Source organism: Clarias gariepinus, chromosome 10 (assembly GCF_024256425.1).
Source record: "Clarias gariepinus isolate MV-2021 ecotype Netherlands chromosome 10, CGAR_prim_01v2, whole genome shotgun sequence".
In the NCBI taxonomy this organism is placed as follows: domain Eukaryota; kingdom Metazoa; phylum Chordata; class Actinopteri; order Siluriformes; family Clariidae; genus Clarias; species Clarias gariepinus.
In genome coordinates, this window is record NC_071109.1 from 28,317,227 (window position 1) to 28,461,405 (window position 144,179).

The window sequence follows — 144,179 nt, forward strand, 5'->3', positions numbered from 1 at the left end:
TTGGGAACCAAACCCGGATCCTGGAGGTGCAAGACAACAGTGCTAACTACTAAGCCACCGTAAACATGTAGTCAATATGTATAATTAATACAGGTCATTATATATGACACATTAAGAAATGCATCATAAATGCATAACTACACTCGTACAATGCAGAAGACGAAAATCTATACATTTATTACAAATATTAAGTTTTCTTCAGCCAAAAAAATGCTTTATGTTAATAAGGTGGTCTGTGTTAATTAATATAAAATTGCGTAAAAATTAAATGTTTAAACAAATGCCTCACTTGAAATTATATAAAATGTCAAATTTTATATCGTGGGTTACAGGATTTGGCTCTGTAACCAATAGAGGGCGCTGTTTCATAGCTGAAGCCCATGATGCTGCAGTATCCAGGTGGTGCCGCGTCTCTGTGTTGCTATGGAGCGCCACTTCGGTGACGTCACATCCGTCTAGTGATGCGAATGAATTAACACAATTTATTTCTTTATTGACAACTAACATACAGTAAACAAAATTTTCCTTGTAGTAAAACCGAAATCTGAGACCAAGATGTCACAGGGATTTGTCACAGAAACACAATAATTACCAAATAAAATGAAATTTCAGACCATTTCTAACAATGACGGATGTGCTTGTTTATACTTTGCTTCAGCATAATTTTAAAATTTTTTCTTAGATGTAATTGGTTTGTTCAACGTCTTGCCACTTGTTGTGATCCTACAAATATATTATATTTATTATAGAAAATTTTACTTCCGTAATCGATCGTCACGTGACCACATGACGTCACGCTGCCCCCGTTGCTATAGCGGTATGAAGATGAACACAGATCGCTTCTCCGTCTCTGCAGAGGAGTATTTAGGTATGTTACTGCAGCTGCACTGGTTCTTCTTGTGTCTTGTTTTGACAGTTATTATTCTCTCTCTCTCTCTCTCTCTCTCTCTCTCTCTCTCTCTGTAGTAATACGTTTATAGAGGTGTGATTTGTTTTGCGTTGCAGCAGAGTCCAGTGCTCTGTTCTATCTGACCGATGCTGTGACTCAGCTGCTGGAGCACAGAGAGGAGTTCATCCAGTTCGGCATCGTGCGGTATTTTGCAGAATAGTGAGTTTAATGTGATTAATCTAAAGAATTAACAACTGCATGACTGCACACATTTCCACTGAGCCCCTCTGGTGGCCGTGACTTATTAAGGCGTGAGAACGAGATACTATGTTGTGGCCACGACTTACTAAGGCGTGGGAACGAGATACTATGTAGTTGCTACTACGTCCTTGGGCATGAACACATTGGAATGGGAAACAAGATATTCGATTGTGGACTTGTTTTTTTTCTCCCTAATTTAGTCGTGTCCAATTCACCCCGTCACTACGGGGCTCCCACATTAAGGCTACTATTACCACCTAGTCGGGAGGGCCGAAGACCATCAGTCAGCCGACCGCATCCTTTCAAACTTCTCGCTCACACTCGAGTAACACATTTGGAGGACAGCGCTATCCGCTCCTTCCGCTTGCGTGAGCTCATAGACGCCCCTGATTGGCTGTAGCGCCGTGATTAATGTGCACTAAGTACCTCTCATCCCTCCCCTTTGAGAGAGCTCGGCCAATCAGCTTTCTCTAGACCTCCAGCTGCGAGAGGTTTCAGCATCACCCGGGAATCGGACTCGCGATCTCCGGATGATAGGGCGAGCACTTTACCACTGCACCACTCAGAGGCCCAGCCACGACTTGTTAATACGAGAGAACAGAATAGTATAATGCATGGCCATTAGATTCTATGCCCACGACTTAAGAGCAGTAATAATAACATCATTTATGTCTCACATGTGACAGGATGATTGCTAATATATAAGTTATGTTGTGTCTCAGTGAGTAAATAAAGGTAAGCATACATCTACAATATACGTTATAAGTTTAATACATTTAAATCTGTCTATAGCTTAGAAGAGACTAAATGCTATGAGGTTATTAAGTTGTGGCCACAACACAGTATCTCATAGGCATACGTAATACAAAGTGTATCAACGAATAGGTATGGTGATAATATCCTATCGGAGGGCACCTGGTGATTCCCGTTCCTAATAATTTCTATGGTTTTCAACACACACTGTGTGTCCAAATTATACCAACTGTATGTAAGGAGCAAACCTTCAGAAATGACCTATCCTATCATGTGGGCATGCATTAAACTATCTCGTCTTCACAGGTTATCTCATTCCCACACCTTAGAAAGTCGTGGCCACAACATACTATCTCGTTTCCAAACCTTAGTAATTTGTGGCCATGATATAGTATCTTTACGTATCATCAAACTAAATCCAAAATTGATTAAAAAACACTCGTAAACAGAATTCAATTTCCCCATAAGAAATAATGGAAACTCAAGTTATTCGTTCAACAGCCCATAAAAAATAAAACTAAAAATAATGAACACAAAATCTAAAGTAAAAATAAAACAAATTAACCTGCACTTTACCTTAAAAAAAAAAAACAGTAAGAATAAATTCCAGAAAGATGTGTTTCCGTTTGTGTGTGCAGGCGCTGTGTGTGTGTGTAAATCTAAAGTAAGCTCCCCTCTCCTTCCACCACTTTTTCCACACAAAAACTGTTTTAACGGAAATACATGATACATAATATTCGGTACTCGTGAACCAAGACTTGTTTATTTTCCAAGTAAAAATTGATTAAAAATCTTCACTCTTCACTCGTCTTCACTCGTCTTGCGGAATGCTTGTGAACTGCGTTACTCGCAATCCAAGGTTCCACTGTATATGTTTGCATTTCAGATTGTAAAATGTTGTCGTTCCTCTATAATCCTACAGGAGGCACACTGTAAACTGTTCACACATTGACAGGCAGAAGAGCATCCTGAGAATTTAATACAAATTGAATCGACGCCTCGGTATCGTTATAATATCGTATCGGAGGGTCCCTGGTGATTTCCCTCCTCAATAATTTCTATGGGTTTCAAAACGCATTTTGTGTTCAGATTATACCAATTATAATTAAGGAGGAAATCTTCAGAAACTATCACATGTCTTAGCTGAAGGATTTGGTATCTTGCAGCTTTACCAGTGTGAAGAACGGGAATCATGTTCTCTTCAGAGAATTCAGCTACGTTAAAGGTACAGCACACAACCGAGCTTCCTTCATCCACATCTTCTGGAAATGCTTCAGGCAGATTGGAAAGAACAGAGGTGGGTGTGTAATACAGTAACAAAATTAGTTTGTGTCTGATTAGTTTGTGTACAGTACTCGTGTTCTCCTCCACACAGATTTGCTGACGATGATGGAGTACACGTCACTTCTCCAGCTCTTATGCCCAGACTTTCCTGTTGAAATTGTGCAGAACACGGCCAAGTAATAAACTACATCTTTATTTAATTTTTTTTAAATAATATCACAGCAAATCACACGTTGATGTTTAGTTTATTGTTCCCATGTCTTCATTTAGTAAGCATCGTATTATGTTGTTGTTGTTGTCTCTGTTATAGAATTGTCCTGATGGAGGACGCTACAGACTGCCCCATGTCCCTCTCAGATTTTATCTACGCTTTCCAAATCCAGTTTTACTATGAAGGTAAGTCCATCCAATGTACACTATCTAACCACATATCCCAAATGCACCTGATTAGCCAAGACCTGTTGACGTCTGGAGCTCAGAATCAGTTTTATTGCCATTGTTATTACATACTGTAAATAGAATTAGTTTCTTTAATGTGGTGCACTGCAAACATGAAAACAAGAGGAAAAAACCTAGGTAGTAAAAGCACTACAGGAAAATAATATTAGAACGAGTGTATATGATTGTTTTAAATAACAGAACACAGTTATGAGAGTAAAAACTCCCTTTATTTCTCTGTTTAATATTGAATACCATCATGGTAGAAAGTTTTCTCAGTAGGCCAGAACCATGATCAGACTGCCTGCTCCATGTCTGAAACCCTGGCCTCCCAGGAACTCCTTAGATTGTCCAAACATGTGGAAATTGCTAAGATGGAGGTCAGGACTGTTTAGGGAGTGTGGTAATAACTCCCAATAGAGGTCCTATAAGATGCAAGTCATGTTGGTGAATGATCGTGTCGACAGTTCCCGCAGAAAGATGCGTCTCTCTTCTCCATGTTATTAAAAGATTTTTCAAGGATCAGACATTAACAGAAACGACTGCAATGGGCTCTTAACCACCTCAGCCAGGATCGGCAATCACGGACATACGGTCTTCGTTAAAACGTTTGCACCATTCAAATGTTTTACTGCGGTTGAGAGTCTCATCACCGTAGTGTACTTGATGTCTTTTGTATATGTCAATCGTTTTTCTATGCCTTTATTCATAAGAAATTGAATCACAAGTCCCAGTTTGATTTGAATGCCTCTCGAATAAGCAAGAACAAAAAGTCGGCTTTAAGTGATCTGATCAGATCATGGTTACATTATGAACTTAAAAATGGCGTTATGATGTGTAATTGCTGTTGAGTATATGAACATATTGGTACGTGCATGGGTTAATATTAAGACCGACTTCCATTACTTTTTAGCTGCTTTACAGAGCATTACGACTTCACTCCAGTACTAATGGCACCAATGGTGGACATTAAACATGTCTTGTCTGATCGATTACATTTGTATAGTCCATTTGGAGCACTTTGCTCAGCTGAGGCTGTCCTGTGTTTGTGCTCCAGAGAACATCAAAAAAAAAAAAAAAGCGCAGTAGATTTTTTTTTCCCCTTGCCCAAAATTTTTGTTTATTTTTGTTTTTTAATTTTTATTCACTAAATGATTGTAAATTTGGATGTTAAATGTGTGTCTGTGAATAAACCATCTAGTTTATCTGATCTTTTACATCTTAAGCACTTTTGACCTAAAAATATTTTTTCAATTAAGTCAGTTTATTTTTTAATTGTTGCTTCAAAGGTTCAATATTTAAAACCTTAAATATTAAAAGCTGGATATGTCAGCGATTTATTATATATATATATATATATATATAAAAAAATTAAGTAAATATTTTATTATTTCTCTTTACCAGAGCTCCTTGAGAGTCTGTTAGTGATTTATGAGGACTTGCTCGAGGGAAAGAACCCGAACACCGTCATCGTCCCGACCTCAACGTCAGCCGAAACAATATCTAGTGAGGAGGCGGACACACAAGAGGGGGTCGATTCATCTGTCCTGCTCGAGTGCATCGAGGGACTGTGTGAACGTTTTAAACACAAGTAGGACTCTCCACTGTTAAATGTGTGAAATTTATTTTTCATTTACGACATTGGATTCGCTTTGTGAAATACATGTCTGGGTTAGATCACAGACTCCGATTTGATCTCCTTGTGTTTATTAGAGTTTTTGTAGACACAAGGATGTCTGGTGTAGTTCTATAATGTTAGACTATTCAGGAAATCAGAAGAGCAGTAGACTTTTTACATAATCTCTCCCACAATTCCACTGGTTTAAGCGTCAAACTATTCTTATTGTACTATGAAAATGTACTTACAGACTATATGTAAAAATATAAAATATTGTGTAAAACTGTCCGGGCTCCATATTTATTATTAAAATTATGCAGAAACGGTGCTAAGAATTTTAAAATCTACTAATGCGGGAAAAAATGATTTCCAGTTGAAATATCTAAAATATTTTGATTAGAAGCTTAATCACAATAAAATAAAATAAAATGTATCTCTCCATTGTGCATAAATGTCTACAGCATTGTTTTTGTGCCCTGTCTACAGTAGATGCTAAGAGACTCAAGATGCTAAAAGACTCGATGCTAATTTAAGTCTTCTACAGTAGATGCTAAAAGGCTTAAGATGCTAACTTGAGACATTTATGCACAACTGAGAGATACATTTTATTTATTTTATTGTCTACAGTAGATGCTAAAAGACTCAAGTTAGCATCTTAAGCCTTTTAGCATCTACTGTAGAAGACGCAAGTTAGCATCGAGTCTTTTAGCATCTACTGTAGAAGACTCAAGTTTGCGTCGAGTCTTTTAGCATCTACTGTAGACACGGCACCAGTGCTGTAGACATTTATGCACAACTGAGAGATACATTTTATTTATTTTATTGGGATTAAGCTTCTATTCAGAACATTTGGAACATACCACCTGGAAATAAAATCTTTTTTTAGTTTTCAAAATCCTTAGCACTGTCCATGTTTAATTTAATGATGGATTTGTAGCCCAAATTAATTCAGCTGTTAGTTATGAAGGTAACCTGATGCCGTTTGATGTTGAAGCTACAGATTGTGACGGATGATGTGATGGGTCAGAGCAACTCCCAAACTGCAGGTCTTGTGAGATATTCCCAGGCTGTAAGGGCCATGACATACCAGAAATAATCCAAGGAAGGAAAACTGGTGGACAGGGTCATGGTGGCCAAGACTCACTGATTGCGGTGTAGTCCAATTCAATAGAAGAGCTTCCGCAGCTCAAATTGATGAAAAGGGTAATGTTGGTTCCAACAGAAAGGTGGCAGGACCCACAGCGCAACAGTGTTATGGTGGCGGAAAGGTGGACCTACTCAATATTAGATATACTGTTCTCGATATATATTTACATTTAAATTCAAGTTATAAAGATAAAGATGGTAATGAAGAATTATACAACAATATAGTGTGCAATTTCTCTAATAATGCCTTAGTGTGTATTTTTTTGCTTTCTTAAGAAAAGCTTCAGCCACATGAGTGATTTGCAGGTGCTACTGAAATTTGTTGTAGGATTTTAAACTAAAGCTCTGTACTTTTCCCAGATGTGTAAATTAGGAAAACAAGGCATTTGTTATATATATATATTTTTTTTTTTCTTTAAAACTCCTGAATACTTTAAACCGGCAATAGACCAAAATCTGTAACGTTAGGTTTTTCTATTGTAAAGACCTGCTCTTGAGTAATAAATACACTTTTCATTAACTCAATGACTTTCTCTCAAGTGCTATTGACCTTCTGTTTCCCTAGACATCCACCTCTGTCTGCCATTAAGGAGGTTCTGGAGAGCAGCACACGAATCTCCTATTACGGCTTCCTCATGGCTTTGGCCAAACACGAAGGAATCAGTCAGGAAATCGGTGAGGCCCACTGAACCAACAAGTCATATTAAAATGCTCTGTATTATAATTCAATAAAATCAATTTTATTTTTTTATTATTATTTTTTGTCGCAAAAAAAGAAAAAATATTTCAATGGACCCCATTTAGCTTTGATTATGGCACCCATTCGCTGTGGCATTGTTTTAATAAGCTTATGCAATGTCACAGTGTTTATTTCAGTCCAGAGTCGCATTAATAGAAGAGTTAGACTGTGGTAAAAAGCCTTTTCCACCACATCCCAAAGATTCTTAATAATATTATGTTTCATGCTCTTTGAACCACTCTGTCACAATTGGAATATCCCAGTGCCATCAGGGAAGAAAAAAACCCATAGATGTGTTAATCTGGTCATTCATATATTCAGGTCATCAGCTGACCGCATTTATTAGCCACATAACATTGCAGAATCTAGACCTGACCATTTAAAGCAACACCAGATCGAATTAGATATCTTCTTTGTTTTCCAGGTGCTCTTCCGAACAGATCGGACCTGCTCACCGACCCAGAGATGGATCAGGAGTTGGAGAGGCTGTGAGTGCTTGCTTATTACCCTTTCTTAGTTTGTTAGTAACAACACCTCCAGCATGACCATGTGCAATGCATTAAATCTGGATTAGAATGCATAGATTGTTAATGTACATATATCTTTTAGAGACTCACAACGTGTGTGGTTTTTCTACTATGCTGTAGTGTAGCTCAGGTGGCCATCAGTCCGACATCGAACAGCAGCAGCAGCGCACAAGGGCTGAAGGAACTGTGCAGGAAACCATCACCGCGCAAATCCTTGCACCAGCGCAAGAGGATCGAGATGGAGAGCGACGGCTCCACCGAGGAGACCGACTCCTCCGAGAATTAATACACACACCGTGGAACAGCACGGCATAAGCCACTTTCACTTTATTAAAACCAAAAATAATGATTGTTAGCATCAACCAGTATTCAGTATTTAAGTGAGGTGTAGAGTCTTATCTAAGAACTGATCAGATCTGGAATCACACCCAGATGAAATCCTTTGTTTTTACGTTGGACTCGGTCATAGTGGGTCCATAGAAGTGATAACCTGGTCATTCACTATATTCAGGTTCTCAGCTGACCTTATTTTGGGGCACATAACATTGCTGAACCTAGACCTGAGCAACTGAAGCAACCCCAGATTATACTGTAACACTGCCCCAGAGGCTTGTACAGGGGGCGCTATGCATGATGGGTGCATCGCTTAATGTGGTGACGAACAATGCCTTTTCCAGCGTAATGGAGCACCTCACCATAAGTTCAAAAGTGATAACTAAGTGGCTTGGGGATTAAAACATCGAAATTTTGGGTTCATGGCCAGGGAACTCCACAGACTTTAATTCCATTAAGTACTTCTGGGATGTGGCCCAGAAGTTGATTGACAGGATGCCAGTGTGAATTGGAGAGGAAAAAGAAAACCACATCATGTTAGTGCAAATCAAACTCCGGTACAACATATTTACAAACCGAGTTTAATTTTTCACCAGTTCCATAGTACAGTCAAGATCATCCGAAAAAAAAAAAATTAAAAACACCATGTACAATAAACACAAGAAAACAAAATGAATAGGCACAACTTGTGGTTCTGCAGGCTTGATCTGAAGACACGTATGGTCCAAACATCAAAACGTTTCATAATAAACATCTATAAAGTAATGATTAGTGTTTTTTTAAATCCCACTTTTATCCAGGATTTGCTTTTTTGGGTTACGTTGGCATAGTAATGTACTGAACTCCCATAACCCACTTCTTTACAGAGGTTCAATTTGGTTTGAACAATAGATGTTTCAAAGGTCAAATAGATGCACGCTTTTCAAATCACTTACTCACTCACACACACACACACACACACACACACACACACACACTTACTCACACACTCACACACAAAGGCGTAAATATTGCATACTCATTGTGGTTAAGCTTCAGTTCAGATTGAAGAACATGCTGGTTAGGGTGTGATCATTCCAAAAAAAAAAAAAAAAAAATGAAACTGGGCCACCGATTCATCGCCTTAATTCAATATAGAGGATACCGTGTGCTCACCTGTTCAACAGAATCGTGAGGGCCCGAGCCTGTGTAAAGTGTACAATTACAATAAACTATTTGCTTTGAAGCTTAATATATTTCTTTCATAAATATGATAGTCACCATATTTCATAATAGTAAGAGGGATTTTTTTAAAAACATTCAACACTGTACATCACCCTCTGTTTAAATACGAGTAATCTATTTTAATTCATATATTTTAATGGTTGAATTATTGTATGCTTGTAACATACACTGCAGCCCATAAGTCATTCTGCATACTTTAATGCAATGGGTTTTTGGAAAAAGATAAATTATCATTGAAATAATTTAATAAAATATCATTGAATTGAGGATATTGCTGACTTTGATGGATAGCATCATGAATAGTTTGTTTTAAGATAGAAAGCTAATATCTACAAGCTCAAAGATGAAAAACTGCAGTATTGGTTTTGAGGGAAATATGGTAATGTGTGATTGACAGGTTCAAAAAGATTTCTATAAACACATGAACAGGTTTTACTGTATGATTCAGAAATTTGTAAGTATAGTATTATAACCCTGATCATGTGAGCATACTAACCTCTGGGCACATTTTTAAACAGCCAAAAATAGGACAAAGTAAGGTAAAAAAAATCTGTCAGGTGACATGAAATGATGGTCACTATTGAGACCTGTAATGTACTGTACACATCTTGATTTCCTGCATCTCTCCCATCACACTGAGTCATGTTCCCACTACGTGTACGTCTGCAACAAATTGGGTAAATGCAGCAACTTGGAAAGACCGGAAGGACGTAGTATTGTCTCCCTTGACATAGAGATCCCATGCTGTTTTATTTGGGACATATTTGAAGAAGCTTGGTGAGGATGTGGTCGAAGCAAGATGCAGAAAGAAGCTTTATCGACTATTTACCAACGTAACTAACGTCTCTTAATGATTTCATTGACAAACTACAAGCATGGCGCAGATGGGAAAGATTGGGTGGCGTTCTGACTGAGCTGTCATTAAGACGTCACTGCGTTGTGGCTCTATCGATGGCGTTCTCACAACGATCTCATCAGTCTTGTGCTATGACCATGTTAAGTTCATATTATGTTCTTCTAGTGCGTACCTCGTTTACAGCACACATGGAGCAGGCTTTCAGCTTGTCTATGTCACAATCCGAGAATTTAGTATACAGTGCTGTGAAAAAATATTTTTTACTTTTTTACATGTATGTCACACTTAAATGATTGTGATCACAAACCAGTTATTAGGTTTAGGGGGCAGTTACCTTTTCACATAAGACCAGGCAGGTTTGGACAGTATTTAAAAATGCCATTGGTATTTACTTTTATCATTTTTGTGTCATTTAAAAATTGGTTTGATGATCTGAATGATTTAAATGTGACAAATATACAGAAATGATGATAAGCACTGCACGTGTTGTGGTATATATTCCAACCCCCGGACGCTCTGACAACATTGTAAGCTTGTGATAGGCGCCGGGTAAGAGTATGGTGTGATCTAATCAGACATAGCAATAACTCGACTCACTCTCAGTGGACGTGGTGAGCCATGATCATGTGCAGGGTAGGAAATTAGTGATTACATGATAGCTGCACTGAGAAACTGACAGGGACGGAGCTAGGAAGTAGTAAGGCCTTGATAAATTATAAATAGCATGATGCTTGCTTGATAAATAGCATTGTTTTTCAGGTCATTGATAAGAAAAGAAATGCTGTTCACTGAGTTCTTACGCTTTAACTGTACAATATCAAACCGTGGGACTACCACCACCATGTTTCACAGATTTGGTTTGTTTAAGTACTCTGTACCCGATTTCTTATGGACTGCACTGTACAAAATGCATACTTCATTCGCAATGTAAATGAACTAAATAGAAAGACGAAGAAGAAAAAAATAATAATAATTTTGGTTGTCAAGGCTACATAATTCCAGAGATCAGTGAGACATGGCCTGGTTGCATTTTAATGGATTTGAATATTGAAGCACATCGAATACAACATCCAACAACATGGTGCAAAACAACAGTAAAACGGTGGATGTTGGTAGACTGACACTGTGAGAACCCTAAAAGCTAGAACTAAATCGTGTTAGTGTGCTAGCTTTTATTCCCAGCATACTGGCTTTTCCTAGCATGCTAGTATATGTCTCATTGTTCTTAGCAAAGTGCACGTGAACCAAAGATTACAGTGAAGCGGAACTGACGTTGTTCAGCAGTAGTAGTAGTACAGAAACCCATTTGATTAGTTTTAAATTATTTTAAGTTAGGACACTGTGCATTTGGTTTAATGCTAAAAAACATAGAATTGCATTTTTTTTTTTTATAGAGACAGTTTCTGAATACATCTGGCTCTAAATCACTACATCATTTAAGAGTGTATTGGAAGTGTTGGTAAGGGCATTTTTTAAAAATTTCTTTTGCTATTCAAAGGATGCATTAGCTAAAAGCACACGTTGTGTCTTTTTGATTTGTACGCATTGTCTGAAATAGACATCAACATCGTAGCATGGCATGTTAAGGAGATTTTCGTGACCCATCATGCAAAACCTTGGATATTAGGATATGGAGCAGTCCAAAGTATACGACAGGGCAAAGGTCATTCGAGGAAGATGTCTTCTGTGGGACAGGAGTACTCCATGTGTTCTTTGTAGAACTGCTGAAACGCTTTGCTGTAATAGAAAATAGGAATAAATCCCGGATCACTGCAAATACATGAGTGCTGGAGATTTACAAAATGGCACACCATAACCCCAGAAATAAATATGAATGCCATAAACAATAGTTTTCCTGTTATTTAGCATGGTCCAGACTAAACTACTGTAATTTGTGAAATCCCTTTTTTTGTGCAAAGGCAGAACTATAATACATAACTCATGTTGTCTTAATACTTAATACTCTTAATACTGTATAGTCTAGTAACTCCACAGCAAAGCCGGTTCTGATAATCGATGCATGTGGAAAAGATGTGTCTGCAGCTGTGGTTGATGACATATGAGGTGGTATCAAAAGGTTTCGAGACTAGTTTTGACAGCACAAAGCTGCACGTACATTCACAGGGAGCACCAATCTTCATAAGTCAGTGTGCCAAAAGACTTGTCCTGTGTACATCGGGGGCTGTGCAGCTGGTGCTATAATTACAGAGACGTTTGACATGATTCGGCAAGTTTACGGTGATGCTGCATTGACTCGTTCGAGGTGTTTTGAGTGGCACGCACACTTCATGAGCGGCAGAACATCACTGGAAGACGACAAGAGATCAGGAAGACTTTCAACGAGCTCAGCCCTTAAAAATCTCGAAACCATTCGGCAACATGTGCATGATGATCATTGGGGAACAAACCACAACATGGCTGCCACCGTCGGTGTGTCATGCAGAACAGTCCAGACAATCCTTACATGTGATTTGAACATACGTCGTGTTGATGCCAAGTTCGTCCCCAGGCTGCTGACCCAGGAGCAGAAGGAACATCGCGTTGAAGTCCTCCAAGCAGTCAGTGTGCCATGGATGACCCGTCCATTATGTCGAGGATCTTTACCGTTGATGAGAAGAAACAGTCTTCACAGTGGAAGAGCCCATCATCTCCGCGAGGCAGGTCCGCAGCTCGACCGAGTGCATGGTCAATGTCTTTTTCAACATTTGAGGCATTGTGCATTTTAAGGCGCTTGAGAGAAGACATACGGCAAAAGCGACCAGATCTGTGGCACACGAATCTTGAATGTTTTTGATACCTCCTCGTATAAACCTGATTCAGCTAGAGGATTAGGACTGGCACTATATTCTCATTTTTTTAGTGGTTTAGTTACGGTTTACAATTTGGTTCCTCATTTGTTTTAGGTGTTTTGTATATCAACTTTGCATCTTGAAACTATAGCACATGAACACTTGCGAAAGCTTACCCGACAGATTCAGCTAGATATTTGGCGTGCTCCTCTGAGAAGAACACATGGCAGGCAAACCTCTGGTGTGCTGGGTGTTTGGTGATGAGTCCAAAATACCTGTCAAACACATTTGTAGAAATTATGTTTAGAAATCTGCAAAATCAACATATTCAACCTGTATAATCGATTTTTCTTACATCTATGTATTTCTGGCCCATCATGTGGCAATAATATTGTGATGTTCAACATGCATCACATTGTTGTTGTGGTCATAAAACATAGCATCTGATTTTGGAATGCATCATTTTTGGGAAGGATTTACACTCACAATGTTAAATGTTCTTTTCTGGTGACAGTAAAAAGACAGCAGTCCTCTAAAACTGAATTCGCTACATTCACACAAATCTGATATTTTTTAGATTGGGTATGTGTCACTTTCTTATGTGGTCATAGATAGGATACATATCCGATGCTCCTTGAATTAGAATGGTCAGATCCGAATTCATGCCACTTTTTTCCTTTGAGGTGGCAAAACGTGGGGCGCTTGGTGACATCATCAGTCAGCACTGGCAGAGCGGCAATTTCATAGTTATGCTGCTAAAACAGCTAAAGCAAGGTGTCTGTTTTCTTCCTTCTTCTGGACCTCAACTGTTATAGCCAACTAACTGCTTGCTGTTCTCCAAATAAAAAAAAACACCCAAGCATAAGTTTGCTAAAATTGCATCCAATGTTTGAAACTCATGAGTTTTTTTAAATAGATGCGTTCACGTTAGAGTAAAGATAAAAGGCACTTGTAATTATAAATGTGAACCGTCATGTGATGCAAATCTGATCTGACCAAAATATATCATAATTTATAAAAATGGTTAAGATACTAGCTGGTTTAAATGAGTTCTGCTTGTTTAAAATTAATTGCCGTAAAGCATTTCCCACTTTTTTGTCCTTGTCTCTGTAATATGCCTAACCCCCTCCGTTGATGCTAGATGTAATGCTTGGATTTGGCTCGTGGTGGTGCCACTTTTCTAGCCCCGGAAATTAGAAAGATTAAAACACAGAAATGAATGATGTTCCTTATGGGTCGCCTTTTGTTTTTTTAATGGTCTTGCAATACTTTAAAAACAAATCAGAGGATATAAAACTTGCAGATTTGATGCATAATCATTGCAATTTCTGATTTCCAAATACACATCAGGCCTACGTGGCTGTGCATGATATCATCTTATTGTTCACTTCCTGTATTGGTGTCTGATTGACGTCTATCCTATTACCTTATCCTCTCTTGGAGCATTTTACTTACTTGTAAATGTTCCCTTAGGATCTGAGAGCGCATGAGGAGTAGAGGGGCGAGTGGTAGAAGATGTACTGTAGTAAACGGACAGGCCCTCTAGTTATTATTCATTTAAATGAGTTTATTTATTTACTCACTTTTTGTTCTTTGGATGGCATCCACAGAAAGAGATGTTCTTCAGCTGAAAGAAGTGACAGTACTTGTCACCCTGCGGGAGTAAAAAAGAAAGTAGGAATGTTTTCAACAGCAAGAAAGATCCGATGATGGTTCAGGGGTTGAAAACCTAATTAACCTGGCTCAATCAAAAAGCTTTTTTGTGCCAAACAAGTCTATTGACTGCATTTTTCGCTTTTAGAATCTTAGGTTAGTTACAAATTGCATAAAAAAATCTTAACTGCTGGTTGACAATGGCTGCTGAATAATAGAAAAATGTGACTCTGTGATTAAAAGCAGGTTTGCAAGATGAATTAAAAAAGGTCATTTTAATCTGACATTTGCACTAGAGCTCCAATACTAATTTCTGTAAACACATGAAAGTATTTACTATACCATCACACAAAATGATATCATATCATCTATACCGTTTTATCCTGTTTACAGGGTTGCGGGGGGCCTGGAGCCTAACCCAGCAGACAAACACCCTGGACAGGGGTACACACACATATACACACTCACATGCTCACTCATTCACACACTACGGGCAATTTGGGAACACCAATTAGCCTCACCTGCATGTCTTTGGACTGTGGGAGGAAACGGGAGTCCTGGGAGGAAACCCACCAACGCAAACACCATGCTCACGTACACAAGGCGGGAATCGAACCCAGACCCTGGAGGTGCAAGGTGACAGTGCTAACCACTACGCTACCATGCCACCTGTATAAGTCATTACACAGGCAGTGCATTTCCTCCACAGGCAGTATATTTACATTATCTTTTAAACATTTATGTTGTTTCTTAATAGTTCTTTGGTTCTTTCTTCTATTTTTTAAACTTCCTCAAAGCTTCTAAAAGCTAAAGAAACAAGAGCCTTGGAACAAGAGCCTTGGAACCTGAACTGTTCTTAAATTGGTTGCTTTGTATTTTCCAACCCTAGTTTGATTAAACTAGATGCTTACCACAAGTGCTGATATTGAGCATAACAGCACTGGGACATTTAACTACTTTGTATCACTCCCTTGTCACAGACAACCGTTAATTACACTTTCCGTAACCAGCATGGGTGAAAGTTGGTCTGTTAATAATAAATGGCATTTGTAAAACTCTTGCCTAAGCCATGCTGATATTCAGCACAACAGCACTCCCTCAAAGCTTAAGTATAGGAGACTATAATTGGACTTTACAATGATTTCATTAATGTTACATGTATTTTAATTTTCAAAATGGTGTATTTTGCTTTCTTATGCTTTTTTCGGAATTAAGGTTACCCTGAGTGTCCTGAGATGGGCCCTCAAATAAATAAAATATATTATCATTAAAGCTCCATGCTGATATGTACTCTGGGGTGCCAATAATTGTTGCACATTGATAAGTTTTATTTATTTTACCCACTTATCATGTTTAGGCTCCATGCTGATATGTACATGGGGTGCCAATGATTGTTGTTTTTTGTATCCAATGGATCTTGTGTAATAAGCTCAAAAGGGATTAATGGGGGGAAAAACAACCATAATTCATTTTCCCTGATTAAGGGAGAATTAAAATCACACAACCAGCCATAAACACACCCATATCACACAATATTCAGTTACTTTAAAATGGATAAATGAATACTGATTTTAGTACTTACACTCCCCGAAACCTCACACTCGTCCTGAACGATGATCTTTACTCCTCTTATATTGATCTCCACGATGCACATGGAGGGAGGGTTAAACTGCATTGTTCTTCGGTTTGAGGCAATCTGTCACAGAATACAACAATTTGACACATCACACACTTTAAGCAACAGATACAGTTCATTAAAAAAAGAAAAATAATAATAATCAGCTAAGAATTCAAATGTTTCCTAATGTTATTTTTAGATTGCTGCTATTGTGCTTTACCAGATCATTAACTTTATGTTTTCCTGGTTTTTTTCTATGTAACTTAATTTTTGCTCATGCTATGTCCGGTTTTATTTCTTATCACCTAATTTACGCATCGTTGACGGGAAAAGAGTTTGTAGAAATAGTTTTAAGGTTTAAGCTAAAAATAAAGAAGAAGAAACAGCACAGATACACACGATCACATGTTTTTCTGGTTGTTTTCATTTGTTTCTTGACTAATAATAATTAAAAAAAATTACCGTACCTTCTGCATAGCTGCACAAAGCACGTCGTTCCCTTTATGATATGGCACTTGAACAGAGCCCAGGAATTTCACCCAGAATGTGTCTAACCAATCGCTTTTTACCTCTGGAAATAAAAAAAATATATATATATATACTGAACCAAAGAGTCATTATTGAAGAAGACATTTTAAAGTAATAATAGATCTTTTTAAATCTACGCTTGCTAAAACACTTGATACCTTTCGGCTGGTTGTCCTTGGTGACTTTAACTGCGTAGAAAGCGGGGAAAATGCCTTTGGAGCCGGTGCGCATGTTGTATGCTTCACACCACAGATCTTCTGCCTGCATTTCCATCAACAACGGGTCGTCTGCTTCCATCTCCAGCTCATCCTCGTGCCTCGGGATGAACCTGTAACCAACACCAAACATCTCAATAAGACTATAAAACCTCTAGTGAGGTTAATTTTTTTTTGAGATGCCGTCAACTTGAAGCATGCTTTCCTGAGTTAAATGGTACTCATTTAAATACATTAGGATGGTTTATTTCATTATACAAATATAAGTTAAATTTAGTGCTTCAGCCTGGACATAATGCTAAAGTAATGCTTTCCTGCAGAGTAATAAGGATGAGAAAGACCTGCCTGAACACTGCCCTGTGGCTCTGCTCTCTCTCCTCACCATCGATTATGCAGGAGAAAAGACCAAAGGATTCCACTCCTATGGATCAACAACCAACAACAATGTATGTAAGGTTTGACTGGAAAAAAGGTACTGAAGATCATTAAATATTTCCTGATTCTTAGAAATCCTAGCTCAAGAATATTATGGAAGGGATGCCACAAGGCTTCATGTTAGGCCCTACTGGTGTTTTAATGTAAGTAAAATGTAAGAAGTGAAAAACGGTTTGGTGTACTATTATAGGGCAATGTTAAATGATAAAGTGATGTGATGTGACGTGTGTAAATGACTCCCACCTGTCATTAGCGCACTCCCCCATCAAGGCTACAACTGCCAACCAGGGAGAATGAAGACTCACGTGCTTTCTCCAAACCATGTGACGCCGGCTGACCGCATTATTTCGAACTGTTTGCTCAAGCACTGTTGGGATCAGCATAACACACTCGGAGTCTATCTGCTATTCGCTCTTTGTGTGAGCCCACGGGTGCTACAGCCGTGATTGATGGGCGAGTTTTAAGTGCCTCCCAATCCTCCCCTCTCAGAGAGGTTGGCCAATCAGCTCTCACTAGGCTCCCAGGTATGGGAGGCTACAGGGAATTAAATTTTAATCCCTGGATGATAGGACGAGCTAGTTACTGCTGTGCCACTCAGGGGCATCACAATATGTTTTAATCCTTCAATATCACAGCAATATATCAAAAGTAACAATTTTTATTTATTAATTAATTTATTATTTATCTATACATCATACTTTTTTATATCTGTTTACAGGTGCATTTGTAATTTAGAAAAGTGTGAAGCTAGTTCCTGTTAACACTAAAGTTATATAAACTATAAACAGCTGTTAAGGAGAAACTTTAAAGCCCTTCGTCCTGAAGATGTTTCCATGTTGTATACTTGAAATTATGTCTTTATTTTATTTATGTATTATGTTACTTATAACGAAGCACTTACAATCTAAACACGTGTCTTTGTTACTACATAAATGACAACATATTTGAATAACCACATTAATATAATTATAGCCTTATAGCTGGCATTACCGCTATTATGGAAAAATCATGATTAATTTCTGACCAATCAGAATTAGGAATTGAACAGCAATATGGTGTAATATGTCTAAAAGCGTAGAAGACGGGATTATTATCTAAAGTAATGCCACAAGGCTGTATTTGTGGACCAATATCATTCAGTGTTTCTTTCCTCTTTAAAAATGTAGTAACAAAATGTGTTCAATTTATGCTCATATTACAGAAATGTGCTCCACCCACCAGGAAAGCGCGGCCGTCTGTTTATGAAGACGTTGAGAAATTTGCGTGAGCGGGGCATGTCTGACGTGTCAGTGGCAGAGTCTGTGGACAGACCGGAAGTGTCCCTGTTCATTCCTCCAGCGCCTGACTCTTCCTCGTCCTCGTCCACATCATGATCCTCCTCATCCTCTTCGACGGCCGACTCGTAGACTGTGTTGTCGCTGTCGCTGTCATAGCCTTGGTAACATTGCTTTAGACTAACCAGCTCCAACTTAGAGTGCTCGTCGACCACCAGGGTATATTTCACAGAATCGTACGTTAGTCCCGAGGCGTCCGTGCTGACTGCTGTGTTCACAGCTGTTGTGCCATCTGTTTTTGGCTTTAAAACAGAGTCCGTTGCCTCGCTGAGGCTATCAGTCCTGCACGGAGGTGTTGGAGGGTACACTTCATCCTCTTCGCTGATGGATGGGTTGGTACGTTCGGGGAGAGAATGGAAATGCAAAGGAGGGAGTTCAGTATCGGAGCTGATGGACATGCGGTTGCTGTCACTGCTCTGGGAAAGGAAAGGTCTCTCCTGCTCAGCACCCACCGGCGTCAACTGAATGTCCTGCCCTTTGTCCTTATTCCTGTCCTTGTTTTTATCCGAGTGGTGGTGTGTATACACATTTTCTTCAGGGTATTGAACATTTTCCCGGCAGCCGTTCATGGAGTTATAGTGGGCTTTCTCCTTGCTGATAGTCCCAGTCAAATTCCCGTCCCTGGTCGTGTCCTTCATGGCTGCGTTGTTGGACACCGGGACTGTACAGATGTTGTTGCCCACACTGTCAGAGGGTTTGTCCTGCTTCTTGCAGTTAGACACTGGCGCCTTTTGTGTCACGGAAGCAGCTATGCGTGGCTTAGCATCCAACCGGCTGCTTGCTTGGACCTTGTCCTTGTCGGTTGGGGTAACATGTTCAGCAGTGGAAGGCTGGGCCCCTATCACACACACACACACACACACACAAGCACACAAACACACACAGAGGAGATTATATATTAGGTAATGGGTGCAATAAGAAGGGGATTTATGCAAGAAAAAAATACACAATAACGTATCCATGCAAGATTGGTTTGTGTCCTTGTTTCAACTTTCAGCTAAGATTAAAATCTAAAATTAGGAAACTGAAACTTATTTGCCGTGACACTGTGAGTGCTCTGTTTTTGCCAAAAGGCCTCTTGTGAACTTGTGGCCACTTGTAATCCCATTAAAGTAATAAAAAAATGTGGGAAAGTAAAATGCATGTATTACATAACCTGTCTCAGGCAGTTAAGTAAGTAACAATTGAGTTTTCAGCACAGGTACAACAAATACACAAAATGTAAGTATATAGCATTTACAAGGGGTGTTCAAGTCAAACCGGGACTTTTAAGTGAGCTTTATTTATTTCCCTATATAATCCCCTGATAAACTAATGCACTTATCATTAGTGCTTGCATACCATCAAGGTAGAACGTTTTCTCAGTATGCTGGAGCCATGATTACACTGCCTGCTTCACAACTGAAACACCGGCCTCCCAGGAACTCCTTTAGAATGCCAAACATATGTGAATGTCTTAGAGCAAGGTTAGTACGGACGTACAGCCTCATTTAAAACATTTGCATCATTCACATTTTTTAAAGTGTGCTTGAAGTCTTCTGTAAAAGTCAATCGATTTTATGAATTCATTTGTGAGAAATTTCACTAGTCCCGATTTGACTTGAACACCCCATGTATGTTAATGGCTTGAAGAAGTAATGTATATTCAAAAGATTTTATTAATTTGTGTAACAGTGTGTTTTTTTTTTTTATAAATATTTTTTCATGCAGTGCCCCAAAGCCAAGTAATATACAAAAATATATATATATTTATATAAATATATAAAATAATAATCACAGGCATCTCGGCTTACCTTTTATGTGAGGTGAGGATGAATGGGTCTTCTTCTCTTTCCTTCGATCTTTTTCACCGAAAGAGTTATTATTTATGGTGTCCTGAGGGAAAGGGCAGGGAACGAAAGATAAGATAAGCAGAAAGAAAAAATACATATGGGGATTTCATTCCTTGTTCATGAGAAAATGTTGAAATTTTCTCAAACTTACAAATCAAAATGTCAAATTCAAATTTTCTAAATTTAAAATTAATTCCTTCTTTCATTTTTGGTTAGCTGCATATTCAAGAAGATATTATTAGTTTACACCGAATTCACTGTATTTTATATGTTAAATAATATTCCATTCAAACAAGCTATTAATTATTGATTATCAATCACAAACCACCGATATTGACCTGGTACACTTCTTTGTTATAAATTGTAGTATTATATTATAAAAATGACTGGAAACATTATATATATATATATATACACACTTCAAGGAACGAAAAATAGTATTATGTATATTATATTAATATAATATTACTAATATTATCATATTATTCTCATATATATATATATATATATATATATATATATATATATATATATATTTTTTTTATGTATTATACATATTTATACCAGTTTTTCTTTTCCTGAAATGTGTATAATTTGTAGTCTGTCCAATAGTCTGTCTCCGTATATATATATAAATTAGAAGAAATATGGAGGGATTTTAATAACTGCACGGTTCTCTCCACATCATCTCTCACGCAGAAACGCCCCGCTGTGACATGAGCATGACTGAGTTTCAGGGAAGAGGAATTATCTGTGTATTACTGTTCTCGCTGACTCACTACCACAATGCAATGGGCATCCCATTCTCCGTCACCATGGAAACAGGGGCACAGAAGTAAGTGCGTGTGTGTGAGCATATGGCAGGAAAAATAAAGAGGGACACAGATTCGTGATGCGTCTCAGTTCTTGTTTTTATAAAGAAAAGATTATTTCCTTTTGGTTTGTTTGTTTGTTTGTTTAATCAGCGAGGTATCTCTCTGATTGATATCTGCAATTCGTTCTATTTTTGGACTGTATGCCATCTGCACTGTGAAAGTTGGGGAAATTCCATTCCCCACCTCTGCCCAAGCCAGGAAATAGACAGCAGGGGTCCATAGGGTCTATGAAAAAACCTGGCAGAGTTCACTATCGAAGATAAACCCATAATCAGATTAGAAATTCAGACAGAATATCACAAGATACGATAAAGGAGTCCATTTACAGTATACCTATCTACTTTATTAACAGCACAACTACATCTACTCATTCATAAACCTGTCTGTTCAGTCGATCCTGAGACAGCAGTGCAATGCATATACTGTACATGATATGCAGGTAAAGGTCAAGAACTTTAGGTACTATTCATATTATGACCCTGTGTGAAGTCTGGGCATGAGTCAGGGTTGATAACTGTTTTGGGTCGTAGCTGTGACTGTAATAAATTACACTACAACATTAAACATTCTGGTGGTAAATACACTAATGCACTTATCCCAGAGTTTGCTTAGTGTGCCAGAGCCATGACTGGACTGCCTGTTTCATATCTGAAACGCTGGCCTCCAAGGAACTCCTGTAACTCCTTGTGAAAATGACTTGGAGCAAAAGAAAGAAAACGGTCTTCCCTATCTTTGCTTATTTTTCACACTACTCGTACAATATAACTAAATGAGGAAAACAAAAGGCTAACCACACCCGTCCCTTCCCTAAGGTGTTTAGGAACAAAAGAAATTCCAATGTGATGCACAATGTAAAAGTGTCCTGTCCAAGACCTGGTTACCAGTGCACATGCTTTCCATAGGAGACAACGGCCTACAGCATGCTCAACAGAATTAGTCACTTTGTTGGTTCACAGCACATAAACAATATCTCGTTGCAAGTTCCAGAAATCAGCAAATCACACACCAACATGCATACGACAAAACAATGCATAGTGTTTAGAAAATAGTGACTCTTGACCTTGACTGTGGCATTGCTGTTGGTGCAAATAACAAGAAACATCCACTGGGAAGCAGTTGTGCACTTTCTTGACAGGAGAGCACAGAGGAGAACGGTCAAGGTGAGCAGAAAAGCATCTCACAAGCAAAACACCAAAATGTCCGAAAGCTAAATATTGGAAAAACGCCACCTTGTCTTTAACATTTTCCCCATTCCAACATTTGATGTGAACAGTAGCTGAAGCGCTTGGCGTATAGTCCGGTGCACCTCCATGCACACAGACCCTGAGGTGGAACTCGAACCCTGTACCTGTACAGTAGGTGCAAGGTGACATTGCTAACTACTAAGCCGTCGTGCCACCTAAAGGGGACCTACGATTAAAAAAAAAAAAGGTCTCTAGTGTGTGTGTGTGAAAGAAAACATGAGAAAAGAAACGGGATTTTATCCATTTTTTTGTTATTGTATTGGCTGAGCTTTAAACAATCCAATTAGACTTTTTCCCCTATTGTGACCTCAATTAAGAAGATCCCCTCCCCCGGCTTGTTGCTCAGCTCTGCTGTTCTCTGGTGGGGCATGGATAAACAGTGGCTCAATTACATAGAGGCTGAAATGGCACGTTTAGTGGAAGAGTGAAATAAAGGGATTTCAGTGTATGAAAATTGCTCGGTATTTCATTAATTGATTGGTATTTAATTTAAAGCATTAACATAAACACTTTAGAGGACTTCAGAGAGCTTTTGTTAACTTATTAAAGACATCGTAAATTATGGGACCTTTAGGAAACAATAAGATTATGAAATGTTAGAAGAGATGAGTGCAATATGCTTCTTCTTTATCTTTCGGCTGTTCCCTTTCAGGGGTCGCCATCATCTGCCTCCATCTAACCCTATCCTCTGCATCCTCTTCTCTCACACCAACTAACTTCATGTCCTCTCTCACTGCATCCATAAATCTCCTCTTTGGTCTTCCTCTAGACCTTCTGCCTGGCAGTTCAAATCTCAGCATCCTTCTACCGATATATTCACTATCTCGCCTCTGAACATGTCCAAACCACCTCAATCTGGCCTCTCTGACTTTATCTCCAAAACATCTAACGTGGGTTGTCCCTCTGATGAACTCATTCTTGATCCTATCCATCCTTGTCACTCCCAAAGAGAACCTCAACATCTTCAGCTCTGCTACCTCCAACTCTGTCTCCTGTCTTTTCTTCTCTAAGCCGTAGAGCATCGCTGGTCTCACCACTGTCCTGTACACCTTTTCTTTCATTCTCGCTGATACTCTTTTATTGCACAACACACCTGAAACTTTTCTCTACCCATTCCAACCTGCCTGTACCCGCCTCTTCACCTCCTTTCCACACTTTCCACACTCACCTCCTTTCCTTTCTCCATTGCTCTGGACCGTTGACCCTAAGTACTTAAAGTCCTGCACCTTCTTTACCTCTGCTCCCTGTATCCTCACCGTTTCTCTTGGGTTTGAAGTTTGTGGGAATTTGTGGACGTATTTGTTTTGCACTTTCGTCTCGATCCCTTTTGCTGCTCGGAATTGGGCAGGGCGAAATTTACATTTATATTTACATTTAGGCATTCGGCAGATGCTCTTATCCAGAGCGACTTACCACAATACACAGACCAGGTGCAAAAAATGTCACAATGTCTGTCCTTTGTGGTCCTGTCCACTTCCAGACAGCAAAAGCGACATCACTTACCGGCAATAGCGTGTCTACCCACCACGGAAAGCATGCTTGGGGGCCATTAACTCATTTAATGATTGCTTTTGACATCATTTATTAATATGTGGCCCAGACACATGGAAAGCGGTGCTCAAAAACGAAAGAAAACAAAATAAAATAAATCACTCACTAAAAGTTTTGAAATCTTACAACATTTCTTTCGATTAAAAAATCAAAATGAAACATCTGAGGAGGAGGAGGATGATGAATATCCAGAACAACAGACAAAAAGAAGATTCTTGACTTAAGATAAATACGATAAATAAGATAGGACTTAATTTCTTACAGCTAAAAGAATTCTGCATAATTTTGAATAAGAACAATTTTTTTTAAATTCATTTATTTTTGTTTTTTTGCCAGACTGTTACAAGTTTGTCTGCTGTTATGCAGTTCAAAGGAAAATATATAGTACAAAGACAAATATATATGTTTTATATTTGTCTCACTTCTACATCCTCAATATTACTGTTGTGCAAATCGAAGGAAAATGAGATGGCAGTGCATAGCCATAAGAATCTGCTTGTGTATTGAGGATTGGCTTTATATGACACTCTAAAATTCCAGACAAATCCCATCAGCGTTTATCATACCCTCGGGTTTGGATACAAGTATTTTCCAGTCTCATGACAAGCAGAGATCAGATGGAGTCTAACAGTCAGGGTGCAGCATCAGGGAGCAGTTCTTCCAGGCATCATCATGCTGCTGGCCTGGATATGACTCACACTCAAGTGATGCTGAAATATTGCTAAAATAAATGATTAAAAGGCTTGATGCTTTACAGCGCAGCTGAGAAACTGCAACCTTTTTGCTTCAGTATACCCGGCTCATAGCGATCACAGAAGGCCCTACATAAGGTGTAAAAAAAAAAAAAACATTAGTTAATGCGCTAATATGGACTATAAAACCATTTTGGGTCTGGTTCTGAATTAATTGCTTTAAAAGCTCAGATTTTTTTCGGTATTTCCATTTAAATGCCCAATTCTGTTGGACCAATATATGAATAATAAAATGATTTTAAACCTCAGTTTACAAACCCACTGCAGAGGAAGCTAGAGCATATAATGGACCAAGGTTAATAGTCTTAATAACTAAACCCTAGATATTAGAACTTGACTCGACTTCATGCAGAACAATAATAAAACAAGTACTGAGTCTATAACAAAATATAAGAGCGCTGAGAATTTGTCTTAATGTTGCTTCAAAAATATTGGCACCCTTAGAATGAATATTTAGTTACTTACTTATTGTACACGCAGAACATTTAACACTTTTTTTTTTTTTTTTTACGTTTGTTTGGTTGTGCATATCGACCTCCTGTTTTTATTCAGACCATGTTTATTTTACAAGGAGCTGAATCCCCATAAAATTCCTGACAATCTTTACATTCTTAAGATGTTCACTAAATCAACTACAAAGCATTCCCCGAGCATCACTGATCAACCGTGACATTGCACATTGAGCATCACGCACTTTTCTTTGTATGCAATGTCACGTGCATGATCAAAGATTTGATTTCGACATCATCTAACCACATGACTGGATGCCAATTATAGTTCTATCTAAAGATGTCTATTCTTTACCATCCTCCTCACTGAGTTCTTAAGACTCCAGTTCTTGTCAAATTTCCTGTAAGGGCTTTTGTTATAAACTTAACTGTGTGTCATGTTTAAAAAAATTTTTTTTATCAGTGTATGTATAAAAAACAACAAGATTTTACATGCGTGCAATCTTATATAAACAGAAAAAAAAACAGGAAACAGGGAATGCTTAAAGACAAAGTTTTAAATTGTAATTGACTCCATTATTAAGGATTTTTTCTTTATGCATACTTATCCATTTTGTCTACTTTGCTTGATTATTTTCAAACCAATACTGACTACATTGTAAATACAGTCTTATTACTTTCCAGATGCTGATCATATATTCCATAAAGTTACAAAACATTTCCACCAGTCCAAGTTCACAGAAATCTCCGGCAGGTCATTATGAAAGCTCAGATTTGTTAGCGCCCCAAAGTAATTGAAGGTTACCTAGGCAACGGATCCCACCACTGCAGATAGTGTCGACTCCTTTTTAAGCCTCTCGAATGGGTACACTTGTCACGGTGAGATTAGAAGCAACTAACTAGCTGACACACTGAGTTTCCAGCTCTTATACATTTTTTTTTTACTCCAATAGCAATGCCCTTGTTTTTATTTATAACAAGCCTATAATTATAATGTTTGGGCACATCCCTTAACCATATTGTACTTTCATGTTAAATTGTGTGAGCTATATTATACAGGGTAGCAATGGTAGAAAAACTAGCTAGACAAGCTACTGAAGTAATATATAAAAATGCGACCCGTCATTTATTCCCTACCAGACCTGAACATTCATGTTATCAACAGCAGGATTGCGTATAAAATACTGTTTTTTTAGTAATTCGTTCAGATAAATGTGTATGTGAAATACATTTTAAAGCACATACACAGTATTTCAACTTGATTAAAAATGTAATTCTTGCTGTGGCCGTACATTTTTAGGTAAGTGCTTGTACTTGAATATTGAGTTTGTTAACTTCGGCTACTTCTGTAGCTCTACATTTGTTGGTAGAAAATGTTTTTTAAGGGTGTCAATATTTTGAAGGAAAAATTCTGACTTGATAGTATATTTATAGTAATTTTTATCTAGGGGTCCAATTACTGTAGAGTGGAAACCAATGTAATACCCAGTAACAAAAAAGTGTTGACTCGGATAATGGAAAAAAAATCAAGTACATTAGATCATCCTGTAACAAATGGCAAGGGAATAAACTGGATATGGAAAATACAATTTTGTTTAACATAAAAAAATATTTAAAAAATCATATTTTATACTGTATTGTTTATACAGTGTTAGCAATTTTGAAGTAATGTAAATATGAAGTGATTTTTGTAAAAGTTATAATAATAATAATAATAATAATAAAAATAATAATAATGTTGTTGTTTTCTTTCAGCTCCTTCCATCAAGGGGTCGCAGCGGACACATCTTATTCGCACAACAATTTGGCACAGGTTTTATGCTGAGGCCCGTCCTGATGCAACCCTCAGCATATTTCATCCGGGGTTGGGACCGGCACTGCACCCAGTGACTGGGGTTTGGGCGTTGGGTGGGAATCAAACCCGGGCCGAAACCTACCACTGAGCCACCCAATAATAATAATAATAATAATAATAATAATAATAATGATTATAATAATAATGTTATTATTTTATTACACACACACACACACACACACACACACACACACACACACACACACACACACACTTAAAAGACCCATATCTATCAACTTTACATACCAACCTGCACAATATTAATTAGCCGTTATTCGCACAAGAACTCTTCTTTTATCTTCGCTGCTACTTCAACAAGAAATATTCACTGTTTTTCATCTATAATCTAACGACCAATTTACTTGCACAACCTCAGCTCAGTATCACAGAGTACCGTATTGCATTGTGTGGTGTTGTTGCTCTTGTTTGCACATTTGCACATCCACTTTAGGTTGTCTTTTGTATTAGTTCTTAGATAGTTTTGGTCATTTATGGTGTTCATTTTTAGTCTTACTTACTCAGCCAATTAGGTGTCTTAGCTAGTTAGTCTTGTTAATTTATAATATTAATTTATGGAGAAACGTTGTTTTGTTTCACTGTGTATGGATCAGCATATGGTTGAAATGACAAAAAAAAACTACTGGCCCTAATACATTATATTTTAATTATCCCTAATTTACTTTTTTTATTTGGTACTTTGCAATTATATAGACAAAAACCTGCTTTCCAACAACAGCAACACCAACAGAAGGTCTTACACTAATGAAGAGACTTTATTCAGTTACTCTGTACTGTAAATAGCTGATGTGACTTTTTTTTTAAAGACTCATACTAAAATGATCTCATCTGTCCTCCAAAGAATGACAGAATGACAGTCATTATGAGACAAAGAGAGATGGGGTGAAAAAAATTAAGATGCATGAACCACTATCCACTTCGAAATCTTCAGTAATAATGCAGAGTGAAATAAAATCCAGGTCGCCCTGAACTGGAGCTTCATATATCACTTCCTTAAGGAGTATGACAGATTTGGGGGAGCAGATTAAATCAAAGCTTCCATAATTCCTCACCATTCCCCCTATGAGACTAATTACTAGCTGGTCTTAGGGCTGTGCCTAAAGCTATGTCTCCTCTGGTCCTTTTGACCTAAATCAGTCCTATAACATCATGACCTTTATACATCAACATACCGACGATGTGGAAGCCTTCATGGAGCTCGGGTTCACCACATAATCTCTAGACCATTCATTTAAATGAATAAGGAATAAGGAAGCAGTTGAAGAAGATAAAAAAAATACCTTTACCAAGCTGAAAACTAAATATTTAAACATTTGCATTAAATTATTTTTATCCAAACTTCATCTAAGCAAATTAATTAGTGAAATATCAATAATTTAAAAAGCCCAGTCTTTTGTCTTACATATATTAATACTAAATTGTGGTACTAAATAATAAAAAAAACAACCGATTCTGCTTGTCCACCATGCACACAGACCCAAGACGGGAATCGAACCCAGAACCTGAAGGTGCAAGGCGACAGTGCTAACCAATACGCCACTGTGCTGCCTTTCCACTACGCCATCATAACACATTTAAGGCAAACAGCAAACCAGCGCTGCTCAACACACAAGCAACACCTATAGCCACCCACTGGTCCCCAATGTGCTCTGTGTTAATTTAATCACACAGTGTTTTCCTGTAAGGCAGATGATCTAAGCTATAGCAGTGGGGATGCCTGCGTAAAGGTGCAATCATGAGGAATTTATTTAAATTTTTTACAAGAAAAATATTTAGATGTGTCTAACAGACTGTAGAATTACAAATTCCTATTCAACATCTGCCGGAGATAGTAAAAGATGTTTGGAATGTCGCAGCTTTTCTCATCTACTGCACCTTTATGTTCCTTTATGCATAAATGTCAACAAGATCAAATATACAGTAGACGGATGTGTGACAAATAAAAGGAAAAAGGCTGGCTCCTAGACAAGTAATCATCATCATCATCTGATCGTCTTTATTCCATTATGAAACATTTCTATCCTGATGTAAATGATGTCTTCAAGGACATCCATGGAGCATGAGGGTCTCTAATTGATGTCAATCATATACTAAGACCTTTACAGACACCAGATCTCAACCTAGACTATATGGGCTGTATTATATTGTATACAACAGGAATCAAATAAATATTTCAAATAAAAATGCATGCAGGCTTAAGCTTGTAGAGTTTTGTGATTTACAAGTCGTTTGGGCTTGAGAAGTTGTTTCTGACTATAACAACAATAAACTCTAATCTAAAACAAATTAAAATCTAAAATGTTAAATTATTGATAATAATTATTAAAGACAATAAAAATATCTGTGAAAATAAACAATTGTAGACCTGCATCTGGGACAAACTCAAAATACAAGGGACGTTCAAGTCAAACTGGGACTTCTGATCATGCAGAACACAAAACTCCCTTTATTTCTCTATATAATCTCCACCTACACTAATGCACTTATCCCAGTGTTTCACTAGTGCCTGGACACCATCGAGGTAGAACGGTGTCTCAGTACAACGAAGCCATGATTGGACTGCATGCTTCATGTCTGAAATGTTACGCTGGCCTCCCAGGAACTCCAGAAATGGCTTGGACTGTACGATGGATGTGGCAATAACTCCCAGCCGAGGTCATGTAACGTGCAAGTGGTATTGGTGAATAATAGTGTGTACAGTTCCCGCAGACAGATGTGTGTCTTTTGCAAGTTGTCCGTTGATTCTCAAGGATCAGGCGTTCCACTCGCTGAATGTTCAGTGGAATTACTGCAGTGGGCTCTGAGCCATCTTGGCAGGGATTGTTGATTCCGGACATATGGCCTTCTTTAAAATGTGTGCACCATTCAAATGTTTTACTGCGACCGAGAGTCCCATCACCGTACTGTGTTTGAAGTATCAATCGGTTGTATTCTGTCATTCACAAGAAATTTCATCAGTCTCAGTTTGACTTGAACGCCCCTTGTTTTTAGGATGAGTGATTTCGAACAGATTGAAGTCCCAGATGTTGTTGCTTCTTCTTGTTCTCATTATAATGCTCAAGACTATAACGATGGTATTTTACATGACCTTCCAGCTGGGAGTTTGTTCTTTGTACAGTACATTTATTCATTATGATGAATGGAAATCATCTGTAAATGCATTTATATAAAAGGCAAAAAAAAAAACATCCACCCCTAATATAAACCCATTTCATGCTTAGCTCTTATCGTCTTTTCATGCTAAGCTCTTTCATCTAAGGAACATCCTCCTTGCCCGTATGAGATAATCCGGAATATCCACACGTCCGCACGAGGTTGTGCTTCTCAGTGGTGGTTTAATCTCCTCCTCATTGCTTTTTGACCCCTGCAGGTCATGTATTTGAATCAACACTTCCTGTCTGATTCTGTAACACAGAAGCGTGTAGGAGGAGGAGTGTGATTCATAGCGGGTGGGCCACAGGGGGGAGCATGAGCCACGTCGCCGGCAGCATCAGCACCGGCCTCAGCCTCAGCAACTCAGCATCAGCATCATTCAGGCCAGGAATCAGACCACCACAATCCATCACGCTTCTGCACTTCACCACCGTTCACCACAAAATACGCTGCTTTACAGATTAAGAGTGTGTGTAAATGAAAGCAGTGCGAGCACACTACATCTTTCTGTACTAACATATTCAAAAAACACATAAACCCTGTTCTTATACGCCCAAACACCAGCTCGCATCATGTAATAAACACAGTCCACACAGCTTCCTACATTCACGGCTCTCGGGATACCAGTTGTATGAAGACCACACTCAAGCATCTTACACACCCACACTCCCTATAGTCCAGCTGTCAGCCTACTCACCTGAGTCCTTGGCACCTGCGGAAACAGATTAAGGGTGGTGGGTCTCTTGGGCCGGTATGTATCCATGGCAGCGATCACCGATCGCTCTTCCTCTCGGTGATCATCGATGAGCAGCAGAGGCCTCTCCTCCACCTCCTCCTCCTCCTCCTCTTCTTCTCCTCCTTCTTCCTGGTTGCCTCCCTCAGCGTCTATCAGGTCCAGCTGAAGCATCTCTTTCTGCAGCTCCACAGCCCCCCTCCTCCGGCCCAAGTCCCGGCTCCCATTGGTCGGCCGGATCATGTGTTCCTGGGAAGGAGAAACCAGAAGAGTGATAAGAGGGGGAGCTGAGGCTTCGCCAATCACGGCTCGGTGATGATGTCATCCTGTGACTCTGTGCCTCAGAGGGTGTGCGGAAAGCTAATGCAATCACAGAGGACAAAAAGCTGCAGCCTGCTAACATGCATTTTTATTTTTGACTGTTGTATATTAAATTGTACATAACATACATTAATCTGTAGTAATTCATAATATTTATAATTTATAATTCCCTGTATGGAAATTTTATCATATAATAAACAAGCATACATACTGTAAGGCATAAAGTTTTTAGTATTTAATATGTTATACAATAGTAATTATAATAAAAGTCAATATCACAGTTGATCTAACAATGTAGTTTTAGTAAAATGAAAATAAAAATATATTATCTATATGCTATACATGTTATATAATATTTATTCCTGTTCTGTTTACATTTAGGCTATGTATAGTCAAAGAAGAGGGTTTATTTATTTATTTATTTATTTATTTATATAGTTTTATCTAAAAGCAAATAAGCATATTAAAAATGCAATATTTATATGCTATAAATTTTATTATCTTTATTTAATTAAACTCTTTTTACATATACTGTATTTAGAGTCAAAGAAGAAGGTTTATTTATTTATTCATTTATTATTTATGTAGTTTTAGCTAAATAAAAATAAGGATATTTTAAAATATATTATCTATATGGTATACATTTTATTATCTTTTGGTATTAAATAATATTTATTCCAGTGGTGTTTACCTATATTTAAAGTAAAAAAGAGGGTATATTTATTTATTTATTTATTTATATAATTTTATCTAAATAAAAATAAGTTTAAAATATTTTTAAATATAATATCTATATGGTATGCATTTTATTATCTGGAAATATTTTTAGTATTAAATAATATTTATTCCAATGTTTTTTATGTATATGTATAGTTAAAGAAAAGGGTTTAAAATTGTATTTATTCATTTATTCATTTATTCATTCATTTATTTATTTATTTATTTATTTATGTAGTTTTAGCTAAATAAAAAAAGAATATTTTTATATGTTATCTATATGCTATACATTTTATTATCTTCAATTATTTCTGGTATTAAATAATATTTATGGCAATGCTTTTTAAATACATTTACAGTCAAAGAAGATGATTTAAGATTTTAATTATTTATTTATTTATTTTAATTATTATACAAATGCATTAAAGTACACAAATCAAAATACTTAATTTATGTCCACAATAATCTCTTTAAATCTTGGTACAGTACTTGGGCCTGTATGGATGTAATGTCTCTGGTCATGTGACTAATTCCACACATAAAATATTTATCCTGTAAGTAATTGTATCTTCATCTTAAGCCACACCCTTTACTATATTTTTTGGGAATATTTGCTTTCAAAAGCAGGAAAATATCCAGTGTACTTATGAACATCCACAGTAGACTGTTTAGGGTTGACGTACAAATGATAATGATACCTTTGATTGTATACAGAATACCCATAATGCACTTTAATATGTGTGGGAAGTATGGAGCATTCAATGAGTAGTCAACCTCATATTTAATTTATAGCTGCTAAAAACACATTACTACTTCTTTAATGTAGATGCTTTAGCTTAGCTGCATATAGTATCATGACATTATATAGGCTACTGTACATTTATTCAAAAACAGATTATACATGATGTGTTATGCAAGGAATAACACAGTTTCACAGTTTCGCTTTTTGCAAAGGGCGTTCAAGTCAAACCGGGATTTGTGATCATATTTCTCATGAAGCGTCTAAACCTTGAAAATCAATAGAGAACTTTCCTTCCCAACTTGCAGAAGAGACACATCTGTCTGTGGGAACTGTTCACACAATCTTTGATTCGATTAAAATTAATTTTAGATAAAACAAATACATCATTTTTCGACATAAGCTCCTTGCTTTTCGATACACTTTGTCCATCTGTCAACAAGCTTTCGTATTCTTTCATTTAGTCCTCTGCGTTTAATCCGAGGTTTAGGCTTTAGCTCTTCTATAAGCATCTCACTGTAACGAGCACTGTTGATTGTTGAACCTTTTTCACTGATAATCCCACAAAACTTTAAACATCAATTTTACCACTTGGAATTTTTCTGTTATGATACTATATGGTTGGTAACTGTCCAACACTCCGCCATACTTTTGCTCGCAAAAATGGACAAATACAGTAAGAAATAAACTGATGTAACATGTTCACACCTGCACAGCAGTGACCAGAGAGACAATAGACATAAACAGAAGTCGCTGATAAAACAGTGTGGATAACAGAGGTTTTAATATAACGGAGTGCGACTCGTCAACATATATAGTTTTTTTCCTTAAATACTCAGATTCTTCTTATTTTTTCTTTATAATAATAATCTTTTTTTATGGGTGTTATAATGCTAAATGTGCATCTTTTTGAATTCTCTGACGTCTTGGGCCTTGTCCCATCCGCCTGGCTCCGAGCTCCGCTCTCTGCATTAACGCCTGTGATTGAAGCCGATAATTGACTTTGGCTTCTCCTGAAAACAGCACATCTGCCTCTCCTCACACACACACACACACACACACACACTCGCCTGGGAGGAGGCTCGGCTCTGCATTCACCCACTCAGGAAGCCGGAAACCGGTGAGCTCCTCAAAGGAGAGTCAGATGACCCACAAAACTATTTTCGCTGCAGGGGACAGCAGAATATGGAGCCCTGCTTACTGAGAGCTTCCCTTCAGCCCGAAGATCACTCGTTTAATCGGCCAAGATGCAACTTTATAAAGTTTATAAAAGCTTCATTAGTGTGATGCTGTAATTAAGCGGTATGTGACTAAATAAACCTCTATAAAATCACATCTGCTCCATCGTCTGCTCCATGAAAATTTTCTGGGAAGAAACTATATATCAGTGTCTGTCCAGATATCTGTCTGTCTACTCATCTATTCTTCCATATGTCTACCTGTATCTGTCTTTCTGTCCATTTATCTGCATGTCTGTATCTTTCATCTGTAGGTCAGCTTGTGTGTCAGTCACTTTGTTTGTCACCTGACTATCTATCACCTGTCTCGTCCAACATACAGTATCTGTCTGTCTTTTGTCCGTCTATGTGTATCTCTATATATGTCCTTCTGTTCATCTAACTGCCTGTCTATCCACGCGTCCATCTATTTCTCTCTTTGTTCATCTCTTCACTTGCCCTTCAAGGTGGTTGTCCATTCCCCTGTCCATCCATTCTTTCATCTGTGAGTCTATCCATCTCTCTGTCCATCTCCTCCCCTGTCCATTTCTTCCACTTTGTCAACCTATATGTTAGTTTGTCCTTTGTCTACCAGTTTGTCCAATCAAGCATACAGCTACCTTTCTGTCTGTTGGTCCTCTACACTTCCATCTATCCATCTACTATATCTGTCCATTTGTCTCTTTGGCTATCCATGTATTTATTAGCCTCTTTTGTTAATTTAATCAATCTGTCAATATTAAGTCAATCTGTCTTCTACTCTGTATGCTTCAAACTCATGCTCTACACCACTTATCCTGTACAGGGTCTGGAGACTATTCCAGGGGACTCAGGGAATGAGACAGGGTACACCCTGGACAGGGTGCCAAGTCTTAGCAGGGCACACACTTACAAACTTACTTACACTATGGAGGATTTGGAAATGCCAATTAAACTACCCTGAATGTCTTAGGACTGTGAGAAGAAACCGGAGCTCCCGGAGAAAACCAGCCAAGCACGTGGAGGACAGGCAAACTCCCCCACACAAGCCTGAGGTGGGAATCAAACCCTCGAGCCTGGAGGGGTGAGGCCACAGTGTTAACCACCGTGTATATGGCTGATGTTTATATTATCGTTTGTATATTACCTGTTACCGTTTCTCATAAGAAGGGTATGATCGAAGTAATCATGTAATCAGGTCACAAGGTCAATTTTGCTACTGTATGCTTTGGTTGAATAACTTGTACAGCAAAATTTGCTTATCAATTTCAGTGTTATTATTACTATTTGTGTATAAACTTTATTTTATTTGTTGCTTGATTTTTGGTATTTTGTATGCAGCAACAGAGAAACCGTGTTTTGTCAAGTGTCTTTTATGCAATAAATAAAACATGAGTTTATTGTGTAAAAATTATGTTGTGGGTTTGTGGACATATTTTTCATGTTGGCAAAATTTACCCAAAAATGATTGACACATTTATGAAAAAATATAACATTTCCATGAATTAGATTAAACATAATCCAGTAGTTTAACTGCCATAATAAATACATTAGCAGTTGTACATTAGTATGATATATGGTGTATGAATACTAGTAATATTATCATATTATTATCATGATATTTTTATATATATCAATTATATAATGTATAGCAATTGATTTATTATTAAAATATAAATATTAATAGTTTTTGTGTGTATACAGTAAATTTTTTATACATTTATTTTATATATATATATATATATATGTATAGTATGTATATAATTATATATATATATATATATATATATATATATATATATTATATATATATATATCTTTTTTTTTATTTTTATTTATTTATTTATTTATTTTTTTTATTCTCCCTCAGACACAGAATGATCAAATCCAAAATCTTGGTTGAAATTGATTTAAAACGGCATTTCACGTGCTTTGTTGCGTCCTTTATTAATGTTTTTCCTTATCTCACTTCTTTTTTGGTCCTTGTAACGCACAGCAGTCTGAGATACTGATTATACCTGATCTCATGCTATAACGGGACGCCAATAACGGTTAACCAAATCAAGATCTAAAAAAGGGATCTTAAAACACATTCTAAATCTAATAAATTTCCACACCTCCATTTCACTGTGCCAAATTTACACATCATCCCTTTAAAGATATAAAATGTAATATATGTAAAATCACAGTAAGCCTATTAGCCCATAGTAAATATGGATAATCTATACATATAATAAAAGTGTAAAGATGGCGTGTCTGTATATTGAAGAAAAAAAAATTGTGGGGGGGGGGGTATAAGTAATAGACCACATCAAGATATTTTATAGAAATTTTTGTATGTCTGTTGGTTTGTGCATGTATCACGTAAAAACCACTGAACAAATTTTAATGTGGTTTTCACAGATGTATTTAGTCGGGCCTGAGGTAAAATATAACCTTTGTTTTATCAGAATCCGCCCACAGGAAAGGAATATATGCTACTTTGAAATGGAAATTTCAAGCTTAAGAAAAAATCAATAGTTCATCTTAAAATCCAACAGATGGCGCTGCACATTTTTAAGCTTATAAGTGTGAAATCTACTTAATAAATGCGATCGAACACCTTCATTCAACACACTTCACAGTCACACAGTAACACGTAAAAATTTTGAGTGCTCATTATACTGTATGCAGCTAAAGAGCGTGCAATTAAATTTCATGCGGAAAAGTCGTGGGCACATCTAGTATTATATAAGCACATAGATGTCATTCTAAATAAGCACAATGAATATGGAGTTTCTTTTCGTTGGCCTTTTTTGGTTGCATTTATATTTATATTAATAATATAATATTAATATATTAAGATATTGCTTATGACCTTTCAAATGGCATTTCACATTGCTTTGTCACGTCCTTTATCAATTCTTTCCTTATTGCAATTCTTTTTTGGTCTTGACTGATAAGATTTGTAACGCACAGCAGTCTAAGATACTGATTATAACCTTTTAAACCTTTCAAAATTGAATTTTGTTCTGTTGTTTTTTTCAGTTCAATTAATTAAATTAATTTACTTTGCTATCAGAAATTTTGTTGTAATCAGTAGAATACGTGTTGTGTGGACAGTTTAAAGCGTGCTTACACAACATTCAAAAGGTTTTCTAAAAAATGCAATCAAATATCTAGTTCAGGTCATCTAAATTTTATTTAAAGACATCTTCAAGCACTAAGAATTGTATTTATATTATTATAGCCTAAATTTGATTTAATTTGTGTCTCTACTGGGAACAGATGGTAATGCAACCAGAATGGGATGCCATCACACATATTCCTGGCACACACAGGTAATTAAGAATCTAGTTCACTGAAAGGCATGTCTTATGGAGATGGGGTGACATCAGAACATCTGGAGGAAGCTCGCGTAGACATGCAAAACAGAAATTCAAAGACAAACCAGAAACCAAGCTGAACATTAAAACACTAGAGCTGTGAAGCAAATGATTTTTCATAGTAGATTCACTGCCACCACAGTTTAAAGACTAAGCTTAAGGAACATCTTTACCACAATCACTCCAATTTAATTTAAATTTAACCCCCAGCATCACGGAGGAGCATGCCACGGTTGGTCCCTTCAGCAAAGCCCTTAAAACTCACCTGCTCGGATGTGTAATGTGTAACGAGATAAATGGAAGTCGATCTGGATAAGAGCATCTGCCAAATGTCGTAAATGTAAATGATGTGATGCAATGAACTATACTAAATGCAGATCAATAGGGAATGACTGCGAATTCATTCCACAAAAAGGTTAATACGAGACGCGTTTGCTCATCAGCCGGTATGATTTTATTTTGAGAACAGATCATTCAGTTCATTTTGGCTCCATAATACATGAACATACATACTGTAACATGCATGCCCAAAAGCACAAATGCTAACAATAATGCTAACATCCAAGTTTCTGATCTGGAATCATTACATTACTATCATAAGGTATTTATCTTCCAAATGATTCTGTATCCTGGTGGTTCTTACCTGAAGATCACAGTCACTGTGTCCCAGAAGGCCGTCGTTCTCATCTGTGATCTCCGTCACCTCTGACAGGTCGTCATCTTCATACTCATCCAGACTCATGTCATGTGTTAGCCTACACACACACACACACACACATATTAACATGAATGTTCTTGTGTCCTTTTGGGCGCTCCAGTTTATGACAGATGCCCTTTCTGGTGCAGACCGCTGATTTTTGCCGATTCAGTGCCCGGTTTTGGGGCATTAGCTGGGAATTGAACCCAGGCCTTCCACATGGCATTTGAGAAGTCTGCCACTGAGCCACCAAATAATGTCCCTATAAATAATAAAATTAACATTATCAAAGTTAGAAAATATGTTTAATTGCATAACTTACAAGCAAATGTTTTGTTCCAAAATGTAAACTAGGTTTAATCACTTACTTATTCTCTATAGTGCTTATCCTGTACAGGGTTTGGTGAGGTCTAGAGAGTATCCTGGGGAACTAGGTGGGATACACCCTGGAGAGCGTGCCAATCACACGGCACAAACTTAGATTTAAAGTATAGCCACTTTGGAAAGGCCAATTAGCCAAGAATGTGGAAGGAAACTGGGGTACCTGTAGGTGGGACTAGAACCAGAAGACCTCAACCCTGGAGATGCGAGGCCAAAGTGCTGTAGAAATGTATATAAAGTTGCTTTTTTTAAAGTTTACAGATTTTTAATACCAGTAGTATCCATAATATCCAGAAATGCAGCAACAGCGAATAAATTGTTTAAACGATTAAGAATCTTTGTCTCTTATTGTAAATACTGTAGCTCATATCTAACATGCCTTCCAGGTACACCCTGGTACAAATATTCATGGGACCTTCAGCAACATACAGTATAAGAACAGATCCTTTGAAACAAATATTGAGCTCAGGGTCTAAAGTTTGTCTCTAAGCAAATTAGGAGCCGTGATATGAGCCGAGTCCTACTAATGTTCAGCTTGAGGAGGAAATGATGGATGAGGATGATGCACCGTCTCCAGAAGCGTATAATCTCATGTGCATTAGTGCAGCAAATTAATCTGCAACTGTAAATCTTTCCCAGACGTGCTTACTGTCCCATTATCACACATCAACAAAATAAAAAACACTCATCGATAATAAAAAAAAACGTTCTTATAATTTTTAGCCTTAGAATAAAACAAAAATCATACAAACAATAAATATATATGTGTACTTGTTTAAAAAAAGCTGGACTACAGAAAAGCATGAAAGTTGCATTCCTATATTTTTCTTACATATGTTAAATAACTATAATATATGCACAAATAACATATTAAAGTTTTTCCTTTTTTTTGCACAATAATGTAGGGTTTGCATAAAGCAGGTCTTGGGACGACTGACTGACGCCATGGGTGGGACCTACTCTAGGTTCTTCACTGCACAAAATCATGGAGACAGTAGAAACTGCAAAGCTGCAGCACTTTTTTCTTTGATGCAACTTTAAACATAATTTATTTCATCATGACTACAGAATATATCTGTAATGCATAAAAGCAAAAAATGGAAACATACAGTGTTTAATACATTCCTCAAGTTCTCAACAGAATGCATCATCAGAAGGAAATCTTAAAATAACTGTAAAAACACTCCCTCATTATCGCAACACCTAGATAAACAGTAAAATGCATATATATTTAAAAAACTTTATATGCAGGTAATCTCCGGTCATCTGTGCAGTTGGTGATTAATTAGAAAAGTTTGTTGTGACATAATTAATAATGATGGTATGATCGTAATCAAATCCCTCATTACACAGCATATTGTTTGCAAACCTTTATAGCAATATTGCAATATATTAAAATTTAACAAAAAAATAAAATACATGAATACAAAGACATTACCAATAAGTTCATATAGTATATTATCAAACTAAATGAACAAAGATAAAACATGCATTGTTTAAAAGATCAAAGGGTTCTCATTAGACGATAAGACGGCATCTTAATTAAAAACAATAATAAGTAATAGATAAGAAATTTATAAAAAAAAAGAGTTGCTTTGCTGAAATTATTAAATATTTATACGAAATACTTTTGTGCAGATCATGCATCCTTGCAACTCATCCGCTCATCTCTTTGCTATGAACTCAAACTGGTCTGTGATCATTTAATCCTAATTAAACTGCTGTCCCTGAGCCTTTCATGCTGATCTGAGGTCAGTAAAGTGCACACCGTTATACAAAGTCTTTACCATTTACTTTAAAATACAAATCTTTCAGAAATAAAGTTTTATGTGCATAAAAAGAGTTTTTTTTGTCTTTTCTTTGGTAGGCCCTGTGTGTGTGTGTGTGTGTGTGTGTGTGTGTGTGTGTGTGTGTGTGTGTGTGTGTGTGTGTGTGTGCGCAGTACCATTTCTCCCACTGCTCCTCCATCCAGGCATCTCCATCCTCCCTGGAGTCCATGACCAAGCAGAGCACCATCTGGGGTGGAATGAGACCAAGCAGTAATGACGCCACTCACTCACACACACTTTTACACAAGCACACACTTGTGTGGTCCTAGTGTGTTCCTGGGGAATCCTACAGCAGACAAAACATGTTACTAAGACAGAATCTTCTGAGCAGCCTCATACTGAAGCTTGGACACTCCCTGCTAATGTGTAGGTGTGTGTGTGTGTGTGTGTGTGTGTGTGTGTGTGTCCTTCCCAGGGTCAATTACAGTCAGCACTGGATGGAGAAAGAGGCGGAGAATGAGGCAGGGTTCTTTTAAAAGGCCTGCCGCTGATCTGACTGATGGTGTGGATCGATGCAGCTCAGGTTTCCTCCTCCTCCTCCTCCTCCATGCACATTTTGGACACTCGGGCCAGCAGCAGAAAGGAAAAAAAAAACAGCTACAGGATCGATGACATTGATAAGGACTGAAAATAAACACACGACCCCACCCAGACTGTAGAACTGCCTCTCACGGTCTATAAAATTATAGCTCATTTACGAGCACCAGGTTTTAAAATAATTCTGCACGTTGAATTTCAGAGAAGCCGTAATGAGCTTGACAGTTAAATATACAAAAAAGTCACATAAAATGCAAAGTTTTCGTGTGATCTTGCAACAACACAAATGTTTTTGGGCGTTAAAGCTACATTATTTCTCATGCTATACTGCAAAGCAATTTAAAAGGAATACCATTTAAAGGTACAGAGACATTTTTGCATAGCATACCTCAACCAAATGGTAGAGATGGCTCAAACAGGTGGGTTCAACATATTTTTTAAAAATATGATAAACAGTATATAAATATAGAATGATCCCCAAAAAAATGAGGAAGAAAGACAAGCAGAGACGTAGTGCAGATGTAGTCGTTGCCCTGCATGCGGACATCCATCCGAGTACAGGGCTTTTAGAAAGACTATCATCACATTACATCTTTCAGATCATGAACACTATAACACACTTCTGCACCAGCACAAACTGTATCGTCCATAAATTTTCAAAATTCGACAAAATGTTGTTTACATTTTTTTAGGACATGATTATGGAACATTTATCGGAATCTTCAGTGTCAGTGTTTTGAAACAGTAGCTGTAACTTCGTCTTCAAGAAGGAGTTTTATAATTGTTTATGTTCTAACATACTTATATGTGATAACAAGAACTTGTTTCATGGACATGAAAACAAAACGATGAACATTAAAAATAACCATAAACAGATTAAAGTATGATGAGTAAGCATTTAATACATTAATTGCTAAAATATTCTAGTGAATTAAAAGTGTGTCGAACAGAGCAAAACACACCAGGATTTGCTGTTATGAGATAAAATATTATGGGGTGCACAAATCATTGATTATTTTCCTTTAATAGCACTTCCCTGTCATGTATTTCCTTTTTTCATAACCCTCAAACTTCCTGCCAATTTTTTAAATAGAGCATCACTATATTATATAAACAGAATGTGTTGAATCCACCTGATTGAGCCATCTCTACCACTTGGTTGAGGTATGCTATACAATTTTTTAAACATAATAATAATAATAATAATAATAATTCCACATGTCGCGGTACCTTTAAATGGTATTCCTTTTGAATCACTTTGCAGCATAGCATGAGAAATAATGTAAAATTATATTTACGTGACTTTTTTTGTACTTGTGAATATATACAGTAGACACTTTCACTATTTCAACTGTTTGGAAGAGGCCTATACGAAGGTCTTTTTTTAAAATTGATTCCTGTTATTTTTGCCCCGTGGAATGAATAATAAAAAAAAGTTAATAAAATCCCATTACCCTCCAAAGATTAAGTTTAACCTGAATTTAACACTTGCTGGCCTCGTGGATCAGATTGTATGCTCCGTGTGACATTTGACCTCTCATTGACTTAAGTGTCTCATTACCTGCAGTGAGGCAGGGTAGAGTAGGGTCGTGTGACCTTTCAGGCCTGCACTGCACATATGACAATAATCAATTTACACTTGATGCTGTGATGTTGATTTTGTCACTTAAAACGGAGGTTTGATTACAAATCATGACCTTTCTTCAAAGGCAGCATTAGTGTTATGATGTTAAGAATTTAGAAATGAAAAAAAAAATTCCCCGCGCTGTCAGACTCCAATCTCCAGCCTTATCGATGACGTTAAGTAAGGAAATGGAGCTGTTGAAACGCTGTAGTGTGACAAAGAACCGCCTTGTATACCGTTAAAGCAGCAGTAATGTCTAATGGAAAAAACAAACAATTTCTACAAATTTACTTAGTTGATACTGTTTAATGAACAGGTTTAGTGGTAATAACAAAAGTGTGACATCAGTTTTATGCAGAACTAAATCAGATAAATGTGTGCTTTGTGTTTGTGAGAGAGAAGGGCGAGGTTCTGTTCAATAGGATATGCAGTGTCACCCTCTAGTGGGGTAAGAAGATAAGCACAACACATTGATCTTATGACTAGACTTTTTCAAAGTATAAAAAAAAAGAGGAGACGCTCAGACAGATAATTGGATTTATTTCCGGCTTGATCGGTTCATTAAATGAATAACCGCAGCACTCTTACATATCATCTGCAGTTATGTACAATTACCACTTAAAATTGGATTATTTTACAAAAACTACATGAGTGTTTAATTCCTCTTATGTCACTGGAATTTCACCTGCGATTACACAGTATCTAAAAGAACGTATTAAAGAAAATCATGCTTATAACTCGTCATTCAGTATGTATGCTTGTGAGACCTGGTGCGAATGTTTTTATACAAGTTTTTTTTAGAAGTATGTGCGAAATTCAGAGTGATGAGAGGAGAGAAATGAGAATGTGGGGGAAAACATCAGTCGGATTCCTTATAAAAGTAAAAGCATAAATATTACTTAGCATAAAGAGAGAATAGCATAAGTGACACAGGAAAGGAAGGACTGGGCGGCCCAATTCCTGCTACCATGCGACCTGCATTTTTGTGGTTTATCCCCGGTTAATCACAATAAAACTCACCCGAAGCATTTCTGTGCCCAAGGTATGGATTTATTTATACTGTAGATAAACCATGCAGATGCAACATCATAAAGTGCCTTTTCTTCATCGTCTTCATTATTTCAAAACACTGTCCTCCCTGCAGTACTTTTCCCAACTTTCTTTCCAACTAAATAAACTCTTTTATAAAATACCCAAGTTAAAATAAATAACCCTAGTGCTCTAAGCTTGGGGCTTGGTGGAGACTCAAGCTTGTAAAGGTGCATGTTTATTAAGGAATGTAGTTGCCCTTAAGGGGAACACCACGGACATTCTTTCTCTAAGAGATTCGGATGTTGCGAGAAATGTCTTCACTGTGTAAATCTATTAAACCTTGGTAAAAAAAAAAACAATTTACTCAACAGGGATGTTTAAGATTCCTGTCTTCATTAGGTATGTGCTCATAATATGAAATTAGAATTATGCAGTTATTTAAAAAAATACAACATTGATAAATCTCCTTTTTTTTAGTTGCCATGCTAATCTTTTAAATAAAAAAATCTGATTTAAAAGATCCAGATACTAGCATTACTGTGCTAAATGTTAAAGCACATCCACTCTAAATATGAACGTGTAAATAAAGCTCCATCTTGCTGAACAGATTTAAAATGAACAGACTAGCAAGTCTGGAGAAGTGAAAACGCTGTAGCTCTGCCTCTTGCTCCTGTTGCAGAGCGTCTTCCTCTTTTGTTTCCTCTTTATCTTCACCTGGGTGGAAAAAAAAGACAAAAAGATATTTGTTACAAAGATTAGCAATCCAGTATGAAGCACTATAGTGTAAAGGAGTGTAAGGATTCACTAATTTAAATCAGTTCACTGGGTGTGATATTTACACAACCACACACACACACGCGCACACATATATATACACACGCCTTTTTACTTATCAGCCTCTGGGTCTGTCTAGGCAAAGAACGTGTAGTCTAGGTGCTTGCCATGGAAAAGGAAGTATGAACTCTGTGTCTAACACTCACCGTAGAGGAGGCGTGGCTTTTATAACAAACAGTAGAGATGAGAAACCCGATCCTATTAATGGATTTGAATTATTCTAAATCACTGAACAGAGCTCATGAGTCCTTTGAGTCAATCGAGTCTAACAGGGTTTTCCTGTGGTATTCCACTAGAGGGCACTCACAAGATTCTGAGTCTTTAATGTTTCTGACCATACTGGAAGTTTCCTAAACAACTCAGTTCTTCGTACAGTTGCTAGCTAACAACTATTCAGAACAAGAAGAGTGTAATTATAAAAGAGGGATGGTCTGTCATTCTCAATGAGTAAGGTGTGGTCTACGTAGCTCTCGGAGGTGTCCTCCCCCCCCACACACAGGTGTGGCTTCTGTGCTTGTCAGTCTCATTAAATCTGGTGGCCACAATACATACTAAACCTATTTGTTGTTAAAAGAATAATGATAATAATAATAATAATAATAATAACTTCTACCGAATAATTTACAGAAGCAACACATTATCTAAGTAGAATAAAGAGGTCGGAAGGTATAAAAATATTCTTCATAAGAAGAATAAAAAAAAGATTCACAGGTGGACAAATTAGAAAAATTATAATCGTTGTGACAAATTAATCACCTGTTCAGTCACTGCTTGCTGTCAGTGTCATCTGCTCAGCTGTAATCTCGCTGGTGTGCTGCACCTTAGGATTCTGAGAGGTTTGAGGTTCAGAGGAGCAACCTCGCTTTCTGATGGCTGCAGGAGCGCATGAGGACGAAGGCTCGGAATCGGGATCTTGGCCTGGATCAGGGTCGGGATCCGTCCGCGATGGATGAAGTTCAGACTGGAGCTGTGGTTGACGGGATGAGGAGATGGCACCTGAAGAAAATGGATTTTGATGCATTTATATGGATGTATACAGGCACAACCTAAAAACCTTTTTTAGCTTTAAGCAGATATTTACATGTGTTCACTCATAGGATCAGATGACCAGCATTCTTAATGTCTTATCTACTGTATATATATATTTATATAAAGTGATAGAACACATCAAGATGTTTTGGGGAATTTTTGTCTGTTTGTGCACGCATCACATAGAAACTACTGAACGATTTTAACACAGGTCTATTTGAGATTTACAGGTTAAGGTAACATAAACGCTTTCTTTCATTGCAATCGCTAAAGATATATATAAAATCAAGAAACATCAAGAAAAATCATTAGTATATCTCAAAATTCAACAGATGGGGCTGTACAATTTATAAATACGCACTTATGAGTGTGTCTAAACATTTACATTTACTAAACATCCCACATGAAGTGCACAAAAAGCTGCTTCTGCATGTGTTTCTTACCACTGCTGCTGGCCTGGGAGTCATCCGACATCGATGGCTCTGCCTCCTCCTGGATGGTGGGCACTGATGCTAGCAGACCTGATGGATCACCATATAGACAGACAGTACATAAAACTGTAGTGACTTCCTCCTAAACCTATCAATATCGATTGACATTAGTGGTTTTCTCAATAACCCTAATTTACCCAAATTCCCAGAGGTCTTTCTAAACTAGCTAGATTTTCATTAACATTACATGCTGCAGCGAACATGACCTATTACCCTAACGCCCCATACGACCAAGCCGCATGCAGGCCCAAGCCGGGTTAGAAAATGCGAAGGCTGAGACAGAAAGGGCAGGAGGCATAAAACTGGTTTGTAGACCTTGGGGCTTAAATGATCCGATGTGCCAACCTCTAGCATAAAAGAGACAAAGCCCATGAAAAAAAATAAAGAAAAAAAGGCGTCAATTTGTTCGTATTCAGTTTTAATAAATGAGGCCCAGTGTAAAGTGCAGTGTTAGCTTCAGACCTTGAGTTCAAATTAAGATGTTCTAAGCCAAGGTTAGATGCAAGCACCTAAAAGCACTGTTATCTAATTCGCAATAATAATGGAGGTCAAAAGACCTTCTAAAACTTGAGGTAATTACTCCATTAGGTGAAAAATACAGCCCTAAAAAGGCTGATTGTGTAAGCTATTAAATTCATCATTACCGTCATGCTTTTATACACAACCTCATTTCCTTTTACAAAGAACTAAAGAACAAATGTGTGTGTGTCAAAAAAGAGCTTCAAAAATAGAGCATTAGAGTTTTGTAACAGTACTTGACACTGCACTAAAGGGTTTCTTCCAAAAGGGTGCAAACAAATGTGAGTGTGTGTGTGTGTGTGTGTGTGTGAGAGAGGGGACTCACTAAGGCCTCTGTAGTGCGAGAGCTGCTGATAGACCTGCTTCATCCTCTCGATGTTGAGCCGGCTGCTCTCTGCATGGTTTATCATAGGTTTGGGATAATCGACTCCCACAATGCAGTTTGCTGCCTTCTGAATAGACTCTGGTGTGTTCCACGGCTCGTAGATGTAACGGCTCGGGTAGTCCTTCAGCTCCGGAACATATCTCCTGTGCATTGTAAATAAAAATGATCAAACAAACAAACAAAAAACAACCATGTAGAGGTGCCAACATTATTAACCAGAATATCCTTCATTTTAAATCATCATTACCATTAAAACAGATGTTAATTGGCAAGGGGGCGGGGATTCCAGGGTGTCAGTTTATATTAGAATGTTCAAAACTCCTAGGCACGACTCACAGAGTCCCTTACGCATTTTCTGCAGTTGACTCTCACAGCATCGGAAAAACTATACGGAGAACATTAGCTATCTAAATTTACTACACGTGTCCCTAACAGTAAAGGATCAATGCGGCGATAATCCTGTGTGATTAATTATTGTAATCACTGAAATCCAAGAAAGCCAGAAAATGCAGTTCCACCTTGTATGAATTCATGAACCTTCAGCCAATAGAAAACAAAATCATAATTCAACTAGAAATCAGTTATGCCACTAATGCTTCAGCAACCAGCCCCATGGCCATCATCATTTCCCCTACAGTGAATTGTCTTTAAGCATTTAAAGTTTGATCACAGTTTTAGCATACTGTAATTTTCAAGCTTTTCCACAGTAGACATTTGTCAAAACTCGTAAATGACACGGCTAAACTGCAAAAATAGGCGAAACTCTGAAATTAAACTTCTTTGCTATTAATAGTAATTACGTTACTGGGTAACAAATTTTATGTAAAACAAATTCTATTTTAAATAATAAAAAAAGGTTTCTCAGAGGTGAGGATGGACACAAGACGTGACGACAGAAGGAGTTCTGTCCTTATACTGTACATCCTGACTTTTTTTTTTTTCTTTCTTCCAACATATCAATGACTTGGCCTTTACTATGGTTACTTTTTCCTCTCAATGTATTTGTGTCTTAAAATTCCCGGAATGTAGAAAATGAGTCTTCAGTAATCTTCAGATTATTTATTACTGTAACAGTGATCAAAACACATACCTAGCCTAAACAGCTAATAACTCTTACGCTTTAGTTTAGAAGTGTATGTCAATTTGTCTCTGTGTTGAAACTAACACACACCTGAACACTGTCTACAGAGTTCCCTTGACCTGGTGTTAAACTGTAGCTGTGACCTTTGATCACATTTTCTGAAAAGCGCCTAATAAACAACCCTCATTCTACGCACTGACGCTCACACCTGTCACATTTATTAAATGTTTGTTTGAGAGGTCTGATGTAAGTCAGGAGGTGATCAGCAGTAGCGCAGCTAGAAAACTTATTAGAATTTAGAAGTATTTTTACGTCATGCTAATTTAAATTGTGTGGGGGGAAAAAAACACAGAACAAGAACAAATAACCATAATTCTGTATTGCACAAAGAGTCGGAGGTATAAGAAAATTTTAAGGAATCTATTCTGTAGAGATATTTATAACCATTAACATGTCTTTTCACATTCCCACTATCTCCAAGACTTTTTCATGTTTTTTATTTTTTTTGCTATGGCTATTTAAAAATATTCAAAAGGCTATCAAGAGAAATCATAAAAAGAAATATATAATATGTGATGTTTAGGAAATCGCATCCACAAAAAAGAAAAAAGCCAGACAAGGACCATAAGCTTTGACATAACAGATATCTGTTCCTGTTATATCACCTACTGTTGGGGTGTTAAACAGACATCTTGATACTGATGCAGCCTTCTAAATGAACAACTAAAATATAAAAAATTAAAAAAGTAAAATATTACTTTTTTATGATTAAAAAGGCTTGGAATGATGTTAAAAAACATTAACAAGTCTTAATAGGACTTTAAAAAGTTTCTAGAAGTCTTAAAAAACCGTCAGTTTGTATGGGGTTTTAACAGCAAAACGAAATAAATCGGTTTTGGTAAATATGAGAAAAAAGCTGACCCAACAGCCAAACTCTTCACATCCTAAATCTGATTAAGGACCCACCGAATGTGCCGGACAAACAAGCCTGTCCATAACGTCCTGATGTCTTAACTGGCAACCAACCACTGCGATTGCTTATTTAAATCAAAATGATGACTTTTGGGCCAGGCACTGTATGTTTGTGTATGTGTGTATGTTCTGTCTGTCTGTCTATCTATCTTTTTTTAAGATGGTGAGATCAATTATGATAAAATAATAAAATCTCCCAGGGATTTTTCTTACTCATTCACTCATTTATTAGCCTTATAAATCCATTTCAAGAGTAAATATTTAAGAACAATTCACAGAAGCTTTGCACACGGTGTTCCAGGACATTTACATGAAGTGTTTACCTAACGACTTTAATGTCTTTGACAGTATAGTGAGCGTACACACCATTCTTTAGTTGTGATAGCTCAGTTTAATCATGTGCTGAGAGGCTCTAACTGTTTATATCACTTACACAACACACTGTACTGTTGAAAGCAACCTGCAGCCTTTTCTTACTGTATCACATGTGAAACTTTTTAGAAAAAGCTTTAATAAAGTTTATTTCTTGCTTATAGCACAGCATTGAATCAGTTTTGCATTTGCAAACACACACACACAAAAAATCTAAATTAACTAAATGAAACCCCACATCATAGAATTTAATGATGTTTGTTTTATTTCAGTTTATTGTTGTGGAACACTGATGAAACCAGAAGTTCCAGCTGTTACTTATCTACAGACATTCGCCCCCACACCAACTACGCTTTACTTCATATAGAGGTCAAGACTGAGAAACCTTTCCACGTTCATTCCAATAATCCTGCATGCCTGAACTAATATTTTGCGAATGCACAATGAAATAAAAATAAGTATGAATTTAAAGACTCTGCATATAGTGTAAAGAAGTAAACAATAGAAAAGAACATAAGAATTTTGATGTCCTTAAATTGCACACATCTATAAGCACATGTTCGTTGTCCATTATTCAAAAAAGGTTTATAAGTTAGTTTATGTATCATGATTAATAAAAAGTCATCTGCCTTACCGTATGTAGTCCCCGCTGGGGTCGATGCGGCGTCCGAAGCCCACTGGACAGTAGCAGTGGAAGAACTGCTGGAAGAAAGCGCTGCAGGAAAGCCACATCCAGCTTCCAGCATTCACGCTCCAGTCAGAGTCCAGCAACAGCTCCTCAAACACCTGTACGCAATAAACACATGATGTTTATATCCGACATGCAGATCCACACGAACACATCCCCTTCTCAAGAACTTCAGGTCGTACCTTCATGCCGCTCTCCCAGCTGATCCACAGGTCTCCCCGTGTGAGGAAGCAGGCCACGGCGTGACGCGCTAGGTGGTGGATCCAACCCTCTTGTCTCAGTTGGCACATGATGGCGTCGATCCAGGGGAAGCCCGTCCTTCCTTCGGCCCACTTGGCAAGCGCTTCGGGGTTCCGGTCCCAAGGGATCTGGACGCAGATGGGGTTTCCCTCCATGCGGTCGAAGTTGGGGTTGTTGGTGGCCGCAGTGTAGAAGAACTCGCGCCATAACAGCTGCCTGAACAGTGAGAGAGGGGGACTGGAGCGCCTGCGCAGCTAGGAAGGAGGGACATAAACATCATCATCATCATCATATTTTCTTTAACAAACAAGTTAGTTCCTGGTATCACTTGTGTTACAATAGCACAATCATTTCTTCACCAGCCATAATTAATAAAATGAAGATTTTATATTTTATTCTTTCCTATTAGCATTTTGCCTCCTAACTTCCTTTTTTCCTTTTTCAGATCACAAACAGCCATATAAGCATTTCACTGAGTATGGTTTTGTATGTAACAAATAAAAAAACTTGTATTTCATCATCAGCATTTTAGTATAAATTAGCGTAACTGTTAACGATGTATTTCACTAATAAAAAAAAATTATGCACTGACCTTCATATAGAGTTCACGCAAGTGGTAATAAAGCACTCGAGACGACAGGCAGCCGAAGCACAGGTATGGACTCAGACCGGTGGGGCTGGCCAACAGCGAGTGAGCCTTGATTCGGGGACGCTCAAAATTAGCCACCCATGCCTAAACAATACACAAACAAACAATCAGAGTTAACATCTGGATTCAGTCGAGCTGAAAATGCTTAAAATGTTCGTTTAGATAAACAAAGTGATTATTATTATTATTATTATTATTATTATTATAATTGTCAATGGTCTGTTTTTTCTGTCTTTTTTTTTTTTTAATGCGGGTTCCATTGTGGGATTCACCTTTTTGTCCAGGTGTTTATTGAGTCTCTCCAGAGCCTCTGTTTCACCACCTCTCCAAACTGGCACACCATCGCCCTGAGTTTTGAACCCTGATGGACATAAAACACACGCACATTTATCACATGCGATTTGAGTTCTTGTATGATCCTGTACGACATGCAAAAGAAATTTTTCGTACAACATTTATGCAATCCTTTTAAAAGTGAATATAAACTCATATATTTTTTTTTAAATACAGTAAAAAAAAAACTAACAATTAAGAAAAACTGCTTGTTATCTTTAAAAATTCAATAGTTAAATGAGTACTACTGTATGTTAGAACACGAGCCATCATTTTTGATTATTGTTAGCTAGACAAGTTTGTGTACACGAGCTCCTCACCCAGTTCCTCCAGTGAGGGCACGCCGTAATGCTTGTCATGGTTATCCGAGACCTGCGCGCTGCAGCTGGCCATCTGCTCCTGGATGATGGTGGGCAGCGGCTTCTTGGGCAGCTCGAGGCGGCTCACGATGGCCTGAAAGCGTTTGAAGGTCAGAGGCGGGTTGTTGTTGTTCATCTCAATTATCCTGAACGGAACAGACAAAAAAACAAGTTATTTAACTGCGTAGCCATAATAGTCTACTTGAAATTAGTGAATGCATTTTAAAATTGTTGCATTAAATAGTAAACTCTATCTATCTAAGCTGCAACTTGACTTGTAAAATTACTCACAGAACGGTCCAAGTTGTGCTTCCTAAATGCGTTGAGATGGTACATACACACCTATCAGCCATAACATCATGACCAACCCCTAATGTTGAGTAGGTCCCCCTTTTTTACAAAAACGGTGATGCACTATGTGTTCTAACCCCATTCTACAGGAACTAGTGTTACCCCTTTTCAGCAATTCGAGCTGAAATATCTGTTCTGTTCGATCAGACTACACAGCAAAGCCTTTGCTTCTCAATGTGCATGAGTGAGCCTCGGCCTCCCATGACCCCATCACTGGTTCTCCATTTTTAATTCCTTGATAGGTACGTGTAGTCTGATACAAAAAAAAAAAATCTACTGCTCAAGTTGAAGAAAAAGTTTATTCTTGTTTCAGAAGAAAGATGCCAAAATCCACAGGTTATAATATAGGTGTTTTGATAGAAAAAAAAAGAAAAGGTGGTCATAATGTTATGGGTAATTGGAGTATAGCTACAAAACTGAAAATTATTATTTATGATCAACCAAGTAATATTATAAGCAGGCTGGACTGTTCGTCTTTTTATTGTCATATCAAATAAAAAATAAATTGGAATAGTTCATCAATTCATTATTCGTCAATACTTTTATTAATTATTAAAAAAAAAAGAATCACAGGAGGGCCTGAAGCCCATCCCAGAACACACACACACACACCCACACACACAAACACACACACATCAAAAATCATTTATATAAATAAAGTTTAATAAAAAAAATTTGTTCTTAATTTGGCTCAATAAAATGTGACAGTCCATTTATGATCGTTAATCTACAATTTTGACTAAGTGTAACCCTTGAGACGATCTGATCTTGTGCAACAGCTCTCTCTCAGGTTGTAGTCAGGAGGCTGCTGCATGTGTGTGTGTGTGTGTGTGTGTATAAGTGCCTAGGTGAATGCATGCAGCTGGAGCATGTGCTCTATCCTGGATTACATCCCCAGCTTTCCAGCACTGCTCTTCATGCTGCCTTGCTGGTACACGCTGTGACAGAGAGCTTGTCACTCAGCTCAGCACATGGTGCTCAGTGTGACCTGCATTTACACTTATCCTCCAGCAGAGGACACAGACTGTTAGAGACCGTGCGGACACAGTGGCCCCTCTCGGGCTCTGAGCTCGTCCTCGTGCACGGTGGGTTTTAAACACGCCAATCCATTTATATAAGAGTGATAGCTCATACTCAGGCATGCTGGCACTCATTAGGACTTTCCTTTTAACTGAGAGGGACTGGACACACCGCAGTTATACAATCCGACAGCGGCATTTGTCGTTCTTATTCCAGAGTGTTGTATGGCTTAAATAAATAATGCCAATCCAAAATTGGCATCACATTTTTTTTAAATACAGTATCCAAATGCTTATTACCATCTGCTGTAATATTGTACCATTCCCGATTTATATAACTCAGTGTAGAAAGCACAATCTGAGTGAAAATGGAAAAGTGTATCTGATGAACTGTTAACTCAATGCGCTTTTATGTGCATGTCGATGTGGAGTAAAGAGGGATTGCGTGTTGTCACACACTTGTCCGGGTTGTAGAGGGTGTGAGAGTGCCTGACGATCGTCTCCACACCGAACTCCTGGGCCATTTTAATGATGGCACCATCCCGCTCCTTACCGTACGGCTCGGAGTCATACTCGAAGGTCAACCGAGTCACTTTCCATTCCTGAAAGAGAGTAAGAGAGAGAGATTGGTTTAAGAAAAAAAAATAGAGCAAAAACCTGTACTTCTTTTGCCCTTACCGGCGGCATTACATGTAATTAAGTACACCAATTGTTCAGTGGCAGAACATGTGCAGACTGCACCAACTTCAAAAAGTACAGCACGGGGCAGTCTGAAAGCATGTGTACCCCCCAGATCATAACACTGCCTCCAAAGGCTGATGGGTGCATTGCTTCTTACCCTTCGCTCTGGAATAGGGTCAGTCTGGAATCATCAGACCACATAACCTTTGCACATTGCTCCAAAGTCCAATATTTATGCTCTGTAGCAAAGTGAAGCTGTTTTTCTGATTAGTCTCACTAACAAGTGTAGGAACCCTGCTGTTAATTCCCAATCCTGTGAGTTCTTGTTGCAGTGTGTGTGTGTGTGTGTGTGTGGAAATGCTTTTGTATTCATTATTCAACATAATTGTGGTTTCTATTTCTATGATATGATTCACATTTCTGTCAAAAGGTGACAGTTTAGCGCCATCCTTTCAATTTTTATGTGTTAGACAGTTCTTAACCTAATTCAAAGCATTTAAATGTTGTTGTTTTTTTGCTCGATTCAGGCCAAATAAGTTCACCATTCTGAAACAGCATTGTTGTAGTACATTATTACTTCTACAGTAATAGCTAGTAACATAAATGTTCCATATGCCTGGTGTGTTTTGGTATTCTTTGCTGGACGCATATTTCGTGTAACTGCCTGAGGAGTTTGTGGTGACATGGTGTAGAGGAAAGAGTATCTTAGTGGTTAAGATGGTCATCAGAAGGTCATGGGTTCAAACCCCAGAACCAACATGCTGCCACTTTTGGGGCCTTGAGCGAGACCCTCACCTGTCAAATGCTCTGATGTATAATAGGATAAATGTAAGTCGGCCTGGATAAGGCAGTAAATGTAAATATCTGGCCTGGGCGTTGATCATCTTTAAAAGTGGATTGGTTAATCTCCATTACAGTGTGCTAATATAGTCCCCTATATACATACATTTACTGTATATGTATTAAAACAGCACGGCATATTGTCTTAGTTTTTTTTGGTATACACAGACATTTGGCTTCGAGATCAAAAGATGAATATGAGACAAAAAGTCAATCAGCAGTTGAACATGAATTTCCTTCCTGACAAAGGCTACGTTTACACTGCAGGTCTCAATGCCCAATTCTGATTTGTTACCTGTATCTGATTTTTTGACCATATCCGATAAACGTGTTTACACTTGCCATACCATCTGAAACATCGCGCATACTTAAAGGAAGGTACTTGCGCTACACACTAGCCAAGATAGATGAAGGTGAAGTATGCTTGACGCTCTGTGATATATGCAAAGTTAATGAAACGTCACCATGGTTTTAAAACAGAGGAGGAGAAAAAAAACGGCATAATTGCAGCCTGTGCATATGCTTCATTCACCAAATACTGATTTCTTAATGTTATTTAGCCCAAATAAGCATTAAAAAGGGGGGGCTGGGGGGAATGCATGCGTTTTTTTCCCGTTTACACAGACATAAAACATATCCGATATGTGTCACATATGAGCAAAAAATCAGAATTGGGTCACATTTCATGACAGTGTAAACATAGCCAAAGAGACAGAATCGAGACATGACCTTAAAACAAACAACTGAAAGAAACTGCGGTAGAAAACTGTAGAAGGATCACAAATAAAGGATTGCCAAAGACTTAAGTTAACCACTTCTTTGATGCAGTGATTGCAAGCAAGATATACTGTACGTAACAAAATATTAAGTATTTTATAATGTAATACTCTTTTCCTATACTTTTACTTACCTATGAAAGTGTGAAGTTTTTTTAACTATGTAAATTATTCATTTTTACATGCAGTAGTAAATGAGAGCTCATTCATCTTTAAATCTGTTCCAATACTTTTAAATAGAATTTTTTTGGGGACTTTTAGACTGTGGATTAAAAAAACAACAACCCGTGACTCAAGTCATTGAACTGGTTCACTACAATTGGATTACTCATCATTCGGGTTCTGTTAACTGTTTAGTAACCATGACAACTGCGTTTAGGACAACAGCTAAGCCAGGATGAAACACTTGTGTGGGTGTGTGTGTCTGGGGGGATGCGCTGTTAGACAAAAAGAATGAGTAACCTTCAGATGCACCTTTCTCCCTACTGGAGTTCTACTGACACACGTCACGTTTTCAAAACTGCCTCGTTTTTATTACGTCGCTACAAAGGAACACGGATAAAAAGATGTAAGGATTTGATATGCGGATGACGGCATCCAGCTTCCCACCTGATTTCCTAACAGCACGCATCAAAGAGAAAGAACTCACTAAGTGGGTTTAAAGCCGACCTTCAAAAATAGCAAGATCAATCATTTTTATATCTAGAATTTTAGAGAGAAAACCAATAACCAGAACTTCTGCCTCTGGAACAGGGAAAAGCTCATGGGAGCAAATACGCTTTACAGCAATAACAAACTTAAACTAGTGATGTATCAGTTTTCATGGAAAAGTCTTCAGGACAGAAGAGACAAGCTGTGTTTCATCATCATTGCTCGTAAGAGTAAATAAATTGTCTCATGGATGTTCCACAACATGAAAACACTGAATACAATTTATTCCATTCCTTCATGTTTTATTATTTACGCAGCACATTGTATTTCGAGTTGGTTAGTTAGTTTTGTAAAATAAGAAACAAATGTGTAGATGATTACACACCATGCTATGTTTGTTACCTAAACAATATTGTTTACCAACTTAACCCAAAAGGTATAACACGTTAAGCAATTTTAAGTAATTTGCGTTTAAGTAATGTGAATTTCTCTCTTTTTTTATTTTGCAACTTAATGTATGTTTTGAAATTTCAAATTCTATCAGTAATTGTATTTTTCTAGTGAATTATTTTCATGTTCAGCCCAATTTTTTTATTATGCTACTCAGAGTTAATAAGCATTTCACTGCTTGCCACACTGTGTATATTTGTGTATCTGATTAACAAAATTTTAATTAGACATTTGCCTAGCTAGCACCTTAACTTTCACTTTATGTTCATATGTTTAACTGGGAAGTGACTGTTTACAGAAGAAAGTCCCCACAACTTTATTTTCCACAATTCTAACATCTTTTGTGTGTAATTCTGACTTTATATGACAGAATTCTGACTGTTTATTAAAATTCCAGCTTTATTTCCTTAATTCCCCATGCTTATAAATTCACTGCATTCCCGTCCATCAAGTGTATCTTCTAACAGTTTCGTGGTCAGTAATTATGCCCACCATTCAACATTCCTGGTGCATCCGCTCACTGTTAACGATGCTGTCAGTCTGAAGTTTAAAACTATTAGTGTATGACTAACACCACTGCTGCTTCATCTGTGTAATTTTGTTACTGTGTGAATTGATTTTATGCATTTTCAGTTACAATGTGTAAAGACTTCTGGCTAACATGCTGCAGAGCAGGGGCTGCCACCTGATACAGTGAAGAACTTGTGAAAAAATTGGAATTACAAGAAATAAAAAAAATCTGAAATTTGAGAAAAAGTCAGAACTGCAAGAAACGTCAGCATTAAATGTAGCAATTAAAAAAAATAATAAAGTCACAAATTCCAGAAAAAAAACTACGGTTGGAAAACGAAAGTCAGGATTGCAAAAAGAAAAGAATTGGCCGAATAAGAGTTAGAATTATAACAATTAAAGTTGCAAATGGGGAAACAAGAGCCAGAATTGTGAAAGAGTTTTAAATGTAAAAAAAAAAGGTGCTCATGTACTGTAAGAAAAAAAGTTAAAATTGCAAGAACAGGAGTAAAAATTATAAAAAAGTTGCAAATAGGAGAATAAAAGTGAAAACTCTAAGAACAAAAGTGACAGTGACAAAAAAAAGGTGCAAATGGGAGAACAAAATGCAGTAACAAAAGAAGTGTAACAACAAGAATAAGAATAGCAAGAACTAACTGCAGTGAACTCTTATCCACCGTGAATGTGTTTTATGTTTTCTGCACACCAAAACCTTCATGGTAATAAACCTGTTACTACAAGTTCTTACTGCAGAGAGCATCCAGAATAGGGTGAACATACTGACCTTGAACAGTCTGGGAAACACATCTGTGGGTTGCCCTCGCACCACAAACAGCCTCGAGTTCAGCTTCCTCAAACTCGTATCCAGATCCTCTAACGACTCTAGCAGAAATCTGTAGGGTTACAAATAAACAACACCGGTTCCAGATGTGTTAAACACCAAAAGCCAAAAGACCTGTCAGGGATGAGGTGTAATCAGGAACGGTGGCGATGCAGGGGTGCAGTTCTCACATCAAAACATAATTTTCAATAACAATGTTCTAAAGTGTTGCAATCTATTTATTACAGAACAAGGGATTTTTTTTTTATTCTAACATTCATTCTAAGTGATGTGAAAGATTTTAAAAATAAAATTATCTTGAAATTAATATTATTACAGAGAAAAACCTTTCAGAATTAAACAAAATCGCTTCAGATGTTCTACTTTTCTGTGTCTGAAAACTTAGATTTGCAGCTTTAGCTGTGACTGGAGTAAGGCTCTGACACTGGACACTTCACATACCCAATGTTTACATAAACATGTGCACATAGAAAACGTCACCCTATCGACTGTCAGAGCAGCAGCGGCTCAACAGTTAATGCTCTGATCAGAAGGTTGACGGAGGCAGTGTGTGTGTGTGTGTGTGTGTGTGTGTGTGTGTGCGTGTGTGTGTGTGTGTGTGTTCCCTCTCTGTACCAGGGGTGCTTTTTCAAGGCTGACCCTGTGCTCTGATCCTAAACTAAAAAACAAGCTGGGATATGTGGAGGGAAACAAATTTAACATGGTTAAACATACTTTACAGTATATGTTTAAAACAAAGGCTTTCTTTAAATTTAAACATTGTTTTTTAACAAGTTTTTGTAAAAGGTCGATCATATACGTCCCTGTGTAAAGTGTTTGACAATAATAATATTGTATTAGATCAAGCTCATTAAAAGATCCTATTATTCGCCCTGAAGCTGGAAATACTTTCAGAGCTGCTGTTTTTATATATACATACAGCATCAGTCAAAAGTTTGGATTCATCTTCTACATTTTAGATCAATACAAGGGAAACCTTGGATTGCAAGTAATTTGGTCTGCAAGCGTTTTGCTAGTGGAACAAAATTTAATACATTTTGACTTGTTAAACGAGTAAGGTCTTTATATACAAGTACTGTGCTTTGTCCGCCAAGCGTCACATGATCAGAACTGAGATAATGGTTCCTTAATTACTGTAGTTTTATTTTTTCTTTATATTTTGTATTCATTATTTTTATATGAATATTTTTGGGCTGTGGAACGAACTGTGTGAGTTTTCATTATTTCTTATGGGAGAAATTCCATACTTTGAAATACGAGCATTTTAATCTACAAGCACACTTACAAGATGAATTATGCTCACAATCAAGGGTTCGACTGTATTGGATTTTTTTATAACTCCGAAATAACAAGTTATTAAACAACAGCAACAGCAGTCAGTTGTTATTTTAAGACCTTAAGACCAGCTGTTCTGGGACATTTCTTACAAGAACAGTATTGTGTCAAGTGCGTTTGTAAAACCCATCAAGCACCATGATAATGAAACTGGCTCTCATGAAGACCTTCACAGGAAAGCAAGACCAAAACGTACCTCTGCTGCAGAGGAGAAGTTCATTTAGAGTCACCAGCTTCAGAAATCACCAATTTACAACCAGAACCTTAAATTAGAGCCGGTATAAAGGATTTACAGAGCGTAGAGTAGCAGATACCAACTGTTCAATAATAACTGTTTAAAGGAGATTATTATATATTTTGGACGCCTTCAGCATTGTTCGACAGTGTAGAAAGAAATAATACTCAGGGAAAACCATAGAATAAGATGTAGTGAGCCCAAAAATGAGCACAAAGGAGCCCAAAAATGCATACACAGTTTAACAGTTGTTAACTATGCGTTTCTCTACAACTATATATTCTTTAAAGATATATATATGTTGTAGTCTTTTGGCTGCTCCTTTTTACAGCAGACAGTCAGGTCAGTACAGAACCACAGACAGCAACCTATCCATTTTATCCTATTTTATCCATTTTATTCAGGCTTGGGACCGGCACTTCATCCAGTGGCTGGGAATTGAATCCGGGCTTTCTGGATAACAGGCGAGAAACCTACTACTGAGCCACCAATGCCCCTGGTTCTATAGGTAGGTAGATTATTTTTGATTGTTTTTTTTTAGTGGTAGTGGTAAGATCTTCACTTAGACCAGATTGTCCTCAGTCCGAACTCCTCAAACTAAGATAACAATTGCCAAGATAACAATTTGATGCGACAACATGAATATTCTTCTGGACTTCCTTCTTACACCAAACATGTTTATAGTAGTATTATGAACATATTTTTTCTAACCTCTGTCCACCACCATGAGTGGTAATTTCCAAACAAAATTATTATATTATATTATTATTATATTTATTACAACTAAAATTATTATTATATTTTAATATTATAATCAATAATTCAATAACCAGGAATTACTCACTTACTTATCTTCTATACCACCTGTATACAGGGTCATAGGGGGGCTTGGAGCCTACCTCAGGAGTCTTGAGGCATGAGGCGGGGTACAATCCATCAATTCATTGCTGGGCATACACACACTAACACGCTAATTCACACACTACGGGCAATTTAGAAAAATCAATTAATCAAATCAGGATGTCTTTGGACTGTGGGAGAAAACTGGAGTACCCAGAGTAAACCCACCAAACACAGAGAAAACATACAAACACAGAAAATCGAACCCGGATCCTGTAGGTGCAAGGAAACAATGCTGAGTAATAACGCCACTGTGCCACCCTAATCAAGAATCAATAAACAATAATTATTATATTAACATCTTATCTCACCAAACCAGAGCACTGTACAGTACAGAATCACTTTCTTAAAGCAGCCAGCGGCCGCATCCCAAAAAACAGCACTTGAAGTGCGCGAGGGTTACATCCGGGCACTTGTTCACACATCATCACATTTACGATTTCGCACGCACCTCGCGCACTTTCGTAAAAGAGAGAACGTGATTTGAGACACGACCGAATGGTGTTGTTTCGCTTTTCTTATCTAATTGAAGACATTAAAACCTATTTTATGGAGTTACTTTCGAGTAAAATCTAAAGGAAAAATCAAACTAAACATTTTAACCAAGTTAAGGATTTACTTAATAAAATTATTGTTGTTGTGTGTGTTTGTTTGTTTTTTTTTAGACCGGAGGCGTGTCCTGAGTTGTTTACCAGCTGTACAAGGGACTGGAGTTAGCCAAGTTAGCTAAGAGCTGGAGCAGATCTAATAAGCTTCAGTGTGTGTGTGCGTGTGTACTCGCGCGCTCGTGCAGCTCACCTCCACCGGTTGACTCCGACGTTAGCCGCTCGCGCGAACCACGGATCCAGAACGTAAACACAGCGCGCGGTGTCCGCGCCATTTAACGCCTCCTGCAGCGCGGCGTTGTCGTGAAGTCGCAGTCCTTTCCGAAACCAGTGCACCGAATTCACTACCATGATCCCAAATCGCTCAGAACCTGATCACCTTCTGGTGTAAGTGCCCCCCGGTAATCCAGTTCCTCCTGACCCTCTGCCTCTGCCTCTATCTATATCTATCTCTCACTCTCTCTCTCCCTCTCTCTCTCGCTCTTCAGCTTCCCAGAAGTTCCAGATCAAAGGGTTCAATCCAAAACGACTTCTTCATCCCTGTGCTAGTGCACTTCGACGAAAGCAGCTTCACTACGCCTCTGCGTAGCATACGTAGGTGCCTTACACATCCCATAGCATGCCGTTTGGGATTGAGCCGGTAACCCGGACCTCTGATGTCACACGGCTGTGCCCACCTTTACTTCGCTCTCATTGGTCGGACGTGCCGCACGTGCGGAGAATATTTAAATGACGGGTCGGCACGTTAACGCGACTCCGCCGCTGGACGATGCGCACGTGCCAGCATCACGTTACGTTAGGGTTGTTATAAATTACTGTGTGGGGTTTGTTCCAGTTTCCAAAATAAAACCTGCGCGTTGTAATAAAATATGCAGCGCCTTAATGCTGAAATAATAATAATAATAATAATAATAATAAACGAACTTCGTGTATGAGTCACATAATTTACAAATGCATTTACGAATAACAAATAGTTTGACTAAATCTTTCCTCGTGTACAATCACGAGAACTACAATATCCTTGATATTGTTACTGCAGATTTAACCATTTAATTAACATCAGTTGATTGTGTAACGAAATATTCACGCATTTAAAAAAAAAGCGCTTTCCTGATTTACCATCTTTACTTGGTGCGTTTCCGCCCCCTTGTGGTAGGATTTTGGTATTACTCAATAATATTTCATTTGGTTCCATAGAACCAGAAATGGCAGATGTCTCTTGAATCATAAAAAAATATGGTAATTACTAATTTTGAAAATATATGTATTTTCATATCAAGCCTAACCTCCATGGTTGATGGTTTGATTCCTGCCTCAGTTTTTTTTTGTGTGTGGAGTTTGTGTGTTCTCCATGTTCTTAGCGGGTTTTCTCTGGGTAGTCCGGTTTCTTCTTAGGAGTCAAAATGCAGATTAGGTTAATTGTCATGCCCAAACTGCCTGTAATGTGTGGTTTGTGATGGATTGGCACCCTGTCCAGGGTGTACCCCGTCTGGTGCCCAAAGTTTCCCCTTGGAGACCCCCTGTATAAAGTGATATAGAAAATGAATGAATGATACTATAAAGCACTTTTGAGGTTCCACATTAGATATTTTAAATAAAATGGGGTGATTCAGGTGAGGTTTGTGATATACAGTCAGGGGTTTGCAGTGTTAATAGTCCTAATAGTCCTAACTGCAATTTTGATAAAACTGTGATACATGCATTTAATATAAAACAGAATGTTTAGAATATATTTGAACATACAGTATGTGACAGGGTTAAGAAATAACATTTTCCTTTCTCAAACAAATAAAACAAAACAAAATAAAATAAAGAAATGAAATACAAGTGCAACAAACAACCATTTTATGCTTTTGTGTATGTATCATAAAATACTTAATTTTTCACGACATTTTCCAATAGTTGCTTCTGTTTGTATGCAAAATGAATCAGACAGTAAGATGTATGGAGTATGCTTTGTCTCTCTCCTCTCTGAAAAATGAAACATGTAGAAGCTCACCTGAGGGATGTGATTCAGCCGGTTTCTAATCCCTATAAGGTCAGGCTTTATGATCAGCAGAGTGGAGAACAGTGATGCAGGATGACCTTTATCACACCGCTACACATACACCAACTCAGCATCTGTAGAACTCCATGTCTAGCAGGAGACCCTCACCAAGGGGCAGGTGGAAAAAAGTAATTATACATATGATAGTAAAATAGGTCTTGCTTCTAGAATATTTAATTAATGATTACACCGAAGAAAAAAAAAATAATTGATGGAACAATAACACAGGGAATTGAACCTGGTTGGGAATTAAACCCGGACCCTGGAGGTGCAAGTCGACAGCGCAAACCCATACACCACTGTGCCACCCAGATAATATGATTTTCTTATTTTAAATTAAGGCTTTAGTATTATTCTTCTAATTTAAGCCTGACTCCTGTAAATTATTTTCTTCGGACAAGAGACTCTAAATGCATTATGGGTAGTTTTTTGCTCCCTTTATGAATCAAAACAACATGCTCTGGGAACTCTGAGTTTAAGTTAAGCCTTTGTTTGCCACATATACATTATAATACGTACAGTGAAATTCTTCAGAGCACAGGGTCAGCCATTATACAGCACCTCTGGAGCAGATGGGGTCAAGGCCCCAACAGTGGCAACATAGTGGAGCAGCTTTATGTGAAGAGAGACAATTTTTAAGAAATTAACACATCAGCTATCAGTAGGGAAACGAGGGCTGTAATGGGCCACCTGGGTCATATGGCGCACCCATCGAGAATTTATACATAACACATAGGATGATGATTGGATTCAGTGCAGTAATTATTATAAGCAGGCTAATGATATCTGTACTGGAGTGGAGGGAAATAATGATAACTTCATATGTGATTTATGTGTTTAATTAAAACAGGAAGCCAATTCTTTAAATTGTTTCCTGGACCAGGGAGGAGGTGGATGGATTTCTGATCCGCTCATATTGACTTGGCATCCACTGACTAGGGTTTGGCACTGGCTGGGAATCAAACCGTTCCCATTAATAACGTTCTGAACTATTGTGCGAACCAGCCAGTCTGTACTCGAAAGTTCTAAGTGTACATATTTCTCACTGGAGAGCACCTGATCATGTGCGTGATATGAAATCAGAACCTGACACGGACACGGCTAGGAAGTGGCATTAACTTGATAAATGCACATTTTTCCAGGGCACACACATACACACTCACTACGGGCAATTTGGGAACACCCGTTAGCCTAATCTGCATGTCTTTGGACTGTGGGAGGAAACCGAAGCACTCTGAGGAAACCCACCAAACACGGAGAGAACATGCAAACTCCATGCACAGGAGGTGCATGGCGACAGTGCTAACCACTACATCACCATGCCACCGACATTATTTAATACAAAAAAATTTCTTATCCAGAGTGACTGACAATGGTCGTTTATTTAATAAAATTCCAGTTGAAATTTCTTGAAAATGATGGTGTAAAAATTATTTCCACATGTTTGGGCCATTTAAGGAGTTCCTGGGAGGCCAGCATTTTAGACCTGACATATGCAGTCTGATCACGGCTCTTGCATACTGAAAAAGTTTTCTACTTTAAATGCTAGTGAAACACTGGGATAAGTGCATTAATGTAGCAGCAGTCGGTCTGTTAGTGTGTTCGACTCTTATGTGTATAAATCGTGTATTATCATATAGACGTATTCTATGCTATAATGTTATTTTGTTGATTACTAGAGTAGAACATTTAATAAGCAGTTTCAGATATAAGAAAAATCTCCCGACAAAATGTCACAAAAACAAGACAGTCAGCTGTTTGGAAGGTGATGTATAGACTCTTATTATTATCTGAAGGATTGTTATTAATTTATTTATTTGTTGACTGTGTGACTGAGAGTCACAGATTGCATCACTAGCCTCTCTATCCTGCATAATACTGCTTTTTCTACCATTAGGGGGCGCTGTAGGCCCATACTTTATGACCCCTGCTGTGGGAAATGAACTGACAGGTTCAGGATTGAAGCATCACTTGAATCAAATATTCACAGATGATGATCCAGATCTTAATCCATTTCCTCTTTGTGAGCATGCGCAGGACGAACATTAATGCACAGGATGAAAATATTCCGCATTAATGGATAGTGTTGAACAAAGTGCATTAGTTAAATTCCCACACTTACTTAAAAGGTACAGTAGCAGCCCTAATACCAGCCCACAACAAGCAGGATGAATTAACATAATGTACATTTTTAAATCATTGCTAAGGACCGCGGTGTTATTGATGCCTGAGCTCTCATGCTTGTTAAACTAATGTATTGCCAAATAGTTTAATTATTTCTGATCAGTATGCACATACACAGAGCCAAGGTCTTATGCACAAACAAAGCATTAACATTAATTCATTCATCAGATGCTTTTATGCAAAATGGTTTACAAGTGAAGTAGAATCCAGTCCAAGGTAAAACTGAGCAATTTATGATTAGGAGTCTTAAAGGCATGAGGTTTGAACTCACAACCTTCTGACCAGTAAAAAACGTCCGAGAGTGTCTAACCACCAACTGTGAATTTCTAAGTGCTCTGTTCTCAATGACATTCTTTTCTCAATGGTTCTTAGGCAGGGGTTTAATTTAGGGTGACCTCAGGGGGGCAGAGCTTCCCAGGCAGTAATTATGTAGAATGCAAGTCGAGCTGCAATACTATAATTGGATGGAAATGAATCATTGCATGGCATAGTGGTGATACTAATAAATGAGTATATAATACAGTTTTACATTGCTTTATTAAAAAAAATATTTCATTAAAAAATTGTAATCTATCTATCTATCTATCTATCTATCTATCTATCTATCTATCTATCAATTTATCTATGATCTGATTTGTTTATACACAGTCAACAAATAAATAAATTAATAACAAGTTTATTATCTTGTGTATGTATGGTATCATACACCATGGTTCAAGGTTGATGCAAGTCTCTTAAATCATATTATTTGACGTTGTTCTTGACGCCTTTAAACTCGCACACCAAGGTGCTTCTCAGACAGGGATCTGCCCTTGATTGCCCTTGACTGCATGGAAAGGGCAAAGAAGATCATCTTTCACGCGATCCTTCCAAGGTTTCCTTGACTGGCCTCTGTCTCTCTTGCCTTTAGACAATTCACTGAATAGCAGCTGTTTTGGGATATATGATGGTCCTCCATGCAACAAATGTATTTAAATCTGTTGTTCCTGATCAATGTTTTTGATGATGGTCGTTTGTGCCCGACTGATGTTGGTTGCCAGCGTTGGTTTTTCTGTGCCACTGTAATCTGCTGTAAGAGTCATTGATGAAATCCCTCGTGAAGGCGATCTGCAATTCAAATACACGTCTAAATAGATACATTCATTTTGAGGCGAAAATTGACAAGCAAAGAGAACAAAACAGGCTTATATACATTTGATGTAAAAAAAGGCACTTAGTCAAAGAGTTGGAAGTATAAAATGAGGATATTTTTACATTTATTACTCGTTTACTAAGTGCCTTTTTTTTAAGCTCAGTGATATGGTGGTTAGCACTATTGCCCCGGCCCTCCAGGGTCAAGGGTTCGATTCAGGGTAGGCTAATTGGCGATCCCAAATTGCCTATACTTGAGTACATGAGTGCATGAATGTGTCCTGTGAAGGATTTAGCCTAAAGTCTCCTGGGATAGACTCCAGGCCTTCGGTGCCTGGAGGTATAGAAAATTAATAAATGAATGCTGTGATTAGTTACTCGTACCATTCTGAAGTTGATTTTTTTTTCTAATAATAGCAAGTCTAAGGTGTTTCATTCCTTTTAAACCACAGCAATTTTATAATTTATAGTGTGTGCATCATATCAAGTTGTACACTTTATCTATTTATAACAATGTCCTTGAAACAAGCCCATAACAAATCAGCATTTTTTAAGCATTTGAGAATTCATCAGCAATATGGTTCAAGAATATTTCTTAAAAACATGTTTTAATCACACCTCCATGAACGTCATGTACTGTCACATAAATTAAACAGTTTTTTGGTAACCACATGAAAAAACAAGACTCGAAGTCCAGCTCCATGGACATTATCCAACCTTCCTACGCTACTTTTTAACTTTTTTAAAAATATATATTTTTTAAATACTAGATGTGTTTACGTGAGCTCTAATATTGAAATAACATTAAGTAAAGTGATGAGTTTCCAGGAAGGAAATTTAATCTTCCAGTCCTGACTAGTAAACTCCATGAGAACAACTCTTGTCCAGCAATCTTTCCTTCTGACCTTTATCCACTTGTTTAAACACTGACTGGCTCGCATTTCACGTTTACTAAAGCATCTAACCAATCACAGATGGGACTGATTTTTTTAAAACCATCATAATGCAGAATGCAGGATATACAGTACAGTGGTGTGAAAAACTATTTGCCCCCTTCCTGATTTCTTATTCTTTGCATGTTTGTCACACTTAAATGTTTCAGATCATCAAACACATTTAACTATTAGTCAAAGATAACATAATTGAACACAAAATGCAGTTTTTAAATGAAGGTTTACATTATTAAGGGAGAAAAAAAAAACTCCAAATCTACATGGCCCACTGTTTTTTTGACTGTAAAGCTTGAAAATATTTTTGAAATATGAAAAACAGAAGTATTTTTTTCCAACTGAGAAGTTAGGTTAGGCTTCCTATCTTTTCCAATATACAGTGGTGTGAAAAACTATTTGCCCCCTTCCTGCACACATCATTATTATTAAAAACACACATCTTATCAAATCAGCGTCCTATGTATATAGAGTTAAGTTGGAATCTTTAATCAGAATGATTTCAATCAGATAAACAAAAATAAATTGTCAGTGTAAATGTAGCTAGATGTTTTTTTGTGACCTGTTTCCCATCGCTTGGTCTGTACACATACATTTAAAAAACTTTTTTCCCACAGTTTTATAAACTAGGTCATTTTTGATGACACCATCACTTTGCTTTACATCAGCTTACAGTATATATGGAAACAAATTTTGTTGCTGCCTTTTCATTTTTTGACTTTTCTTTTTTAGGCTGACAGATAAGCAAAAAGGCAGAGGTGAGAAGTAGCAGGTTTATAAGACTTATATATGCACTTTTTAAAAAGTGAAACGTTTACAAAAGTACAATACTTTCTATTCAGTACATTTTCGAACATCTCTACTATTTCTAATATTTCTCTCATTATATCATATAAATTCATAAGTTGACCTCATAACATTTGACAGGTTGGAATGTCACTTTAATATATGTAATAGTAAGTATGATGCTTAATACTCATCACTGTACTCTATTTGATCACCTACAGTATGTTCCCAGGGTGCCGTGTTCTCAGTGTCCTATTTTACCTAGTAAGGTTTTCTGTTAACCTTCTTATCCTGTTTGAGACAAATGTGACCCATGTCAAGACAAGATATTTCCTGCGTTTTATCTAATTTCCTTTTTGAAACATGGCTTCAAAACTTTTTAAACACAATGATATCAAGGGTTGTTATTTAGTGTGGATTTGGAGGTCTCTAGAAAAAAAAAATCCATTAAGCAAATAGAGAGCTGGGGAACATCTTTTTTTTAGGTTTCCATTATGTGCTATATAGAACATAAGACCAGGGTTGTGGGTTCGAATCTCGCCTTCAGTGAGATTTTGCTTTGGTTGTTCTGGTTTCCTGAGTGTATATACTGTACAGTAGACTGCCTACAGGCTGACTGGTGTTTCAAAATTGCCTTAGTGTGTGTCTGTGTGTGTGTGTATGCAGGGTTCAGTAAGTTGAGGTCCTCAGCAATGTAGCTTCTCCGTACAGCTTGACCACTGGTGCAGAGTCATGGGATCATTTATCACAGTGGTGGATAATAAAGAAAAAAAAAAACTTACCAGAATCTTTCCAATTACGTCCACTGGAAAGTAACCAAAAATGCTGGAATCATGACTTTTTAACCTAGGATGGAAATGAGGCTAATACAATGCTTTGTAAAATCTAACAAATAAAGACAAATTCAGATACGATTCCTTAATAGCCTCAAAAGAAATCACACTAGTTTTTTTTTAAACGTATGATGCAACTTGTCTCAATTTTCAAGATGTGTTTGTGAAGAAAAAAAATGTTTTTTTGAGGTGAACGAACTCTCGCTTTCTGAGAGCTTAAAACAGAAGCTGCTCATTTATTATGTTTTTTTTTTCTACTTTCTGTATGTGTGCTAGAGCAATTTCAGATATGTCATGTGCTTTGATCAATAATGGTAAATCCACAGTCAGCCTGGGGGATCGGAGACATTTGTTATGAATCGCCTGTGAAAATTCTGGGTTTTAGACGCTTTAAATTTAATCACTGACAAAGCAGAGGTGAAAACGCTGACAGGCAGAAACTCTTTACTGCTTTAAGCCTCCCAAACTGGATGTATCTGATGATATCGAAGAGTTCTCCGGCTTTAATCTGTTTTTTATTACTGCCATGATAGGAATAAGATGAAATAGAAAACTTATAAAACCCTAGGTCAAGTGTTTTCTTTTCCCCAAAAAAATCTTACAATTATATGTGCATAATACAGATTTACAGGTGAAAAAAAAATCAGTGTTAGAAAATTGCTCAGGCTATAAAACAGATACATATAAACTCTATATTTTAACGGTATAAGCTTTCTTTTTCTTCCCTTTTCTCTGGGATACAGCATCTTTATCTCTAATGCGGCATTTAAGAGCATTAATCTCAAATTGCTTTCATGTACGAGAATTAACAATATTTCTCCACCGTGATTGAAATCACAGATTCTAACTTAGCTGTTTACATTGCTATCTAGTTCTTACACAAAAGCATCTATTTGGAAAGTAACTTTTGTGACATGTGCAAAGTGGTTTTGATTGGAGTTTAGAGAATATTAAAATGTGCAGGGCAGACGGTCCTCCAGAACCCGGGCTGAGAAAAACTGGGTTAGATGCTTTACTATGTGCAATCCAAGCCAATCAGATACTATTCCTTCACCAATGACCTAGTGGATAAGAATCTGAATCAAACACCCATAAGCAATAGAAGTTACGTTTCCTTCATGTTCATGACATTGTGGGGCAAACATGAGCAGAGAGAGTATATTTACTCCAACAAGAGAGAAAGATCAAGCTTTTTTACACGGATAATATTTTCCACATGGAATAGATTATCTAAGGTCGTAGACACCCCCCCCCCCCTCCTTTCCCTCCACCCCCAAAATTGATGGTGAATGAAAAATGAATTATGATCAGGCTAGATTGGGTCAGAGTGTGCTAATAGTTTATACAATGTATTTTTATTCCAATTGGGTTATTATACCCATCATTAGTGGAATATTCTGGACCATGAACTGTAAATGCACCTACTGTACTGTAGTGATGATGGGATTGATTCCACTTCATTCTGCACCATAAATTTTTTTTTTTTTTCCTATTAAACACCAAGACCAATACTTATCATGTTCTCATTAGAAACATGTTGTCAGCACAGTGGCTTAGAGGTTTCCTCCTGGTACTTCGGTTTCCTCCCACAGTCCAAAGACATGCAGATTAGACTAAGTGCTGTTCTTCAAATTGTCCGTAGTGTATAAATGAGTGTGTGTCTCCTGTGATGAATTGGTGCCCCGTCCAGGGTGTACCCTGCCTCATGTTCTAAGTCTTCTGGGATAGGCTTCAGCCCCCCATCCCCAACCGCCCCCCCCCATGACCCTGTATACAAGATAAAGCGGTATAGATGACAAGTGAGTGAGTAGAAACTCAAATTGCAATTTAATCAAAGCAATTTACATGCCAGACCACATCAAGTATAAAGCAAGTATAAAGTTCTTCAACCTTGAAGGTTCTATGTAGAGCTTGACAACAAAGTGCATCACTTGCAGACAGCATTCTAACTATAATCCCTTCCCAAAGCAAACGACCAATAGGTGGTAAAAGATCCCCCAATAAAAGATTTTTTTTTTCAATAGTTTAACTCACAAGTTAAACTATCACAGGGAATTATCCCTGGTTTGATCCTGAGCTCAGGTCTCTGCATTTTGTTTCCCTCAGGTTCTCTGCTTTCAGACTTCTAAGTGACCAATGATTAAAAAAAACTGATTTGTTATGTGACAGATATAAGCTTGTGCTCTGTTGAATTGCCCACCATTCTAGATGCTGTGCCACTGTGATGCCTTTAATTTGATTCATACGCCAATCTTAAAAATAAAAATAAATGCACCAAATTGGGATATGAGTCAAATTAAAGTCACCAGAGTGGCACAGCTTTTCAAATAACAATATCTTACAGCTCTGTGGTCCTGCGTACGTTCCTGAGATTGGATTACTCTCGACGTATTGTTACTATGCATGTTCTCATTATGGACATATGGAATTTACTCTTCCGTGGTGCTGTGTGAGGGACTGGCATCATGTCCAGGGTGTCTTTCCCATTTTACACCCAGTATTCATCTAGGTGTTTGTATGCAAATTATTTCCTCCAACAAACATTTTATATGAATGATAAAAAAAAGATGCTGTACACATTTTCACGAACACAAATAAGAAAATATACAACCTCTTTATATGATTTGTTTTTATCATTAAAAGCTCTGTAAATGATTGACATTTTAATTAGGACAAAAGAATCTCATGTGTGTGGTGCATGACTCCCTTTTGAACTCTCCCACAGTGTAATAGGTAATAGTGTAAGTGTAATCTTACATGTCGGGGAAAGTTTGTTTATATGGACAAGTTTATCCTTTAAATGACCTTTTCTGTATGTCTAGCTGAACGGTGCCCTTCAAAGCAACACCTGAGACCCGATGCTGTCTTGCAGGGACCAGGTGCTTGCTGCCTGCCGTGATGGGTTTAATTCATGTCTGGCCAGGATGGAATGCCACTGCCAGGTAGCACTGATATATTGGCAGTCCAACATAGAGGGCCTGGAGGAGGAAACCAGCACGGCTTCTCAGGTAGATCTAATAGGACTTTATGCTTTTTTGATTTTTTCATTTCAAAATATCTGCTTAAAACTTTACGCAAAAGTAAAGTTTCAAAAAGATTTTAGATTTTTAAATGTGATAACATTTGGGAAGATTAAATTATTTGGATTGATAGCAATTAATACAGTATAACATGAAGTATACATTGCCTGGCAAAAAAAAACAAAAAAACAAAAAAAAGATACAATTTGGGTTTGAATAGGCAAAAGACTTCAATTGAGTAATGCATGTAGTGATTATTATGTTTTTCAGCTCTAAACAAATTTTAGGCATCATTTGTTTTGCTGTTCATTTAAATAAATATATATATATAAGGCTCAGGATTGTGCATGTTTTTTTTTTTTATATACTGACATGTAATATTGCCTATTTTTTTCAGCACAAAAAAGGCAACATGACGAACTGAATTTCAGTTAATTCTAACCAACTACCCAAACATGACTTAGCAAAACGACAAAAAATGGGTTACATAGGCAAAGAAAAAGCACAGATACACATGATCATGTGTTTTTATGGCTGTTTTTGGTTGTTTCTATGACAAAAAATAATAATTAAATAATATGCTTATTTTGAAAGGTGTACATTTTTGCGATGCCATTCTTATTATATGATATGATATGATATATGGTATGATATATGATATGATATGATATATGATATGATATATGATATGATATATGGTATGATATATGATATGATATGATATGATATATGATATTCAGGTAGTGGAAAATTTACCTTTTATAAATGCATTGACAACTTTAGTCTAATTGGCTTTCCCAAAATTGCCCGTAGTGTGTGAATGAGTGTGTGTGTGTGTGTGTGGCCTGTGTTAGATTGCCACCCTGTTCAGGGTGTACACCGCCTCGTACCCGAAGTCTCCTGGGATAGGCTCCGGGCCCCCTGCGATCCTGAATACAGGATAAAGTGGTATAGACGATGAGTGAGATAGAGAGAGAGTGAGTGAGTGACAACTTTTGTTCTACCTGAAATATCCGAAAACTCAAATACACAGTTTGATGTTTGAAGCCTTCCTGTTAACACACACCAGCAAGGCTACCATGTAAGCACATATTTTTTAATTGTCCACCCAGCATGTATCAGCAGCATGTATTCCATGTAAAAATCAGCTTCAACAGGGAGATCTGAAATTCTTTAAGTGAGATTAAGACATGTTCAGTGCATTATTAAAACCTGGAAGGATTGTGTTGAACCATCATCTCCCGGAAAAAATGTGGTCAGAAAAAAATGCTAAATAAATATGATCATGTATGACTTAAACACTTTGTAAAGTTGCATGGTAAAGAATAAACAATAAGAAATTACAGCTACAGAGCTTTGTGGCCATAAGAAAACCACTTGTTAGTGAGGTAGTAGGAGTAGGTACCTAAGCAGAAGTAAACCTTCAATTTGTTAGTGAGAGTAAAAATTGATGGAAATAAAATAGAAAGTGGTCTGATGAGTTCAGATTGATACTATTCCAGAGTGCTGGGCGTGTCAGTAAAAGAAGAGAAGCTCCTGAAACGATGCACATATCATGCAAAGTGCCCAAGATGAAGTCAGTTGATGACCTGAATGTACAGAATGACTGGGTCCATCTCATTAATGGATGTGGTACAGGAATCATTTCACATATGGATTGGTCACCACAGAGACCTGACCCTAACCCTATTAAAAAGAGATGTGCTGCAGATGACATCAATACAAGATCTTGGGCAAACATTAATGTAACTCTGGATGGAAATCAATGTTGTGATGTTGCATAACGCTGTTGAATGAAAGACAGAAAATTAGAGTGGACGACTTCATTTGACCAGGCAGTGTGGCTGTGCTAGATGTTTTGCTGAAACCTGGTTAATCATTTTAGCTCATCTGAGAGCTTGTTGCTGGCAGCTAGAAAAAGACCCACTGTATCAAACTGTTCAAAAGGATCTGCCAAAATGTTCTAGACACTATGGTGGCCTGTGGTGTAAGTCAGTTGTGATAGCCGTTAAAATTAGTTTGAGGCTATTTTATTATTAGGGTTGCCCAGATCTATGAAAATGTATTCCTGCCTTGTGAGCAATGTACCAGTATATTACAACAATCCTGCTGTTAACCCACATACAGTACAGACTGAGTAACCGCACAACCAAATAGTACGCTTATTTTCTCTCACAATATTGTATAATATATCCACATTCATGCATTTTTTGTACACAAGACAAACAACTTGAATCTAGTGTGTGTGAGTAAAACAATAAGTCAAGCAGAATTACTGTATTTGAAAGCATTACCACCCTGGCTTACGAGGTGGAAAAACCATCCAATTTCATCTGCAGCAGCCCTTTTTCATTCCATACAAAAGTCAATAAGCTACAGTGCAGGTGTGACCTTGAGATTGATCTCTATGTAGTTTGGCTAAGACAAACAAACATGGCTTTTGATATTACTTGTTCATACACAACACTTGTGTCTCCGTTTAGACACGACAAAGCGAAATGGTTCCACTTAGATATGATCATTCTAATCAATCTTTTTAATCACTTCATCACTATCTCAGGATGCATTAGAGAAATTACAACACTTCTAAGAATTCTAACCATCCACAAAATGTGCAGTCCTAACCTATAATTTGATTTAAGAGAGAAGAAAGAACACTCAGACACTTCACAAGGGTTGATTATTCTCATCTGCTTTGCAGCGGTATTTAGCCTTTGGCCCAGAGCACAGATTCAGGCTTGATAAGGTGCTGCTTTCTAGCAGTTTCACTCAGGGCTCTTTGGAATTAGTCTCACCAGATCCATAATATGTACAGATTAGACACCCAGATAGATAACAGATTAAAAAAAAAGAGCACCAATGAAGCATACCCATTGGAAGTGAGTTTTCCTAGATTTGCTCTATCTTAGTCACTTAAACAACACTATATGTCCAAAAGTATGTGTACTCCTGACCATCACAGCCATATGTGGGTCTTTCTGCAACAACGTTAAATGCATTCTTTTTTTATAGTGTCTTTGTTTTTTGTAGTAAAGTAATATGTACGCATCCAACCCTGTTACTTTACTGAACAGTAGTCTAACATTGTATTAGCTAAACAATGTAAATCCAGTACATGTAAGTCTAGGACTTTATATGTACTGTAATATGTATAATATATATTTAAGAATTTATATGTCAATTAATAAAATGGTATAAAATATATTTATGTCTTCCGTAGCATTATTAGCACTTTGATCCAAATGAATAAATATATATATATATATATATATATATATATATATATATATATATATATATATATATATATTTTTTTTTTTTTTTTTTACAGAATTTTCACTTAAATAAAATATGGAAGTTGAACAAAAATAAATATTGGTAAATAAATTGTACAAAGGTTTATGTTTATATTAAACCCACTTAATTGAATGAAAAACAGATATAATATGTAAAAGTACCAAGGCCATAATAATGGGTGTATACTTTTAATCATAGTTTTTTTAATAGAGCGATTCAATTTAAATAATGTAAAGTTTAAAATTAAATTGTAATAATATTAAGCAAAATCTAATCAAACAAAACTTTTTTTGTTAAAACTCTAATTTCAAGTATTTCAAATTATAACCTCTCAAATGATATTCTACTCAGCACACCATGTATATACTATACTGTTAAAACAAACTGCTGTATTTATTTTAAGAAAATAAACAAAAATATTACAGGAATAATTTTAAGTAAATTTTAATAGCGTATATATTTAATAGTATAAAGTAAATTAACCAGTATAGAAATAGTATACTCTGCTTCAGTATAGCGCAGAGGTGAGATGTGAACCATCAACCCGGGAGGTGTGAGGTGATGGTGCTAACCACTAAACCACCATACCACCTGTAACTGGGGTGTTTGGTGCTGTTTTCTTTGTTGCAGCCAGCAGAAGAAAAAAAATGGAAAACATAAAAAAATGTAGGTTGAACTATTCAAAGAAAATAACTAAATCTCACATGTTTCCATTTTTTAAACAAAAAATACTATAAATAATCAATTTAATTATTTTTATTTTTATTTATCTGTGAAAATTAGCCACTATTTTACATAACATGAAATCTTGATTTTATAAATTAAATATACTTTCTTTTGTTGCCCTTTTCTCTAGCTTGTCCTTAATGTCTAGTATGCTCACTTGAACTCTCTTGGCCTGTTGTTACATTAGAAGAACATATCCACCTACACAAAATGCTTCAGCCCGTTTTCTCGCTGGCGCTATGGGTTATGACCATCTTTCCTCGAATCATCTTAATAAATAGACTTCATTTGCATCCAGCCACTTCTGACTTCAATAGCAGATGGTGGGAAGACTCAAAACTACTGCCTCTGGCTATGACTCGGAGTTAATGGTCGAGTGATTAATGCTGTTTTTTCCCTTCTCTCAGACTTGCTAAATTGTATGGGGCAGATGGCGAGGGCAGAGGAGCCCGTCTCTTCCTGTTGCTGCCTCTGATCTACTGTACATCTGTGTCTGAGAGAGGATAGAGACTTGTTGGCATTAAATGTCCTCTGCAGCTGGTGTTGTCCTCTGAGATGAAAAGAGAGTAGGAAATATTCTGGATGAGGATGGACTAAAAAAAAATTTTATTCATAGTACTTTTCAAACTTCTAAGAGAACTCCATACTTATAAAAGGAAATGAAGAACCAGCAAAATATAACAGATACTGAAATTACAGTCATTGAAGACAATATGCAAATATCCGACTTCTTCTAATTAGATTTCTTTATGGCTATTAAGACATTTCCAGTCCCATCGCTCACCAGCCCACCAGACCTGCAAGTGCACAACATCTCTTCCCTTTCTTTTCGTCCCCCCTCTTTTAACCCTTTCCTTCCCCATTTTCCTTAATAAATTAGGCTTTTTTCCGTAAGACCTCCCCTCGTGTCCGTGCTTTATGGTGCTGCTTGTGTAAAAAAAAAAAAAGCCATGAAATTTCTCAGAAAAATTTCTCAGAAAAGTAATAGCTTCATGGACGAATCCCTCCATTTGGTTGACCCACTTTAATTGCTGAAATTTTTTTGGATATACAGAAGCCACTCTTATACTTGCATGTCAGTGGTGTTTTAGCTTGGTCAGGGCTAAGGAATAGGAAATAAGCAAGACATAATCACCAATATAATATAAAAAGTCATGAATAAATCTGTGCAATATTTGCTTATGTGAAAGAGAGCTGCCTTCAGCTAGATAATTTACAGATAAATGTATATGATTAGAAGGTGCTAAAGCAGTATTTTTTATCTTTAATATTATTACTTTTAAAGATGGTTATTATTCCTAATACTACCCCATGTTCTGGATTATAAACTCAACATCTCTGCTTATATTAGACAACAAATCCTGCACATTTCTGTACAAATTCCGAACTGTATGTAAAAGAAACCACAAATATTCTTAGACAACCTACATATTTCCAGATTTTCTAGCTTACTGTACCCACTTCAAATGCTGTAATACTGCTTAATAAAGGATTTTGCATTCTGCTGCTCAACTTGTTCATAGCCTTTCAATGACTCACTGAGATCACAGGGTTCGCATTGCAGGAGGAATCAAATTCTAAACTTTTGTCCTTGTATTCCAGGCCTCAAAGGGTTGGCTCAACACCAGTTTATCTCCACAAACTAGTTTAGAAATACATTCTTTCTTGCTACCTCAAGTCCTAAACTTAAACTTTCTAAGAAGGCAATATCTCACAGCTTCAGTTCCGTTTTGCTTCTAATCCTATCTCAAGAATAATGATTAAAACCTTCTACTTCACACAATATCTTAGAGAAACACATTGTTAATGGTCTGTACTGGCATACATATGTCATGTCCTTACTTTTTGTTCTTTTTGGCTGCTGAATAGTTGAATAGTCCAATCTATCAAGCCTGAATTAGTAATGCGCATACTGCGTACTGTGAATGTATGTAATAAAACCAGTAAAGCCGTTTCTGGTCGGAATATGGTCAAAAGCGATGAAATATAAAAGATGGGTTGAAGAGGACACATGAACAATCCCATCTCTCATCTTCCTTGGCTTACCATGATGCTCCAAAGTACCACCATCCATCATGCACTCCATGAAATAAAGCCTATTAATCAATGCTATCACTAACAGCCAAAAGTTATTTGTCTTCTTCTTGGATCAGTCACGAACCTTGAATCTTTACAAGACTGAAAGTTTCATTGATTTTAGACATACACAGACAGCTTTTGAATCAAGTCTTCGTGATTAATTGAAACTTAACTACATTTAAATGACAAAACAAATCCTGGTACACAACTGCTGAGGCTGTAAAAGCTATAAAAGTCTGGCCAATCACTCAGGACTATTAACCATGAGACGCAGCCAATTTACATTCAGTTAAATAACACAGAAGTTGCAGACTCTTTAATTTGTAAGGCTTTTTTTTTTTTTTTGTGATTTTATTCCATGTTGCTGCTCAGAGGCTTGGAGACATTTTGGGTTGATAAAGTACTATCCCATATTATAAGCTTCATGCTCATTCATATAAGAGCATAAAGCTTGTTTTTACTAACATTTAGAAAATAAAGCATACAGTAGGGTAAATGATGCATAAAGGCCCCTTTTATGTAAAACCGGATTCTTATTTTACTGTTTTTACTATGTTTATTATTTATTAATATTAATATTACTATTTGGTTGCAAAATGACCTTGCAAGCAACCTGATTCTGCTTGGTTATTTTCTGATTCTAATGGTTTTCAAGAATTTTATTTAGGATTCAGATTGCCATTAGCTAAAATGCTATGTTTTATTATTATCATAAATAACCACTTGAATACAGGATGTGCTGTTCCTCCAAAGCTTCCACTTTCTAATTGCCCACTACTTAAAAAAAAATCAGCTAAAAAGTTATTCCTGGAGTAGCAACAGCTCGGGTTATCAAACCGTAGTGTATCCTATATTGTGCTGCTTATTCAGCATGTGAATGTCTACTGTGACTAATTACTGTACATTGTCTCTTGTGTCAGCCAGTTGATCAGTTAAGGTTTGACAACATGGATGTTAAGTTTCCATGATACGTCTGCCGCATCTCGATACGCTTACCGGCCCCAACCAGGAGAAAGAAAACGCAAACACACACACACACACACACATACAGTACAGTACACATGCATGGTGTGTCATATAAAGTTATATGAAGACTTAGAGACAGACAGATGATAGGAAACTCATTAGCAATTTCTGGATAGACAAAAGAGCTCCTGTGAGACATTTGCATGTACTGTATATTTATCTTGACACTGTTTATAGGAAGTATTATCATATAAGGTATGATGACGAAGGGGGTGTTTCATGTACATAAAAAGTTTGAAAAAATATCAGAAAACCTTACAATGGATATCTAATGATTTTTGGCCAGGCTCCACCTGCCAATGCCAGAAAAAGACCTTAAAAACAAAGTGAGAAAAAAACAAAACAAAATAAAGCAGTGTTGTATATATTCTTTTATATTATTAAAGGCTCAGCACGATGGCTTAGTGGTTAGCACCGTCGCCTTGCATCTTCAGGGTCAGGATTAAATTCGGGTCTGTGTGTATGGAGTTTGCATGTTCTCCCTGTGCTTGGTGGGTTTCCTCCAGGTAATCTCGTTTCCTCCCACAGGCCAAAGACATGCAGATTACTGTAGGTTCATTGGCGTTTCCAAATTGCCTGTATTGTGTGAATGACCCCTTTAGTAACTGGCCTAGAAACGATGGATATTTATCTCCAGGGTAAGGAGTATTCATTGCTCATGTGGGCGGACCAAAATACCATAAAACAAACAAACAAATGAACAAACCAAAAAATTATTATAGTGCTTGCCAGGTAGTGTCTGTTTAGTAGTTTTTATAATATTCAACTTTTGTTCTCATTGAAATGCATGATGGATTGTTCAGTACTTAATTGTGATTAATAAACTTTATGACTTCAGGTATGTGTATTCCATCATGCTTCTGCTTTAATTCATGTTTTTTTTTCCGCACAAGAAATAATCCTTATATATAGTTATATTGATTGTTATATTTATATTTACTGCATAGTGTCATGGTCTGCCTTAACTTTATCACATAATTTATAGTTTACCCACTTATTATTTTAACCACTATAGCCCTGTTTTAGAATATTTTTAGGCTCGCTTTTTAAAATAAGTGCAATCAGTAGAGTCTCCTGCTATGTTTCTGCAACCAGGACGCCAGCTAATTGTGTCTTCTTCAGAAATCTGTAATGGGTTTGGTATTATTACTCTGTGGTGGGAAAATATTACTATAATTTGAATGAACAACAGGACATGAAAAAAGCAACTTTTCAATCAGTCGAAATGAATTTGTTGTAGTTTTAAAGTAGTTTGGAAATCAAATTGTGTGTATTAACTGAATAATGGTTTGTATTAACATTTTTTTGTTCATTGAACTTAGACATTTAGGTCTGTTTGTACTTGCAATACAGTAGTATTAATTACTATTGAGTGTGTTTGTACAGTGCCACTTATTGTACTAATCATCGCATCTAATGACGGAGTAACACAATACAGTTCACTTCAAAGGAGATGCAGTTACACGAGTCTTTTTGTCTAGCCCAGTTTTGACCTCACACGGGGGCAAAGGTCATAAATCGGTAAAATCCCACACAACCAATCTCGGTTCTTGTTAAGTAGCAAGGCCCAGCTTTTGATGCAGACTGAAGAGTTTCAGTGGGTTAGTGATATTGGATATCGTGATCCTGAACTCCTTTAAAGAAAATGAACAAAATGTTCTGAAGTGGTGTGAACTTTAAAAGCTGATAATAGATCAGGTAGAAGAGTGTGAAGAGATCTGATGAGTGACAACAGAGAAGAGAGACACATTATTGACCTAGACAAGTCATTTGTGCTATGACACATTATTTTTTTAACTGGACCTGGTTAGTCTGGAACTGGTTAGTCTTACAGTCAGGCACTGTTGTTCATGTAGCTTTGGTTTCAATTTATTTTCCATCTCACCAGTAAATACTGACAAAATGTAAAACAAATTCCCCAACATTTTACAGTAAATTTCAGGCAAATAAGTTACCCTGTGCTAATGCTCTCACTGCAAAAGGCTGTAATGTGGTCTTATTCAAAAGAAATCCATCCATCTGGGAGCCTTTGTAGTCCAACTACAGACCATGGAGGCCAATGGTGACCATTGTATTTATTCACACACAACGAGCAATTTGGGCACGCTAATTAGCCTAACCTGCATGTCTTTGGACTGTGGAAGGAAACTTGAGCACCAGGTGAAAACCCACCAAGCATGGGGAGAACATGCAAACTCCATGCACACAGAACCCGAGGCGGGAATCGAACCCAGACCCTTAAGGTGCAAGATGACGGTGCTAACCATTAAGCCACTGTGCCACCAGTTTAAAGAAATATCAATCAGTTTTGCAGTAAAAAAATTGTTTCTTTGCTGTAATAATGAACCGTTCTGAGCAAGAACTCAAGAAAGTGCAAGAAGTTGTCTGCTTACGTAGTTTTCAAATCAAGCTCCACTCCAGGGATTAGTAGTACCCAGGGGCGAAGTAGGGTGGCACGTGGGGCAAAAACCAGGCAGGGGGCCATGGGAATTTAGATTCAATTAGTAATACATAATGGCTTCCAAAATCTTGGACAAAGCCCTGCACTCTATAAGAGTAATATTAAGTTAAATGTGGCACTTATGCCAGCATTATATGTCAGCAGTCTGCCAATCAGTTTTAATCAGTCATGTGAAAGTAATTAGACTTAAAAGTCATACTTAAGTTTTGGCCAGTACCACTCCATGCCCCTCCTCTAGAAATGCCCCCAGTGGTATAAACTACAAAGGTGTACAAGGACTGTCAAACTTTTGCTATGTCTACAAAATATCCTATAAGTTATCTGAAGTAAGGGTAGATTAGATCCAAAAGGAAGAGAACTCTAGATTGATCAGTCCTGTACCATTTATCTGTTCAGGGGTGGAAGCCATGATCTTCTTAAGTATAATTTCCGAACAGCTTCTCTGACGCTTCAATCCAGAGAGGGAATTCTCAAAAATGCCACATTGTCTTTGTAACGAAGCTCATAGAGAGGCCATGGAAACCAAAAGCAATCCATCAGTGCTGTGACTTGATCTCACAACTGCATATGAATCCCTGCCATTTAAACTAGTACATCTTCCACACTCCAAACACCATGTACCACCATGTTTAGAACAAGAGGTCAATTACAGACCACGTGTGATTCTGCATTGCCAGTGCTGCCATCCATACCATCACAGAAAAGATCCTCAAGGTGTTTGACAGCATCCTGATTGATGCAGCATCCAACCATTCCACTTGAACAGACGTTAGGATCTGGCTACAAGAAGTGCCAGGAAAATTTAATGCCTTGCTTAACTGGCATGGTATTCTGATGTATAATGTGCCAGTTTTTATTTTTAGAAACTTTGGAGAGGAAACGAAGTTCTTACTTTAAAAGATGCTGGCTCCAGACGTGAAACCCTTGAGCACACCCTGAGCTGCTACTGCAAGAAACTAGGGGAGGCATAATATGGCTGATGGGACAGCCAAATGCTAAGGATCATCATGAAAACTATGAGCAGCATGGAGCAACGGCTCAATCTGGATATAATGATATATAGATATGTACAAATTCCTGCTAGAAAGCCTCTAACACTTCAGTTGTTGCAATTTCGAACATGATCTTTTCAATACATACTTGCTGAAATTTCAACTTGGGATTTTAATTTCTATCCTGACAGGCGTGACTGTTCATACTATGTAAGTGTACCTACTTGTGAAAGAAGATAAAGAAGAAGAAGCAGTTTAAACCTGCAGTTTAAGTGTACTGCCATTTGTTTCCTTATATGAATAAAGATGTTGAATTATGATGATAATGATGATGGTGTGTGTATGTGCGTGCATGTGTAAGAAAGAGAGACAGAGCAGATACTTGACCTGGCAGCAGCTGCCTAATGTCACTAATGGGCCCCAGTGGGAAACTTTAAAAGCATAAATAAATAAAATAAATGACTCTTTATTACTGTCATGATTACCACATGCGAGCAATTGCACTCTGATTAATTCTCTGATCTCTGCCACCCTTGCAAACAGGTGAGTGCATCTGTATTATGATTTAATAGAAAAATATTACATAATAGTTTATTATTATTGTGTTAAACCAGTCGACGTTCATCCTGTTTTCAATTGTCCAGTTTTTGAATCTGTGCCTTACAGTAAATCCCTGTTATTGACTGAGGAAAGTGGGACTTGATGTGGTCTTCTGTTATATTTTGAGACGCTTTTCACCTCACCATAGCTGTAAAGAGTAACTATCGGCTTTTTTTTTGCTGTCATGAATATAATTTAATGGATGATTGTTATTGGTTTGGGTAACTAATCTGTTGCCATCTTGCATATGCCAATAGGGTTAAGGGTTTCTCATTTAATGCATGAAATGCCACAAATTCAACACAAAATATGCTATTTACATTATCCTCCTGTCAAAATATCATATTTGAAACACTATTCATTGCTTTGCAAAAACATTTCTGTGACTGAGCCTGCATGTTTTAAAAAGATTTTTCAAACTTATTATGTTCAATGACTATAAAAAATATATTTTGGAAAATAGTCCCAAATCATTTTCTTTTTTGTCTCAGTATTGTCACTCATCATTTTTTGTTGTTTTGTTGTTTTTGTTATTTTGTGATCTCAATCTTTTCGGAAATGAATTCTGTAGAGACGTTCCCAGACACAGTAGCACAGTTCAAAAGTGATCAGGAAATGATCAATAAAAAAGCCTTAAAAAAATGATAATAAAAAAGTAAAATAATAATAATAATAATAATAATAATAATAATAATATTTGTACAGTTATGTTAAAATATTAGTATGCCCTATTTTAATTCTACATTTTTTTTCTAAAATCATAAAAATCATTTGATCATATAATAATAATAATAATAATAATAATTCTCACACCCTGTCTCATAAGTTTAAATCCAGATGTCTTTTCCCCCCATGGTATCTAAGAAAACCTGAACCCTCTTGCAACAGCACACTCCACCCCAGCCCAGCCCAGGCCATTTACACAAACCAAAAGAATAAACTGATTCATTAAAAACAACAACAACAACAACAACAATACACATTATACTTGTTTTATGTCCCTTTTTGGTTTGTCCTGATTATCTCTATAGTTACATTTCTATATGAGGATGGTTTAATTTTGCTTGGCCCTATGTTGTCATTAGTTAGCTTCTCACCACAAATGACAGCCAGCCTTTCCAGCCAAGTCCTGTTGTATCCTTTAATAAATCCAAAGTTAAGGCAACTCTCAGGATACGGACTTACTTTCTTTTTAATACCAACGAGTCAACAGCACTTTTAAATTCCTCAGACATGTTTGTTCATTCATAAAATAGTGATACTCTGACTGCATGAAGAATGAGGAAAGAGCTATTCAACTAACAACCCAACAAAAATGATGTTGGAGTGGTTGAGCTGTCACAGATGTGTACACACACAGTACACAGTAGCCTAACTGTTTTCATGTGAGAACCAAAAGTAATCTTTTAAAACAATTTTCTATGCAGACATTTAGTTACACTATTAGTGTGCAATTATAATCTTATTTAACATATGCAAATTTCAACAACCTCACAGCCTGAGAGCAGACAAAGTGTTTCGCACCCCCTGTGATCTTTGGCACCCCTTTGAGGATCATGGAGCTAGGTTTTTTTATTTTTTTATTTCTTGAATAATTTTGCCTTTGAGTGCCATAAAATTAAATAAAGGACTATATACTTGCCATATGTTTTATAATAATAATAATAATAATAATAATAATAATAATAATGCATTTGATATTTTGTACAGTCATCTTTGTGTACAGTTATGTTAAAAAATGTTTTTAATTTTTGTTTCTGCTAAAATCATCATAAAAATGATCTGACCATAAACATGCAAATTTATTTAACAAAAAAAAGGGCAAAAAGAAAAGAAATATATGGGCAATACAGTACTAAGGACCCTCCCATGATTAAATACTTTGTAAATCTATCTTTAGCAGTAATAACTTGATGACTGTATGACTTTATCAGTCCCTGACATTGTTGTGGAGAATTTTTGGCACATTCTTCTTTATAACATGGCTTTATTTCATTTAGGTTTTTGGGCATTTGTTCATGCACATCTCTTTTAGGGTCCTGCCACAGCATTTCAATAGGGTTGAGGTCCGGGTTGATGATTAAGCCAAACAACTGCATTTGGGTGTAATTTTTCCATATAACATTGTTCCAGAAGTCTTGTGGTTTGTTCAGATGTAGTTTTGCAAACCTCAGTCATGCTTCAATAGACATAAAGAGGCTTTCTCCTGCAACCCTTCCAAACGAACTGTACTGGGTCAGTCTTCTTCTAATTGTGCTCTCATAAACTCTAACATTTAACATCCACAGTGAGATATAGTTCTTTTTTTTGTATCTCTTTTTTTTTTTTAGTCTTGCATGGTTTGACCTTGGGATGAAAGTTCTGTAACGTCCAGTCCTGGGAAAACTGGCAACTGTCTTAAATACTTTCAACTGAATGTTTTAACTTCCAATTGTATTTTTTTCTGTAGAAACAGTCAGGTAGCTCAATGATTAAAGCATTGGCCTACAGTTTGAAAAGTCCTAGGTTCAAATCCCAAGTTTTCCCTGCTGCTTTTATAGATGATTGCACACCTGCTAAGGATTCACTTATTAAGGGCTGATGATTATCATCAACTGGCTGCAACTTACCCTTTAAATCTAGTCTAAGCAGTAAGTACTAAGTATTGCCCACATTTTTTTTTTCTTTTTGGCTTCATTTTGATTAAATAATCAATGGCATGGTGAAAAAAAGTTAAATGAGGTTGTATTTGCCTAATATTGAGATCAGATAATTTTTTTTGTCATGTTTTGACACACACAATGAAAAACATAGTATTCGAAAGAGGGGGTATTAACATTTAAACAGGACACATTTTTACCTATATGACCAGGGGTTAAGTGCATATTGTGTCGACATGTGTTAATAAGGCATGAGTGTGTTCGTTTGCTCACCCGCTAAATTAGCCCTGCCAACCAGACCATGTGTCACCTACAATGTCTATGATTAGCACTTGGAAAGAATGCTCCGAAGGCCAATCTCGTTACACACTGGGTCAGATCGCTCAATTAACCCAGGAGCCAAAATTGTTAAAGGACTCCAGCCAGATCTTTTAGCTGGTAAAGATTTAATTAGATTTCATGTAAAGGAAGTGATAATTACAGCTACAAGCAACACCCCCCCTCCCCCCACCTTAACTTGTCTTTTTACAGTCGACCGTGTTGGGAGTGTGTGTTCTTATTCAGAAAAGACAAATTAGAAAAAGCACATTCATACAATGTCTAATCAGCAGTGGTGTCACAGTCATCCATCAGTACCTCAGCTACTGTGTTTCAGGCGTAGAGATTATCTCTCTGATAAGCAACCCCAGTACAATCACTTTCTTCCCTAAATGTCAAACAGACGAAAAGCCAGTTTAAGGCCAAAACAGATTAATCCTGGGCCAAATCCGCAAAAGCAAGAGATCTACTTAAAGCAAGAGATCTTCTGCCAGTATAATTTATGACAAGACTGAGTGCAACAAAACAAGCTCTGGAATTGACATTAATTAGTCTGAAGAGAACTAGAGTGTTTCCACCACCACAGGCCATGCTATATTTGAATCAACCATTTTCCTTGCTGTGATGAGGATTGTGGCATCTTAATGGGCAATTTTTTTCCTGATAGACAAACAGAATCACACTGAAAGCCATTCAGGCCTGGAACCAAAAACAATCTCAACGGAATAGCCTGAAGGGTAATATATAATGTATATATGTATCAGTGTGTGTGTGTGTGTGTGTGTGTGTGTGTGTGATTGGTGGAGTTTGTGTGTGTGGAGGGGGGCAGAAGGTCCATTAGCAAAAGTTCTCGCAAAGCAGCTTTACAGAATAGAAAAAAAAATAAAATTAGTTTGAAAAGTGTGGTATAAATTATAATTATAAGCCCTAAAGAGCAAGCCGAGGTTGACATGGGCAAGAAAAACTCCCTGAGATGACTCCATGAGATGGCAATAGGATGAAACACTAAGAGGAACCAGACTTAAGAGGAAAGCCATCCTCATTTAGGTGATATCAGATAGCAGGGATTAATATATATATATATATATATATATATATATTGAGAGAGAGAGAGAAAGAAGAATTAGGTATGCTAACAGTCACAAAATGTATAATTTGAATGTGTATTTAGTACAGTGTGTAAGCAAAGACTCTGGCAGGACTAAGTAAGACAGCATAAGTAAAAAGGGAAAGTCAGAAGTCACCCCACCATCAACAAACCTGAGTGATCAATAAGAGTGGGGTCTAAACATCTAAACATACCTGTTTACCATAAAACTAATCACAAAATGCTTGGCTAAATAAATTAATTTACAGCCTAGACTTAAATACTGAGACTTTGTCTCTGTCCTGAACCTTAATTGAAAGGCTATTCTATAACTTTTGGGGCTCTTTGTAAGAAAAAGCTCTGCCCCCTGCTGTAGTTTTCATAATACGAGGTACCAACAAGCAGCCTGCATCCTTTAACTGAAGTAGGCGTGGCAGATTATAAAATATTACCTATATTTCACTCATGTACTCCGGGACAAGACCATTTAGTGCTTTATAAGTCAATAGTAGAATTTTAAATGTTCATTAATTAGTTATATGTGTCCTTTTGTTTTTTAAGGTTTTAAAATCTTAACTCTTTTTTATCAACTTGAATTATGTTCATCAGCCCTTAGTGGGCATTGAAATTGTTTATTGATTTATTTTCTACATTCTACAACAATTGTGGGGATTTCAAAGCTATTAAATAACACATATGGGGTCCGTTCTTCGTACGCTGCTAACTCAGTTAGCTGGATTTGATTGTTGTGGATTTGTCCTGGTCTTGGATTGTTTCGTTCTTTGATGTGCTTCTAGCATTTGTTGTCATACCAACATATTCGTAAGCTTGAACCTGCTCGGGAGCAGGTTTATTTCATGTAAACAGGATTTAGCCTGTGCTCCTGGCGGGTTATGATTGGTTGAAATGGCGAGGTCACATCTGATTGGTTAAAGAAAACGACTGACCCATGTGGAAAAAGAAAAGTATATGCCCCCTTCCATGGACTCCACACACACACACACACACACACACACACATAATCGCTATCAAATATTATATATGAACAAAAATTTATAGGTTTATTGTTATCAAATATGATATTACTATTATAATAAACCCAGGCACGAGACAGCCGTCAAGACCATTATTACAAATTCTTGTGTAATTTTTATTTTGTAACACATTTATTTTTCAGGGGTTTGTCATTAAAATATGCAAATTAATATTTATATATATATATATATTAAAAATAAATATTTTATAATGATAAATTGGACGAAACTAATTTTATTATAAAATAAACAATATAAAAGAATACATCATATTTCTATTTCTTCATATACAACATATTTATTTTCATATTGCTTATTTTATTTTATTGTCTCATTTAATTTGTAATTTATAAACCATTAACCTATGAATTTATGTTATAATATAATATTTGATAGCGATTATGTAGGGGGGGGGGTCAATCCATGGCAGGGGGGCATTTCAGCGCATAACACGTGTTAAAAAAAAAGTTGAGCCGCTCTTTTTCCATTTCGTCAACCAAAGGGCTTGTGATCAGTGTTTCTACTGTTGATGCATATCGTCTTTTAAACCAACGCACAAGCGCGCAATAATCCTAGACAACTCAATCCAGCTATACTAATCATCAACAACAGGTGAGCTCGAAGAACCGAATTAGCCGGATCGTAATTAGCACGATGATCTCATCTTAGACATGTCAGTTTATCTCGGATGTGTCAAGCGACATACAAAGAACGGACCCATGGAATTAGGTTATTATGTAACAACAACAACAACAACAACAGTCAGTTGTTATTTTAAGACATGGAGGTCAGCCTGTCTGGAATAGTTCTTGCAAGAACAGTATTGTCAAGTGCATTTGCAAAACCCATCAAGCATCTCTGCTACCAGCTACCAGCCACAGAAATCATTTACAACATCATATTTTACTATGATTTACAAAGCATAGGTAGCGACACATCTCAATATCACCTATTCAAAGGAAGTTATTGTGCATTTTGGGCGCCTTCAGCATTGTTTATAATGTAGAAAGAAATAAAAATCAGAAACAAATATGGAGTTAAAAAGTGATCCCAAACTTTTGAGCTACAATACAATAAGTAGGAAAATAGATGGTGGGAAAATCGGTAGGTTACGTGCCATCCTTAGGATTAATGTAATTATAATATTGGCAGCATGAGCTTCTGTAAGTATATTTGCTTCATACACTCACCACAATACACTTTAATATCTACATATCTTTGAACTACTTACACCATAATTAAATAATACACATTATGTATGCACATTTACAGTATTTTACGAGGGATCGTTATTTTAACATTTATGCAAAAGGACGCAAAAAGTCGCTTATTCAATCAGTGTCATATACAGTAGTGCCAGTCAAACATTCGGACACAACCTGGATTTATTTTCTACCTTATGGAAAGACATGGAGGTCAGCCTTTCTGTAATAGTTCTTGCAAGAACAGTATTGTCAAGTGCATTTGCAAAACCCATCAAGCAAGACCAAAACGTACCTCTGCTGCAGAGGAGAAGTTCATTTAGAGTTACCAGCCTCAGAAATCACAGATTAACAAACAGCACCTCATATTAGAGCGGTTATGAAGGATTTACAGAGCAAAGCAAAGTATCAGACACATCTCATACAAAAATAAATATGAAAAATAAAAAAAAATATATATAGGCCTATATATATATATCTTTAGAATCATCAATCTAAAGTTTCTGACAGCACATGGAGAGTGATAAGACTAAATGAGGTAATAGTCTCCTCGATGACATTTGGTGAAATGGGATTATAGCCTAACGCTCAAGCACCATATGGCAAAACTATGAGATATGCGCACCTGATATAAAATATTAAACATGGCCATTTAGAGTGATGCAAAGTGACTTATCGGATGAGACAGGAAGGAAATTGGTTTACGCTCAAATATGCCCAAGCAAAGGGAGTACAATACATATTCACATGCAAATGCAGGACATTTGTCTGCAAGGCGGTGGGCCGTATTATTTGACTTTACTCTCTATGTTATAACTGCTAACTGAGGCAGGAGATTAGCAAGAGAATGAGCGCGTGAGTGCATGCGTTTCTTTTTAATGTGCACCAGGAGCCTGCCATGTAGTCTACGAATACAATTACCCAGCATTTCCATTCGGTGGCTAATCAATGCTCAGGCGTGAAGGAGCGTGTTGGGTAATGGGACTAATTACAGGAGCATGCAGGTGTTCCTCTGTACAATAAAAAAAAGCCTGCCAGCTTGGCGTTAATGAATGGATTTCATCATAAATGAGCATGCATTCATATGCAAATCGGGCACAGTTAAGAGTATATGAAGCTGACTTATTACTGTATTCCTCATGACTGAATGTTTTAGCTTTATCCTCTGTGTCCCTGCACAGGTGTATGGGAGTTCGAACAATTCAGGATGGTTTCATAACAACAACAACATTATTATTATTATTATTATTATTATTATTATTATTATTATGTGCTTTTATAAGAGATTGTATAATGTGACTTCCATAAGAACAGACACTGAACAAGAGAGGTAGACAGACATACGTACATTTATGATGAAGAGAGACCAAAAGAACAAGAGACAGGGAACAAAAACAAATATATTCTTCATAACCTAGTTTCTAGTTGATATAAATAACATCCAGGTGATCTAAATTAGAATATTATACTTCCCCAAAGTTTACCAACTTTGTGGGAACAGTTTGGGGAGGCCACTTCCTGTTCCAACATGACTGCACCAGTGCACAAATCAAGGTCCATAAAGACATGGATGAGTGAGTTTGGTGTGGAAGAACTTGACTGGCCTGCACAGAGTCCTGACCTCAACCCGATAGACCACCTTTGGGATGAATTAGAGAGGAGACTGTGATTCAGGCCTTCTCGTCCAACATCAGTGTCTGTTCTTACAAATGCCCTTCTGGAAGAATGATCATAAATTCCCATAAACCTAAACTGTAAACTGTGTGGAAAGCCTTCCCAGAAGAGGTGAAGCAATAATGTTTTTCCTCAGGTTTGATTTCACTTGATACCTGGTAACATGATTTTAATAAAAAAATCACAATCTATTTAAATTGCCCACCATTTTTACTGCAGTAAAACATTCACAAATATTTATGTTTTGTAAAAAAGTGTTTTGACTATATAAAGAACGTACAGTATACTGTAATCCAATATGCTACTGTTCTTGGTCCTGAACTCATTTTTGTATCTCTGTCCACTCTCAGTGTAAGAGGAAGCCAGCATTTAAGGGCCCTTATTCAAAATAAAAGATACAATTTTGTGTGTATAAAACATCCAAAATATGCAATAATCCAATTTGAACAGCTGGTATTGGGATGTATCTGCAACTTATGATATAACTTATGTAAAGCCTTTTTTTTTAGACTTAATTGCAATTTTTGAGGCTGGTAACTCTGAATGAACTTCTCCTCGGCAGCAGAGATACGTTTTTGGTCCTCATGAGAGCTAGTTTCATCTTGGTAATTGATGGGTTTTGCAAATGTACTTGATAATACTGTGCTTGCCAGAACTTCTTGGTTGGGTACTGGTAATCAATTAACAATGTTTAAACTGGTGATAGGATCACCATACTAAAAGTTTGCCCATCTTGCCCAATTGCAGAGAAAAGCAGGTAGTGCATAGTGCAACATAGTGCATCATAGCCCGCTGCATATGGGTCAGCAGGCAAAGAACCCAAGGCTGATAATCTGAATGAGCTCCCATTGGATTTGTTCGGGACAAGCAAGTCTGATCCATGTACAGTAGGCCTTACCTTCAAACCCACAGCACTCAAAGGATCTGATGCTAACACCCTGGTGCCAGACACCACAGGCAGGGGAACCTACACAATACTGTTCATAATGTTTTGTGTTGAAATATCAGGGAAGATCTGTGAATATAAAAAAAAAAGTCTGAATGACTGGCAAAATGGCAAAAAATATAATCTTGCAATTTTTTTTCCAAATAGCATGATTTAAAAAAAAAAAAAATTACTTCTTGTTTCTTGTAACATTGTGTTATATCACTTACAGTAGACCTAAAATGATGTCAGAATAACAGACATCAAGTTAAGCAAACTGTTTCTTTTTACAATTCTTCTGACTTTACCAATAGATGCTTTTTTTTTGCCGTAGATTTCAGCATCAGAACGCTAACAATCGAGGATGTAACTTTTGTGAAGGTTTTAATAATTAAAGAGATAATGTGTAATTTAGATAGCCACAGCTCATTAAGTTTGGAGATAATTACTATCCAATTTGGCTATGTAATACTGCTGATAATTTGTTAATGGGATGTTGTAAAATGTTATACTGCACAATTGTAGAAAGAAACTAAAAAGGTTCTTAACCTCTTAGAGCCCTGGTTTGTAACTAAAGGGAAGATAAGGGGTCACAGTGTAAAATTTGGATGAATAGTTTAGGAGTTAAGAATTTTTACAAGTCACAAATGTCAATGTTAAAAAGAATATACAAAGATAAATGAACTAAGATAGAGACGAGACATGGTGTTCTTGGAAAATACAATTTGATATTCTAAAGTTGACTATTTTCATTCATTTATCTTCAGTACCGGCTTATCCTGTGTATAGTGTTGTAGAAGACCTTGAGCTCATCCCAGGAGTCTTTAGGCACAAGGCAAGGTACTGTACACCCTGGACTGGGTGCCAATCCATAGAAGGGCACACACACTCATTCACACTACGGGCAATTTGGGAATGCCAATTAGCCTAATCTGAATGCCTTTGGACTATGAGAGGAAACCGGAGTACCCGGAGAAAACCCACCAAGCACGGGAAGAACATGCAAACTCCACACACTCATAGACCCAAGGCGGAAATCAAACCCCGTTCCTGGAGGTGCGAGGCTACAGAACTAACCAATAAACCACCATGCCGCCAGCTCACTATTTTCATTTCAATAAAATTTTCATTTATATAGTCCTTATAAATAAATATATACAGTGGAACCTCGCATTACGAGTAATGCGGTTTACTAGTGTTCCGCAAGACAAGCAAAGATTTTTAATAAATTTTGACTTGAAAAACGAGCATTATCTTGGTTTACAAGCACCGAGTATCATGTTTCACGCATGCGCTTCTTGTTTTAACCCCGAGCGTCATGTGATCACAACTGAGCCAACGGTTTTTCTCTCTCTTGCGCTGCGGAATCGTCTCCCCTGCTGGGTCTTAGTGCTCATCTGTTACTGGTATAATCAACATCCGTGCACGAGTGTACTGTTTACTATAACACTGTGACCGTGTGTGAGTGTGTGTTAAACATATTTTATTTTGTGTTCGGAAGCGCGTGTGTACAGCGCGTGTACTGTTTCTTATAACGCACGTGTGTGCGCGCGGGTAAAGCAAAAGAAATTCTCAATACAAAGATTAAAAATCCATTTTTTTCCTCATTGCGGTGTGTGTGTGTGTGCGCAAGCGTAATTTGACACTGTGTCGGCTACAGTATGTGTGTGTGTTAACCCCCTTCACAAACACACACGCACAGAAATTAAGGCGAGAGACACACACTCTGCTCTCCAAAGAAACTCTGTCGCAAATCTTTTCAGAGGTAAGGTGCTGGTTCATTTGTTTGTTTGTTTTACTTTACAGCAGTGATTCTGTTAGTTTACCCTCACACGAGTGTCATTAGCGATGTTTATTGCTTATTCTCAGATAAAACAGTGTAGTGGGAGAGAGACGTTGATGTATGACCGCTGTTTATAGAAGTGTAGTCCAGTGCGGGAGATGCATTGTGGGTAATGCAGTCCGGTGTGTGAACGCGAATGCGAGATGTAAGCTAGGATATAGAGCCTAAGTTTTGTTCTTCAGTAGTTTTTAGTTGGATTTAAGTGCAGGATCCAGACGAAAGTTTGTTCTATAACCTGACAATGCAGAAAATAAAAGAACGGGCATTGACCAGTTTGTCCATCTCATCATTACACAAGCATGAATTAACGGGCTGTTATGCTGTCGCGAGCAACATTAAAATAAAGCGGAGAAGCTTTAATAATTTAGAAGAGAACAACAGTTTTTCGTTAATGTGTGTGTTTAAATGAGAGGAGAAAGTTTTAATGTGTAAGATGAGAAGTAATAGGGAGACAGGAGGGGCTGAAAGCAAGAGTCTCCACTTACTCTAGCCCAGTGGTTCTCAAACATTTTCTGTCATTCCCCACTTAAGGCGGTGGGCGAATTTTCAAGCCCCACTTGTCAACAAAATGATAACGAAAACGGCCAAGTTTACTATTTATTGAACTATCAATTTCTAAACCAATAAGATCAAATAACACCAAGTTCAAAACAGATAAAATACATGTGCAGATGTTATAACAGGCTTACTTCGTCACTTATCTAGAGCTTTCTTTCAAAGAAGTCGAGTGGCTTATTAACGTGACTGGGGTGTGTTGTCTCTAATTGTCTTCCTAATTTGTTGGGTCTTATGCTGTCTGCTGCCAGCGGTTTAAGACACAAAACACACATGGGTCTCTCCTCTGCCCCACCATCCCCACCATGAATCCAAGTGCAACATAGGCTTCATCATGTTTTCCTTTCGGCTGGCTTTTTGGTTAATTAGGCTGATAGTGCTGAATCAACTGCTTTTTTGAGGTCCATGTAACAAATGTATCCATTGACATTATTATGCTCACTACACACTGTACGCTACTGACCCGGTGTTATGCTCTAAAATGCCCCCCCCCTTCACAAAACTTTTTCAAATAATATATTAGAACATTAATTCATAGGTTTGTGGTTTACAAATTACAACAAACTAATTTAATTATAAAATAAGCAATATAAAAAATGTTGTATAGGGGGAAAAATATATAAATTATATATTTTTTTTCATATACAACATGTATATTTTATATATCTTATTTTATAATAAAAATCATTTCCTATAATTTTTCACCACAAACAATATTTATTTAGTGCATTTTGTGATAAATAATTTGTTATTTGTACATTGACAAACCCCTGCAAAATAAATGTGCCATAAAATAATCATTTTGGGGGATTTGTATTAATCGTCTCGACGGCTGTCACGTGCCTAGGGTTAATTATAATAGTAATAATATATTTGATAATAATAAACCTTTGAATGTATGTCCTAATGTAATATTTGATAGAGATTATGTAGGGGGGCAATCCGTGGCAGGGGGGCATTTTAGCGCATAACACCTGTTTGTGTCCGCGGTAAAGTTAGTTTTATATTCGCATCTCCGAATTTAATAGCTGCGTAAATAAACCCGCAAATAAGATACCCAGATATATTTCCTCTTTACATTCCTCTTTACATCCGCCTTAAATTATACATGTTTAAAAGCATAAACACCATTATTTTTTACAGCGCAACGAATGATTTAGGGATCATCGCAAAACGCCGCACAGCAACAAAAAGCGTAGAACGATATTGATCTTCCCTTCTGTTCAGCGCCTGAAGAATCAAAAAGCAACTTTGTTACCACACTGGAAACTAGAAATGCAGGACTAGTCCTGCCTGATAAAATAAAAAATGTTTAACAAAAATACAGAAACATCAGCATACACATTGAAATAAATGAAATGACATACATAATACCGAATGTTTTCGTATATATTGTTCCTCTGCAATTAACATGCCGACGTTAAACCGTTATTGTTGCACTATGGTTCCACTTTTTTCTGATGTTATTTTAATTTACTTGTATTAATGATCCATTTCTTTGTGTGTCATTATTTAGTTTCGAGTGTCCAATAAAGAAAATAAAGATTAAATAAATCAATAAAGAAAAGCATGAATTATAATAGGTACTTTCCTATTATTTTCCACTAATTCCCATACCGTTCATTGCGCCCCACCTGTCATGTCTGTATTCCCCACTAGAGGGGCGCGCCCCACACTTTGAGAACCACGGCTCTAGCCTCACACACATACACAGACACACACACACACACACACACACACACACACAGAGTGCCTGTGTGCACAAAAGAAAACACTTATCTGCCGGGATTTATTTTTTACTTTTTTGAAAGGTAAAGTGCAGGTTAATTTTATATTTTGTATTAATTATTTTTATGTATTAATTTTTTTGGGCTGTAGAACGAATAATTTAAGTTTCCATTATTTCTTATGAGAAACTTACATTTGGTTTACGAGTGTTTTGGAATACGAGCCCACTTCTGGAAAGTATTATGCTTGTAATCCGAGGTTCCACTCTCTCTCTCTCTCTCTCTCTCTATATATATATATATATATATATATATATATTATTACAATTTAACACAGTATTACAGTATGTCAAATTATAGTTTTTAAAAAACAATTTTGAGACACAGTTAATGTGGGACATTTACAAAACAAGTTTGTTCGTTCCTGTTCTAAGAGTTATAAAACTTGTCCTTAGACTTTCCTGCAGCAAAAAAAAAAAAAAAAAAACTTTTCCTCTGTCACTGGAGACTCCTTCCAGTAAATTCACCTTATAAATGATTAAAACATTTTCTTTGTTATATAATGACATGGTTTTGAAAGATGTCTATTGGGCCCTCTGAAAGAGTTGTAACTATAGAAACAAGAATGCACTAAAATATTTAACAAAAGTCAAAAGGTCAGATTTTTCAACAAAAAGTTTTTCTAGGCTCTACTAGTAAAAGTTCCTTTTTTTTTACTGGTGCATGTGAGGATTTGAGCCATCAGAGCAGTGGTGGCTCAAACAGTTAAGACTGTAGGTTACTAACCCCAGCAATACCAAGTTGCCACTGTTTAGCCTTTGATCAAGACCCTTAAACCTATCTGCTCCAGGGGCATTTTATCCAGGCTGACCCTGTGCTCTGACTCCAGCTTCCTAACTGGGAAATGTGAAAAAATAATTTCATTGTACTGTAAGGTACATGTAACAACTAATTAAATATTATTATTATTATTATTATTATTATTATTATATACTTTATGCATACTCTAATACAAAATGTGCTAAAGTGCTTAGCAATTACATAGAATCTGGTATGGCATGAGTTGTTTACTTTTATATTTAAGGCATTTTGCAGAACCCTCTATCCAGAGCAACTTAACAGAAATGCTTTGACAACTCTATGAATAAATACATCCACATACTGGTTCACTAAGTCATGGACTAAGTGTACCATCAGCCTAAAAGCAGTGCTGTGAATGTAAAATAGTAAGAAAAGCCACACACACGAATTTTTAAATGTTGGTGCTAATTTGTGTATTTCAGGAAGAGGTATGTCATTAGATTTATTTTGGTCACACATACTGCACATTACACTAGATTATTTTTAACATATTTTAGCTTGTTAGGTGGCAGAGAGGGTCCGTCCTCAAGGGCTGTGATCAATGGCAGCTTGGTGGTGCTAATGTTTGAACTTAACCTTCTGATTAATAATCCAGAATTTTAACTGTTGAACCACCGTTGCCCCCTAGGACGTTTGGGTCAGAGTGCAGAGTCATACATGCCCTAGTTTTTCATTTAGTCACAGGATTTGACCCCCACGCCTTCATGTGGAGACAAGAACACCTCGCTACCTGGCACCTGACCATTCTGACTTTTGTCGTTTGTAGATACAGCCACAGATGTTCAGAAGTTTTCACCATCTAGGTGCCAGAACAGAGAACTGCATTTAATGCAGGCCTTTCTTTTATCTTGAAAGATGGTTGGTCCAAAGACAGAGGTACAGTAGGAGGCGCTGTGCAAGGTGTGGTATTTAAGCACCTGGGTAATTGGCTGCAGGTGTGCTTAGAATTCAAGTGACAAATGCACACCTGCAGCCAATTACCCAGGTGCTTAAATAAGACCCAGTAATGGAGGAACGTTGTGAAGTATACGCTCCTGTGAGTTTTTCCGGACGTTACCAAGCCGTGTTTATTTGTATTAGCTTTTCCGAGTGTGACTTTGTTCTGGTTTTTTGTTTTCCGAGTTTTGATTGCCCCAGTGTGTGTGTTTTGCAGATTGACCGACCCTTGCCTGTTTCTGACTTCCGAGTACAAACTACTACCATTTTTGTTTTGGTATTTGGTTTAAAAAACTAGGCTTGCTTACCTGCCCTTGTGTCCTATTACACAGCAATTAGAAAAAATATAGCAAAGGGATGGTCTGGGACAGCTTAAAAAAAGTTAAAAACAAGTTATGGATCAGTTATAGGGCTTAGACATTTAATGGTGAACAGGAGCGAGTAGCAGTAGGACTGAACAAGCACATGATTGGTCTGTGTGGATTAAAATGGATAAAAACCTTTCTGATGGTATAAAGAAGAAATCACCATGAACATGCCGGATTAGCAATGTGAGAGAAAAATGACAGTTGATTGCCAATGGTTACACCAAAACTGTGATCATAGACTTCTCCTGAGAGATCACAAGATCCTGACATAGAGATGAGTGGACAGAAGTTGAGTTTTTCACTGGGATTAAATAACAGCTGATGTCATTAAGTAACATAATACATCTTTAGAAATATGGAGGAAAAGAATCCTAAAAGCCTTTCCATTGTTCAGGGATTCTCCCAAAAGCATTTCTATATGCACAGGCCAACAAAGAAGACATTGAGGAAATGTGCAAAAAAATAGTAATCAATTTTACCCTTAGGACTGTATTCATATTTAAAACTGTTATTTTATTCGGCTCTCAAGGTCATTTGGCCTGAACATTGCCTCCGCAGTAAAAAAGTTTTCTATAACTTTAGCTATGTTTGAGGCTCTTGATCACAGATCTTGGATGGATTGCTTGATTTATTCTCAAACTATTTTTTAAAATATTATAATTCTTGATCTATTCTACAGGCTAATATCTAGTGCATTTTATAATAGACTGTATGATTGTGGGGTTATGATGAACTTCAATAGATATTGTATTGTTTTCAGTGGGTTTTTGGATGTACAGTAGATGTGTGTGTTTAAGTGTGTTTGAAGTAATATTAGTAAGCAAGGGTTTCAGCAAAATGTCTAGTGTTTGGTGGGTTTTCTCCAGGTACTCCTGTGTCCTCTCACAATCCAAAGACATGCAGATTACTCTAATTCGCGATCCCAAATTGCTCATAGAGTGTAAGAGAGTGTGAGTGTACAGTACGTGCCCATTGATAGACTGGCACACTGTCTAGGGTGTACCCCGCCTCATACCCTAAGTCTCCTGGGTTGGGCTCCATGCAAAACGCGACCCTGCATACAGAATACAGCAGTACTGTATATAAGATAAGTAATTCCGTACATCCCACACACGCTTTTTGTTGGTGAAAATGTTTGACATTTAATTAAGCAATACGAGAAGGAGTGCAGATGTAGGCATGAAGGCACTGAAGTCCTAAAGATATCACAGCTGTGCTGAAATTCATTATAAAAGCATGACCTTAGGGGCGATATTGCTTTTATATGACAGTTTCATGTCTGGCAGGACTAACTAACTGCGACTGGTGGAGCTGGTGACGGACATTTAATGTAATTAACAGGAAGTAAAGTAGTTTCTGGTACTAATTAGCCATTAGATGAAGAGAATAAACCATTGAGGTTGGAGCTAGTCCTTTAAATCTTATGATTTTTTCTTTATATTTCTAATTATTCCGCTTTAGAATATTAGCTAACTTCTATTTGTAGAACACCTGTAAGGCAGGTTGATACATACAGTTTAACTTACCTGTGCTGTTACCATCTATTATTACCACTCATGGAATGTCTGATGGTTGGTCTATTTGCACTTGCTGCAGTTCCCATTTTTGACCACTAGGTGTAAAAAACAAAGAAAGACAAGCATGTAAATCAATCGCAGATTGGCTTGTATCTATCAAACTTGACTCTTTTTTAATTAACTGGTCACTTAGAAGAGATAAATAGTATTTCAATGTAATTAGCCAAATTAAATAAAATTAGCTAAAAAATAAGGACACTACTTGTTATTCATGGTATGACAGCAAGGGTTTTTTCTATATTAAAATGCTTAATAGCCTCAATTAAACTTAACCTTTTTTATCAACTAACAACAGCATGCATCTGTCTGACTTTATGGAATATAGACGAAGCCTGCTCACTTCATCTGGCATGCAACACACACTTCTGTCTCCCTGCCTCTGTAAAATCTCCATACATCTGCTGGTTAGTTTAAAGAGAGAGAGAGAGAAAGTGAGAGAAAGAAGGAGAGAGTGAGCAAATGGGGCAAGAAAGAAAAGGAAAGAGCGAGACAGGAGATTAGAATGCAGAAAGAGTTGGATGTGAAGTGTGTATGTGTGTACATGAATACAGCCGCTTCTTTTTTGCCATCTAATTTGGGCCTCAGAAAATGAGCCGAAGTGGAAGTAAAGGATTCTAGCAAACAAGCTCTCTGCAGACAACATGCCCTTTAGAAGAGTGGCTTTTATTAGCCCTAGCTTTTGGTCAGTGCACACACACACACGCACACACACACACACACACACACACACAGATTCTACTCTGGCTTTCACAGTCCCAAATATGAATCCGATTGTTATTTTTGGTCTCATTTCTTCCGGAGATGTCGAGCTCAGCAGTACATGGGTATTTCAGGATTCGCACTTGCACCTGCACTGCGTGTTTGATAAGATGTGATGGACCTCTACAAATGCGTGCACCGATTTTTGTGATGGACCTCTACAGATCTGACAAACATCGCTGGCTCGAATGTCACTGCGGGTTCGCAACACACAACAGGGCTTAAAAACACACACATTTGAGGAATCAGGATACGAATGCATTCTGTTTCCCTGAGTAACGGAGCGCCGATTTACAAAAATAGGTTGCATTCGATGTGGCACTCACACTACGCACACACTCTTTCCCACATGTGCTGGAATGACTTGCCGAGTTTTTGTAACAGCATGTCTGTTTTTGTAGCAAGCTTGAGCGAGGTATATTCACAGAGATAGCCTTTTTATGATGTTATATATAAAAAGGCTAATACAGAATATCCCTAGCTTCTATTCATCTTGTACTGTATATGCTGCAGGTTAACATTGTAGTTCTGCAAAAGTAGCAGTCAGTTTTTTATTCTGATATTGATAGTAGAGGACATAATGGCAAATAAATAAAAAATCATATGAACCTGGATTCATTAACAGTTGTAACTCTTAGATAATGCCTGATCCCCAGGAAGCCCCACCCTTTTAGTGACCTTTCATCTTGTAATGTTTTTTTTACATGAAAATGTAAAAAGTTTCAAGTTCAATTTAGCCAGTTTTAGACAGTTATATATAATATATATTTAACAGCAATTATGTGTTCAGTTTTTCCACACAATCAGAACTCCCAGTTTGACCTAAATACTCTTATATAATTGTCTATTTCTATCTAGAACAATACATGGGAGTACGGTATATTTACCATATATGTTTGATTTAACACTTTATTATAGACCTATGCATTTTTCTATACTTTCTTTCTAACATTAGGAAATTATATATTGATCAGTTACCCAATGTTTCTAATTAATTTTTTTAGGAATTGCTTTGAAAATTTTGGCATAGAGTTAATGATTCATTGGCAATGTAATTACAGTAAAACCTCGGATTGCGAGTAACGCGGATTGCGAGTGTTCCGCAAGACAAGCAAAGATTTTTAATAAATTTTGACTTGAAAAAGGAGCATTATCTTGGTTTACAAGTACCGAGTATCATGTATCACGCATGTGTTTCTTGTTTTGACGCATGATCACAACTCAGCCAACGTTTTTTCTCTCTCTTCTGCTGCATAATTGTGGGTAATCGTCTCCCCTGCTGGGTCTTAGTGCGCGTCTCTCACTGGTATAATCAACATTCGTGCACGCGTGTACTGTTTACTATAGCACACACACACACACACACACACACACACAGAGCACCTGCTCGCATAAAAAGAAACACTTATTTGTCAGGATTTATTTTTACTTTTTTTCTTTAGGTAAAGTGCAGGATAATTTTTTTTTCTTTATATTTTGTATTAATTATTTTATGTATTTATTTTTTGGGCTGTGGAACGAATAATTTGAGTTTCTTTGATTTTTCTTGGTAAAATTGAATTTGGTTTACAAGTGTTTTGGAATACAAGCCCGCTTCCGGGGTGAATTATGCTCGTAATCCAAGGTTCCACTGTATAGTGATAATAGCAGATGCATTCAAACAGTATAAACAAATGAGTCACAGTTGAAATTAGAATATGTGTACACAGGGACCACAAAAATCCGGAACCACAGGGTTAAATGTATTTAAAACTATAAATTACAGCACACAAACTCATTGATGACCTCTGACCTTTGCAGCACCTGTGGACACACTGAACACAAGAATGTTAACATTTCTTAATAAGAGCTGTTATATGCAGAGATGATGTTCTTCTTTAGTGCAGTGATTGCTCTGGGCGAGTTCTGATAGACTGCTGACATCAAATGACCCCAAAGAAAAGTGCTTCTATTTGATTTTTTATTGTTAGTCTCAGAAGCCATCTCGAGTTAAAAAAAAAAAAAACATATATATATATATATATATATATATATATATATATATATATAAAAATGCCAGCAGATCGTTGCTTTTGAGCCACCCTACACACACCATGTTTCTGAGATATACAGTAGTACAAGATTATGGACCTATGAGAGAGTTTTCAGCACTCCGGTTATATTAAAACTCCCCTGCTGTGCAGGTGTGAACGTGTTACATTGGTTTAGTTGTAACTGCAGTGCAATGATAATTTTTTTGTGGTATGAGGCTGTACCTGTTATTTATTGAAGACTTCATGCACAGTATAGAAAAAGTTGAAAGTTGATGGGAATTGATTCATCACAACGAGCCCGAGAGTAAACAGAAGAGTATGGAATGGAAACATCATCAATCGCAGATCAAGGAAAAGTTCAAAATTCAACCATCAGCTGGAAAATTCATCAACAATTACAGTTTTCTGGGATTCTTAAGGGCCAGACTTGGAACATTATCAGGTTCAACAATCAACAGTGCTCGTTACAGTTGATGGTTAATGAAGAGCTGAAGTCTAAACTTCAGTTCTTGAAAAACACTCAGTAAAACACTCAGTCAATACTCTGTAAAAACTGTTTTAAGGTGTAAAAGCATTCTCCCTATATTCAATTAAATTAAATTCTATTTCATTTATATAGCACTTTTAACAACGGTCATTGTCTCAAAGCAGCTTAACAAAAATGTTAAAAAAATTTGAAAAGCAAATTTATGGACGTGTGTATGTGTGAAAAAATGTGTCTAGATAATAATGAGATTGTCTCTGATAAGCAAGTCAAGACGGCAACAGTGGCAAGGAAAAAGTCCCTGAGATGGCAATAGGAAGAAACCTTGAGAGGAACCAGACTCAACAGGGAACCCATCCTCATCTGGGTGATAACAGATAGAAATTATATAACATCATGTGCGTTATGCAGCTGAAAGTTCAATATAACAGAAGTTATTTAAATTAACATGAAGTCCAGTTCAGCACAGGGATGAGTCAGTAGGTGCAGAGGGCAGATGGGGTCTGGATCACTGGAAGTACAGGGGCAGCATGTGTAGCTCCAACCATCATAAGGCAGAATTCAGCTGGAGCTGGTCCTTCTCTGGATGCCTCAGGATCCTCGCAGGGTTGACCTTTGTCTACTGAAGCTGGCACAATCTCCCAAACCCTCGGGATGGGTAGAAAAATAAAGAACAGGTGAAAAAAATTAGCAAAGTTGACATTCAGAATAGATGTACAGTACTGGAGTATGAGGTTATGAGGGATGAATTATGTATATGCCAGATTAAAGAGATGCGTCTTGAGTTTACTTTTAAACTGGGAAACTGTGTCTGAGCCCCGAACACTGTCTGGAAGGCTATTCCAAAGCTTTGGAGCTAAATATGAAAACGCTCTACCCCCTTTTGTAGATTTTGATATTCTGGGAATTACCAGAAGTCCGGAGTTTTGTGATCTTAAGGAGCGTGGTGGATTGTAGCGCATCAGAAGACTGGCTAGATATGTCGGATCTATACCATTTAAAGCCTACTTATAAGTAATACTATTTTGTAATTCTAAACTGAACAGGTAGCCAGTGCAGGGATGATAATATTGGGGTTATATGATCATATTTTCTTGATCTAGTGAGAACCCTGACGGCTGCATTTTAGACTAACTTTAGCTTGTTTATTGAGAAGGCACGAAAACCACCTAGTAATGCATTAATAGTCCAGTCTGGAGGTCATGAATGCATGAACTAGCTTTTCTGCATCAGATGCGGATAAGATGTTCCTAGGCTTGGCAATATTTCTAAGGTGGAAAAAGGTTGTTTTTGTGATATTGCAATTATGATTTTCAAAGGACAAGTTACTGTCTAATATTACGCCCAGGTCTCTCACTGTCGAGCTGGTACTAACAGTACATCCTTCTAAACACAAGTTGAGTTGTGAGAGCTGTTGTTTACTGGTTTTTGGGCCAATAAGTAGTATCTCTGTCTTATCTGGATTTAGTAAAAGAAAGTTATTGGTCATCCGATCTTTATATCCTGGACACACTCAGTTAGTCTAGACAAGTTGGGTATTTCGTCTGGTTTTGTTGAGATGTATAACTGGGTATCATCAGCATAACAATGGAAACTAATCCCATGTCTTCTAATGATCTTACCCAAGGGAAGTATGTATATTGAGAACAGCAGAGGTCCTAAAACTGACCCTTGTGGGACCCCATATTTTACTGGCATTACACCAGACAGTTCTCCATTTAGATCTACAAAATGGTATCGATCAGACAGGTATGATGTCCCTGAATGTGATTTTGACATTTTAATGTCTGTCCCTGAATGTGATTTTGTAAGCAATCTGTAAGAATATTATGATCTATGGTGTCAAATGCAGCACTAAGATCAAGTACAATAAGACTAGTATTGATATGCAGCCTTGGTCCGAAGCTAAAAAAAGTAATTTGCAATTTTAACTAGAGCAGTTTCTGTACTATGATGGGGCCTGAAACCTGACTGAAATTCTTCGAGGATATTGTTTTCCTCCAAGAATGTGCATATTTGAGCTGATACTAGCTTTTCAAATATTTTTCGATATAAATGAAAGTTTTGAAATCTGTCTGTAACTTGTAATTTCATTCAGGTCTAAATTTGATTTTTTAAGAAGGCTTAATAACTGCCAACTTGGAAGGTTTAGGCATGTGACCTAGATATAATGAAGCATTAATAATGTTTAGAAGCGGCTTTGCAACTGTATGCATCAGTTCTTTTAAAAATCTGGTTGGGATTGGATCTAACAAGCACGCTGTTTACTTAGCTGAGGTGATACGTTTATACAGCTCTTCCTGTCCTATAACTGTAAAGCAATGAAAATCTAAATGTAAAGCTTTAGACTGGACTGGGTTATGAGATGCTGTAAGAGGTTGATAATCCGTTATTTTCTTCCTGATACTATTGATTTTTTTCATTGAAGAAGTCCATAAAGTCTTCACTAAACTGTGATAGGATACTCTCTGCAGACATCATAGGTTTTGTTAGGCGAGCCACTGTACTAAATAAGAACCTGTGATTGTTTTTCTCCACTTTCACTCGAGGTTACGGGTTGCTCTCTTTAGGACGTAAGTACAGTATGACTATTGTACCATGATGCAAGTGTTTTATCTCTGACTATTTTTAATCTGATGGGAGCAACAGTGTCTAATGTACTGGTAAAAATAGCGCCCATGCTTTTAGTCACTAGGGTCTAATAAGAAATAGTCCTGATCTTGTTCCATCGGTCTTTCACCTGTTCGGTCCCCTGAAAGCAGATGTATGAGGACAAAGATTTAATTCTGATGAAGAAGTGAAGACAGCAGGGCATTGGTGGCTGGAAGTTCAGCCAAAAAAAATGTGAATATCAAAGCTTGTTGACAGAGTATTAAAAAGTAATTTAACTACAATTAATTCTACAGCCAGAGTGCCGATAATTTTTGACCGTGTGATGCCAGCCGACCGCATCTTTTCGAACTGCTTGCTCACGCACCATTAGGGGCGGAGTAACACACTCGGAGGAAAGCACCTAGCCTGGCCCTGATTGGCTGTTAGTAAGATTAATGTGGGAGCACAAAGTACCTCTCATCCCTCCCCTCTGAGAGGGCAAGAACAATCAGGTCAATCAGGCCTCCGGCTGTGACAGCATCACCCAGGGATCGAACCAGCGATCACCGAATAATAGGGCAAACACTTTACCGCTGCACCACTCGGAGGCCGACCCTAGTCTGTTTGTTGGCTCCGATTTTGCACCTTGTATTACTTGACCTTACAGTTGTTTTTTATTTAAGCCTCAAATGTGACTTTGCCATCCGGTGTTTACAAAAGTAAAGTCATTAATTTTTTTTTTTTTCTTGCATTTTTGCTAAGTTTAAATAAATACATGTTTGTAGTCTATGAATACAGTACAATTATGTCTTATCCATTCTAAATATTTTGTTTGCATTTAGAATTCTTTAATCATAATACACTCAGTGTTGAACTAAGGAGTTTGGTTATCAGAATGTTGAGAGTGTCAATTCACTGTTTTAAAATTAAATACATAATCAATTTATAGTAGTGAACATAAAAGTTCACTACAGTAGCATAAACTAATAGGCATTTTTGTCATCAGTCGAACTTTTCTATAATTGGCTGTCGACAGCAGGACATCTCAGAACTCATTTCTCATAGATGATTTGAGTTTTTATGGTAAAAGGTCAAATGTTTAGTATTAAATTTTTTTATTTTAAAGGAATGTGCCTTCAGCTGAATAGCCCTGATGTTTTCATGGACAGTATATTTGAACATTTTGAGAGCAAAATGAAATTTTGCCAGAAATACTTAAAATATTTTTTAAAAGAAGGGCGCTCTTAGAAAATATTTTGTGGATTCTCCAAAAAGCTTGTATTAATGTATTAAAAAGCACGAATGTAAAAATTAAAATAAATTAGTTTAAGTTATATCAGTTTGAACCTTGGATAATTTAGCAAAATGCTATAACTCCACCTAATAACGTTTTGTCCCAATGGATAAATCAATCTCTGATTGTGTTTATGGCCATGTAGCCTACATATGCAATTTAGGATCTATACCAAAGTTGGTTGAGTTTTATTTAAAAAATAAATAAATTATGCTTTGATTTGGAATAAGCAAAGAAAGTGTTGAGTTTTGTTGCACACAAAACATTTTAACTATAAAGTTTTTAAAGATAAGAAACTTCGATAATTGTCACCAGCCTCTTACCTCTACTAATTTCAGTTAAAATTTTTGGACAACAGAATCTCTTTATAGTACAAGGATGTGTTGTATGAGATCCAATCTGGCATCAACCAATTAAATATGCATCTGTGGTCCTATAAATTTATGATATAGTTCAGAAATCCTGACTGAAGAACATAGTGTAGGAAACCTTAACCAAGAGTATCAAACGCAAAAGCTTCATGCACACATGTGTATCCAATGTATCTTGTAACCAAAGAGATTGCATGTCTGGTGAGGGTTATGGCATCATCTATCCGCCTAATTTTATTCAATAAATATTATTTTTGTTAATGATAAAGTGCATCATGGTTAAAAAAACAAGTAATTAATAGTAGTTAAAAGCTTCTAAAAGCTGCTAAAGATATAAAATGTAGTAACTTTTTGGGATGGGAATCATCATGGAGCACCTGAAAAAATATTATCACAATACTTCGGTGCCGATTCAATTTATATTGCAATTCTTTAAATATCACAATTTTATAAATATCTTGATTTCAATTATTATTATTATTATTATTATTATTATTATTATTATTAATAATAATAATAATAATAAATATTGTATATATATATATTATATTGTGTATATATATATATATATATATATATATATATATATATATATTTTTTTTTTACAATTCTAAACAAACTTAATTAGCACATAATTAGCTCCTACCACACAGGATGCTGTGCTGCTTGTTTAACGTATAAATTGTTTAGGGCACATCACCTGTAGGATTGTAGAAGAACTGTGAGGATTAACCACCTCAAATGTAAACATTTATAAAGTAAAATGTAGGTAATAAAATATTTTGGAGTCAGTGTGACTATACATGATTAGTCAGATATGAAGCTGAATTGACACCCCCCCCCCCTCCCCATCTCTGTGATTTTCCCAAAAAATGTTTATTATAGCCATGTGTGCCATGTGTGCCATGTGTGCCAGAGGGCAAGGACTTACCCAAATGGGTTACAGTCCAATAATAGTCTTTATCTTGTTTGTGTGTCTGTTTATTTGTTTCCTTGCTTGCTTGTTTTTGCTTTATTTTGTCATATTCATTTTAACTCTTAACATTTTCCCTGATGGCTTAATAATGGCTTATACTTACCAATTTATTTGGCTCACATATCATCATGAAATAACAGTAATGAACTTGTCTGAATCATCCTGCCAGAACAGCCGAAACCCAGCCTTGATGAGAACTTCACTGAACATTTACAGCTGAGTCACTTTCTGGCCAAAACTGAAATGATGCACAAGCAGTGATACATTTGGGCCCGTTTGGCCCATATTCCAAATACCATTAAAAACAGCTTAACATTTTGACCCGGATGCTTGCCAATGCCATAACTGCCCTAATATGCCTCAACTCAACCATATTTAAGCCATAATTTTCTGCTGGGCTACATTTATCCTACGTGACACCATTATTTTGTTATGATCGCCTTGTGCCTTTAAAGTGCTTCTATGATACTGAAACTGAGCCTAAGTCTAATTTAATTTTTTTATTTATTTTTTAACAGTTTTTTGCTCCATAAGGAAGTTAGGTGTGTAGCAGAAATCCCTGTAGGTAAGTTTGCTTAATTCAGGACACGAAGCACCTTTTGTAATTTCTGACTGCCATCCGAGGCGAAACAGTCATTTGCATGTAAATTAAATTCAGCTTCACAGCAGTGGCCAAGTCCGTGGCGTCTGAATGGATATAAAACGCAGTATTAATGTGTGCAAATCCTACTCACAAACAGCTGCTAACAAACCATGTTGTGTAGGCATCTGGCTCACGTGAAAGATCAAGTGTGTCTGCATGATTAATTGCAAGTGCCTAAGTGTGAGGAGAGAGTGTGGGCTCCACTCCATCTGTAACCTGAATTCCACACAGTGTGAGTAACCAAACTAATCAGTCTGTAGAGTTCCTCCAAATTAAATAACTTCATAACCAAGTTTTAAACCCATGTTTGCAATAAATTAGAACAATTTTCTATACATTGGAGTAATTTATAGTAAATTTGTGATGCATTTAATAATGTTTTTTTCCTCCTTTACACAAAATTTCTCCTTTTTCTAATTATGCTTGTCCCTGAAGAATTATAGGATTCATTTTAAAAGCATGTCTTTTAAAAGCATATATTTGCATATGCTGGAGTATCAATGACATTAGTGCATAAAAGCTATGCATAAGTCAGTTTTAACTAGTATAGGGTTTACTTGTTAGGTAACATGTGACATTTATATTTAATTATACAACAGTTCCACCAGAGCAATCTGATTGGATAAGAGGCATTGCCTCAGTGGTGATAATGGACGGTAACAGCACTGGGTGGTTAATCACTCTGCTTAGCCAAAAAAAGTCAAATAGGTTCGAGCCATTCATTGAATAATTACTACAGTGATATGGGTTAAATGGCAACAAGTTATAACAGATACAGTGAGTAGCTTCTAATTTCTTAAACCACCAAGCCAGAAGACATATTCTGTAGTCATGGCAAAGATGTTACTCTACTATGAAAAGGTCAAATCATTGTCCTGCATCAATTAAGGAAATTGCTGACACTAGTAAATCTGGGTTGAGAACTACACTCACATAAAGGATTATTAGGAACACCTGTTTAATTTCTTAGTGATGCAATTATCTAATCAACCAATCACATGGCAGTTGCTTCAATGCATTTAGGGGTGTGGTCCTGGTCAAGACAATCTCCTGAACTCCAAACTGAATGTCAGAATAGGAAAGAAAGGTGATTTAAGCAATTTTGAGCGTGGCATGGTTGTTGGTGCCAAACGGGCCGGTCTGAGTATTTCACAATCAGCTCAGTTACTGGGATTTACACGCACAACCATTTCTAGGGTTTACAACGAATGGTGTGAAAAGGGAAAAACATCCAGTATGCGGCAGTCCTGTGGGCGAAAATGCCTTGTTGATGCTAGAGGTCAGAGGAGAATGGGCCAACTAATTCAAGCTGATAGGAGGGGGCAACTTTGACTGAAATAACCACTCGTTACAATCGAGGTATGCAGCAAAGCATTTGTAAAGCCACAACACACACAACCTTGAGGCGGATGGGCTACAACAGCAGAAGACCCCACCGGGTACCACTCATCTCCACTACAAATAGGAAAAAGAGGCTACAATTTGCACAAGCTCACCAAAATTGGACAGTTGAAGACTGGAAAAATGTTGCCTGGTCTGATGAGTCTCGATTTCTGTTGAGACATTCAAATGGTAGAGTCAGAATTTGGCGTAAACAGAATGAGAACATGGATCCATCATGCCTTGTTACCACTGTGCAGGCTGGTGGTGGTGTAATGGTGTGGGGGATGTTTTCTTGGCACACTTTAGGCCCCTTAGTGTCAATTGGGCATCGTTTAAATGCCACGGGCTACCTGAGCATTGTTTCTGACCATGTCCATCCCTTTATGACCACCATGTACCCATCCTCTGACAGCAGGATAATGCACCATGTCACAAAGCTCCAATCATTTAAAATTGGTTTCTTGAACATGACAATGAGTTCACTGAGTACTAAAATGGCCCCCACAGTCACCAGATCCCAACCCAATAGAGCATCTTTGGGATGTGGTGGAACGGGAGCTTCGTGCCCTGGATGTGCATCCCACAAATCTCCATCAACTGCAAGATGCTATCCTATCAATATGGGCCAACATTTCTAAAGAATGCTTTCAGCACCTGTTGAATCAATGCCACGTAGAATTAAGGCAGTTCTGAAGGTGAAAGGAGGTCAAACACCGTATTAGTATGGTGTTCCTAATAATCCTTTAGGTGAGTGTATAAAACACATTATTAAAACCTGGAAGGATAGCTTTGAACCAACATCCTTAAGGAAGATCACATACATTTCTGGTAGTCGATTAAAACTCAAATCAGAGGAAATTTTTGAAAAAGATTTAGTGAAGACATAACACCATGGATCTGAAGAATGTTATCAAGCAAGGTAAAAGAAAAGAGAGCGACTTTCTGTTTTATTTTTAAAGCAGCTGGTGCCAAGAGGAACCATAAATTAAAGTTAAGTGAGGTTTAATGTCTATTTTCTTTTTTTACTTCATTCACATGTATTTGCTAAATGTTTTAATTGTTTTACAATTAAATTTTATACCACAAAAAATATGATAATAGTGTTGGAAATTGGTAATATTGGTAATATTTTTTGGGTGGCTGGAATGATCTGATTTACATTATTTCCTATGGGAAAATGTGTTTTGCAGTATGAAATTTTACCATAAGAACATAAGAAATTTGTAATTTGAGATACGGCTGTAATTCTATTTGGAACTGGTGAATAAAACTGGTATATAACAGCAATATCACACATGAGGTCATGCTGTTGGGATGAATACAATATCAGCACAACTATCATGGCTACACGGCTATTGCAGCATAACAACACTCCCTTTTTTATGATATTGCTTAAATATACAATATACACTGAAATTTAAGGGAAAATTAACTTTTTAGTGATATTTAAGCATTCAGATGAGTTTCTAGAGTGCACAAACAAAAACAACAAACATGAACATAATAATAAATAAAAAACATACTCCTCCTTTTGTCCTTTTTTTTCATTTTTGTATTGGCTGATGTTTAAACAAGCCAAATATATCCCCTATTGTGACCTCATATAAGTATACCCTCCACCAGCTTGTTGATTCAGCTCTGCTGTTCTCTGGCAAGGCGGGGCTCAGCATAGCTTATTTACATAAACAATAAAAGGCACATTGTTTATAAAGGCACCCTGCTTTTTAAATGTTTTTTATTTAACAAAAATAAATCTAATTTATTAGAAAATGAAATGGCTAGTGCACACCTATACTTCCTAGTAAAGGTTCTGTTAAGATTTGGTTAAATTCTCATAAATTGTTTTAGAGAATTCGCTGATGAAAGTGATCCCGATGTGTTGTCTATTTTAGCTGAAGCGTTAACAGAGGCTTACGATTACTTATTAAAGAAATAGAAATATATGGGGCCTTTAAACTTGGAAATTACAGATTGTACATGAGACTGGATTTTCTGATGGAAGTCGTGGACCATTTAAAAGTAATACGATATCTCAGGACGTTTTCAATGTCGAATGGCTCGAAAAGTAGAGTATGTCCTAGAACTATTAAAATAGCTTCAGCAAACATATACAGTATAAACCTGTTTTATGCATTTCTTATGTGAATTATGTCTATCTGAAAACCCATTCAGGTGTGCCCAGGGATGTGATTTTCTGGGAATCTGTCATCCTAATGCTCTTCTTTCTGCACTTCTGTGACTCATCTTCTGCTGCTGCAGATGGTTCCACATGAATACCCAAAATACTTTAGACTCAAAAACAGATTGTGCTCCTCTCCCCCCCCCCCTGCTTTAATAGATAATTTCACCCGAATACTGTACATTTGAACCTGAAGTCATAACACTGAATGCCCTTTCGAGATAAAGGCACCATTTGCCTTTATTCTTCTTCTCCTCCTGTATACTGTAATGATTGCAATCCCATTATTCAGTGTCACCCAGAAGAGCATGGCTTCTATTTGTGGCTGGTTCCTCTTAGCCTTTCCTCCTTTTGTCGTCTTAGGCAGTTATTCATTGCTACTGTTATGGGACCTGAATCTACATCCAGAGTTCTGTGAAGTGGCTTTGTGAGCATGGCTTTTGTTAAAAGGATTCGGTTTTGATCATTATGATCCTACAGAGCTTTTGTCATGTAATTGTGTCCCTTTCTATGTGCTAATAATGATCCAGAGATTTTTGTAAGACGGACCAGAATAACCAAAGCAAGTAATTTTATGTGCCAAAAAAAAAAAAAAGAAGTAATAATAATAATTCTGACATTTCGATGTGGATGTTCTGCACATGTTAGGGTTTTTTTTTTCTTTTCGACAATACAAAACACAATCATTGTGACCTTCTGTAATCACACCTACAGGGCTACACTTCAGAATTTCACCCCGTCATCACTTTCTGCGCAAATACGCCTCATAAGTGTGTGTGCGTCTCATAGGGCTTATGGGTCGACACTTTCCTCCTCTGCAAATAAATCACCAGGCGCAATGCTGACGACCGCCATCCACCATGCAATCTGTGCACAAGAGAGGCGCGTTTTATTTCCATCAGGGCGAGTGGGGACGGCTAATGAACTGTTTGCGCTCTGTGACTCTCTTTCGTTTTCTGGAAGAGTGGACATTAATTTGCATTAGCCTACGGGTGAACATAAGCCTCGCAGAAAGAAATGCGAGGAGCGAGGGATGACCATTAATCCAATGCTGGCCCTGACGTCGGTCCAATTTAAGGGAGAGAATAAGATGCATGGCTGTGCTTAACAACATTTATTTAAAAAAAGGGAAGAAAGTAGTCTAATCAGTAGCTGGATAAAAAGGCCTGGTTTATTTCAGAGGAGCTATGTTACTCAGAAATGTAGCAGGTCTGTTTGTTGTTTCGGATGATGATTTTCTCTAAATTATGAGACTGCTGGTAAATGAACAGCCAGGTGTAAATGTTTCAAAAATGATGCATCATGATCAGGATATCACCTCGTATCAGTAAGAAATAAAAATCAATAGTAATTCCCTTTGAATATAATCTAACAATTCCACGGTTTTAAGGTCATTTTTTTTTATAAATGTCTACAGTAACGTTCTGACTATTTATTATAATTCCTGAACTTTTCACTGACAGAACTTTAAAGAGAAGTCGACATTATTTAAAGGTTACTTGTTTTTTTTATTATTAAGATTTGAATTATTCAATTTGACTGTCCAACTGGGCCATCAAACAGTACCTTAAAAAATAAATTAAATGTATAATATTTCTCTGGTTCTGTAAACGTTGCTTGTAAATGAGCTACTTTAATACTAGAGATCATAAAAATCATAATGCAAATAAAAATAATAATAAAGAATTAGGAAAAATAAAATCACATAAAAACAAAAAAGCATTAAAACAAAAAAAAAAAGTGAAAACCTGATTCTTATTCCTTATTAAGTTGTTGTCTCCCTCACTTATCATCTATTCCACTTAATCCTGTATTCAGGTTCACAGGGAGCATGAAGGCTATCCCAGGAAACTTGAGTGCATGAGGCGAGGTACACCTTGGCCAGGGAGCTAATCCATTGCAGGGCACACACACCTCATTTACACACTACGGGAGAAACCGGAGAACCTGGAGGAAACCCACCAAGCACGGGGAGAACATGCAACCTCCATGCACACAGAGACAGGAATCGTACCAGGCTGGGAATCAAACCCGTGACACTGAAGGTGCAAGCTGACAGTGCTAACAAGCCACCATTTTTTATTAAATCTTCAATACAAAGCAATCGCCACCCCTCTGGTGCCTCACGCTATCACATGCAATCTTTCTTTAACAGCTCTCTTTGTCCATTGCCATATGTCTATAAAGCAACCCTTTGTTGCGCTCCCATTCCTTATATGGTAATACTTCCTATGACTTCCTGGAACCCTTTCGTTTCCTTTGAACCTTTTTCCTTCTATACCACATTTGAATGCCTTTGACGTAGTAGAAACAAGACTTGGATTAGTGCTTATATATGTCTTTTTCTGTGAATAAACCAGAGAGAGCACTCAGACACATCATGCTGTTGCATGTGTGTGTGTGTGTGTGTGTGTGTGTGCGCGTCCTGGTTTGGTTGAGTCTGTAACATTCAAATGTGGCCCATTTCAAATATTCTTCCTTTAAATTTAAACTGCACAAAAATACCACGAGTACTGCATGGCACTATATTGTTTTTACATATTAGACACTATTTTATTTTAATATGGATAAATAAGGATATTCTTGACACTACAATTGTCATCTAAAGATACAATGCTCCCTGAATCAAACTTATTCTTTTTATATTCTTTTTTTCTTTTAAAGTAATGGTATGAAATTATTGTGAGTCACATTTGTAGCAAGCCATATTATAGTGGTTAATAGCATCATAGGTATTTTACACTTTATGTACTCATAAATAAATAAATAATCTGGGGAGCTATATCAGCGGGGCCTATACTGATAAATCTGATTACGACAGTGGTGGCACTTCAGAGCAAAACCGCATCATGCCACGTTCTTAAATTGAGTCACATATCTGGATTTACAATGCATTTTTTTATGAATAAATCAAATCAGCAAAGTGAGTCATAATGCCCATCATTAGTTATGACACCCAGCAATTAATCTGGACTCCAAGGCCGTTCTCGCATGTGAGCTCATTCCAACTTCTAAAATTAACGTTTCCTCTGCTTAGATTCCCTTGATAGTGTAGTAATCAGCTGTAAAAGAGCAGCTGGCAGCTGGCACTCCCTTCTAATCAGTCCCCTGACTTCAAGCTTCGCACTGAATGAGCTGTAATTATACAAATAGAAAAAAAAAGGCATTCTTTACCCTGATCTGGCCATTGAGTGTTGATTCAGGAAGTGCTAACACATTTAGATATGCTGGATAGTGAGCCAAAGACTTTCTGGCACCAGGTGAGTAGGCTATAATTTATGAGTAGAATGATTGTAAAAATGTACCGTGACGGCGATGCTCATTATTTCCCACGTGAGGGGAGCAGCCATGAGTGGCAGCCTTATTCCAACAGGTTATGTGTGAAGAGTCTTAATGACGTTTGCGCGGAGGAAATTTCATTATGGATGATTTGACTGCCAACAGAATAAAGGAGCTGAAATAGAAATTAGAAATGGGTCACACCACGCTGTCTTATACGCAGTCTCACCTATTTCTCATGTTAACTGGCAATTTGCCGTGTTGTCAGGCTTTGTCAGGTTCAGAAAAATGCCTAGACTTATATACGTGGCATTTTCTTTTATGCCTCAACATTCCAGGTATAAAAAGGTGGGTTTGTTTTCTTAATTGCAGGTTAGTGTCACAGTTTACATTCACTTTACATTATACATTATAGCATTGTGGCCTGACTAACATTTATCTTATTTTTGAGCAATTGAGGGCTACTGCCTTACTGAAAGGGCCCAGATAAAGGAAATTCCATCCATCCATCCATCCATCCATCCATCCATTCATCCATCCTTCCATCCACCCTTTACACCCACTATCCCAATCAACTCACCCACCAATCCATACATCCATCCTTACACACAAACCCATCCATCCATCCATCCATCCAATCATCCACCCTTAGACTCACCCTCCTAATCAACACACCCACTCATCCATCCATCCATCCATCCATCTATCTATCTATCTATCTATCTATCCATCCATCCATCCATCCATCCATCCATCCATCCATCCATCCATCCATCCATCCAATCATCCACCCTTAGACTCACCCTCCTAATCAACACACCCACTCATCCATCCATCCATCCATCCATCCATCCATCCATCCATCCATCCATCCATCCATCCAATCGTCCACCCTTAGACTCACCCTCCCAATCAACACACCCACTCATCCATTCATTCATCCATCCATCCATCCATCCATTCAACCACCCACCTTTTACACCCACCCACCTAGGTGCCAACCTACTGTATCGCAGACCACAATCACACACTCCAGGCAATCTGAAAACCAGACCAAACCCACCAACTACATAGAAACCAAACTTATTCCACAAACAAAGGCAAGATTTCTTGAAGGTTCAAGGCTACACTGCTAACCACCAAGCCACCATACCGCCCACATAAATAAAGTAAACAAATGAAATGTCAGTTCGGTCATTACCACCTTGGACTGATTATTTTTCAATAACATGTGTTGCACTTCTATTTAAACCAGCCAGCCAGGGCAGCTTGTCTGTAATGGAGTATTCCCATTTTCTCATTTTCTTTCAAGTACCAGTAGCAAAATCATCTCAATTCTCATGGCCGTGACCGAATGTCCCGACTAGGTCACACCTGTTCTCTGTCACATTCTTTTCTTGACACCTAAGCAAATTTGAAAGTAAAAGAAAGGTGAAAAATGTATCTCGGTGAGTCTTGCAATGAAATCTGCAGTTAGTGCTACAGCATTTTCAGCAACCCCTAAGGAGATCACACCTATTATGGCTATGATAAAGAGGGCACAAAATGGCAACTAATGCTGTGGGCAGGCAGTCTGTGTTAACCCTTATGGGTGTGGCCCTTTGGACGTGATGGCAAAATAAGGCATCTCTGCCATCATTGTTCCAATAGAAAACAGGGGTAAATGAGTTATTCATCTTAAATCGGGAATATTGATTAAGTTTAAACATATTTAGCTGTCCTAATTCACAAAAACCTTATTGAATTTTTTGGGGGAAATTCATCCCTGAATTGTTATATTATATACAAAATTTATGGGCACCTGACAATACCACTCTAGATTTAGTCCCCTTTAGTTGTTAAATCAGCCTTCAATAGAAGGCTTTTTAATAGATTTGTTTAGCATGGCTTTTAGGATTCATGTTCATTCAGCTACAAAAGCATTAGGGAGATCAGGTCTGATGTTGAGTGAGAAAGTCTGGGGTATGGTGGACATTTTGGTTCATCCTAAATGTGTTCAAAGGGGGTAGAGATCAGGGCTCACAGTTACGTTCCTCGACTTGTCTTTGTGAACAGGGGAACAGGTTTGAGCTTTTTGGTTTTAGTGAAATTGTAATGCTGCACCATGCAGAACAAAGGCATTCTTTACGATTGTAAGCTTCCAATTTTAAGCAAAAGTTGTGGGAGAACCACATAAAGGACGATCAGGTGTCCACACACTTTTGTCCATATTGTATAAATTTTTTGTAAAAATACGTAAAACCTCCGCACACATATACCAACTTCATCCAAATTTCCACCATAAGAAGCACAAAAGCATCCGAAGAAATTTTCGGCATAGGGATGAATGAACCAAACGAAATGCTGCTAAATTGTGTGCATGTCCAGAAGACGTTCAAAACTGTTTTGCAACAGCAGAAAGCCAAGTGAAGAGAGTTTACAAATTTTAGGAATATTTTTCAGTTAGCGAAACCTTTTTTTTTTGCAAAAGTCAACCCAGTATACCAACATTGCCATTGCTATGCGTTCAAAAGCTATGTGATATTTTGCAGTAATTTTGTACTTTTGGTGGCTTGAATGGACTATGTGGATTTACATTATAATTTTTTATGGGAAAAGTCATGTTACAATATGAATTTGAACTCGCATCCAGAATGAGTTAAATTTGTATTCCAAGGTTCTGCTGTATATATTTCCATTGTTAGTAATAATCTATACTGGTATTTAAACATTACAAAGTCTATTGAAGAATGTTGAGTTAATTACATATCCCTGAGAAACATATAGGAAAGGCATAGGAATCCCTATCTATTGTCTCACATTTAACCTTCACAGAACCTTTCTTAGGAAGCATAGTTGCATCATGTCTTTCTCATGAATTTTCTAAAAGCAGCCAGAACCTCATTTTAATGCTATGTTATTTAATTAAAATGTGCAGCTGTAAGACATAGCATGCTGTATTCTTATCCTACTGTGCATTTTAACCTCAATTCAACCCTGACCTGAAATTTTGTAAACACACACAATGTCAAAATCACAGCGAAAAATGCTTTTGCAAAGGATTAAATGGAGGGACTTAAGCTGAGATAAACAGCGTTTAATTAAATAAATTGTTCATTGGAATGTTTCTGCTTCAAAACACTAATCCAGGCACTGAGCCAAAACCTGCTAAATGACAAATACACACACTGAGCAACCTGAAGCTTGATTAATCTGATTACTGACTATACTTGAAAATGAATGTTGCCATAGTGATGTATTACATTTCACCCTAATTGATGAACAATTATTTATTTTAAACATATACACTTAAAGAGCATTTGGCATAGTTTTAAAATACTATTTTTTTTTAAATATGTTTTTGTTTGTGTAATAACAAGGTAATAACACTTTTATAAAAGGTATCTTTTGGAATTCAGCATTTTGTCATGTGATGATTTGCATGACTGATCCAATTGATACGGCTTCCCATCATCTGTAAATTTTAGCATGTATGATAATATTATAATATAATATATACTGTATATATTTATTTTATATAATATTACCAGATAAAATAAAGTTTAAAAGTTTACATCCCACAAATGTAATATGTAAGATCTGTATCAGGCTGATTAAAATGCAAACAAACAAACAAACAATAAAACACAAAAATATGACAAACGGAAAAAATGGGGTGGAATTTGGAAATAAATACACATTAAAAGACGTGTTTTTTGTGATTTTTTAAAATTATATTTATTATTTATTATACTAAATCTACTTTCAATGTAAATATTTTTGTGTGAACGCTATATTATTGTCTGCAAGTAAATATTTTTGTCTGCAAGTTTCTAAGTTTTTAGATATGTGTTTTTTGTGTATTTATTAAGTTATTCATATAAAACATCATTTTAAAGCTTTTCAAGAAAAAGTTTTGAATTTAAATAAAATGGTATTAAAAAGGAAAAGGAAACTGTATTGTCATGATTATCCACCCTAAAACATTAACATAATGTGTCCACTTATTTTTGACTAACTTGAAGGAAAGATTTAAGTAAACATAAAAATTTGCAAGTAACTTATATACTAAAGCAACATGTATGGTTTCTTAACAAATGAAGTAATTTAGGCGGTAATTTAAACAGGGAGTGGAGTGTGGCTGACGTCAGTATATCAAGAGCCACAATTCAAAGAATTAAATGTGTGCTATACTACATGTACAGTAAGTACATACTGTGCAAAAATCTTGGGCCACCCCTCATTTCTTTATATGAAATGAAATTAAACAAATGGGAACAAATCGGACATGCTGTGAAACCTAAATATACAGTTAAAAAATTTAATTAAAAAAGAAATTTAAGAATATTCATGGAAATTTTACTTTAAAGGCAAATTCTGGTAGAAAAAAAGGTCCACAAGGAATTGGGATGACCATAGCCTTCAGAAAATTATCAAACAAAGCTGATTTAGAAACTTTGAAGAGCTTCACAAGGAGTGAAATGAGGCTGGAGTCAGTGCATTAAGAGCCACCATGCACAGACGTCTTCATGAAACAGAGACATGTCAAAAGTCTAACCTAGGCTAAGGAATCCTCCTTTCATATGAAATATAGTTTGCATTTCATTTGGAAAGTAAGGTTCCAGAGTCTGGAAGAAAAGTGATGGGGCACAGAATCTAAGTTGCTTAATCTTAAGTCCAGTATGAAGTTTCCACAGATGATAATTTGGGGTGCCAGGTCATCTGCTGGCTTTGGTCCCCTGAGTTTTATCAAGTCCAAAGACGATGCAGCTGATTTACTTCTGCAGATAAGCTTCGTGTCGATTAACTGGCTTGCTGATTACAATATTATTTTGCTTGACTGGTCAGTCAACTCACCTGACTTAAAATTCATGGAGAATCTACATGCTATTAGCAAGAAGAAGATGAAAAACACTCAACCCAATAATACTGGTAACATAATTTTTCAGAATTTCTGTATTGCAAATCATTTTTAATGGACCTTAGGAAAATAATAGCATTTTGAGATATAAGATTTTTGATTTTCATGAGTTGTAAGGTGTAATCATCCCAAAAAAAGGCTTGCAAAATTTTATTGTACATGTAATGAATCTAGAATATACAGTACAGTATAAGAGTTTCACTTTTAATTTGATTTTTTTTATGATATTCTCATAGTACATAAAGGCAAATAAACTGCAGACATATATCTTACATCATCAAATATACATGACTGACAGAAAAAACATATACTGTATACTGTATGCATTTAAAAAATGCATGACTGAATAAAACAGTTTATCTGATAGGGTTTTATTGGGCTTTGTTGAAGAAGAACCATAAAACTCTATGTATTATAAACTGTTCATACAGGAATTTTACAATGATTTTCCATGAGTTGAAAATAAATAACTGTCCATGTAAGCCACAGGAAGTTCAACTCAATTTCATTTGTTTGCACTTTAATAATAATAATAATAATAATAATAATAATAATAATAATAATAATAATAATAATTATTATTATATTAGTATATAGGTGTGTGGGGGTTATATTTTAATAAAGCAGCAACAAAGCATGTACTACAAGTATTTTAAATACAGTGGAGTTATACTTACTGGAGAACAGTTCATAGTGCATATAAAATCATACTTCTAAATCTTACTTCTAATCTGGTCCATTTTAACTTGCGATGGTTTTCAGAGCCATTGTATACCTTTATCATTTCCTAAACCTAACGAAAATTTTATGTCACAGATAACATTTCTTTTTCCTGTATGTGCAGTAAGAGTGAACTTGATGTTGTGATGATGTGAAAGGGACACTGTGTGATTTTTCCCGATCATGCAGGATTAAGAATAATTCCTTATAACAACTTAAAAAATATAATCTTAATAAAAAAAAGTTCTATGTTATTATCAAATTTTACACTGTAGCTTTAAGCTGTGTAACTAGCATCGAGGTACAAAATCACTAAAGTAGTTTTGTGGCTCATTTTTGCGTCTGACTGATTTTCACTCGTTCCCTCCAGCTGAAAGGGAGCCACAGATCTTTCGTTTATATCTCATGGGCTTGAATTGGTTTTATTTCAGCTTGAAACATTGTACTATCAAACTCAGTGTGTGTGTGTGTGTGTGTGTGTGTGTGTGTGTGCGTGTGTGTGTTTGTGTGTGTGTGTGTGTGTGTGTGTGTGTCACACACATACACACACATGCATTTAGGGAAACATTTTAGAAGTATAATTTCTGAGAAATATACACAGCAGCTGCAGTGTTATTGGCCAAATGTTTTGTGCTAGATTTACTTTTAATGCAATAAAGACTACAGCATAAATTAATCATGCAAAAGCATAAAAATGATATGATATGATGAAGCAAATCAGAGGATGTACAGTATACAGTATATCTATCATGATTTTTATCTTTTTACCACCAAGAGAGGCAACAAACATTGACAAAAAAAAAAACCTCAAAAAAGGACATACGTACATTACATATAATTGTTTCCCAAAAATCTAAATTCTAAGAGCTTTACCAAAGAGTTGCAAGTAGTTCCTTTTTGGCTTCACTCAGTCTGAGTCTAGAGAAAAGTCTCACAAGTTAATAGTCAATCTATCGACTGACAGTTTCTTCCCACAGTCCAAAGACATGCAGATTAGACTAATTGGCATTCACAAATTGCCTGTAGAGTGTGAATGAGTGTGTGAGTGTTTGTTTGTGTGTGCCCTGCAATGGATTAGCACCCTTTCCAGGGTGTACCCCGCCTTGTGCCCTTGGTCTCCTGGGATAGGCCCCCCATGACCCTGTATACAGGATTAAGCGGAATAGTGAGTAAGTGAATGTGCACATCAATGCTATACAAATACAAATAATATATTCTCTCTAATTCACATTTACACTTAAACTGTTAAGTTAACTTCTTGGTTCTATAAAAACTGAAATACATGAACTGATTTTTATAATGCAGTTTGCCCCTTTTTGTATTCGTACAGCTAATAGGATAAAAAAAAGCAATGTATATCCCCATACATACAGTGGTGGTGTGAAAAAGTGTGAAAATTTAAAGCAGAAATTACTGCCTTGTCTCTTTTATGAGGTAATACTTCAAGCAAGCTCCAAATAACAAGATAATTGTAAAGGGAATAACAAATGGGTCAGGTTACTTATTAATTTATGAAAGAATTTAAATACCAAAGTATGTTAGTTGTGAAAGGTTTTGGGGGGAAAAAATCCTGTCTTAAATCTCCTGCATATCCTCTCTATGATTGGTGGGTTTCCTCTGGGGTCTAGTTTTCTCCCACAGTTCAAAGACATGCAGAGTCAGCATTTCCAAAGTTAGTGTGTGTGTGTGTGTACAATACTCATGTGCCCTGCAATGAACTGGAACCCCATCCAGGGTGTACCCCACCTCTAATCTGCTTGTCTTTGGACTGGGGAAGAAAACCAGAGTACCCTAAGGGAACCCACCAAGCACGAAAAAGAACATGCAAGCTCCATACTGACGGGAAACATGGAAGCCCCCAAGAACATGCAAGGTCCCGAGGCGGGAAAGGAATTTTTGCAATGTCTGTGTCTAAAAGACTATCAAATCAACTCCTGATTTGGATCTAATAAAATTGACCCATTTCATATTTGGATTTTAAGAGATTCTATAAACATCCTCTAGCAGATGCAGAAGTGGGGATGCATAATATAATTAGGAACAACATGAAGCCGTTCTGACTCCTTATGAAGCTAAATTACAGAGACTCTGAGTCAATTGCTGCTGTAAATCTAAAAAAAAAGGATTTTAGTTCATATACCAATTCTATCCATCTACCTCCACAAGCAAGATTACAAAACTTAAAAAGTATTTGCATTTATTTATATTAATAAATATAGCCCTAAAGCTACTTAACAATGAGATATACAGTATTGTTGTTTTAAGGACAGTATCAATTATTACCTAATGGCATGCATTTTCATTTATAATGTAAATCAAATCACAAAGTCTTACAGGCAGGCTAATGTACATTATAATATATTGTGAACACATAACTACAGCAGTGATGTTTTATTCCGCCAGTCTGGAAAGCTAACAAAGCTGTTCTTGCTTGCAAATAGAAAATATCTGGATAACCAGATAGCTTATTTTTTTTTAAATCGTAAAGAAATACACATTTATAAATGTAAGTTATTACTGTAGCAATGACAAGAATCTTACAAGTTGAATGTCTCACCACCACATTTAATCAAGAGTCATAACAGGTGAACCTGACAGCACTGACATGCTACTATTTCTATCTGTATTTGAATTGTAAGTGGAAGTCAACATGGTCTGGGGACTGGAGAGCTATTCATCAAGAGTACTTAAAAAAAATACAAGAAAGGCTGTCTCTTAGGAAGGAAAATATAAAGAAAAGAGAGGGGCTCAAGATTGGGTATTACGCAGTACTGTATAATAAAAGAATTTTAAATTGCTTAGATGTCAGGTGAAACAATTAATTGCACGATGTCATCGGTTATGTCATTAATAAAGAAAATGAAGATAAAAAGAACAGATAAACAGAATTTCTTAAAATAGATGGGGCATTAAAATCTCAGTAATTAGCAGAGGTTTCAAAAGCTGTGCGTTCAAAAGAAGGTTATATAATCATCTGAATAACCTGGCCTTATTGGGCTGTACTACTGTACTAAATGCATTTTGAAAAGAACGTTGTAAACATCATTGTCGTGAAAATGCACATTAGCCACTTAGGAGTATGTTTACTGATATTAAGTAAAATCTTGTAGTGGACACTTTAATTAAAGTATGAGGTTGATCATATTCATTGGACGAGTGTTTTTCTTTTTTTTTTCATGGATGATTAAGTATGAAAGCCTTCAGGTCTTTATAATTCAGGTTTAATAGAGATGTGCTGTGCTTATTGCAGAAAAAAAATCCCATGCAGCACATTTGAGTTTTGAGCAGGTTGTTGAAGACAGGTGTAATATTTGACTAGATACTAGATTCTCTATAGCAAATATGGGGCTGGACAACAATTCCCGCTGTCATCTGGCCCACATGATGGAAAAGGACTCATTTTTAAGAGTATATTTCTGGAATGATATGGACTAAGGTACAGCCTGGCCACGTTTAGCCCAAGGTGAAATGACACACAAGCATCAGACACACTTGGTAGTAACTGTAACTGTCAAAGATTCCAAACACTATAAACACCTTAAATGCAAATCAGCCAGTTATGCTTTTGCCTTTTCTACTTGTTTTTATTTTTCTACTTCTGTTTGTGCACTTTTCATTCTGGACAGATGTTTAATATTAGGTTTGAAGAGAGTTCAAGATAAAAATACGTATAAAGTATGAGATTTTATGGTCGGCAACAACATCGGATTATTGACTGGTAACAAATGGATTATTGTGGAACCAGGTGAAACAGCACCACAAGAAAATACACAGATTTCTTTCTCGCCCAGAATGTAGCGAGATCAGTAACAGTCATGCCAGATGTCTATACAGAGTATTCATCATCATCATCATCATCATCATCATCATTAGTGATTGAGAACATGCATGTGACATCATAAGTTTAATGTATTCTATGTGTATTTTTATGTTATGAATGAAAAAAAAATGTTGTCGATTTTTTGTTTGTGTGTGTGTGTGTGTGTGTGTGTGCTTTAATAGTCTATTTGATTTTAGCATTTGATCTAACATTATGACCAGCCATCAAGACCAAACTGAAAAACATCCATGTCTTTTGTTAAGGAAAAACCCTTACGGAGCATCCAGTTTATTAGATGAAAGGGTCATATATGTTATTGATTACCTAATAATGTGGCAACTTTTACAGGTGGATGTAAAAAAAATAAATAAACAGCCAAAAGCCACAGTCCAGTACATGAAATGTGCAAGGGGCATTCAAGTCAATCCGTGATAAAGTTTCTAGTGAATGAAGGCATAAAACCGATTTGACATTTACAGAAGACTTTAATCCTTTAATAATGATGAGATTCCTAGCCACAGTAAATGTGAAAAATGTGAAGGCTGTATGTTTTCGGCTGGGGTGACTTGCGGCCCACTGCACTCGTTCCCGTGAGCATTCAGCAAGTGGAACGCCTGATCCTTAAAAATCGACGTATAACTTGTTGCCAACTTGTTGACGAGATGCATCTGTCTATTGGAACTGTAAACACAATCGTTCCACAATACCACTTGCACATTACACAAGCTTGGCCAAGATCCCTGTGCAGTCCTGACATTGATCCATTTTCATGTTTGACCTGTTAAAGAAGATCCTGGAAGGCCAGCGTTTCAGACCCGAAGCAAGCAGTCCGATCATGGCTCCGGCATATTGAAAAAACTTTCTACCTTGATGGCATTCAAGCACTAGTGAAATACTGGAATAAGTGCATTAGTGTAGCAGGGGATTATAAAGAGAACTTATAGAGGTACCTCCTAGAGGTAGTTTTTACTCTTATAACTGTGGTCTGTTATTCTGCACAATCGAAAGTCTCGGCTTGACTTTTTTAAAATCCAAATAAATTCTTGTAAATTAATTGAATGATGATCAATATTTTGTTGATCATCAATTAATTAACTAACAAGAATTTATTTGGAGTCCGTTTGTATCTTAAAAAATCGCAATATCTTTATAATCTCTTAACGTGTCTCAGGAGCTAGACCAAAAAACAGTTACTGAGATATAAAATGATGTTTAAAAGTAAAAAAAAGCATACTATGTATATCTGTTCTATGGTATAATAGATCATTTACTACAGGTTTATTACAGGTATATTAACGTAACTGTACACACAAAATATATTATTTTACAAATACAGAAACAGGCTAAAAATGTACAGTTAAGTATTTTAAGTAGTTGCACCATTGGAATATATTATTATAATGAATCAATATCATATATATAATATCTAATGTCTAATATCATAATATTATTATAATTATGTATATTGTGCTGTTATGATGAATATCAGCCTGACTGTAACGCATTTGTAGACATGAGGGGACAGCCGGAGTGCCAAAGGCATCACAGTTGCGCTAATATGCAGCACAACGGCATGACCTCACGTGCGATATTGCTTTTATACAACAGTTCCTCCAACACGATTTATTATCAATAGATTATGATTTGTTTCTTTATTAACCCTGTTATTTTGCTCCACCAAAATATATCCTTCTTTGGAGCGAATAATTAATCATGACTTGCAGAGCTGGTGACAGTTAGCGTAATGAACAGGGATGAAAAGTGGTTTTAAATTCTTAGAAATATGCAGCCAAAAGGTGGAAAATAAAACAAAGAGGTGGTGGACGATCACAGTCACAACAAGCAATTTAATGAAGGGATAGATATACTTTAGTTAAACACCCCAGTGCTGTTACCATTTATTATCATCACTCACAGAATCACTCTCGTCCAATCAGATTGCTTTGCTTAAGCAAACTTTTGTTAAATGTCTGATTTATTATTTCATTCTAATGGCATGTCTGTAAGACCGACGTATTCAAGTGAGAGGAGTTTAAAAACTGATTTCACCGTCATTCTAGTGTGCCGTCACATCTCACCGCGCAGGTATCCTGCTTAAAATTCCAGCTCTCCCCCTCTCTCATGTCCCTGTCAACATGCATTGAGTCAAATTCATTTTACAACCCTTAACTGACCTTACAATATTAGCTGTTTACTTTTTTCCCAGCCGCTAATAGAAGATGTCAAAACAGGAAGGTCTGTAATTCAATAACAGAGTGCAAAATGTGCAGTTATGTGCTATTTAAACAGAAATACAGAAGCCCTGGAGGGAAACGGATCTGGGATTAGTCAGCTAGCTCATAGGAAGCATGGACCAGGGCCTGTAATGAGTGAAAATAAACACTTCCCGTCTGCTAGGGATGCGATCTAAGGATGATAAATGGAGCGTTCAGAGATGAGGATGATAAATCGACCGGCTTCAGCGATCCAGACGTGCTTGTAGGAGGTTGGATGCACACAAACGTGCACACATGTCTACGCACACAAACACATGCGGGAGGTTAGGTGTTCTGTGCAACGGCAGCACACACATATCACGCATCATACAAGCTCGAGTATTTGAGTCACAACAATTAGGAAAATTAGAGCAAAAAAAAAACAATACAATAAAAATGGTGAAAATGATTTTTAATTGCGGAGTCTGTTTACCATCCTAAACTCCTGGGTGGATTTCACACTTCACACTCATCATGATGACAGTAATGCATTATACTGTGGCATAATATTTTTTTTATACTACAGTACAGTGCAATAAAATCTAAAGTAAATACTAAAGTGCATTGATGGTGGACATGAGCAGCTCTGATACTAGTTAATGTTATCGTTTCTATGGTAACCTCTCATTCATAGGAACCAGTTTAGTCCTGAAAGTTTTATATACTGTAACTTAAAAGTGATTCACAGATGTCGTTAAGTATTTGATAGTCGAAATGATGGAAAGGCATGTGATCAAAATATTAAATATATAATATATAATATGCAGATTAATTCATTTTCAATACTGCATATTCCAGGACACTTTGGGCAGGGTGCCAATCCGTTGCAGGGCACAACCACAAACCAGGCAATTTGGGAACACCAATTAACGTTACCCGCATGTCTTCGGACTGTGGAAGGAAACTGGAGCACCCAGAGAAGCAAAGGTAGGACATACTTACCTGAGATGGCAATCGAACCCTCGACCTTGGAGGCCACTGTGCTAACCACTATGCCACCGTGTCACGCTTTATATGTAACGGTGTAGGAAGGAGATCAATAAATGGAAAAAATGCTGATGTGAGATTTTTTAATCAGACATGAAATCTCCAATCTTCACATCTCACCCAGCATCAAAGAGGAAATAAGTAGGCTTTGGCCGCTCTCGCTCTCTCTCTCTCTCTCTCTGTTTCTGTGTGTGCTTGGTTGTGACAGTCATGGTAAATGCACTAAGGCTTAGGATCACATTTAGCCATATCATTTTTTTTGCTTTATTCTGTGAATGTATGTGTGTGTGTCTGTGTGTTACCAAACAGCAGTCATATCCGGAGCCAGCGTTGCACAGCGCAATCAATAGCTGCTTATTTCATCTAAAATCCTATTGATCATAAGGGAAAAGGTACAGTAGAAAATCCACTGAGAAGGAAACTATTAAAAGGAAACAAACTACAGGTCAGGCTTATGCACAGACTTTTAACACTTCTAAACATTTTCCTAAAAAGTGGAAATCATGTATATAATTGTATATTACAGTATTATGGTATTACTATTATTGCACATTTCACCATGCATGTTTGCAGATGAGATTTTAAGATTTTATGGTCGGCACCAACATCAGATTATTGATTGGTAACAAATGGATTATTGTGGAACCTGGTGAAAATCCACAAGCACCACAAGAAAATACACAGATTTTTTACATGATCAGTAACAGTCACGTTAGATGTCTACAGAGAATAACACATGACTCCTTTGATATTTAATTTTTCATTATTTACATTGTAATAACATGTCATCATTGATCATTGAGTGATTGACGGTGCATGTGACGTCATGAGTTCAATGTCTATTAAGAGTATTGTCTGTAGGTCTACAGCAATTTTGCGATAGCTCTCTGATCCAGCCATGAGAATGATTTTAATCATTTTGTCAAAAGTTTTTTTTAAACACTATGTGAAAATAATAAAAAAATAAAGTAAGTATAAACCATTTTGCAAGACATCGAATGTAATTTTTGACACCCCGTAAATTATAAAAATTGTAGCAAATAAACTGTTTAAAAAAATTATTTATAATATTTAGCTATTGTACTTTTAAACCATCCAATATTAAGTTGTTTGCTTGGAATACAATTAGATTGACAGGTGCTAGGGCCGCACCCCTTTCCCTGGGACTGACGGACATGAAAACGATTCCTTTATCACTAGCGCAGACCTCACCTTTATTTACTGGTACTGATGGTACACCATCCACGCTCTGGATCACCTGGGGAATGAACACAAGCTCTTTAGCCAAGTGAGCACCTCCAAGCCCCCACCTATCCCCATTATGCCCTACAGGGGGCACTATCAAGAGCATCATTACCAGCTGCTTCACTGGTTTAGGAACTGCAATCAGACCAATCACAAGTGTGGACAGATAAATGCATCATTAGGAAAACGGTTACTCCTCCGGTTCAGGATGTTTTGCACTCATACAGCGTTCTTAAAGCCTCCAGTATTATAAACCATCCTTTTCACCTCTACTACAATCTGTTTGCCCTTCTGCAATCCGTAAGATGTCTAAGCAGCATCCGCTCAAGGACTGGGTAACAGCTTCTACCCCCAGGCTGTCAAACTCCAAAACAGTGTGCGGCCCCTCCCTATACACATCACCCTGTGATCCAAGTAACAGACTTTAAATCATTAATGACAGATGGGTCACTTTGTTCCTTGGCTGCACTAATGTTCTGTTTACAGCACGACAACACTTCCATTGAACCGACTCATTACGGCACTGCGCAGTCTTTTCCATTTATATTCAATTTCTATTTTAATTGCAGTTTTACACCTATACTGTAGTTTCTATAATATATTGTTCCAGTGTTATTTTCTTCTGATGAGAATATTTATGCTCTACTGCCTGTCCCTGTGTGTACTCACCCCAGTGTTTCCCAAACTCCCTCCATACACACTTCTTGCTCCTGTTGAACTTTAATTATTTCCTGTCAGCTCTGTGTATGTCATACATGCATCTTGGGACGAGGAGTCATGTTATTTTATCTCACTGCGTGCTGCACACTCCATATGGCTGTGATGACAATAAAGCGCTATATGACTTGACAGGCCACACCTCCTTCCTTTAGTTGGACTGACATGCACAAGCCCGTTGCACACAACCTGTTCTATTGGCAAAATACAGTACAAATGAGAGAAAGGCAAGGTGGTTCAGGGGTGTGACCCGAGACATATGAAGTGTGTTACTGCAATCGGTAGATCTGAAAGCTCACCATACAGTACAGGAATGAAAAACCAGTTAGGACTGGAAGCTCATTCGCCTTTGAGCAGAGCCTTTATTAAGTGAGGTTAATGTGCACAGCTAGCAAAATCACTTCAGCGCTCAATTCTCCCAGCATTATTGTTCTGAATGGAATGGTATGCGTTGTATTTTTGATGCCTTTCTGTTACATCTTACCGGTTCTCAATGTTAAAATAAAGGAGAAAAAAATTAATTAACTCACTAAAGCAAATATAATGTGTTGTATAAACATTGAAATAATTGAACACAGACAAGGCTGATCCTGTGTACACGCGCATCTTTGGCAGACACTAATGAATATGCAAATAAAACAGTCACGTGACAAGCAGTCAAACAAACAAAATGTTGGAAACGCAAACAAGTGAAGAGTTTTTCTTGGTAGACTCCGTTTAAAGTCTGCGTTTTTTTTTTCTTAGAATTTAGCTCTGTGTCCGCCATGGTGGTTGTTTTAAAGAAAATTCTAATAAGATCTCAAGGCACGAGATCTCAGTGCCATGGAGGGGGGGAGGGGGGGGGGGTTGGGCCTAATTAGCATACTAAAATTACAAAACAATAAAATAAATAAATAAATAAAAGGCCAAGACAATAATGGTATCACTTGTAATTTTCATAAATATTGTTTTTATTTATTGTTTAAAGTTATATATTTAGTATAGTCAGAATCAGTCTTTATACACAATATCTCAATATGTGTAAATGTGCCACAACATTTTATTTGATTCAGCAAATCTTAACAATTTTCCAACATGACTGCGTTATTTTTATGCATATATACTGTTTATAACATGGGACCAACTGTTAAACTAGATAATTTGTCCGGACACATCATCCTTTGCTGCATCCTTTGCTCTTCTCCTGTAACAAAAGGATAATGAAGCTTGCGCAACCTCAGCAGGCAACACATTAATTCCTCGTGTTATTGCATCTCAACAGGCTGTTGACTTTAAATTAGCTTGAGCTAGGAGCTATTTCACCTTCACTCTAAGTAAATGGAAGTGCAACAAGAACAACTGAGAGAGCAATTTAGTACATCTATACTGTAGGTTTATATATACAGGCTGAGTTTTTTATTTCAGTGGTTGTTTGTGAATATTGAAAATCAGATAAGGCTGTAGAAGGGGATTTCTTCATCTATTTTTATTTTAAAGGTGTAAATTTTATGGTTAATGCAGTTCAGTGTGGGACAGTGACTTTTTATATCCTGCGAGGTAGATGTCATGGGAGAATTGATAGAAAGCAACTTAAAGCAGCAATGCGAAATTGTTTTGTGCCTTGGCAAAGTGCAAAGCTGATTTTATGAAAGGGAGGACAAAATAAACTCATGAGAGTATATTTTATCACACAAATGAAATCAAACTTTCAGTTGCTCACAGAACAATGCTCTGATATGACTGTGAAGGACAATAAAATGTTTTCATCTGCAGTATTCTTCCCTATAGGGAACATTCTACATCAATAAATGTATTAAAAAGATTTCTTTCTTTTTGCCCTCCAGCAAAAGGCATGTACAGTAGCGTATAAAGTAGAGTAACTTAAGTGTTACAATTTTAGCCTACAGTAAGAATAACTCATTTATTTTTTTCTTACTGTAACTGACCAGCTACAGAATTACAGTAAAGTACCTTAATTGTGGTGTAATTATGAAATTTATCATATCATACCCTATAACCAAATTTACCCCATAATACACACAATATCCATCCATCCATCTAAATCATTGTGGTTATCCTTGTAGGATGCTGGTAGAACCTCCAGTCAACTTTCACACATGTACACTACAGTAATTTGCCAATTGGGAACGCCAATTAACCTAATGTGATTATCTTTGGAAACCCGCAGAAGGAAACTGAGGAACACCCAAAGGAAACTTACCAAGCATGGGGAGAACATGCAAACTCCATACACACAGACACCAAGGCAGGAATTAAACCCAGACTCTGAAAGTGCAAGACAAGACTTCAAACCACTAAGCCAACGTGATGCCATTACACACTATATACAGTACTACTCCATAATACACACTATATACTCCCCAAAATACACACTATATACTACTCCATAATACACACTATATACTACCCATAATACACACTATATACTACCCATAATACACAATATACAGTGAAACCTCGGATTGCGAATAACACAGTTTGCGAGTGTTCCGCAAGACGAGCAAAGATTTTGAATTAATTTTGTCTTGAAAAACGAGCAAGTCTTGATTTACAAGTACTGAGTATCATGTATCACACTTGCGCTTCTTGTTTTGATGCGTGATCACAACTGAGCCAATGGTTTTTCTTTCTCTTGCACTGCGAAATTGCTGGTAATCGTCTCCCCTGCTGGGTCTTGGTGTGCGTCTCTCACTGGTATAAATCAACATCCGTGCACACTTGTACTGTTTACTATAACATTGTGACCACATGTGTGTGTAAAACATATTTTATGTTTTACGTGAACAGTTTCTTATAACACACGTGTGTGCATGTGTGTAAATTTTCCCTCAGGCCTGTGCGCACGCGTAATTTGACACCGTGCCCGGTGTCAAATTAGCCGCGCACACACATAACGAGAGGCCCAAACACACACACACACACACACACACACACAGCACCTGCGCGCCTAAACGGAAACACTTATCTGTCTGGATTTATTTTTACTTTTTTTTAATTAGAAGGTTAAAAACCCATTTACTCCCTCAGCCTGTCGTTGTGTGTGGGTGCGCATAATTTGGCACCATGCCGGTTCACACACTCTCTCTCTCTCTTGCCTTAGCGTGTGTGTGTGTGTGTGTTTGTAAATCGGCACAATGTCAAATTACGTGTGCACGCACACATAATGCCAGACCCCAACACACACACACACACACACACACACACACACACACACACACACACACACACACACACACACCTGTGTGCATAAAGGGAAACACTTTTCTGTCAGGATTTATTTTTACTTTTTAAAAGGTAAAGTGCAGGTCTATTTGTTTTATTTTTACTTTATATTTTGTGTTAATCATTTTTATGTTTTTTTTTTTGGCCTGTGGAACGAATAATTTGAGTTTCTATTATTTTTTATGGGAAAACTAAATTTGTTTTATAAGTGTTTTGAAATACGAGCCCACTTCCGAAACGAATCATGCTCGTAATCCAAGGTTTCACTGTATTCTACTAAATAATACACAATATATAGTGTACCACTCTATAACACACACTATATACCAATCCATAGTACACAGTATATACTATACTGGGCTACTCATAATACATAGTACGATATATAATATTACATAACACACATTATATATGGTGGTACCCATAATGCACACTATATACTACCACATAATACAATATATATTATATAATATATATTACACACTACAGTTCAAAAGTTTTAGAACACTTTCTAACTCCATGATCGTTCCTGATTTTAATTTTTTTCTACATTGTAAAGGAATGCTGAAGGCGTCCAAAAATGCATTAATCTCCTTTGAACAGTTAATGGTGAGATGTTTCTGCTACTTCTGCTCTGTAAAGACTGAAAATCTGAGGTGCTGTTAATTGGTCATTTTTCAGGCTGATAACTCTAAATGAACTTCTGGTCTGCGGCAGAGGTAGGTTTTGGTCTCGCCCTCCTGGGATGGCCTTCATGAGAGCCAGTTTCATTATGGTGCTCGACGGATTTTGCAAATGCACTTGACAAAACTGTTCTTGCAAGAACTATTACAGAAAGGCTGACCTCTGTGTCTTAAAATAACAACCAACTGTTGTTTCTGTTGTTGTTACGTAATTACCTAATTCCATATGTGTTATTTTATAGTTTTGAAATCCCCAGTATTGTTGTAGAATGTAGAAAATAATTCACGAAACAAAAACAAAGAAATTTACAAGTGACCCCAAACTTTTGAACGGTAGTGTATATATGTTCCAGAATATTCTATATACCCCAATACACACTATAAACTACCCCATAATACTACCTAATAAAGGTCCAAGCCTTCTTGTGACAATTCAGCTCACAACTTTAATACACTCTTGCGATCATTGTCTTCTATGGATCCCTTTCTCACAGTGAAAGGAGTTCTAAGTCTTTTGGTCTGATCGAAGAAAGGCTTGGTGTGACCTTTCTTACTGAGCTCTTCCATTTCTATTCATTTGTTATTTCAATAGGCCTCCTTGTCTTTCCTCACCTTCTGTTGGAGATATCCCATCAGCCATCTCGTCTCATCTCTGTTTCCAGCTGTTTTTTATTTTCCTATTTCTTCTGCACTTCTGATAATGTCATTAAGAGAGCATTTTGGATGACTCAGATAGTTCTGTGTTTTTGGTCTGTCTTAATGATGATGCAGAAGTATCCGACAGATACTTTTGTTGGCAGAATCTTGTTGGCATCATACACTCTCCCACGTCATTTATTTCTCCCAGACTGAAGTCTCCCACAACGTTGGCATCTTTAGATTCGCCCACCTTCTCACTGAAGTCACCAATGATATACACAACGTCCTTTTTTTTTGGTGTTTGGTCAATTGTGCTTGGATGTCAGCATAGAACTGTTTGATTTCTTGATGCGTCTGTGGATGACACGTAAACTTGAACGAGGGTGATTTTGATTGGCTTTCCAAGGTCGTGGATGGCCATCACTCTGTCACTGGTGTTGAAATGTTTCACTGTTTAGCTTTTTTTTTTTTTTTTTGCACAATAACTGCTAGGCCATTTTGTCAGATCTTCCCATGGCCAGAATAATAACCCGCGAAAACGCTTAAGTGAATAACACATCACCAGTCCAATGTAATTCGCTTATTCCTAAAAAGCCGATGTTAAGCCTCATCAATTCGCACTTGAAAATATCAATTCTTCATCGATTCATGCCCCTGACATTCCACGTTCCAATCTTGTATGGATTCTTGAAGTGCAATCTGTTCCTTTCTTTGTTGGCCACATCAGCTGATAAGGTTCCCGAGGGACTTGCCCTATTTGCGTCATCAATATCTCGACTACTTAAAACATGTCTTTGCTTTTTCCTGTGAAACATTTTCAAGAAAGCCTATAAAAATTTCTGGTGAACTTTTAAAGAAGTTTTTTTAAATTTCCACAATTTATTCAGGCTTAGAACCAGCATAATGTTTGCATTATATGGCTGGGTTACTACCGCACTATGCACACTGTATACTAACGCATAATGCACAATATATACTCACACATAATGCACATGATATACTAAAAATATACACAATATAAACCATCTTAAAAAACACACTATATACTACCTCATATTTACTGTATACTACCATAGAACACATACTATCCCATAATATACACTATACGATACTCAATAATACACACTATATACAGTATCATTTCATAATACAACATATTAGATACCACGCCATAATATATATACGCAATATATACCATCCGATCTATATATAGAAACCGGTCTACCAAAATGAGACCCAACAAGTTTAGAGAGAACATGCAAACTCCATGTGAACAGACCCGTGGTGGGAATTAAATCTGGACCCTGGAGGTGTTAACCACTAACATATTTATTTAAACATATGCAATTTCTTAACATAAAGGTTAAAAAACATTATGTTGTGGCTGGAGTGCAATAAGAAATCTTAAAATATTGGATCTGCTTAGAGTGAATACTGTAAATTGATTTATTTTTTTATTATTATCTTTATTTACAGCCATTATGTTTATTCATTGCTGATTCCCACCCGTCAATCTGTTAGGGCACTTCTCACAACAAGGAGACAACTACCAGTCTATCACATGATGCCAGCTGGATGCATCTATTTGAACTGCTGCTCATGCAACACTGGGGAACGGCGTTACACACTCAGCATGATACACCCGCTAGACTCCCAGCTGCGAATGCCTGCGTCACCTGGGAACCGAACTTGCAATCTCTAGGCGATAGAGTGAATTAATGCCTTAATTCAAAACTCAAGAGCACCAATCAGGAGCCATTAAGTTCCTTTTTTAAAGGCAGAAGAAACACGATATAAAAGGAATGAGTAGGCTATGGTAATATGACTTACAAAATAAAGTTATATATACCGTACATTTACTTTTATTGTGCACAATATATTGTCCAGAAACTGTCTCTGAATGCCATAAGAAAAACATAAATGCCTACACATGTGGCCTCAGTTGCTGGAAGGCATCACTTGGTAAGAATTATAGTCAAAGATTTTTGCACAAGATTAGAAGTAGTGAATTAGTAATGGGGCTGTTCTGTAAGTCAAATGAGCACGCATTGCAGTAACACTGGCTAGCTGACACAAAAGCCCACCGTTCGACAGAATTTCACAGACATCGGTGATACTTCACAGGCGCCGTTTTGTGTTCGTTACTGACTGGGTTATTAAACCATAAGGAACTCTTGATGAACATATTTTTTTTGAAGGACAAATGACAGGCTGTTGAGGACAAGATACTCACAGAGAGACGAGACCTGACTTAATACCATTTCTGTAGTAAGAAAATGCTCCTTAGAATGCTATAGTCATAACATGCGACCACAGTATCACGCTTCTTTTAAAGGTATACAACATTTATTGAGATTGACGTAAAGGACACACCTCCGTAACTGAGAATGAAAGGCACAAAGGCCACACCTTCCTTTACTGAAATTGACGGGCACAGGGGCCTGAAAGACCATGAAAAAACTGACAAGCCCAAAGTCTTGTTTTATTAACTGAATCTGAGAGGCGCTGATGCCAGCGCTGATGTCTCCTTGCCTGAGGTACCGTAAGCAGGGCAGGGGCATCTCAATAGTTAACGTGTTGGATTTCTTATCGAAAGGTCCCAGGGTTCTACCAAATTCCTGCTGTTGGGCTCTTGAACAAGGCCGTCTACTGTATAATGAAATACAAAAATGTCAGTCGCTCTCGATAGGGGCGTTTGATAGCAGATTAACGGAATAATTTGCTGCGACTTTAAGGGGTTAAGCAGTGTGTAGACGGTCTTCATTACAAAGTTTACATAGGGTGCCATAACAAACCAGGGCAAGACAAAAGCAAAAAAAGAAAGCCCACAGGCGATGTCAAAAATTTTTATCTCTGCTTTCACTGCTGCTTTTATAGCACAGAATTTATTTCTGTGAATCAGCAAGAAATAAGAGCTAGAGGGGGACATTTTCAGGCAGCACAGCCCAGAGATGGTCTCTTTCATTGAAGTCCCAATAAAAAAAAAAAGACAAGCCCTACAGGAGTCTACACACACTTCATCAATACAAGAGGTCTGTCCTGTTTGGCAAAAGGATCTGAAGTTCCAAGCATTAAGGCTAATATGAACTGATCAAGTAGTTTATTCTCTGGTGGCTGAAAGTCCTGTGGGTGACAAATGCTGGTCTTTAAAAAACAAACTAAAAAAAAAAAACCTAAGAACAAACACTTTGGATTAAGAGTGACTCATATGAGCTGCAGGCTGTGACTTCATTTGCCAGCAACACTGCCATTATTGTGAGACTCAAGGGAATACTTTGTGGTCTGGCTAATCCTTGAGTATTTGCAGCTTTCATCATACTTGTCAATACGTAAGCCTCTGAAATGGCATGTTTATTACAGGGTGCCACAGTAAGGTTGAAACTACTTGTCAGGGATATGGTGTTTTAAATTTGTGTTGTCCTGGCCTGGGCTAGCGAGACGAACTAACGTCATTTCTTGATATGAGAGATAATAGCTGTTGCTTGAGGCCTCTGAGCCACCAAGGTGAGCGGTGCGACAAAAACATGTCATTCTTCTTTATCTCGAGATTAAAGTGATCATCATGTTGGTCGGTGGTTTTTACCAGTGCAAAGAGTGCAACATGGTAAAGATTATGATTAACTGCACATATACAGTGCCAGTTTGGAATTATTGTCTACATTCTAGAACAATACTGGCATTTTTCAAAACTATGAACTTATATTGCATTATTAAATTAAACAACAACAAAAACAACAACCAGTTGTCATTTTAAGACATGGACATGGTCAGCTGTTCTGGAACAGTTCTTGCAAGAACAGTATTGTGTCAAGTGCATTTGCAAATCCCATCAAGCACCATGATAAAACTGGCTCTCATGAAGAAACGCAAGACCAAAAAAGACGTACCTCTGCTGTAGAGGAGAAGGTCATTTAGAGTTACCAGCCTCAGAAATCACCAATTAACAGCACCGTTGATTAGAGCAGACACATTTTAACATCAGCTGTTCAAATGAGATTATTGCATACTTTGGTTGCCTCCAGTGTTTTGCATTGCTTTACAATAAAAAATAAAAATGAGGAAAGACCATGGAATTAGAAGGTGTGTCCAAATGTTTGATGAGCAGTGTCCTGCAAAGAATTAGCTAGACCAGAACATGGCTAAAATACTGTTAATTAATTAAAGTCAGGTGTGTTGTCTGCTAAAAGATATGAGCACATCACCCCTATCTTATCTTCACTCCATTGGCTCCCTGTGAAATTTCGCATTGATTTTAAAATACTACTCTTGACATATAAAGCATTAAATGGTCTCGCGCCGCAGTACCTGAGCGAAATGCTAGTGTCTTACGATCCGCCACGCCTACTTCGATCAAAGGATGCAGGCTGCTTGTCAGTACCGCGTATTATGAAAAATACAGCTGGGGGCAGAGCTTTTTCTTATAAAGCCCCAAAGTTATGGAATAGTCTTCCAAATAGTGTTCGGGACTCAGACACAGTCTGTGTTTAAGTCCAGGCTAAAAACCTATTTATTTAGCCAAGCATTTTTATAAATAGATTTGCCTTAGGTAAAGGAGCAGATCTGGGGGACTCATGGACGTAGAGTATTATGGTGAACTGGTATGTTTGGATGCTGTCTTCCTCACTCTCATTGATCACTCAGGTTTGCTGACGGTGAGGTGATTGTTTGCTTTACATGTCAGGAAGCCCTCATGTTTGTGTTTCCTTCTGGCTCTCCCTTTTAGTTATGCTGTCATAGTTAGTCCTGCCGGTGTCTCTGCTTGCACTCTACAATTAATATACATTCACATTATACATTGTGTGACTGTGACCATACCTAACTGCCATCTCTCCTCTCCTTCTCTTCCCCCCTCTCCCTCTCTCTCTGTCGAGCTACACATGTCGTTCCTGAGCTGCCAGTGATCCAGACTCCCTCTGCCCTCCGGACCTGTCTGACCCATCCTGGTGCCCCGCTTCTGGCTGAAGATCTCGTCACATGGATGCCCCGTGTGTCTCTCTGGGATGCGTCTGGTGTCTGGGAATGATTCTCTCTACCTAGAAAATGGTTCTGGCCTTGACTGGTGTTGGCAACTGTTTCTCTGGGGACTTGACAGTTCGATAGTTCATGACTGGAACTTCTTACATGTCTACCTGAGTCTTCAATAACTACCTGGACTCCATATTAACATCAATTAACATCAGCTATTATAGCTGAACTGCCTCCCACCCTACACACTGTATAAATGCAGATCATTTACTGCTTTCTGTTTCACCCAAATGAGGATGGGTTCCCTGTTGAGTCTGGTTCCTCTCAAGGTTTCTTCCTATTACCATCTCAGGGAGTTTTTCCTTGCCACTGTCGCCTTCGGCTTGCTCACCAGGGACAAACTGACCATTTTGATTCATACAAATTCACATTTCATACAAACTTAAATAATTCTTTTGACTATGTAAAGCTGCTTTGCGGCAATGAAAATTGCTAAAAGCGCTATACAAATAAAATTGAATTGAATTGAATTGAAAAGAGTATCGGCAAGAATGGAAGGGTGTTCAAGGCGGTGGTGAGACCAGCCATGCTCTATGGCTTAGAGACAGTGGCACTAAAAAAAAAGGCAGGAGGCTGATTTGAGGAAGCAAAGATAAAGATGTTGAGGTTCTCTTTTGGAGTGACAAGGATCAAGAATGAGTCCATGAAAAGGACAGCCCATGTTAGATGTTTTGGAGATAAAATCAAAGAGGCCAGACTGAGCGGGTTTGGACATGCTCTTGGACATGAGAGATTGTGGAAGGATGCTGAGGTTGGAACCGCCAGGCAGGAGGTCTAGAAGAAGACCAAAGAGGATATTTATGGATGTAGTGAAAAAGGACATGAAGTTAGTTGGTGTGAGAGAAGAGGAAGCAGAGAATAGGGTTAGATGGAGGCAGATGATTCGCTGTGGTGACCCCTAAAAGGGAACAGCTAAGAGACAAAGAATCTAGGTTTTCAAAATCATAGTGATCATATTAGGTTTTCTGTTTGGTTAAAATGTAAAAAATGCAATTTTTAGAAGTCTATTTAAGAAATATTGTGTCTTTATAAGCAGAATTTTTTGTAAAAAGTAAATTCAATATCAGTTGGAGCGGAGATAGTCACAGTGGGAGGAGAAATTGGATGTCTCATAGACTAATATGCATATAACTGTTGTTTATGTGGTATTAATATAAAATCTGAGCTACTGTGATTAAATGAGACAGGTATATGATGATATTTGTCCCTCCACAAAAGCACAGAACTGTCCCAGACACACAGAGTTATGCAACAACACTTACTGGAAATAAAAATAATAATAAAAAAAAATTATAAATACTTTTATCAAGTACATACAGTGACCTCCATTAAAAAAAAAGTGATTTAGTCCAAATAATTAAAAAATTCTTACACAAAATGCACATACTTCTGTTTTACAAATACTTGGAATTAAAATGTGTGTTTAGCGACCACTTCCACTTAAAGGAATAGTTTGGTGATGTTTTTCCCCAAATCGCCAAGGCCAATTAATTTATTGTTAAAAGCAAATGTTTGTTCTTCATCCTTAAATTTGATATATTAATCTAGCAAACATTTATTTATTTATTTAAAGTGGTAAATTGGCAGCATGGTGGCTTTATGGTTAGCACTGTTGCCTCGCACCTTCAGAGGGGGTTTGACTCTTCCCTCTAGTCTGTGTGTGTGGAATCTGCATGCTCTCCCTTCCTTTATGTTCTCTGGGTTCCTACCACAGCCTGGGAGGCTGACTGACATTTTCAAATAGGCCATAGTGTATAACTGGGTATGACATAATAACGGGTATGACGGTGCACTTAATGCACTGCAATGCATTAGAACCTCATCCAGAGCACCACTGTGCAAGTTTGTAGTTCACAAAGTTCGGTTCACACAAATTAAAATGAACTAGATCACATTCATATCTTTAAATTTTGAACTAAATTCCCCGTCTGAAAAATGAACTGCAGCACTGTGCCATGCCCCATTTTTTCATATTAAAAATAAATGAAAGTAAATGATGTAGATTAAATTGAAGAAATGGGAATTTTTAAATGCAGTCATTTTTAAATGCGACAGACTACAAATTGATAAAAGATACAATTAAAAAACTGTCTGTTTTTGAAACAACCTCAGCAGCAACCTCATTTCCCCTCTTTCTGTTCCAACCACTCAGCATTCAGCATCATCGGTACACTAATCACCGGCCTGATCATCTGTCATCATCTGCACCTGTTTCTCACTGATCCATGCCGTAAGTTAGTCTTAACTGAAACTGCTCGGGTACAGGGACTGGACTGAAAATGAGCCAAAAACTTGTCAAAAATTAGAGCCCAAATATCCTTCTGGAATTTTTTTAGAACTATTCCCCGAGACTAGTCTGGACCTTTGGAAGCAAAACATGAAGAAATTAGTGCTGGCTCAAGACTTTTGCACAGTACTGTATTTCACATTAATTTAAAAAATGTTGCCCAGATCAGCATTTTTTCAGTAGATCCTCCTTCTTCTCATCTATCCCCTGCCCACTAGTACTGCCCATAACTGCAGTAAACTTAAAAAAGGAAAAGCCAATGAATGATGTCATATCTTATATTCCTTTAGAGTTTTTTTTTAAATATATATATATTTTTTTATTTTATTATTTTTTATATAGATTTTCTCCCTAATTTAGTTGTGTCAAATTCCTCCCCATCACTAGGGGGTTCCCAAATTGAGGTTACTACCACTCAGTTGGGAGGGCCGAAGACTATTGTTTTCTCCAAATATAAATTTTAATATTAAATAATATATTATTTATATACAGTATATATATTTCTATGTATTATATACAGTAAAACCTCAGATTGCGAGTAACGCGGTTTGCGAGTGTTCCGCAAGACGAGCAAAGTTTTTTAAATAAATTTTAACTTGGAAAACAAACAAGTCTTGATTTACAAGTACCAAGTAGCATGTATCTTGTTTTGACGGCAAGCGTCACGTGATCACAACTGAGCCAATGGTTTTTCTCTCTCTTGCGCTGCGGAATTGTGGGTAATCGTCTCCCCTGCTGGGTCTTAGTGCGCTTCTCTTACTTATATAATCAACATCCGTGCGCGCGTGTACTGTTTGCTATAACACAGTGACTACATATGTGCGTGTATTTCATTTTGTGTCTGTATGCGTGTGTGTACAGTGCACGTGTAAAGCAAAAGTCTCAGAGAGGTTAAAAATCAATTTTCTGTCTCTGCTCAAAGCTTAGCCTGCATTTTGTGTCTGTGCATGCGCACACACACACCCCTCCTATTTTCGCCTTTACAGACACACAGACACACACACTCTTTCTCTCTGCTCTACACAGAAACACTGCTCTGTCGCGATTCTTTTCAAATATAAAGTGCAGGTTAATTTGTTTTGTTTTTACTTTACAGCAGTGATTCTGTTAGTGGGTCACTCAATCAAGTGTCATTAGAGAGATTTCTTGTTTATTTTTCCGATAAAACAGTGTTTCCGTTGTGTGCGCACACGTGTGTGAAAAGAGTGGGGGAAGCTTACTTTAGACACACACACACACACACACACACACACACACACACACACACACACAGTGCCTGCGTGCCTGAATTATGCTCGTAATCCAAGGTTCCACTGTATATAGAAATATTTATTTATATAGTTGTGTATGTAAAAGCTATAAACAGTCATAGCCTTGAAGGTAATTAAATAATAATAATAATAATAATAATAATAGTAAATAATAAATAATAATAAACTCCTAGCTATGTACGGAAAAACTTAGTCCTGGCCCTGTGCTGTCCTCTGTATGTTATACTGGCGCAAAGAAAGCAGAAAGTGTTCCAGAACAATCCACCTCCACATGAGTCATCATCATTTACTTGCTTTAAGCAATATTTGTAGGTTTTTATCGAAGCCAAGGATAAAAATCAAAGTGTTATGATAGCTGTGAGGGCTGAGAGCGATTAAAGTGTTGCTCTATTATATGGCCTTTTAAAGAAAAGCTCAATAACCAAGCGTGTGTTCTTCAGCCTCATCATCTTAGCCTGGCTAGACACTTATAACCCTAAGATATCATCTTCACCTTCACTCTGCTTTTCATCTCTAGACGAAGGAGGCGCTATGGTAGACAGCGAGTGATGGATACAGTCATGAAGGTACAGAGTGTGCTATCGATCAAACTTTTAAAAAAAACCATACGGCTCTATTAAAGCGAAAAGATGGTATGGTGGATAGAAGATGGAAGGATGAATTTTGAAAAAAGGAATAGAAATACAAAGAGAATAAAAAAAAAATGATTAAATGCCTTAGCATTTAGACTGATCCTCCACCATTCCTTAAGGCACAATTATTTAAAGAAATGATTCCCTATAAACACGGAACGTGTTGTTTCTCTTGCTGAGGAAGTCGTCCCTGTTTTGCACAGCGTGAAGCTGAAAACAGCA

General features: G+C 37.1%; 3 protein-coding genes across 3 annotated transcripts; 1 reads left to right on the forward strand and 2 right to left on the reverse strand.

The window, feature by feature from the left end:
* Positions 1-805: 805 nt before the first annotated feature.
* Positions 806-8,957, forward strand: cstpp1 (centriolar satellite-associated tubulin polyglutamylase complex regulator 1). The gene is made up of 9 exons (XM_053506547.1): positions 806-868; positions 1,006-1,108; positions 3,070-3,200; positions 3,279-3,363; positions 3,498-3,583; positions 5,030-5,216; positions 6,955-7,064; positions 7,553-7,616; positions 7,776-8,957. The coding sequence occupies exons 1-9, from the start codon at positions 820-822 to the stop codon at positions 7,939-7,941; spliced, it is 981 nt and encodes a 326-aa protein (XP_053362522.1). The 5' UTR covers positions 806-819; the 3' UTR covers positions 7,942-8,957.
* Positions 8,958-9,075: 118 nt separating this feature from the next.
* mapk8ip1a (mitogen-activated protein kinase 8 interacting protein 1a) lies at positions 9,076-40,582 on the reverse strand. The gene is made up of 12 exons (XM_053506546.1): positions 40,464-40,582; positions 38,084-38,195; positions 31,067-31,351; positions 20,434-20,515; positions 18,525-19,478; positions 17,217-17,292; positions 16,815-16,984; positions 16,596-16,699; positions 16,093-16,206; positions 14,441-14,511; positions 13,034-13,132; positions 9,076-11,805 (listed from the first exon to the last, which is right to left on the reverse strand). Exons 1-12 carry the CDS (start codon positions 40,532-40,534, stop codon positions 11,733-11,735), a joined length of 2,211 nt encoding a protein of 736 aa, XP_053362521.1. The 5' UTR covers positions 40,535-40,582; the 3' UTR covers positions 9,076-11,732.
* A 2,448-nt stretch (positions 40,583-43,030) lies between these two features.
* Positions 43,031-61,145, reverse strand: cry2 (cryptochrome circadian regulator 2). The gene is made up of 12 exons (XM_053505665.1): positions 60,880-61,145; positions 57,555-57,663; positions 53,322-53,464; positions 51,454-51,638; positions 51,073-51,161; positions 50,744-50,884; positions 50,094-50,405; positions 49,858-50,009; positions 46,739-46,941; positions 45,847-45,924; positions 45,131-45,370; positions 43,031-44,254 (listed from the first exon to the last, which is right to left on the reverse strand). Exons 1-11 carry the CDS (start codon positions 61,035-61,037, stop codon positions 45,135-45,137), a joined length of 1,806 nt encoding a protein of 601 aa, XP_053361640.1. The 5' UTR covers positions 61,038-61,145; the 3' UTR covers positions 43,031-44,254; positions 45,131-45,134.
* Positions 61,146-144,179: the final 83,034 nt, after the last annotated feature.

Bases quoted from the DNA above. Each gene is read 5' to 3' on its own strand.
- mapk8ip1a (XM_053506546.1), bottom strand. From the start codon at position 40,534: ATGGTGCTCTGCTTGGTCATGGACTCCAGGGAGGATGGAGATGCCTGG. The intron at 16,985-17,216 runs GCAGGTCTTTCT...TGTTGGTTACAG, and splicing joins AGCCACAGGGCAGTGTTCAG to GTTCATCCCGAGGCACGAGG. The intron at 14,512-16,092 runs GTAAGTACTAAA...TTACTCCCGCAG, and splicing joins AGTGTGAGGTTTCGGGGAGT to GGTGACAAGTACTGTCACTT.
- cry2 (XM_053505665.1), bottom strand. From the start codon at position 61,037: ATGGTAGTGAATTCGGTGCACTGGTTTCGGAAAGGACTGCGACTTCAC. The intron at 53,465-57,554 runs GTCAGTATGTTC...ACTCTCTTTCAG, and splicing joins TGTTTCCCAGACTGTTCAAG to GAATGGAAAGTGACTCGGTT. The intron at 50,406-50,743 runs GTCAGTGCATAA...CCTCCTTCCTAG, and splicing joins TGCGTGAACTCTATATGAAG to CTGCGCAGGCGCTCCAGTCC.
- cstpp1 (XM_053506547.1), top strand. From the start codon at position 820: ATGAAGATGAACACAGATCGCTTCTCCGTCTCTGCAGAGGAGTATTTA. The intron at 1,109-3,069 runs GTGAGTTTAATG...GGTATCTTGCAG, and splicing joins GTGCGGTATTTTGCAGAATA to CTTTACCAGTGTGAAGAACG. The intron at 3,364-3,497 runs GTAATAAACTAC...TCTCTGTTATAG, and splicing joins ATTGTGCAGAACACGGCCAA to AATTGTCCTGATGGAGGACG.